The sequence below is a fragment of the Durio zibethinus genome, chromosome 24, assembly GCF_047325235.1.
Source record: "Durio zibethinus cultivar Kanyao isolate XHJ-2024 chromosome 24, ASM4732523v1, whole genome shotgun sequence".
NCBI classification, from domain to species: Eukaryota; Viridiplantae; Streptophyta; class Magnoliopsida; order Malvales; family Malvaceae; genus Durio; species Durio zibethinus.
Window position 1 is genome coordinate 13333009 of NC_143185.1, and position 144179 is coordinate 13477187.

At 29.3% G+C, this 144179-nt stretch overlaps 3 pseudogenes across 1 annotated transcript; 1 reads left to right on the forward strand and 2 right to left on the reverse strand.

Annotated features, from left to right (window-relative positions):
• Positions 1–8394: 8394 nt before the first annotated feature.
• On the reverse strand, positions 8395–36578 carry LOC111316375 (uncharacterized protein At5g08430-like; annotated as a pseudogene).
• A 29589-nt stretch (positions 36579–66167) lies between these two features.
• Positions 66168–78265, forward strand: LOC111316872 (T-complex protein 1 subunit gamma-like; annotated as a pseudogene). Its single transcript, XR_016333064.1, has 13 exons — positions 66168–66329; positions 66430–66491; positions 66666–66738; positions 66915–66982; positions 67095–67161; positions 74302–74370; positions 74459–74530; positions 74654–74727; positions 75485–76147; positions 76249–76374; positions 76548–76637; positions 76723–76797; positions 78060–78265. The product of XR_016333064.1 is annotated as a T-complex protein 1 subunit gamma-like (transcript).
• Positions 78266–80143: 1878 nt separating this feature from the next.
• LOC149511940 (uncharacterized) lies at positions 80144–81946 on the reverse strand (annotated as a pseudogene).
• Positions 81947–144179: the final 62233 nt, after the last annotated feature.

Consider the following 144179-nt stretch of genomic DNA (forward strand, 5'->3'; position numbering starts at 1 on the left):
TTTGGAATTACTTTCCCTTTCGAAATCTAAAAATCCAAGAACCAGATGTCCTATAAGTGTTTTTTTAAAGTATAAATTAATTATTTAAATATTTACAATAAATAAAATTCTTAAAAAATAATTATTCAAAAAAATAATTTGTTAAAAAAAGTGAAATTAACATATTGTTTTAAATCTATATACAATATACAAAATTATAATATAATATGTTATACATGAACTATAATTTAATGCTTATTTTATTTTATTTAATCATTAATATTGTACTTATCCCCAATCTCATTTTTCTTTTTTCATTAATGTTCTATGATCTAACTTTTATTTTTAACAATATTTTTAGATCAATTTTCATGCTATTCATACTTTTATAGTTTCCTTTTATTTATTTCTCTTTAACATTTTGATACTTCATTCTTGGTGATTTTCGTTAAAACCTTTTGTTCTCTATAAATTTGTATCACTTTTTTCTTTTATTTTTAGTTTCTCTCTCTTTTGCTTTCAATCATTTTTTCCACTTCCACTTCCCCTTCTCTTTTTTTTTCTTTATTTTCTTCTTTTTTCCAAATAAGGCTTTAGTGTGAAATGAATGATTTTTCTAAACAATCATAATTTTTTTAAAGCATGGAATTGTATCATTTTATACATTTCTAACTTCCAACCTTCCATGACACTAATTATATCCCCGTTTACAAGCAACATCCCTACTCAAAGGTAGAAATAATTTCACACTAATGGCTGATCAATTGCTATATAAGAATTATTATCCTGTTAAGAATCTCTAACAAGCACTTGCAATTGCAGCTGGTCAACCTTTAATGAGTGAGGTGGTTACAACTAGGTAATGATCCAAAAGAAGTAAGAAATATTTGACAAACAAAAAATTCGCTTCTCCTAGTAGACATAACAATAGAGATATCGAAAACTTTAGAATAAAATGTATAATAAGAGGTTAAACACAAAGAAAAGTGCTAATGGAGCTTATCAAACTCTTTTATTTCATGTTTTAGTTGGATTGCAATTCATGGAGTCAACTTAAATCTCTATAATACTACTATAAATTGAAAGGATTATTGTTTATTTGGTATGGCACAATTTCATCCTTATAACTTAAGGGCATACTTACAGCTTCAGCAAATTTGATTCTCGTCCATGTATATTAAACAATTGATCGTCATGTCCAATATTTAAATAATTAAATTGAAAACATTAACAAAGTATGTCAATCAACAATATAGCTCTATCTTTATTCTGACCTATCTTTCAAACCTTAAAATCATTTGGGAAGTAGTCAGCATCCATCCAGGCTTTTAGTGATTTGAGAGAGAAAAGGCTTTGTATATCTCTCTAGGGGTTTGCATAATGCCATATCAAGCTACACGTATCATCATGCATTTAAATTTCATCAAAATCCTCATGTCCTTCATCATCACTCAAATTAATCATTTGTGTATTTAATATTTTTATAAAGCTTTGTTTGTCCACGAAGCCATTTTCTTTTAGTACATTCACAAGCTGTGCACTCCCATCATTACTATTGCTTGGTCACATTAGCTATTTGTGAAAATCAAGCCAAGGAACTACAATAAATGAAATAAAGGACTTAAAAGGATTATTGAGCAAAAAAGCAAAAGATTGCACACTTTCACGTGATGGGATTTTCTATCATTGTAAAGTGAAATTCCATACAAGACATTCAAAGGACAAAAAATGCAATCAAGAGAAGTATAGGGTGATTTTCACCTTTTTAGCTTTGCACACCTTTATGTATATTTGACACCATAGCATAATGAACACACTAATATAAGAAAAAGGGTGGAGACTGGAAACAAGAGAAAACATATTTTTCCCTTATTAGTTGACAACTCTAAATTGATTATAAGGACCAACATATCTATAATGTAAAATCATATTGAGCATGTTTTCCTAACCCTTCATTTAGGTAATAAAAATAATAAAGTGAAAAAATATTGACAAAAAAAAAATTTATAAAATGTTGCTTTTCTATTCCTTTCTTGCCTACTATCTATGATTTTGGTTAACAAAAGAAAAAAAAAATTACACATACCAGTATTATCTTTTAAAATTTTCGAGAAAGATTAGACTGCTGGGAAAACAAAATAAAACAAAGTAAATGGCTATTAAAGTTACATTTTGAAACATAGCTATTAGAATAGTTATTAATTTCTACAACAGTTATATAAATACCATGCAAAATATGAGAAACCATATAATCAAGGAAAATAAGCATTTAGCATTTGATTTTGTGAATTAGTGAATAAAGATTGCCTAAAACACCTAGGATTAAATTTCACTAGCCATCCCTGTACCTTTTTTTTGGTACTCAAAATGTTTACATATTGTTACTTATAAATGATGATAAAAACTTTTGCAAAAGAATATCAATAGCATAGGTTTTGTCGGTTGCCCTTAATAAACAAAGTGCACAACATTTTTTTTTTTGCTAAAGATTGTATTGTCAACCATATGGGTTTAGCTTTGGTGATTTTGCTTGCGAAAAAAAGGGAGCTATTTTAGTTAGAAACAACCGTCCTTACACCTACATGTCATTGCGGTATATGAAAATTTTGTTTGCAAAAATTATTAATATTAAAAAGTTGAAACATTAAATGAAATTAGATATATATGTAATAAGTCAACTTAAGAGTTATGGGATATAAGACTTATATTGTTATTAGATAAATGTAATAAATTAATATTATATTGAAAATTAAGTCAAATTTACAATTTTTCAAAACATGATTTTTAGTATTTATATTAATGTAAACAATTGTAATTGAAGGTTAACTGCTTGAGTTATTACCTAACTAATATAGTTATTTAGTGTAACTTCAACTAGAATTTATTAAGTATCATCACATAAAGTACTCAATTAAGGGAAAAAACTCTAATAAGTATAGAAGTGTTAGTTTAATTGAATATAAAAATATATCATAACTATTAATAATCCTTAATAATTTCATTTATGAAAGAATAATAAAACTAAAGTGGTAGATTATATATTTTACCAAAAATTATGCAAACAAAATAAGGTAAAAGGTTAAAGAAAAATAATAGGTACATTAAAAAAAAAAAAGATAAAAGTAAGAGTTAAGAAGCAAGACTAAAATGAATTATAGAGGGAAAAAAGTTTTGGATAAAAGGGAAAAAACTTTAATAACTCTAGAACTTTAATTTCAATTGAATTTAGAAATATATCATTACGATTAATAATCTTTACTCAATAATTTCATTTATCAAAAAATATAAAAAACTAGAGTGTTAGATTATAATTTTTACCAAAAAATTACTAATTAAAAGGTACAAGTGCAAACAAAAATAAAAGGTAAATTCAAAAGAAGAAAAAAAAAGACAATAAAAAGAAGTAAATTTTGAAGGAAATACCAAAATGAATTAAAGAAAAGGGTGTCATTATTGTCTTAACGTGATATAAAAACCTTTTTTTAGTTATATTGTATATAATGTACATATATTAAACTTCAAGTCATAGTAATCACCTAATAGATAAATAAAATGAGCACTTTGTTATGACATGTACACGGGTGAATTCTTAAAACAAATCCTAGAAGAATTTATTGTTCCAAAAAAGAAAAAATAAGCTAATATTTTGATTTCCTAGAATTTGACCAGATGGAATTGAAATGTTTGCTTCTACCTATGGAATATTTTTATAGGTAGAGTTAGGTATTCATTATATTCACCAAAGTAGTAGGATTACATTCACAAAGCTGAATGAATTTCCAGCCACTTAGCAAGAATAATTAGAGGTTTCATTATATGTATGAGGATGCCAACCTATAATTTGTATTAATTTTCAATTTCAAATCTTATAATATTGTCAAAATAACTACATGTATTCTTTACCAGGAAGTAACTCTTCTTACTCAGAACAAAAGACTAAAAAAATAATATTATTATTCTTGAAAAGACACCACATATTAATTTTAGCTACCATATTAGATAAGACAAACTAATTTCAAGGGATTGCAAAATAGGGGAGTGCGATTATATTTGAGGTCACTTTGAAAGTTAAGCTGAGCCAAAAAATTATTAAGTCTTAAAGGAAATACAAGTCCAACTGAGCCATCTATCAACAAGTAAAATTAGGACTTGTAATAACTTTCTTATAGAAGCATGCTAGGCTACTAACAAACTAACAATATTACCAACTGAAGCAACAAGCATTTTCAAGGAGTCAAGGGTTTTAAAATTCCAAGGACAAAAGGAAGTGAATGTGGTGTTTATGATGTTACAAAGATTGTTGCATTGAAAAATATCTTTTTATTAGGAATTAATATGATTTCTATTGTATAAAATGTACAACAAAACAACATGATTTTTAGTAAAATAATTGATTGCATAACCATGTTATCACACACTGCATACATTCTATGAAAAACTAGAAGAATTGTCTTAATTGCCAAAAAAGTGTGTGAGTACGTAATATATGCACACAAACAAACACAAGGCATGCAATATGTATAAAGTTTTTTCTTAAGGCTAAAATATCAAGTGATCAAGTAAATGCACTCCATAGGTGACAACACAATTCATTTTCCACTCAAATGTAATCTTTGCATATTAAATAAACTTCATTCTCTCTTTCTATATACATAAGACAAAGCATATGACAGAAAAGGAAATAGTCATATATTAATTGCTAGTCTTTTAACATGTGGATAGTCTCAAAAAGTTAAAATATAGCAAGTGGGATGTCATTACTTCACATTTCAAAATTTAAAACCCAAAATTGATATGAAACTTATAAATACATTGCAAATATTTCTTTTCATTTTATGCCAAAATAGTAAAAAACACTACATATCCATATTTAAGTCTTTAGCTAATATGTCTTTCAATCATCATTACAAATAGATGTTGCAAAGTTTGACTTCCAATATAGCGTTATAGGTTTCATAGGTTTTTGCCTATCATTCTTTTTCTATTTTTTTCCTTTAATTTTTTTTGCGTTAAAGTTTATTATTGATGAAACAAGAAACCTGAAAGTGTGAAGAAAAGTTTATAGTATTGTATTTTAGATTCAAACTTTATGAAATTTATCTAGTATTTTTTTTTGCTTTTTCATATCATTTCAAGATAAGAAATGTTTCTACTAACTATTTTAAACAATGTTCTTGCATAGAATATTTATAAAAGTGTGATTATATTGAGATTGAGATTATTGTTATGATTTAATCTTGTAAGTGTAATGTTCTTTAAGACAATTCCCATGGCATTCAAAATTTTTTACTTTAGCTTAGAAGTTGTAAAGATAATGTTGTTAATAGCTATTGGTAATGAAACTATTTATTAAAGAGTTTTATGTTCACCAAAATATTTATCAAAAGTTTCAAATTTAACTTAGAGCTTATTACTATTGAATCATTGATTTGTTCTTATTACTTTCATTTTTTTTCTTATAGTTAAGCTTTTAAAATTTAAAACATTTTTTCCTTTTAGTTAAACATTTAAAATTTAAAACTTGATTGACTAAAGACTAATGACGATTAACAAGAAGCATGGTTGTGGTCCTTGTTTCCTACGTTAAAGATGTGGTAATGAGATTTTTTTTGTCACAAACATGGTAATAAGCTCATACTGTCACTCTTACTTTAGCAAAATATGCTCTATCTATAGAATGTTTTAATGCATCAGATTCACTTTACAAGTAAAATCTCAACCAAAATGTTTCTTTTAAAGTCTGCGTTCAATCATGCATTTTATGTAATTTTTATATTATCCTATAAAAATGAAGTTTTTTTAACTACTTTAAATTAAGAACCAATTAATTATTTAAGTTAAAAGATTCATCTTTTTATTCTTTAGAAAGAATAAAATTCATCTACAAATTGGCTATAATCAATTCCTTGTTAAATCTAATTATAAGGAATTCTTGACTATTTTCGATGAAACAAATAATTAAAAGTCAAATTTTTTATACAATATGTATGTGAAACATTTTTTTGGATCTTAAAAAAAACAAAAATTTTAACCATTTTCTATTTGTTCACTAATAAAAGATAAAAGAAAAACGAAAATCTTAATTTTAATGGTACTACATAAGTAGATCTCTAACAAAAGAAAATTTCATTTTTTCATCTCATTCCAGGTGCACATTTTAAAATCTATTTTTGACTTTCCTTTTATTCCTATATAATATTCTATACACTAGTGATTGATATTTTGAACTCCACAAATGGGACCAAAATGTTACAATAAATCCATTTAATTATTATATTAAGTTATTACATTCTTTACATATAGTTCAATGGGACATATGATAACACTTAAGCCCTACTTATCAAGTTTAAAAAGATCCATTCTTCGTGGATAGGATAATAATCCTTTGTTCATTTTTAATGTAAATCACATAATTGGTTTAAATATATATAATATAATTGATCTGATTCGATGAATCAAATTTGAAACATTTATACCACATGTATGAGTAAATAGTAGATAGTATCTTAAGATAGACAGATTAAATATGTAAGCAAACAAAATTTAACCTAACGATTGTTACTCTTCTTTAAGAAATAAAAAGGCTAAGGTTTGTTAGGTTTGCTTTTTCTTCCCCTTCATTTTTCAAATAATGCACATATTATTAAAGATATTGAAAAATGTCACGTTGGTCTCTATGTATCATTTTATTTTTTTTAATAAATAAAATTTTATGGTTTGATCAATGTCATTCCAAACTTTTTTATCTTGGTTTTTTATATAATTATGAGTTATGAATATAAAAGGGATTGAATGTAGAATTATGTTTTGATACATCAAACATAAAGATTATTTCATGCATAATAAACATTTTTCCCTAAATCTTATATTCTACCATTAAGGCTGATATGTTTCTACTTGTAATAAGTGTTATCTATTAAGAGAAAGTTTTCCAAAATTTTTCAGTAGTTTTTTTTTTTAAAAAAAAAACATAACTTTGGTAGTTGTATATTTATATTAACTTTTTGTTATACTTGAATTTGTACATTATAATTGATGTATGATTTCTTTTAATACATAGAATCTAAAGACAAAATATCAAATGTCACTTATGTGAACTTTTAGAGCTAAAAAATAAACTTTTTTATATATTGATAACATATTAACTTATATCAACAAGATTGAATGAGATTCTATCATTGTTTATTATTCAAATTAAAAATAAGAGTTAGTTTTTTACTAAATAAATTTTTAATGAAAATTCCCTATCATTAAGATGTTATATAAAACATGACTTAACATTACATTTGGATTGAAGGGAGTGGGAAAAAGGAAAGGAAAGATGGGAAATGAATTCTTTCTTTTGTTAGGATAACCAATAAAATAAAACAAGAGAAATGGAAAGGCACTTAACCTCATTTGTTTCTTCAAAAGCTTTAATTTTCAATTCCTCAAATTGGAGGAAAAAAAGGGGAAAGGAAAGATAAAAATAGATTTTAAATGTTAAATGTTTATAAAACTCAATTATTTCAGCAAACTCTATGACAACTCACATAAAAACTCTTTTTAAGTCTTCTAGTTCTTTTATCTTCAACTTATTAGCTAGTCCAATGACACAATAATTAAAAACCACCATAGAAAAGAATTAACAATCATAAACAATTGAAAGCCAAATCACATGGGTTTTACATGGTTCACATGAGAAAAAAAAGGTTTTACACATAAAAAAAGAAAAACCTATCAAAATTTTTAGGGTCTTATATATAAGGAATTATAGCAAAGGGTAAGAGAAAATGAAAATGGTTTGCTGGGTTGATGTCATGAGAAAAGAAAAAAGGGTGACACAAGGATATCCTACATAAGGTTTGATAAGCTCCAATAGACATGGTTACTAAAAAAAAAAATTTATTACCAACTTTTGAATGTTAAATTATGACATACAATTTTGCGTAAAAGTGAATCAACCCCAAAATTATAAAGTCTAAGCTTCATACCTTAAGAGAACATTGATGTATACAATACGAATACAAAAGCACAAGTTTAATGGAAGACTAGTCTAAAGAAATAAAAAAAAACCATTATGATTTGTTTTACTAAAAAACCATATAAAGGCATAAAGTAAACACCACATGGATTTCTTCACATTAAAATACAAAATCATTAATTTACAAAGGCAAAAGTAAAGGAGATATGCGAGCTTTACAACTTTGTAATGTCTCCTAAACAACAACCATTATAAACATAGTAGAGCTACATATGAGACGAAAAAATTCTCAACAATTAATTATTTTAAACAAACTTAACACGATATGTTAGGTTTGCTAGCTAATTCAACAAATTCATTCAATAATAAAATGTTGAAAGAACAGGTTTAAGAGTAATAAAATTATTAATATTTAACCATTGCATTTTATTATTTAGTCATAATACCTAAAATGCAACTGGTGAGCATCATAATATATGTCTAGGCATTTAATCAATAGATATTTTAATAGGATATTCACTACACCATCCCTTTTCATTGGCACAATCAATGAGTTTTGGTAACAAGGTAAGTTCCATTGCAAGCCACTAAAAGAAAAAGTAAAGAATCATAAACACATCGTATTGTCAACATATATAATTTAGGTCTATAATTCACAAGTACATAGAAAACATAAGCTAAATAGCATTTCTTTGATACAATAACTATTTAAATAGTAAATTTACAACTTGAAATAATTTGGATTTTTTTGTCATCTCTAATTCAACTAAAAGCTTGAAATGGAAAGGCATTAAGGTGTTATTTGAAAAAACATTAAAGATTTTCAAACTATCAAAAATTAAAATTTCCATTAAAAATTATTTTAACGTGTTTGATAACTTATTTTAAAAGCTCAATAGAAGGCTTTTCATGAAAAAAGTGTTGAAAATGTTAGAGTAGTTAAAACCTACTTCTAATGGATTCAAAATTTTATTTAAGGAAATTATTATCACTTAATTACATTAATCTTATATTCTTTCTTTTTTTTTAACATTTTAATTTAATTGCGAATAAAATCATAGGTCCCTCTTTTAGAAAAAAATTCAATAAAAAATCTATTAAATACTTAACTTTTAGTAGCATGCCAAAATAATTTTTGTAATATAAATTAAATATAAAAATTTCTCAAAACTAAATATTCAACACTTCATTTTTCAATTTATCAAACAACACTTAAAAAACAAGTAATCAATGGTAATAGAAACTTGGCCATCAATTGACACTAGAAAACACCAATAACAAGAGAATAAAAGATTTAATTATTCTCTCATAGCTAAGTATGGTATGAATGAGAATACATACATCCTTGGTTATATTTGTATGTCAAATTCGAGCATTCATTTCAAATTCCACCTATTAACAATTTAAAATAATTTTGATATTTGGAAAAGTTAATAGTTAAAAAAAAAAAAGGAAAGATGAGTGGAATAAAAACTGAAAACAAAATAAAGTAAAATCAATGGGTAAAATAGGGATTGAAGGGTAGAGAAAAATACATAAGAAATGGATATCAAATATTAAGTGTAACCAAATATAAGCCAATAAAAATTTACAATATTAGCTTTACTAGTTTTGTTGGCTTGTAAAAATCAAACATAAGAGAGTATATATACAATAAAATTAATAAAAATATCATATAGAAAGATATTGAAATATATAGCTTACTTAATGGTTAGTATAATGTCGTCAAACCATAAGAATTTAGCTTTATGAGACATCACCAGTGCTTTATTAATGTTTTTCTATTAAGCTACCAAGGATTAGGCACACCATAATTCTCTTCTTGGGTTTACATATCTGAGTAAGAACCAAAATAGGCCCATCTGAATATCCTTTGGCTCAATAAATGGGTCATTTGCTTGTTTTAATCTTGAAAAAATGTCTAACGACTAACCAAGGCCAAAACTCACACTACTTAATGGTTAACAACAATAAGCAAGCTAGTTTTGGTTTTAAACATTTGCTAGCAGTAAACATAACATGCATCCAACAGATATATTGATGGGCAAATTGGTAGAATGAAGTATGAACCATAGTTTTCACTATAATTTCATATTTGAAACTAGTTCATTTTGCATTCATAAAATCGTATGTGACTATGTTTTTCAATCACGATTGCACCCAAATCAATTAACAATCAAAATTAAACTTAAAACCCTTAATTATTGTTCACAGGTATAGCTCAAACTAACAGGATATTATTAGTATAACTTGCTAAATTCCTAGTTTGCTCTTCGAACCTTAACTCTATAGCAAACTTCCTAGTTGTCTAATACTAACAATATGATTAGTTCAAAAATAAAAAGGCTTTTACCATGCAAAATCTTTTTATTTAATCTTTTATTTATAAGTAATTAATTGCTTAAAACCTTTGATAACCTCAATTTCCAAAAATAATTCTAATTTTAGGAACCTAAATGAAGAGAAAGATTCTTTTATTCCACAAAATACCAACTTTCATAAACATTTAAGAATTCAATAGATGCAACATAACCTACAGATTAATTGTTGAGCTTAGCTTACCTCCCATTTATAAAAGAACCCATTTAACTAGACTAAACTTGAGAACAACTATCATAACGTATTGGTCCAAAGACTCAATCATAAGACATAAAAAGTTTTTAAAAATCATGAAAAAATTAGGAGTCACCACCAATCTTTTTTTAGGGTGTGATTGACCACCTAAAAATTTATCTTTATAATAAGACAATAAAACGAGTTTAAAGCTTTATTAAAAAGATAATTTTGGTCTATGAAAATAGAATAAGTTCAGGAGTCGATTATGTGTAGGAAATGATTAACACCCCTACAATGCTCACAAAATTGATACTAATTAATTATGCGTTATTTGTAATTTGGATAAAAATGGTTTTTTATATGAAATTTAATTATAATTTCCTTTTGTTTATTTGAAAAAAGATCTTTTATTGAGGAATATTAAGAAAATCTTAAAATTAAAGAAATACCTTTAAAGTCTCCAACATAAAGACAAAATTTGAAGATAGTATTTCTATTTAAGATTCATCATAACATTCTTTTTAAAAAATAAAATTACATTCCTTGTAAATAATAATTATTGATGACTCTTTGACATCTAAGCAGAGTACCAATTAATTATATTTCATAGAATTCTATTTTAATTTTATTTGTTTAAAACCAAAAATTTTAAGAAAAACTTTTTATGTGATAAAACAAAAATATAATAATATGATTAATATTAAACTAGCATAACTAAAACAAATATATATGTATGCATTATAAATGAAATCATATGCAAAATGATGATCAAGTGTGAATTTAAAAATTGAGATTTCAAATATAATGACCCAGACTACCCAACATCTAGGCGGAACTTGGGTGTGAATTTTTAATATTTAAAATCCTATTTTATTATCTTTTATTAATATTGTTTTTATACTTGTTAATTTAACAAAATTTATTTTGAGTAACGAAAATGCATGAAAATTCTTAATGAAATAAAATTTCCTAAATATCTTAACATCTAAGTGGTATTTGAGAATAAATTATTTCATAAAAGGTTTTCATGTAAATTCGTAAAAAATTTAAAATTTCAAAAAAAGCTTTTCATGTGGTAAAAAAAAGGAATGTACCAATGTAATTAATATTAAATAACCATAATTAAAACAAACATATGTATATGCATTATAAATTAGTATATTAATTTAAAATGAAATGTGTGTAAATGATGATCAAATGCAAATTTATGAATCATAATTTTAAATATAAAAGACCACCTAAACTCTCTAACATCTAGATAGAGTCTGGGTATGAACTTTTATGTTTAAAATCTCGTCTTATTATACTTTTATTAATATGGTACTTTCATAACCAAAATTTTAGCAAAAACAAATATATATTTATATATATATTTTTAAGCCATGGAAAGGCATGAAAATCCTTAATGAAATAAAATTTTCTAAATACCCTAATGTTTAGACAGTATTCAAGAACAAATTACTTCATAAAAGGTTTTCATGTAATATTTTATAAATTTAAGACGAGTTTTATGCTTTAGGTAAGCTCGGATTTGAATTTTAAGATTTTACGAACCTATCTAAAAATCTCCAACATCTAGGCAGACTTTCAAAGCAAGCTTATTTTTATAACTTTCAAAAATTAATTAAATTTTTTTATATATCATTAATTATATTCTTTAGCATAAAACTATTATTACTATTAGTAAAAAAAAGTCCTTGAAAAGCAAATAGCAATCAAGATACATAAAATGTATTCAAAGAACATAGACAAATTAATTTAAAAGCTAATGTATGCACAAAGAGACCAGATATTCAAAATCTTGGCATAGTCTAGAAATAAATATGATTATCATGCCAAAATAATTATGCAAAAGGATGTTTAAATATTCTAACCCCCTAATCAAAATTTATTATGTTTTTTTCTTATCTACCTTAGCCTTACTACATTTGTTATTACATTATTTAGAACATCTAGTAACCATCATGCTAAATATTGACCCTTACAACCATCATAACAAAAGAAACCATAAGAGAGCTAAACATCAAGATAATGGTAGGATTGTGAGGTATGTGTAATATTTTCCCTCATCTAAAACTAATTCATGCATTGATGAAGTAGAAAAAAAATGTATAACTAAGCAAAACAAACATGAATATAGGACAACCTAATTCATGTGAAGCATGCATTACCTATGGCCTATTATCAACCTTCATTTCTTATGTTTTCCTACATCCATAATTTATTATTCATGCACTGATCCAGTAAGCAAAGTCATACAAAAAAAGTCAAGCAAAATAAAAATAAAGAAGGAAAATTCACGTGATGCTTGCTCTATATATGAACCATTTTAACTTTTCATTCTCCATATAGTCAAATGCAAGAATGGACCAAAGGTAGGACCCCACGTAAAGAAAGAGATGATAAGACAAAAAAAGCTTGAAGCTTTGATGTGTATAAGACCCCAATACGTGAAATTAGAGGCTGAAAGTAAAAGAAAACTAAAATTTTAGACCTTTCTTCCTCCTCTAATAGCTTATCTCTTTAACTTGGAAATTATTTTCTTTTAAAGCATTTTCCCAGTTAAATGAGGGGTTGTATCTATACAAAAAAATAATCCAAACCCTGATTGCCTATGGAAAGTTAGGCAGCACAGTTTGGTTACTCCAAGTTGATTTTCCTATCTTCATTTATCTTAGCTTAAGCTAGCTATAGGCTAGATATAAAGGATGAAAAATAAGGGTGGAAGGATTTGTGGCATGGACCGAACAGCTATTGCCAGAAAGTGAAACAGCAGCTATTTGGCAACACCAAAATAAACAATGATGTTCCAACCAGTTTGAAAAAAAATGAAATAGAAACATAAAACAAATAAGGCTTGAAATTTTATCAACAAACACACCAAGCACAAAGCATGAAAGGAATAAATAAGAACACTTGCAGAAAATATCATAGCAGGTGCAAAAATAGTGTAAAACACATGATATAATTGGTAAATCTCAGCCTTGGTATATGCTGTCTCACCTCTTGAATTTTCAACTTTCTTTTTTTTTTGTGCTCTTTCTTTTTTTCTTTCAAATGCTTCCTTATTCTTTCTTTCTTTTTTCGGTAGCTTTTCCTCCCTCTCTTTTATTCGGCAACAACTTTCTCAAAAAGCAAGATCTCCATATTGCTCAATAAAAGCCCTTGGATGAAATTTCATTCGATGGTCGTAGTTCATCTTTTTCTTAATTTCAAGGAGCCACCTTTGGCCCTTGGATTAAAAGTCAGCAAAAGATCTATGGCTCAAATTAAACTCCACAAAGATTGAATTTTTGTGCTCCCAAACCCATGAAAAAGACCATTTTGCCCCTTAGTGCAAAGTTTTGGTATTTATGGCCATTTTCTTAGAAATCAATGATCCCATGCTCATTTTGAGATTTTAAAGCACTAAAAATCATGAAATATTATAAAACCAAGATCTAAAAAGTTTTGTGAAATTTTGAGCTTGGAAAGGTCAAATTATGAAAATACCCCAATAAGGGTATTTTGGTAATTTTTCCTTCTCAGAGGACTGCTATGATTTCAGATGCACTAAAAATCATGAAATATTATAAAATTTAGATATGAAAGGTTTTGTGAAATTTCAAGCTCGAAAAAGACCAAATTATGAAAATATCCTTATAAGGATATTTTGATAGTTTCACACTTTCTAGGGTACTGTCATGATTTCAAACTCACAAAAAATCATGAAATATTATAAAATTAAAATCTGAAAAGTTTTACAAAAATCCAAGCTCAAAAAGGCTAAATTATGAAAATACCCCTAAGGTGTTACCTTTTTTGGGTAATACTGTGATTTTAAATGCACTAAAAATCATAGAATATTATAAAATTAAGATTTGAAAGGTTTTACAAAAATCCAAGCTTGGGAATGTCAAATTACAAAATACCTCCATAAAGGTATTTTGGTAATTTTGCCTTTCTCAAGGCACAATGAAAAGTTTAGTGTTTCGAAAAAATCTCAAATTCAATTTTAAACCAGATTGATTTAAATTGGGTTTTGAATTTTTAGAATTGACTTGGGCTTTATCCATTTTGACCAATTTTGTGTAATTTTGACTTCATTTGATCGAATTTGACCTGAGTTGACTTTGAATTTTTGAATAGATAAATTTGTGAGCTTTCTATGGGTCTTAAACTGTTTTCCTAAATGGCCTTAGCCCTTGTTTGTGAATAAGTCCAAGATCAATCATGTTGAAAAATATCCAGGACAAAATTCACTATCTACAGCTGCCTTTTTTTTGCATGTTTTTGAGGATCAGAAGAAATACAAAGACATAAAAGGTAATTTTGTTTGGATGATGCTTCTGAATGAGCAAACCTTTGCTTTCTTTTTTTTTTCTTTCTCTTTTTATTTTTTTTGTTTTATTTTTTTTGTATTTTTGGTCATGTTTTGACAACATCACAAGTTGGGAAATGAGGGATGACTAGAACAACACTGTAAGTCAAAAAATAACTGATGATTGGGACAACGTTACAAGTCAAAAAGTAACTGATGACCGGAATAACACTGTAAGTCAAAAAGTAAGGAATGACTAGAACAACACTACAAGTTAAAAAATAACTGATGATTGGGACAATGCCACAAGTCAAAAAGTAACTAATGACTGAGACAACACCGCAAGTCAAAAAGTAAGGAACGATTGGAATAACACTGTAAGTTGAAAAATAACCGATGACCAGGACAACACCATAAGTCAAAAAGTAACTGATGACTGAGATAACACCCTGAGTCAAAAAGTAAGGGATGATCGGGACAACATCGTAAGTCAAAAAATAACTAAAAACCAAAATAATATTGCAAGTCGAAAAGTAACTGATGACTGAGATAACTTCGTGAGTCAAAAAGTAAGAAATGATCGGGACAACACCGTAAGTCAAAAAATAATTGATGATTGGGACAACATCGTAGGTCAAAAAGTAACTGATGATTAGGACAATACCATAAGTTGAAAAGTAAAGAATGATTGAGCCAACATTGCAAGTGAAAAAATAACTGATAATCGAGATAACACCGTAAGTCAAAAAGTAAAAAATGATCGGGATAACACCATAAGTCAAAAAATAAAGATGATCGGGACAACATCGCTAGTCGAAAAGTAACTGATAATTAGGACAACATCGTAAGTCGGTAAACTCAATTTTAAGGATCACGCTAAATGTGACATTTCATTTTTAGGTTCTTTTTTATTTTTTAAAATGAAAAACATGGTGATACTTCTTGATGTCTTATAGAGAAACTTTCTTTACAACTTATCATAAGAGGTATGTGATGTATGTAGTAATCGTGATGAAAGAAATATTGATGCATGGCATGAAAAATATAGATGCATGATGTGATTGTGATAAAAAAAATAGATGCAATTATATCATGTTCTTTCATTCATGTTAATTCAACTTTTAAAGTTGGTTTGGTTCTTTCAAACTTGAAACTTACTTCTGAATTTCTTGTTTGTCATTTAGTTATTTGTTTTTCTTCTTATTTCGAGAATCTCTAATTTTTTTTTTATTTTGGAATTAGTCAATTTACATTTCACATTTCACACTTTTTTCCCTTTTTAGTGACACATTGGTCTATCATGAACATTATCAATCATTATTTCAATTTCAAGTGATGGATGCAATATTTCATGTTTAAGGCTGAATATAGGATTTAATTGACCACATGGATATATTTTGATTTTAAAAAGAGAAAGATGAGCTTTCGAAGCACAAAGGAAAGGTTATTTAAAGGTATTTTGATAACTAAATATCATTTCTTTAAATAATGAACATCTACATAGCCTTGACCTATTTAGCCCAAATCTTTTCTCTAAAAATTTGTTATATTTACGATTTTGCCATGTTTGATATCATATAACTAGTCTTTGACCCATATCTACAACTAATGGAACCTTTTCCCCAAAAGTCATCTCTCTTAATTCTAGCACCGATTTATCCCGTTGTGGCATTCCATCATTCTTTGAAGGGTTTTCTCTTAACTCAACTTTCATTTAAGCCACTTTTTTTAGGTTTTTAGCTTAAACGATCCCTCTTCTAGTTTAGATCACCTTTTTTAGGTTTTTAGTTGGAATCATTTTTTTTTCTTTTTTTTAAGCAAAAATTTCTTAACAATGTCAGAATTCATGAGATACGATAATTCATTGCAATCCATTTTTGCAAGGATTAGAGCTCCACTTGAGAATGCTTTCTTTACCACATATGAACCTTTCCAATTGGGTGTCTATTTTCCTTGATTGTCATGTTGAATTGGTAAAATCCTTTTTCGTACCAATTTACCTTCACAAAAGCACTGGGGTTGCATTTTTTTATCATATGCTTACATGATTCTTCTTTGGTACATCTACCTATGATTGAGTGTTGAGAATCTTTTTTCTTCAATGAGATTCACCTGTTCAAAATAGTTTCGAACCTAATCCTTTTCATCTAATTATAACTCTCTCAAAACCCTTAGGGAAAGAATCTCTATTTCAATTGGTAAAATAGCTTCTATCCCATATACCAATGAAAATGGGATAATCTCTGTAAAGGTTTGAATTGATGTTCTGTAGACAAGTAAGGCAAAGGGTAACTTTTTATGCCAGTCTTTATATATATTAGTCATCTTCCCTAATATCTTATTGATGTTCTTGTTTGTTGCTTTTACTGCACCATTCATTTTTTTATGGTATAAAACTGAATGATGATGCTTTATCTTAAACTGAGTGCATAATTTCTTTATCATTTTGTTATCAAGTTGCTAGCATTATCAAAGATGATCCTTTCGAGAGTCCATATAGGCATATTATCTTTTTTTTTATGAATCTGCACTCACTAATCACGTAATGCTAGCACATGAAGCTGCTTCCACCCATTTGGTGAAATAATCAATTATGACAAAGATAAAACGATGTCTATTTGAAGCTTTTAGGGTTATAGGTCTGATCATGTCCATTCCCCACATAGAAAAAGGCTATGGTAGTGCTAGAACATACACGAAACTAAAAAAGAATGAATCTTATTTGTATAAATTTGACATTTATGATATTTTCGAGCATAACTGATACAATCACTTTCTAATGTAGTCCAATAATAACCCATTCTCATAATCTATCTGGCTATTATGTACACTTTGGCATGTATCCCATAAATTCTTTCATGCACTTCTTCAAGTATTTTTCATGCTTCAATAGCGTTTGCACATCATAGCAAAACTTGATCTCGACTTTTCTTATATAAGATTTCTCCATCAAGCATAAATCATACTACTAATCTTTAAATAGTCTTCTTGTCATTCTTTGAGGCTCGATTGGGATATCTTTGGCATTTGATGTATTACATAATGTCATAATACCATGGTCGTTGATCCACCTCTTTTTCTACACTCAAACAGTGGGCTAATGAATTTTTCATTTACACCTTGATATGTTAGATTCTCCACTGTCATTTAACTTCAACATTGCTGCCAAAATAGCTAAGGCATCAGCGATATGATTTTCTTCTTGAAGAACATACTGAAATAGAATCTTTTTAAATTATTTTGCCAAATTAGTTATATGTTTTTAGTATAGCACCAACTTTAGGTCTTTAGTCTCATATTCGCCCTTCAATTGGTAAATTATTAAGGTTAAATCCCTATGCACTTCTAGCACCTCAATCTTCTTTCCAATGGCCATTTGTAGGCCTATGACGTATGTTTCGTACTCAACAACATTATTTGTACAATTGAAATCTAACATTGTAGTGCAAAGATAGAATTTCCTTTTAGCAATATTAGCACTACCCTAATGCCATGCCCTATTATATTGGATGCCCAATCGAAAAACATCTTTCATGATTTTGTTATAGGTTTTTCATCTTCATCCTGTAAGAGAGCTATTAAATCTTCATCCAAGAATTCAAATTTTATGGGTTTATAATCTTCAGTAGTTTAATCGATAAGAAAGTCAGCTATCACACTTTTTTTATGGATTTTTGTGTCACATACACAATATCATATTTTGAAAGCATGACTTGCCATCTTGCTACCTTACCTGATAGGGATGGTTTCTAAAAAATGTACTTGAGTGGGTCTAGCTTTGATATTAACCACATCGTATGATAGAGCATGTACTGTTTGAGCTTTCGAGTAGTCCAAGCTAGGACACAACATATTTTTTCTATTTGGTAGTACTTGGCCTCGTACTTCATGAACTTTTTAGTTAAATAGTAAATAGCATGCTCTTTCTTACCAGTTTTATCTCTTTGACTTATGATGCATCCTATTGATTTTTCTTGCATTGTTAGTTAAAGATTAATGGTTTTCTTGCAACTGGTGGCATCAACACTAGTGGGTTTGTCAAATACTCCTTAATCTTTTTAAAGGCATTTTGGCATTCTTTATCCTATTTACCCATATTATTTTTATGATGCATCTTAAATATTAGGTCCCATTTTAAAGTAAGTTGGGATATAAAACGAGAAATGTAATTTAGTTGCCCCAAAAAAGCTTTCATTTCTTTTTGAGTACATGGTGCTAATAATTCTTGAATGACTCAAACCTTATTAGGGTCTACTTCTATACCCTTTTTACTAACTATAAACCCAAGCAATTTTTTCAACTTAACACCAAAAGTTCATTTGGCCAGGTTCAGTTTGAGCTGGAATTTTTACAACTTTTCAAAGAGTTTTCCAAAATTAGTTACATGATCTTCCTTTTCTTGAGATTTGGCTACCTTGTCATCAATATACACCTTTATCTCCTTATGCATCATATCATAAAAAAGGGTGAACATTGCCTTTTGAGATGTGCCAGTGTTTTTTAGCCTAAAAGGCATGACTTTATAGCAAAATATTCCTCACATTATCACAAACATGATTTTTTCCATATTTTTTTTAGCCATTTTGATCTGGTTGTAGCTAGAAAATCCATCCATAAATGAAAAGGCAGAGTGCCTAGCAGTGTTATCCATAAGGGTATCAATATAAGGCAAATAAAAATTATCCTTTGGACTAGGTTTATTCAAGTTCTTGTAGTCCACACACATTCTAACTTTTTTATTTTTTTAGGAACTAAGATTATATTGGCTACCCATTCAAGATACTTGGCTATTTTAAAAAAGCCTGCATCAAATTACTTTTTCACTTCTTGTTCTATCTTCAGCTATGTTTCTAGCTTCATGTGTGTTAACTTTTATTGTATAAGTCAACACTCTAGCTTTAAAGGTAATCTCTACTCAACAATATCCAAACTAAACCCAGGCATATCCTGATAGAATCATGCAAATACATCCACATATTCTTGCAACAAGTCCACCAGCTTCTATTTCTCAACTGGTAATAATGAAGTACCAATCTTGACTTCTTTTTTGTTTTCACCATTCCCTAAATTTAATAAGTCAGTGGATTCTTGATAAGGTTTTATAAATTTTTTTCTTGTTCCATCCACCTTAATAGATCTTAAAGTAAATCATAGTCTTTTGAATCAATATCATCATTAATTCAGTAATGTGACTCAAATTTTTTAAATGAAATCTGGCATCATATTCTTAATCATCCATAATGTTCATTATTTAAAAACTTAAAAATGGGTATAATTTCAAAGAGATATAGATTGATTTTAGCGAAAGTAAGAAAAATATGAATAACAACAAAAAAGTAGGGAAAAAAATGATAAAGATGGCATATATGAAATGCATTGCATTTGTACTTTTTATTAGAATAATAAAAATAAGCCCATACATTTGACCTCCACATGCTATTAGGAAGAAGCAATTGAAATTTTTAGGTTAGAAAGGTTCAAGGATAATAGAAATAGTACATCATTCTTAGGTCTTTTAACCTAAAAAGGAAAGAAACGTCTCTTCATCTTGCATAATTTTATCATCTACTCTAATTTGGACTTAAGAAAAGGCTTCCTCCAATCCCATTATTGGTTCTTTTTTTTTTTATCTTTGATGATCCAGGATAGACATGCTCTCCTGAAAAGAATGTTTCATACAAATAGGGGAACACTATTTTTTCATCAATTGAATCTTACCCTTTGAGGCTTGTCATTCTCTTTTTTTTCTTTTCTAGTATCATCTTATTTCTATTAGCAACAGTAAACTTATAGTCTAACCCTCATCCTTCTTTGTTTTCACCAGTGCTTGGTGGCCTCTTAATCCCTTATAAAGACTTTCTTAAGCCTTGGCTAGCTTGCTAACCTTTGCCAATAGTCTATTTGATCACCATGTTCATAGTCTTTGACAATCAAAAAATTGGTATCCTTGACCTTTCTCTAACATAAGTAGTATTTGCTACTTTAAAAGCTCTAAGTGAGCATTCAATCGCCTCTTTTGTAACCTTAATAAAAGGAGTACTCAAGGTTTTTGTCACCAATATATCCTCCTCACCATCTTTACAAACCTGTTTCTTTTCCACAATGAATTTTACCTTTTAGTGCAAAGATAAAGGTATAGTCCTGACCATATGAATCTAAGCCTTCTGTGTAAGTAACTATACGTCGAAGTTATATCCATCACTTAAAATGGGACATTAAAGGTGCACAAACCAATTTGTAACTGACTCTTATATCATTGATCACCTCTTTTCATGCTCCATTGAAAGCTCTTACAACCATGTGACTGTTTCTCTTGTGAGATGGGTCTACTAGAAGTTTGGATAATATCATTAGAGGCATGACATTAATAGATGATCCATTGTTAATCAATACTTTAGCCATGGTATGGATTTTGCACTTGATAGTAATATGCAGGGCCTTAACACTACCTCGTCCTTCTAGAGGTATTTCATCATCATTAAAAGTGATGAAGTTGGGGGCTATAATATTTCTAACCATATGATCTACTTTCTCTACATAAATATTATGTTTCATATAAGCCTGGTTAAACACTTTTAGTAAAACATTCCGATGTGGCTCTGAATTCAGTAGTAAGGACAATAAAGAAATATGAGTAGGTAACTTGTTCAATAGGTCCACCATACTATACTCGATGTGCTTAATGATCTTAAAAAATTCACAGGCTTCTTTCATTGACACTAGCTTGTTAATTCAAGTTTCTGGGTTTACCACGAGTAAAGAACCTTGACTTTCTCTTGTGACTTTTTTTTTGAATTGACCTTTCCTTTTTTTAGCCCTTTCTAACATATCAAGAGTATAACACTAACCACTCTATGTCATTTCTCTTACACCTAATATATTTACAATATTCCCTATATCTAGCTTATCTATGATTGCATCAAGTTTTTGAGTCACAGCATTATAGTTATACATCCACGAGACTGCTTTATCAGTCTAGTAAAGAAAGAGACTGAGAACATAGATAGTTATTAGCGTTCTAGAAATAGAGGTAGCTTTCTCAGTTGCGGGTTTGAATTTTTCATCATAGTACATCGTGAGAGGTTTAGAGATAAGAGGCTTGTCGAGATACTCATCATCCATCATTTTTGTATTGATCTCATCATATTCATCATAAAATTCTATGATAGTCGTATCTATCAAGCTTTGCAAAATTCGTTTAAAGGCTTCATATCTTTGAATTGAATGTCCAACCATTTCTCTATGGTACTCATAAACCTGATTGTGATCTTTATAGCTTCCATTGTCATCCAAAGATATTGGTTGGATCGTGTTTGTCTCAATCAAACAATCATACACCCACTTAAAAGGGGTTTTCACTTCATTCACACATCTTTTGATCCTTACAACTTTTTCATCACTCATAGCACTAATTTTCCCCTCAGTATGGTTTGGTAAAGGATTTGTATTGACATTTGGTTTGGATTTATCAAAAGTTTAAAACCTTTGGTTAATTAGATCTTATACCTTACACTTGAGGGCTATGCAATTTTTAAGAGCATGTCCCTAATGGTAATCACACTTAGCATTGGGATCATATTAACCCGAATAAAGTGGCTTCAATGGTGCCATATAAGTAGGAGCAATAAGGTATCTTCTCAACAATTAGGGATACAGATAAATGTAAAACATAAAAATTGAATCAAACTGGGGCTTTTCTCAATTGGTGTTGTTTTGTTGGCTTCTTGGTTATTGGTTTGAGGAGTTGGTTGAGTAATCGGTCGAGTGGGAGGTAGAAGGGCATGATTGAGTGGTTAAGGGTTAAAACTTAGCCTATAAGATGGCTATTAGGGTGCTTAGTAATAATAGAGGTGTTGGGAAATTTGGTTGGTGGTGGGGTAAAAAGAAGGGTAAAATAGGTTTGGGTTATATGGAATAAAATGATGGTGTAGGGAATTTCATTTGAGACTGCATGTGTCTCATGCTCTTTCTTTTCACATTTGCTATCTTTTTCTCAGGCATTTCAATTTTGCCACTCTTGATGGTATTCTTTATCATTTCGCCTGAAATCACCATATCAAAAAAAATTTTTGTTGCATTTTTTACCAACTTGTCATAGTAAGGTGCTTTTAATATGTTGACAAATAGTACCGTGATTTCCTTTTTAGTTAGTGGTTGTTGGACCTAAGCTACCACATCCCTTTATCGATGCGTATATTTTTAAAACATTTTCATTGCCTTTTCTCCATATTCTGTAGCATCAAACCTGTTAGGGGTTGTATCAAGAACATGTTTAGACTGGACAATGAAGGTTTTGGCCAAGTCCTTTCATGAATGGATTCAACTTCGATTTAGCTGCACATACCATTTTATCGTTGATCTAGTTAGACTATCTTAAAAATAATAGATCAAGAGCTTGTCATTTTGAGTGTGGCCTATCATTTTTTTAATAGAACACAACAAGGTAAGTAGAAAGACATTTTGTTCCATCATATTTTTCAAAGTTTTAAATTTAGTTGGAATAACTAAATTAGGCACCAAACTGAGCTCATTAGCATTGATAATCCTATAAACATCATTACCCTCTACTACTTTAACCTTTCTTTGAGCTAATCATACTTGTTTCATATTTTTGAATTCATAACCAGTTTTGACATTTCTCGTAACTTTTTTTGTTCAATTGGATCATCAAGATTTGGTACCAGAGTGAGGTTAACAGGAATTGATCTTGTGTTAGCATTCACATGGATCTGTGGTTGGCTAGCGAAGGGATAAGGGTGAGATTAGGCATTTGGTGGCTATACATATATGCCCCAAGGAGCTTGAACATAGGATGGGGTGAACCCTGAAGGATAGAATGGTTCTCTTATACCAACCTCTTCTCATGGTCTCGAGGTGCCGGTAATTCCTTTACCTTTTATTGAATTGGATAACAGTTGCCTTTATTCAATCATTTGCAGTTCAATATTTTGTTGTATCTCCATTACCCTTTCTCTTATCTCTTTTTATGCTTTTTCAACTCTTTCAATCCTAGCAACATTTTCGCCATTCATGATTTGAGTTTAAGAACGAGTGTTTTGTTTGTGTAAGACTAATTGACTTGTGCTCTTCAGCTTTGCTATCCTTAAACCTTTAATTTTTATTAACGATGAATTACGGCACATGATATTGCATTATTATTGTTAATTTGGCTTAAATTAAAATGCATATATGAAATGAATGTAATACAAATTAGGGCATTATTTTGGATTAATTTGAGCAAAAGAAACTTTCATTAACCGTAAAAGTCTTTGTACATCACCCAGTCATCTTTACATTAAAACCATAAAAATATTTGACTTAAGTGTATTGCTCCCTAGCCTCACATAAAAAGTTTAATAGTCTCTAACTATAGCCCTGGGTTGGTATGATCTCTTGTTCAAGTGCTTTTACTTTTTCTATCATCTTGCCAGCCTTTTAGACAGCTTTGTAGATTTGAAAAGTCAGATGCTCTATGTACTGTTGCCTTCCTAAACTCTTTACTCTCCACATTTCTCGAGCATCCACTTCCATGTTACAAGTGCCAGCCTAATAATCCTTCATTCTTTGCCATTTAATCAAAATTTTGTCTATATGATTTCGATTATTGACTACCTAAAGTTCTAAGCTCATTAGCTCTTGCTCCAAAATCTTTTTCTCATTTTGTAGATAAGAGTTCTTGTTCTGTTCCTTCTTTAACTTTGCCTTTAGTTTCTTGTTCTCTCTTTGACACTTGGCTACCCTTTCAGAGACTCCCGAAAACTTTTCTTTCATGTGTGCTACTTTTTGGTGAGTGTAATGATCATTTCCATGTTTTTTCGAGCTTTATTCTTCCAATACTCCAATATCTCTTTCGATCTTTCTATATCCTTCTTGGGTCCCCTTAAAGGTTTATTGTCCAATCTCAATCTTTTATTTTCTTGATGAAGGTTTTGCAAATCTTTTTTAATACATTTCACTCATTGGTCAGCTTTTGTACTATATCATCTCTTATCATCAAATCATATCTCAATTGATTAACTTAATCTATCATTGCCATCTTCTCTTTCTTTAACTCCTTTCTTTCAATCTCAAACACTCATTGGGTGATATCCAAAGTTGACAATATCGGTTCTGAAATAGGAGTGGGCAACTTACCTAAAACATCGACTGATAAAGGCCTAACTTCATTTACCTTTTTCATTCTCCAAGCAAGGTACCCTTCTATAATATTATCTGCGTATCTAGTTGGGTTCATTTGGTTCATTGCTTTCATGCTTTAATGACTTCACAGACCTTTTTCATATAACCAGATGCCCCATAATCAAATTCAAGCGATTTGAGTCCATGAGTCATAAAAATGAACTAATGCAAGTCATATTGCCTTTAAACCATTAAAGGTGCATAACTCGTTGCCTCCTATATTCCCAATTAGGGTACCCATGACTCATCTTCATAACTATACAAAATGCTCATAGGAAGCATTGATGGTGCCCTTTATGTTACATCCTCACTAGTAAGTTCTAAAAAGAATGACATCCATTGACTTTTCGTCCAATCCCTCCGCCATTCTTTGATGGGAACGAAATGATGGGAAAATAGTTGGCATGCTATCTTCCCTTTTCCCTAAAAGTGACTTCTAAGCCATATAAAAAGTAGCTTAGTGCATCCTATGAATTGCCTCTCACCCTTTCTTTGACAAAAATTGAGCAACCTGATGGTCTCTGTGAAAATGATCGGTAAAGGGTTTATACCTTTATCTAATTGCTCGAAAAAGTCGATCACTGAGACTTCTATATGTCCCAATACCTTAGGGAATATTATCAGCCTATACATAATTAAAGCAAATATATTCAACGCCTGATCAATATTACCATGCTTTTTTATATGCTCAATTAGAAAAGTTGATGGAATGGCTCAACTCCATTCTTTTATTTCTTGTCTTTATGTATTTCTTTGACCTTTATTTGCATAATCTTGACTAACTTCTTCCTATACCCGATAGTTTTTTATTCTTTCTAATAGATCTTATTTTGATTAGTAGACTCTATCCAGAGTAGAGAGGAACATTCTTCAATTGTAAAAGTCAAGTCTTGTTGGTTAAATGCGAAACATCGATAGGACAGATCCTAAAACTATATTGTAGCCTTAACTAGTGCCTCATCAATCATTACTAGTACGAGCAATGCAATATCCCCATTTTTTAAAAAAAGACTCTTTCTTTTCTATTCCCCATTATTGCCTTATAGATTCCAAATCGACTACATTTTGACTCTAATCCATATGTACCAACTGTGGAAGTGTAGATACATAACTGACTCCTAAGCAATCTTTTTTTTTCTTAGGTACTTCGAATTGACTTTTGACTTCTAAATAATTTATGCTAAGAGCTGTTGCTGGCTTTATGAGTGCCTTTTCTGCTTTTAATTGATCCAAAACAAATGCTCTTTTAGGAAATATGATGCCTATATGATATATGTAGTAAAATTAAGAGCAACAAAGGGAAAAAAACAGTCAATAATGATAATAATAAAAAAATAAATAACTAAATAAATAGATAAACAAATAACCAAGCATAGCACATAATAGAGCAGATTAATGTCCTAGCTTTAGGTGATTTTCTTGATAAGGAAGGCATGGCTCTATCCTAAGCAAGCTTCGTATGGCTCAAAATATGCTGGGTTAGGATTTACATGTCTAAAGGTTCCTGACTATTTCCTTACATCATTGTCCATCATGGACTAGTAAGGCTCTTCGATCCTCACCTATTATAGGCTACTAACAAAAATGGATTGATCTGAGTAGTAGTATTTCGCTAGCAAATGTGAAGGTTATCACCTTATGAGAGCATAACTACTTTACTTCCTCCTAAAAGGAATAGAGTCCAAGTTTAGAGCTCATGCATGTAAGTGTATATGCAAAGGTGTACAAATGACATATTAATCAAAATATCACAAAAAAATCATATCATAAATAAATCATAAGCACAAAATCAAAACAAAATAATAACTAACATATAATTTATTTTCTTAAAATAAAGTAATAACTAACATGCAATTTACTTTGTCAAAATAAAGTACTAACTAACATGCAATTTATTTTATCAATTAACTTATGTATTTTTTTTTGAAAAATTAATATAAAGGGAATTAAATTAAATACTAAATAAAATCAATTAAATCCAATAATTATTAATAGCGCATAATTAAAATTTTGGCATAACTCTAAAAAAAATCTTAGTAGAATTGCCAAGCTGTCATAAGGTATCAGTCCAGAGACTCGATCGTTAGACGTAAAAATATTTTAAAAATCGTGAAAAACACGAGGAGTCGCCGCCAATCTTTTCTTAGGGTGTGATTGGCCACCCAAAAATTTCTCTTTTTAATAAGACAATAAAATGGGTTTAAAGCTTTATTAAAAAGACAATTTTGGTCTACGAAAACATAATGGGTTCATGAGTGGATTACGTGTGAGGAAGGATTAGCACCCGCACAACACTCACAAAATTGGTACCAATTAATTATGCGCTATTTGTAATTTTGGATAAAAATGATTTTCTATATGAAATTTAATTATAATTCCCTTTTTTATTTTAAAAAAATCTTTTATTGAAGAATATTAAGAAAATCTTCAAATTAAAGAAATACCTTTAAAGTCCCAACATAAAGGCAAAATTTAAAAATAGTCTTTCTATTTAAGATTCATCATAACATTTCTTTTAAAAAATAAAATAACATTCTTTGTAAATTATAATTATTGATAACTCTCCAACATCTAAGAAGAGTACCAATCAATTATATTTCATAAAATGCTATTTGAATTTTATTTGTTTAAAACCAAAAATTTGAAGAAAAACTTTTTATATGGTAAAACAAAAATATAATAACATAATTAATATTAAACCAGTGTAACTAAAACAAATATATATGTATGTATTATAAATGAAAACTTATGCAAAATGATGATTAAGCATGAATTTAAAAACTAGGATTTCAAATATAATGAAACCACTCGGATTCCCTAACATCTAGGCAAAGCTTGGGTGCAAATTTTTTATATTTAAAATCCCATCTTATTATCTTTTATTAATATTGTTTCTATACTTGTTAATTTAACAAAATTTATTTTGAGTAATGGAAATGCATGAAAATTCTTAATGAAATAAAATTTCCTAAATACCCCAACATTTATGTGGCACTTAGGAATAGATTATTTTATAAAAGGTTTTCATGTAAATTCTTAAAAAATTTAAAATTTTAAGAAAGCTTTTTATGTGGTAAAAAAAGGGAATGTAATAATATAATTAATATTAAATAACCATAACTAAAACAAACATATGTATATGCATTATAAATTAGTATGTTAATCTAAAATGGAATGTGTGCAAATGATGATCAAATGCAAATTTAAGAATTAAAATTTCAAATATAAAAGACCACCTAAACTCTCCAACATCTAGATAGGGTTTGGGTACGATCTTTTATATTTAAAATCTCGTCTTATTATATTTTTATTAATATGGTACTTTCATAACCAAAATTTTAGCCAAAACAAATATATATATATATATATATTTTTTAAGCCATGAAAAGGTATGAAAATCCTTAATGAAATAAAATTTCCTAAATACTTCAATGTTTAGGTAGTATTCAAGAACAAATTACTTCATAAAAGGTTTTCATGTAAAACATCATAAATTTAAGACAAGTTTTATGTTTTAGGTAAGCTCAGGTTTGAATATCAAGATTTCATGAACCTTTCTAAAAATCTCCAACATTTAGGCAAACTTTCAAAGCAAGCTTGTTTTTATAATTTTCAAAAATTAATTAAATTTTTTTATATATCATTAATTATATTCTTTAGCATAAAACTGTTATTACTATTAGTAAAAAAAAGTCCTTAAAATGGAAATAGCAATCAAGATACATAAAATGTATTCAATAAAAGCTAATGTATGCACAAAGAGACCAGATATTCAAAATCTTGGCATAATCTAGAAATAAATATGATTATGTCAAAATAATTATGCAAAAGGATGCTTAAATATTCTAACCCCCTACTCATAATTTATTATGTTTTTTTTTCTTATCTACCTTAGCCTTACTACATTTGTTATTACATTATTTAGAACATCTAGTAACCATCATGCTAAAGATTGACCCACCTTTACAACCATCATACCAAAAGGAACCATAAAAGAACTAAGCATCAAGATAGTGGTTGGATCATGAGGTATGTGTAATATTTTCCCTCATCCAAAACTGATTCATGCACTAACGAAGTAGATAAAAACATGTATAACCAAGCAAAACAAACATGAATGTGGGACAATATAGTTCACGTGAAGCATGCACTACCTATGGCCTATTTTCAACCTTCATTCCTTATGTTTTCCTACATCCAGAATTTATTGTTCATGCACTGATCGAGTAAGCAAAGTCATACAAAGAAAGTCAAGCAAAACAAAAATAAAGAGGGAACATTCACGTGAAGCTTACTCTATATATAGACCATTTCAGCTTTCCATTCTTCATAGAGTCAAATACAAGAATGGACCAAAGGCAAGACCCCACGTAAAGAAAGAGATCAGAAGAGAAAAAAAGCTTGAAGCTTTGATGTGCATAAGACCCCAATATGTGAAACTAAGGGCTAAAGTGAAAGGAAACTAAAACTTTTAGACCTTTCTTCCTCTTCTAATAGCTTATCTTTTTAACTTGGAAATCAATTTCTTTTGAAGCATTCTTCCCAGTCAAATGAGGGGTAGTTTCTATATAAAAAAACTAATCCAAATTGTGACTGCTTATGGAAAGTTGGTAGCATGGTTTGGCTACTCCAAGCTGATTTCCCTATCTTCATTTGTTTTAGCTTAAGCTAGCTATAGGCTAGATATAAAGGATGGAAAAGAAGAGTGGAAGGATTTGTGGCATGGACTGAATAGCTGCTGCCAGAAAGAGAAACAACAGTTATTTGGCAACACTAGAATAGACAATGATGTTCCAACCAGTTTGAAAAAAAATGAAACAGAAACATAGAACAAATAAGGCTTGAAATTTTATCAACAAACACACCAAGCACAAAACATGAAAGGAATAAATAAGAACACTTGTAGAAAATACCATAGTAGGTGAAAAATAGTATAAAACACATGATATAATCGGCAAAACTCAGCCTTGGTATGGGTTATCTCATCTCTTAAATTTTGAACTTTCTTTTTTTTTTTATGCTTTCTTTTCTCTTTTTTTTTCTCAGATGCTTCCTCATTCTTTCCTTCTCTTTCTAGCAGCTTCCTCTCCCTCTCTTTTATTCGATAGTAGCTTCCCTCAAAAAGCAAGATCTCAATCTTGCTCAATAAGGGCTCTTGGATAAAATCTCATCTAAAGGCCGTAGTTCTTCTTCTTCTTAATTCCAAGGAGCCACCTTTGGCCCTTGGATTAAAAGTCAGCAAAAGATCTAGTGGCTTAGATTAAACTCTACAAAGATTGAATTTTTATGCTCCCAAGCCCATGAAAAAAACCATTTTGCCCTTTAGTGCAAAGTTTTGGTATTTATGGCCATTTTTTTAGAAATCAATGCTCTCATGCTCATTTTGGGATCTTAAAGCATCAAAAATCATGAAATATTATAAAACCAAGATTTGGAAATTTTTGCAAAATTTTGAGCTCGAGAAGGTCAAATTACGAAAATACCCCTACGATGGTATTTTGGTAATTTTGTTTTTCCTGGGGACTGCTATGATTTTAGATACACTAAAAATCATGAAATATTATAAAATTAACATCTAAAAAGTTTTGTAAAATTTCGAGCTTAGAAAGATTAAATTATGAAAATACCCTTATAACGGTATTTTCATAATTTCACACTTTTTAGGGTACTGCCATGATTTCAAACTCACAAAAAATCATAAAATATTATAAAATTGAAATCTTGAAAGTTTCATGAAAATTCAAGCTTGAGAAAGCCAAATTATGAAAATACCCTTAAAATTGTGTTTTGATAATTTTACCCATTTCGAGGTAGTGTTGTGATTTTAAATGTACCAAAATTATGAAATGTTATAAAATTAAGATCTGAAAGGTTTCATAAAAATTCAAGCTTGGGAATTAAAAATTAAAAAATATCACTATAAGAGTATTTTGATAATTTTATCTTTCTCGGGGCACAATAAAAATTTTAGTGTTTCAAAAAATATTCCAAATTCAATTTTAAACCACACTGATTTTAATTAGGTTTTGAATTTTTAGAATTGACTCAAGATTTATCCTTTTTGATCAATTTTGTGCAATTTTGACTTCATTTGACCGAATTTGACCTGAGTTGAATTTGATTTTCTGAATCGGTAAATTTGTGAGCTTTCTATGGGTTTTAAACGGTTCTCTTAAATGGCCTTGGTCCTTGTTCGCAAGTGAGCCCAAGATCAATTATGTTAAAAAATATCCTGGATAAAATTCGTTATCTACAACAACCACAAAGATCTTCTTCATAGACTAACAAAAAGTTCATTGAATTATTTCAGTTTTATGGAACCCAAATTTATTACACAACATTCTCAGACAAGTATGACAATGACCTTAATTTTTTAGGCACTACATAAAAATCAATCACAAAATCTTACATTATATCTTTTTTTATTTTGGTAAAGATGATAATGGTAAATGATCTGAACCATAAAAATTTTATGTTAAAATAATGTTACATCCCTAACAATTCTTAAACAAGACTCTAGAGTAAACACCATATTTTATAAAAGACATTTAAGTTTTTAAGTTATGTTTAACTCTTCATCTTATATAGTTTCTAGTTTACCTCCACCCATTTATCAAAGGTGAGTTAAAAAATATAAACGATATAGATGGTTTAAGTTGCCTAATATAGCTCTGAATAACACAGGTTGTTAAATAAACAAAGAATAATTTCCATCTTCAACTAGAATGTAATATTATGGATTATAGAAATAGTTTGAGCTTACAATAGTAGCTCTCTTTAGCATACTTTTTCACTTATAAAAAGACCCGTGTAACACAACTAAACTTAAAAATTTTTGTATATGCTGAGAAAATGTTCGTTGCATAATTTCAGTTTTATGGAACCCAAACTTATTGCACAACATTCCAAGACAAGCAAGATAAAACACCTTGAATTTTTAGGCACTACATAGAAAATCAATCACAAAATCTTACATTATATCATTTTTTCCCTAAAAATGATAGCAGTAAATGATTTACTTGTACCTTAAGAAGGCAGCTTAGCATAAATGTCTAGTATCTATTTAAATAATACTACATCTCTAACAATTTCACAATAAAACTCCAGAATTAGCCCTACACTTTATAAAACATAGGTTTAAGTTTTTAAGTTCTACCTAACGCTGTATCATATGTATTTCTAATTTACCTTCATCCATTTAAAATTAAAAGATGGATAAGATAAATTATTCAAACTGCCTAACATAACCCTAAAAAATACAGGTTGTTACATAAACAAAGAATAATACCTTTTTGCAACAAGAATGTAACATTATGGATTATGCCAATAGTATAAAACCTTACAACAGTTAGTCTTTTTAGCGAGCCATTTTTTATTCTTTGATGTAAATCCTTACATTATTTTTACAAAACATCAATAAAAATACTAAGATATCCATATACATCTAGATATATATTCCAATGCAAATAGTAATTTGCTACCAAAATAAATTAAGATCTTTCCCCCATCATATCCAGCTGTTATACTAATCATAAGCTTTATAACTTCAACTATGCCTTCTTTGGAACATCTAAGGCACATATGCTCTAAATATAAAACATATGATCCTTAAAAGACCTCAGATAAAAATGAAAAGTCAATAATTAGCTAATTTAAGATCTAACACCTTACACCATCATAAAGAGAATGTTTTGTTTTGTTTAGTCTAAACAACATTAAAAAGGTATTAAATAACAAGTTGCTTATGTTACTAGAATTAGCAATCATTTAAGAAGCTAGCTTATATTTGTCTCCAATTTAATGTCGCATAGGCAAAGTGAAATCTATATAAATGAATCATTTCTCTACTATTTTGCATTTCATCTTATCAAAATTTAGTGATTTCTTTATCAAGCAACTATCAACAATATTTTAAATTCTGTTTTAGTTTTAAAGTATAAAGGATTAGCAATAATTCATCAAAATTATTCAAATTTATAGATTAAATGCATCAAAAATTTGAAAGATGGTAGTAATTTCAGCTTGGTAGTAATTTTAGCTCAACATTGAAATTTGTCAAAATTGAGTACTATTAGAATGAAATAGCAAAAATGTTGCATATACTGATTACCTGAGAAATTATCATTAGAAAGCATAGAAATGCTAACATTTTTCACAAAATTTGAAACCTGGAGAAGAATGTCTATGTTATCATTGTTCCCAAAGGCCTTCTTTAACCTTAGACAATAAGAATACTAACACCATAAATTAACTATTTAAAATAGATAAGAACATATTGCATAACTAACATAAAATATAGTCACATGATAAAACAAACAACATAAGTTTTGCATATATTAACGGTAAAAGAATAAACATTAGAAACGTCGATTTGATAATTGCATTAACTATGTGCCAATTGTTTGCCTTAAAGCATTGTAGACAACAATTTTATAAAAGGTATAAGTCAACAAAGTTACTAAATAATAGTTCAAATTTCTTATATTATATTCCATGATACAATGATTAAATTTCTTTACATAACTTTTTTCCCCAAACCCAGTCACCAATTGATCATAAGAAAAAAACAATGACTAAAATTTTTGTTAGCATACTTAAAAAAATATTTGAATTAGATAAAAATTCTTATATCACTTGCTTAATAGTTATAAACAATACATTTTTATAAGTAAAAATTAATAGCATTTCCTCTTTCACTTAAAGTCCATTAGATCTATATGGTACATATATAAACCAATTCAAATTCCAACCTGTGAACAATACTAATCACTTTACTTCCAATAGGACCTAATCATAACATTAAAAATAAAAGTAGAAAGTTTTAAACACTTTAACTCTTAAAAAAGATTGACTTTAAGTATATCTAAAATAGTTTTACGGATGAATTCCATATCTAATTATTTGTGCTATTAAGAAAAGTGTATCATCTTAATATCAAATATGCAATTATCATAAGTAAATACTATTATCATTGAAGATGTCTTAGATGTTAAGGAAAAAAAGTATGGAAACCAGTATGAGCATAGCCATCATTGAGTTTGTTAGTAAAAATATGGAGAATGTTAAAAATATGCTTGCGGTCATCCAAAAAAATTGCATAGTTAAGTTATTAAAGCTTTTTTTCTAGAGTCAAGTTGTTCTTAGCCCTAGTAGATTGACATAAAAGCATCCAAGAAACTTGCTAAAGATAAGAAGTCACTAGTCTACTAAGATTTATAACACTTCTAGTTTTACAGTTTGTAACTTTTTTGCTTCAACTTCAAGTCAAGGACAACAATAATTTTCTTAAAATTTATTTATAATTATTTTATGTGTTGAAAATTAACTAGAAATTATTTGTAATCAAAGACTAGACTTTTCAATTACTATACTAAACTGAAAAAGTAATTTAAAATAATGCATAAAGCTATTTCTTTACAAAAACATCAAGCTCATTAAACTAGAAATCCCTTAATCTACTTTTAATGTCATTTGTTTTCTATTTATAGTTAATATGTTGTTGCTCTACTCTTGTTTTTGTTGCTTAGATTGCCATAGAAATACACAATAGGACAAGAATAAAAGTAGCACTTTACACTCAAAATAAATGCAACTTCAAGTAAATAATTGCTAATTGCATAACTTAACAACAAATTACCTTTAACTAGCACAAGCTAATGAGAGTTTTTTGAAAGAAGTTATTAGGGTCTGCTTTGATCCTCATAAAGCTACGTACCATTTTAGCTTCAAATCTTTTAAAAAATCCTAAACTAAACTCTTTTTCAGGTAAACCAAGTTAACGTTATTTGAAATTATAGCAGCGAAGCAATTTTTTAGTGTTTCAAAAACTTTTTTCTTCTGGTAAAATTTTCTTTCCAAACTCAAACCTTTTTGTTTTTCACAAAGATTTTTCTCTTCTAAGCTAAAAAAAAATGTCATCATCCCATCTTGGTTGTCAGCATAATGTGTCTCAAGCAAATCATAGACTTTGATTTGACTTATTATTTTTTTTCAATTATAAAATAAAGTCTCTTGTCACAAAGAATTCTCTTCTTTTTCATTGGGTAAAGAAGGTCATTCTCATTAACATCTTTACTTATAATGTTAGTAACATCATGTTGAGAGATTGGTTTGATTGTATTTTTACCAATAGATTTAAAAAATTCAATGAGTGGTTTTGATTCTCAACCAACAAACTCCAATTTCTTTGATTTGGCTTTTTTTTTTTTCAAACTAACAAAATTAAGTGGCTTCCTATAATATTTTTAAAATCAAAACACTCATGTTGCATTTTCATCCATATTTGATGCTAACTTCCTTAATTTGAGATTCTTCAATTGGACATGTACAAAAAATAAAAACTTTAAAATGGAGTGTGTTAATATCCAATGAATAGAAAAACATGCTTAATTATCCTAAACATCTATCATGCCTTGCAGCTGGTGCAGAAAATAACCATGTTTAGTAATAATCATGAATAAAGTGGCAAAGTCTCTATTCATGTTGGAGTTGTCATGTTTTTGGTTATTCAATCCCCTAATAAACAGCTTGCTTATGCTAAAAGTTAACAAGCCTTATGCTGATACAATTCTAATTGCAACATTATTCCTAACATATGCAAAATAGTGATTTAAGTTATTAGATATGAAAATCATTTAACTAGTAACAGTTGTTGGACAATTAGAAGACAAGTCCACCAAATGATTACGTAAAATAGGTATAGATAGTAATATTGAAACTTATGTACGATCAACTGGTCATACAAGAGACTATATGTAAATATTCTATAAAAAAAATGTTAAAGTAGAAATGACTATAGACAAGTAAAAGAAAGTATGATTATGTACAAAACTAAAATATGCATAAACATGTAGTTGATAAATAAGAAAAAGAATGATTTGATTCAAGCATATACAATAGAAGAGTGATTTTTTTAGTAAACAAAAAGCTATAAATTCCACTAACAATGTTGTGATTTTACAACAAAATAATAGCAATAGTGATACTATCTTTTTTTAATTACAATACAGATTATAAAATACAAAGTAAAGCCCTCACTATTTCTCTATAATATTATTATTACAATAATAACAATATTGTTCTCTTAGTTGTTTCATTTTCAAAATGGCAAATTAAATCCATTTTATTTCAAAATTAATACCAAAATTTGATATTTTATGTTTCTTTTGAAACAAAAAGAAAGAAATGGGGAATTACAAGGGTCCTCACCCTTCTTTTAATTATTTATTTTCTCTTTGAATTAATAATGAAAGGAACATAATAGAATATAAGTAAATCATGCAAAAATAATGAAATAGTAAAGAAAAAATTAACATTTTGTCAAAATGAAGCTTTGGGAGTTTTACTTGCAAAACTAGAATTTTACTGCAACTGAGTTTCATACCTAACCTAACCTCTACTTTTCATTTCAATTTACACTCCACAATGAGGCGAAAGGCGACTACCTAACTACCACATCAACATTTAGTAATGCCTACTTGTATTCTGGTTCTTCATATTTGTGCTTTCGAATCGATGATGTTGTTTTTAGCTTTTTTTTTCATAAATAGAATATTATATTCCCAATTGGAAAGAAAATCTATAATTATTAAACCTTACCATCTTTAGATTTATTTGTCCTTAATTAACCCTAAATAAGGTAAACAATATGGAATTATCAAAGCCTTACCAAACATGATTTTACCCTTTATCATTTCTATTTAATAGTTCAAAAAAGGAAGAAAATCTTTATTTTTGTCATAAAAAGAAAATATAGATTTATTAATTAATTTGCATTATTGTTTGAAAAATATGGCTGTTAAATGAGACATATGCTTCACTTTTTTTGAGTTTATCAATTATAAATATAGTTTTAAAATGACATAATTATTAGATAAATTTAAAAATAAGAATCTATTAATCTATAAATAAATTAATTAATTTATCAATGAAATATTAAAATATATCAAAATAAATGAATAACATATGAAAGCTTACTAGATGATTGTTGTTACTTTAGGTGAAAAATAGTATTGAGATAAATAGTATTTTTCTTCGACTAACAATAATATTGAGACAATAGTATTGGAACAAGATCTAATAAGTTAAAATGTTTAAGGATATATAATCTTTGATTAAAAAAAGACATAATCTAAAGTATATGGATTTTTTACCAAAAAAGTAATTTTGACTTTAATATTCACTAAAAATTTGCTCCTGCGAATCTAAGGTCAATGTTTTTATAATTTTTTATAATTATTTAATATAAAAAAATAAAAAATTAATGCACTTACAAAATATTATAAATATATTGAAATTTATAATACTTAAATTTAATATTTAATTTATTATAATTAAAGTTTTATTGTTTGATTTTTGCATTATGTTGTGAATGTTATAATTTTTTTTTTAAATTATAAGTTTTAATAAAATAGTATAAATCTTTTAATTTATTGAAAATTATAATTTTTAATAATAAAAAATCAAAGCAATTATATTCATTTTATAAAAAAAAAATTATAATAAAAAATACAACTACATAATGTATGTTAGAGAAGAAAAAGATTTTTTTTATTTTTTTATTTTAAATCTTAATGGTTAATAGGATTAATTCACATTGTTAAAATGATTTTTAAAATCTTTTTAACACAATACTTTTGAGAAGGACTCAAAATTATATATCGCTTAAGAATTTTGAGAGAAAATTGACAATCACAATTTTTTAAAAATGATTTTTATAGGATTTTTAAATTATAATTCTCATTATTTAGTTTATTCAACTTCAATAAAAATAAAATATAATGTCAAAATAAATTAAAAATAGGGTGTGCTCCTTCACCATTAAAATAAAAAAGTAAAAGACATATATTGAGCATAAAACCAAGTCAAGTGGACATATAAAGATCTAGATTGAGACCTAACGTAGATTTGACCACCTTATTTTATCATTTATTTTTTTATTTTGTCATTTATTTTTCTTCTTCTTTGCATCATTAGCATGAAGTAGTTTCAAAAGGCACCATAAATTCAACTAAAAATCCTATATCATATTCTTTCATCTCTCTTTTTTCTTAAATGCATCACTCATCCCATTTCTCTGTTTCATCTCTTCCTATTTCCTTTTCTCTATAAAAGTATCAGATGCTTCTCTATTCCATTTTTTCTTTCTTTTCTTTGTCCTTTTTCTTTTCCACCCAACACTATCATAGTTGCCATTATCCTTTACTTCTCTTATTTTTCTACTTTATAAATAATGTACAAAAAAATTCATTGCTAATGGTGTTTTCCTTTTTTTTTTTTGTAGTTGTGTTGGTTTGTAGTTATTGAAAAACTCAATTTTTTTAATAATTTTTCTTAATTTTTTTAAAATATCATAAAGCTAGATAAAGTTTAGAAAAAAAAAATATGAAGTCGCTATTTATTTTTAGTGTCGATTTTGTTGGTTTTTTTAACTTTAGTTATTTCTAGATTTTAAAAGTTTACATTTTGAAAAAGAAAAGTTAAGATCTATTAGATTTTTCTTTATTTTGTAAGAGACAATTTTTAAATTTTTAGATCAAAGAGATTTTTTCAAATCTATTGTTCATTATTATTTAAAATAAATTCAAGTGAAAATGATTTTTTTTCTTATGTTTTTCACTTTCTAGTAAAGTATAAAATCGTATATATATATATATTAATATAGTTGTTCATAGATCTTTTGCATATATTTTGTTTTTTGCAATTTTATTTTATATTCCTTTTTGTATTTTTTTCCTAATTTTTTTTCTAAACTAAAAAAAATATATTCGAGATATTAACTAAAAAGTTAATCTAATTGTTGTTCAGCATGTGACTCAAAATTGAAGCTTTAGATGAACAATGGCAATTTGTAGATTACTTTCATATATATTATAATGTTGTTCATGCAATGTTGAGGAAATTACTCTCTACCAAAGGAAAAAAAATTAAATAGAATCATACCACACTAATCATATATCATATAAAATAGTTAATAAGATTAAATATTAAACTATAGTTGCTTAAAGATGTTAATTCAAAAGGAAACAAAAGCAGTTAAAACAGTTGTTATAATCCATTGTAGAAGAACAAAAACACAATGGCTACAAAGTAATATCAAAGTTTAAACAAAATATTAAAATGTGCATGTTAAGTTTTACGCATCTTTCTATTAATTAGAACATAGAATAAACGTTGTTCAACCATTTGAAAAAGCAATGATCGCCAAGGATCAACCAATTGTTTGCCACAAGTTTTCTTCAACCACCTAAAAAGGACTTATTTTTCTCTAAATACCTAAATTGAAGAGGCTAGCTTGTGCGTATTTATGGAACCATTAAGACAACATTGACATCATGTTGTGGAGGGTACTCTTTATAAAAGGAATAAGAATATGCTACATTTTAAAAATAGTTGAAAAAACAATGATTCATAATAATTCAAACATAAGTCATTAAAAAATTTAAATTATTTAAATGTAGCACAAATTATAGAAAAGCAAGTTATATAAGTTGTATTACCAACACACAAGATGTTTCAACTTTTGTCCTTGCCATGGTAACTTTAAATGCTACATCATCAAAATCATGATTCTAAGTAATAGTTTCATCTTCTTTATTACTGTGAATTTTGTCATGCTGGTCTTATTCCGTGGAAGTATCATCAAGATAAATAACATTGGTGGGCTTCTTTTCGCACTAAGTGACTAGTCACACTTTTTTTTTTTTTTGATATTTGAAGAACTTGCTTAAGTTGCTTTTTTTTTTTCAACTACAAAGATAAAGAAATGAAATCTTAAGAAAAAAATCATAAGATAATCATATTATTTCTACATGAAAGATATTTGAAATCAAGTTATGACCTAATCCTGCTTGAAGCATGTCTCCAATGATAACACCACCAGTTCCAACATATAAAAAGGCATAAAAAGATGCACAATTATTGTAGTTCAAGGTAAGTGCATCACCATATCACAGGTAATGTGCATCAACAAATGCTTTCCAACCATTTTTCAAATATAATTGACCATTAATCTTAAGTAAATCCAATTTGAATCGAGTAGGAAGTAAGCTTTTAAGATTTATGGTCATTGCAGTTTTAGCATAATGTAGATATATGTTCATGTAATCGAATGGAGGTTTTCTGTAACTACAGTGTTAATTTGAAACAGTCTGTTAACATAAATTTGAATAGAGATATGTATGCATTGCTAATCAGAATTAACATGGGTTTTTGGATTTTTTATGACAAAAAAAAATCAGCACATTCTTTGAATTTTAAGAAGTTTTTATCTTAATCCAAAAAAAAAGGGGTTATGTTTTTAAATTTTGATTTTTTTGTCTTTTCTGAAAAAAAAAAAAAGAAAAGAAATTAATTTTAAACATTAATAACAATAAGATTATTTTTACCAAAATTAAAGAATAACATGCAATCACTTGGTACCATCTTCGATGAGCGTTGTAGAGATGTTAATCTTTCCTATGCATAATCAATTCATGGATCCAACTTTGATTTTGCATATCGTAAAATATTCTTTTCATAAGATTTTAAATGTTTTATTAAAAAAGATAAAAAAATTTTGGGTAGTCAATCACACCCTAAAAAAGATTGGTGACGACTTCTTATTTTGATTTTTTATCAAAATTGTTTTTTTAGCCCTCATTTTCCAATTCCCCATTTGTTCAGCTTTGGATCTCCCACCCCTAGGTCTTGAGATGTTATGAAAGCTTGAAAATTCCACTGGGAATATATTTTTAAGAGTCAAGCCAAATATTGATTGCATGTTATTTTAAATTTTGGTTTAATGATCCTAGTTAGTGTTTAATCTTAATTCTTTGATTTTAATTTGCTTGTTTTCTTAAAAAATGAAAAATTCAAAAAATTCAAAAAAATGCAAAAGATTGATTTTAATTTTTCTTGTTTCTAAAAAGCAAAAAAAAATTTTAAAAAAGTTTGTGTGTTTTTCATTTCATCTTTATTTTAATCTTGTCATTTATTATAAATTGTGTTATTTATTTTGCTTTTAATGATTGTGGGGCATTTAGGATAGAGGTTTTAGGAAAAGTGTGGAAGGTTTGTTTGTTCCTTTGTACTCACTCACATTGCATTACATGTACAAGCTTTATACCTAGGCTCTAACCCTTTTTAGAAAGAAGTAAAATAGCTACACCTTTATGAGGTGTAAACCTCCACAATGGCTAGTAAAACATTTTTTCACTCAAATTAAACCCTTTTTGCTTGTAACCTATAATCAATGAGGATCATGATGCCTCATTAATTTATTAGGACAATGATATGAGGAATAATTTGAGAACTTTTAGATGCATCAATTATTAGCCTGACATATAGGGAGCCATAGGGAGCCAGCCCTATATAGAGCCATGTTGTACCATTTTCATAGAAATTACTCGAAATAAGTTACATGAAGAAACACTATCTATATTTAGAGGTAATAACAATGGAACAAGACTAAAATTTTGAAAAAAAAAACTTAAAAAAAAAAACATTCTTTTAAAAAAATTTTCTTTTTTAAAAAAATCTTTTGGCATATTATTTGATTCGCTTGATGTTTGTTTAAAATGTACATCTTCAAAAAATGTTTTTCAATAATTTTTTTTACTATACAACAAAACCAAACCAAAAAATAAAAAACAAAAACAAAAAGACAAAAAAAAAACAAATTTTAAAAAAACAAAGGAAAAAGGGAAAGTTTTTCTTAAACTTTTTGTTGTTTAATAAAAAAAAGGAAAAAAACCTTTAAATGCTAGTCATTTTGTGTGGAATAAGAAAAAAATATGTGTTCTTGAGTTTTTCCACTTCTAAAAAGAAAAAAAAAAAGAAGAGAGAGTCAATATTGTTTCATTCCTTACATTTTATTTGATTCTGTTTGCATATATTCTCATGTTTTTGGAGTTGAAAATAATAAGATAGTACATGCATTTCATTTCATCCACTTCCTAATAGATAGTACATGTATTCCATTACATGCACATCTTAATGGTAGCATCAACCTCATTAGGTTTGCAAAACACAAGTATTGCATTTCATGTAAACATGTCTCATGCATATAATATGTCAGTGCATTTCATATAAGTATGTTACATTAATCATAGGTATACATCTTATCATTCATATAGTACGTCATTGCATTTCATGCATTTGGATTTACAAATAGTAAGGTTTTATAAAACATGCATTGGATTTCATATGAACATATCCTACCACCCTTGTAATAAGACATTACATTTCTTGCATGCATATTTTTGTGTAGTGTAATTTTATTCATTTGGGGCTTTATACATATGAAAATTCATTGTCTTAGGCATCTTTGCATTTCATGACATTCTTTTACATCATCATCATATTCATGTACTTAAAAACATGTTCTATGTACCATGTAAGTTAGAAATTACTTATGGCATTCATTCATAAGAATAACACCATAGACTTTTGGACAAAACCCTTGAAATAAAATATCTTAGAAGTGGGTATCAAAAGGGCAAAATTGGGAGATCAATGGGAAGTAAAGGGAATACCTTTAAATGACCTAACCTAAATATAAAAGGTGATTTAAGGCATTTTGTTTTTGACAAAATAAAACTTGACATGCATAACATGCATCATTTGTTTTAACATTATTTTTATGTTAGCTAAAGACAGGGAATGGTGGTTGTAAATACATTATCATCAAACTTTTGAAGCAAAAGATATTTTCAAAAATCTTGCCTAAATATTGGAGGATTTTTAAGAAATACCTTTTAAGGCAAACAATAAAATTCACATCATGTGCTTTTAACTTTGGATAATTAATAAAAAGTTTAAGGATAGTGCATCCTAAGAATCATGGAGAATAAGCATGCTAACCAGATTGGAAAGGTAGAAAGGGTACAAGAATAAACAAGAGAAATAGTCACGGGGATGCAACAAAAGATAGACAAATAGTTGGTAAAACTAAAACAAATGTTGATAAGGTTGTCTAAAAGAAAATAGGTCATTGAGACACATGATGCAAGGGAAGAAATATTAGTAGAAGAGCTATTGTACACAAGAGTTATATACCTTTATCCTTATATTACTCAGGCATCCATAGTAACTCATCAACCTTATGCTGGTATTTTTATTATGCTATCTTTGATTCAGATAAATGTCAATCCCAGGTTTATTCCTTGTGACACCATTATTGTGCCTAATTTGAATAATCCTAAAGAATGAGAGAAATTAAAAAGAATGTCAAATTCATTAAAAGATATAGAGATGAAAAACAAATATGATTTGTTATAAATAAGGTTAAAAGTAATAGAGGGGTAAGATGTGTAAGTGAGTGTAGATGCTAGTGAATGGAGTTTAGTCCCTGATTTTGTTATTCCACCAAAGTTCAAGGTTTTGAATTTCAAAAAGTATGATAGAACAAAGTGCCCATCGGTGCACATTACCATGTATTACCAGAAGATGATGAGTAATACTCATGATGATAAGTTACTGACCCATTACTTTCACGGTAGTCTCACGGGGTCTACAACAAGGTGTATACCCAGTTGGACTAAAATAAAATCCATTCCTAAAAAGATTTGGCCAATGCTTTTATAGCACAATATAAACATATATCAAACATGACACCGAATAGGTTAATCCTACAGAATATGGAGTAGAGGATACTAAGACTTTAAAAAAGTATACCTACAGATAGAGATCTCATGGCCTAAATACAACCACTATTGATTGAAAAAGAAATAATTATTCTATTTGTCAATACTCTTCGATCCTCATATTTTGATAAGCTCATTGGGCATGTCACCAAAAACTTTGTTGATGCGGTGCTTATTAGAGAAATAATAGAAAATGCTACAAAAAATGATAAGCTTGGGGGAAAAGAGACTTCTAATACAAAATGTTAAAAATATAGCTTAGGTTAAAGGTCACGAGGGGTAACAATTTGGAGACTTCACTTCGTTCTATCATTATTCCATGTATCAAGCCCATGTAGCATCAACTTATCATCTTTATCAACCAATACCAATAATAGTTTTTTAGCTTATAACTATTCCCTAAACACTTTAATGCATTGCAACACCCATCTTTGAACCAGTTACAAGGCTTGGCAAAAGGATAAATGATCTAAAAAGATCAAGAAAGAAGTAAGTGAAAAATTGAATTAAACTAATTCCCATGATTTATATTGAACTGTTACCCCAATTGATCTAAAAAAACCTCTTGAAACTTATGAAATTGGAATCTTTAAAGCTTCTTTACCCAATATGGTATAACACCCATGCATGGTGTGATTACCATAACAGTGATCAACCATGCATAATAGAGGATTGCCTTAAACTAAAATACAAAGTTAGAGATCTAATCAAAGCTAAATGATTAGTCTTTAGAGACAATGAAAGAACCAGATGAAAAATCTATGGAATTGTTAGTAAGTAGAAGCTAGAAATATAATGAAAGGTCTTTTAAGACCCAACATTTAAGGCTATTTGAAAATTTAAAGTTGTATTTGACTTTTAGGTTAAAATGAGGACATGTTGTTTAGGGGTAATTTATAGTCTCAGTTTGAAGATGTGAAATCTAGTTTGGTTTGGATATTTTAAATGGATAAAACTTTTACATGCCATACTACTTTATAGATTTTTAACTAAAATTTTCCTATTCACTTAAGCATAAATTTTTAATTTCTAGAATTTTTCGATAAAAAAATAAAAAAGTTTCAATTAAAAATAAAGCCCCATATAATTAATTTCCAAAATCATGAAAAAAGAAGTGCTTTGAAAGAAAAAAGAAAAAATGAAAGAAAAGAAAAGGAAAGGAAAGAAAAAAAAAAGTTTTTTTTTGTAATAAAGATGGAAGAAGTTTCAAAAAGGTTGACGATCATTATTAGAAACAAACTGATACCTACACACCTTTTTCCAAATACTCTCATCTCTCAAATCACTCAAATGATTCCATTCATCAAGCATATCCCTTTCAGAGGTGAGAGCTTGAATTAGTAAACCTTGTCTTCACCTATTAATATTATAACATAAAAATGTGATATTCTTTTCTTAGGCAATGAACAATGAGGTAGCCAATTTTGAAAAAAAGATTGGGATTCCTAGAAGATCAGGCAAACATAGCATTTTTTTTTTAAGAATTTGGATGTGGTAATTTGATAAATGTCGAGGTTATGTTGTGCCTTTAAAAATCCCTTAAAATTAAAGCTACCTAAATTTTTTAGGATGATCCCAAGCACACCAGCCTTTCAGTCATCTACCCTAAAATGGTCCTTATCTAGTGTTTTGAGGCATATTGGCTAAAAAGCAAAATTTCATTACCTTTAAGACAACTTGAGTTGTGATCAACCCACCATTTGTTATGGAATGCCATGGATTCCTTGACACCCTAAACAAGTTTATTCCTTGTAAGCCTCTTTTTTACACCAACCTTCATTAGAGATGGTTTGCAAATAAGACATTTTTCTCAAATGGTGGTGAAGGGCATGCAAAAAAGAAAAAAGAAAAAAGGGAAAAAAAGAAATGAAAATGAAAAGAAAAAAAATGAGAGAAAAAATGAAATGAAATGAAAAGAAATAAAAGAAAAAAAATTTTAATTGTGACATCATACACTTAAAACATTTAAATGAATTTAAAAAATAAAAAAATCTTAATAAATTCATAAAGAAACCAATAAGAAAAGACCAAAGAGTTCAAATAGAGTAAAAAATTATAAAATCCTTAAGAAAAACTTTCCCTAAACCTTTTTTTTTTTAAAAATGTTACTTATTGAATTTGAGTAACCTATGCTTAAGATGATAAATGTCCATCTTTCATCATCCCTTTGTCAATGTAAGAAATGTATCCCTTACTATCCCTTTGTGCTTGATAAAATTCTTTTCAAATAAATCTTGATCAAGGATCACCCTTCACACTAAAGAGCAAAAAAGGATGCATTTAATAGGTCAAGTATGGTATTGTCCAAAAACGAACCATATTTGTTAGGGGGGCTAAATGTCTAATAAAAAGTTTTGAAGTTTTAAATCAACTCAAAGAAAGAAAACAAAAAAAAATGTGAAAGAAAGAGAAAATAGGGAAAAAATGAAGAAAATGAAAGAAAAAAATAAAAAAAGGAAAAAAAGAAATGAAATGAAATGAATGATTAAGTGGAGATTATAGGAAAATAAAAAAAGATATGCCCCAGAGTAAATCCTTAAATAAAAAAAATGATTCTTAGTTTAATCATCCTTAAACACTTATTTTAGGCCTATTTATCCTATTTTTTTTAGAATTATGAGCCTTAGCCTATGTTACGTCCTAACAAAAGTCTATATTAGCTCAAGCACGGGTACTTAAAATTAAAGAGCTTTTCTTTCAAAAATGACAATAAAACCCATAAACCTTTTTGTCTCCCTTTATTACCTAACTAGCCATTTGGACTATTAATTCATTTTGGATAAGTTTGAATTCTTAAGTACTTGGTGTAACAATCGAAAGAAAAAAAAAAAGAAAGAGGTGAATATGACTATAGGGTGAAAACTCTACAAAAAGATAGTCTAGAGTAAATCTTGAAGCCCTAAAGGCCAATTTTGATATTGACCAAAAGTAACTCAGGCCCTTTAAATGATACAAAGATATAAAGTCCCAAAAGTTTGAGATGCATAAAAAAGAATTGATTCTGAAATTTTAAACTTTTTATCTTCATCCTTAAATGACCTTTAAAAACTTTGAGTTTGTCCCTTGACATCTATCTTAATGTCGTATTTGAATGCTAACGAAAGTGTTAGATATGTCTGATTTTCAAGAGATTCGGGCTTTTTTTTTTAATTTCATTTATAAGTTGACATGGAAAAGTATAATATCTCTTTTATTTCCTTCAAATGGTGAAGCCTTTTTAAATGAACTAAAACCTTCACATGTTGAACCATCTAATCTATTGAAGAGAAAATTGTCACTTCTTTCATTTCTAATAGGGAATGCCAAATTCCAAAAAAATCTTAAAATCACATTTGTTCAAATATCTCATTCTCTTTGATTAAGGAATTTAACTATGTGAGGCAAATCTTGCTAAGCATTTTGAGAAAATTTAGAATAATTAATCACACATTTTTACAAAATAAGCAAAATAAATAAAGAATCTTTAAAAAAAAAAGCATTTTTGTATTTGTATCCATGATCGGACACATACATTAAAAAGTTTTTGCATTTGCATGGGCATTGACATTTTGAAATGAGATTTTGTAATGGCATGAAGCATTTGCATAATTGAAAAAATAATTAAACTTGAAAAAGTTAGCATTTATATTTTTAGGGCATCTATACCATGTATGAGTATTGGCATTTGCATTCATATAAAGCATTTGCATGATGAAAAAAAATTTGCTAGTGAGAAAATTTGTCATGCATCTTTTCTAGGTACATTTATGTCATAAAAAGAAATTCACGTTTGAATCATTGTAGGGTCATCTGCATGGAAAGAACATTGGCATTTACATCATGAAAAGTCACTTGTATTTTCATTTAACACTTGCAACATGAAAAAGTTTCATAATGGATTCTTACACTTGCATAAATACATTTGCATTCATATCATTTGTTGAGATTTGACACATTTGTATCATGGTTACATTTGTCAATTTGTAAATATTAAAGAAAGAGAAAAAAAATAGAAACACTTCAAGTTATCGAAAAGAAATGAAGGAAGTTTTAAGCAAAAGGTTAAATAAAAAAGGAAATATGTCAATGTTTTCTAATGATCATACCATTTTTTTTTCAATTCCCTCAATGGTGATATTCAAGTTTTCTATATTTTTCATTCTTCAATGGTGATATCTGAGTTTTTTGCATGCTTTATGATGATATGTGGACTTTTATAAAAACTCCTTGGTGGTGATAACTAAGCTTTTTCAAATATGGGTAGTGATATCTAACTATTCAAAACTCCAAATTTAATTCACTTTGTGCTGATATTCAAGCATTTAAGTGTGAATTTAAAAAAAAAAATTATTGGTAGTGAAATCTAACTTTTTAAAAAAAACTCTTTTAGTGGTGAAATCTGACATTTTCTCAAAACTCTTTCGGTGGTGAAATCTAACTTTTTCTTAAAATTCCATAGATGGTGAAATCTGACCTTTCTTAAAACTTTCTCAGTGGTGATATCTAAGCTATTACGAAATCTCTCGGTAGTGATGTTCGAGGTTTTTCTGTGGTGATATCTAAAATCATTTATTTTCACTCGATAGTGATATTTAAGTCCCTTTCAGTGGTGATATCTAAAGTCATATATATTTTTTTATGGTGATATCCAAAGTCATTTGGATTATTGTCGATGTTGATATTTGAAGCCATTTATTTTCACTTGGTGATGATATCTGAGTCCCCTTCGGTGGTGATATCCGAAGTCATTTTTTTTTCACTTGATAGTGATATCTGAAATTATTTATTTTTATTTGATGGTGATATCTAAGTTCCCTTCAATAGTGATACCTAAAGTCTTTTATTTTCTTTCTATGGTGATATCTGAAGTCATTTGAGTTCTCTTCGGTGGTGGTATTTGAAGTTGTTTGTTTTCACTCGATAGTGATATTTGAAGTCATTTGTTTTCACTCAATGGTAATATCCAAGTCCCTTTCGGTGATGATATTGAAGTCATTTGTTTTCTTTGGTGCTGATTTTAAAAGTCATTTGTTTTCACTTGATAGTATTATCCAAGTCCTTTTTTGTGATGATATATGAAATTGTTTGTTTTTACTCGATGGTGATATTTGAGCCTCTACCAGTGGTGATATCTAAGTCCTTTTTTTTATTGATATATGAGTCCCTTTCGGTAGTGATACCTAAAGTCATTTGTTTTCTTCAGTGGTAATATCCAAAGTCATTTGAATTCTCTTCGATGTGATATCTAAAGTTGTTTGTTTTCACTTGGTGGTGATATCCGTAGTCATTTGAATTCTCTTTGATGGTGATATTCGAAGTTGTTGGTCTTTACTCAGTGGTGATATCCAAGTCCCTTTCGATGGTGATATCTAAAGTCGTTTGTTTTCTTCAATGGTGATATCCAAAGTCATTTGAATTCTCTTTAATGGTGATATCCAAAGTCGTATGTTTTCTTCAATGGCAATATCCGAAGTGATTTGAATTCTCTTTGGTATTGATATTCGAGTCCCCTTCGGTGGTGTATCTAAAATCGTTTATTTTCTATTTAGTAATAATAACTGAAGTCATGATGATGGTATCCAAGTTTTCATTTAGATTTATTTTTTTAAAAAAAAGATCTTTGAAAGCTAAAAAAATGATAAAAAAGGGGAGAAAAGATAGAAAAAGAAAACAACAAACAAAAAAACCTAACAAAAGGACAAAAAACAAACAAGAAAAAAAAAACCTCATCAAACATGGAAACAAACGTGCATGAGAAAACAGAGCATTTTCATCTCATGGTGCCGTACAAAATTGGTGTCATTAGTTTTTGCATTATTTTTTATTTTAAAAAATATACAAAGAGGAGTAGCTGTTGATAGCTAATTTTGTCTAAGAAAATCTCAGCCACTTGTAAAAAGCTTATAATTAAACCCCACTTAAATCCAACATTTTTTTAAAATTTTGATAAGTTTTTAAAATCAAAATTAAAGCCAACTTGACCTAAATGTCTAAAGGTTAAATTTGGTCAAACTTGGTCAAATTTGGTCAAATTAGACAAAATAGATAAAGGTCGGGTTAATTCTTAAAATTCACAATCAAATTGGAACCAATGTGGATTAAGATTGAACTTTTTTATTTTAAAGCACTAAAAAACCTTGATTGCAATTCAAGAAGAGTAAATTTACAAAAATACCCTTTAAAGGTATTTTTGTAATTTAGCCTTCTTAAAGTCGGATTTTCGTAAAACTTTTCAAATCATAATTGAATTTTTTTTAGGATTGTTGATGCATTAAAAACCTATATCACACTTTGAAAGGTGTGAAATTACAAAAATACCCTTAAAAGTATTTTCGTAATTTAACCTTCCTAAGGTTGACATTTCACAAAATACTGTAGATCATGGTTTAATATTATTTAATGATTTTTAGAATTTTGAAAATCTTGATTATACCTCAAGATGTGTGAAATTACTAAAATATCCCTTAAGGGTAATTTTGTAATTTGACCTTCTTAAGGTCGATTTCTCATGAAACTTTTCAGATTATGTTTTTATAATATTTGATGATTTTTTATGCATTCAAAACTACTGCAGTACCCTGAGAGGTATGAAATTACCAAACACCTTTGAGGGGTAATTCATAATTTGACACTTCATGAAGTTGGAATTTCACAAAAATTTTCAAATCTTTATTTCAAATTATTTCATTTTTTTTTTGCTTTAAAATCCTAAAAATGAACAAAAGATCATTGATTTCCAAGAAAATGGCTTAAAAAATTAAATTTTTATAATAAGGGCAAAATGATCTTTTCACTTGATTTTAATGGTTGTAAAAATCGAACCTTTGGTAGTCTACATCTTGGACCATTAGATCATATAGAGGAGCTTGATTTAACGAAGAAAGTTAGTTCCTTGAAACCAAAAACAAAGGTGAAATGTGGACATTTGGATGTGTTTTGATCTAATGGCTAAGATTTAATTACATGAGATATTTTTCCATCTTCTTTAAGGAGCTAGGGATGTTTTCTACAATTTAGAGAGGGTTAGAAATGTAAGAAATAAAGGAGAGAAAAATATGGAGACCCATACCCAACCTGTGAGGTATTGTTCGCTTTGACTTGAAGGTCTCACGATTTTGTTTCACAAAATATGCTTCACAAGTTTGATATTAAGTCTCTACATATATATCATTCCTTATCCACACATTCTTCCAATGTGGGATTGGAGGCATACAATCTCACCACCTTGAAAGCTTGATGTCCCTGTCAAGTCGAGTCTAACAACAGAACCAAGATCACACTAGACCATCATGTAACACTTATTGACTTTCACGACTGTCGACTGATGACTTCTCTGATACCATTTATGGAGACTCGCACTCAACCTGAAAGATATTGTTCACTTTGACCTGAAAGTCTCATGGTTTTATCTCATAAAAGATGCCTCACAAGTTTGGGATTAAGTCTCTACATATATATCATTTCTTATCCACACATTCTTCCAATGTAGGATTGGGGGCATTACAAAAAAAATTTAAAGAAAAAACATAAAAGAGAGAAAAATCTTTGTGAAGAAAGCTTGAAGGTATAATTCCTATATTTTTCATCTTACATTTCTTACATCTTCATCATATTTTTCTATAACATTTTCATATCGTTTCCTTCCATTTTTTTTTTGTTTTTCCTGAAATTTTGTAATTCATTTTCTTACTCAAAACTTGAATCAAACTTCATCCAATTAATCAATATTTAGATTGAAACCAGAAAACAAGCAAAAACAATCAACACGATCCATCATTAACCAAATTGGAGGTTTGGCCAAATATTCCTTTACCATGGCTAAACCTTCTCTTGGCACATGTTAATGTTTTACTTGCTTTTAAATGTTGTTTATGATGGTTAAATGACTAGTTTACTTGTGTTTTATGCAAATTTTGTTTGGTTGGTTAGTTAACTATGGTGTTTGCCTTATGCTTATATTTTCATGGTTTTTTTTTTATATTGGTTCATTACACGTTTGATAAATATTCTTACATGATTAGAATATTGTTAGAAAATAGTTTTATGGATGTTTCATGGTTGCTTTGTTTGAATAAAGTAAGGATGATTGATGGAGGGGCCATAAAAGGTTTGGTGATAGTAGTTCCATGGCATGGCTGAAACTTGCTCCTATTTTTATGGCCAAATGGTTGCTTTAATTCAAGTGTTTAAAAGTGTTTTTTTACTATGATTTTCATATATGTAAGGTTTTGGATCAAATTTCTAATGGAAAAATGTTGATTTAACGAGTGGTTTTGGTGATTTTTTATGTTGTTTGGTTGTTTTATTTGAAGAACAAAAAAACCGTGGCAAAACATTCAAACAAATTTTAAAAGTTTTTTTTTTGTTTGATCCATTTTTCTCTTGATTTTTTATGAACAACTTGCTTGTAATTTAGTTTTGTAAATGTATAGGTTTGTAATTAGTTTGTTTCTTTGTCATGTTTTTGTCGTGCATTCATTTATGGCATTTTTGTAATTTGATTTTATCACACACATAATTTCATGAAACCCTAAATTTAAAACATTAAACCCTAAGCCCTAGACCTTAGACCATAAACCCTAAATCCTAAACTCTAAAACCTCAAACCTATTTTTTAGACCCTAGACTCTAAATCCTAAACCCTAAACTTAAATCCTAAATCACCTCTCATACTCTAAACCACTTTCTAAACCTTAAACCACCTTCCAAAACTAAACCAACCTTTAAACCAATCATACATTTGCATTTTTTACTTTACTATATGCATTCACAAATTGTCATGCATGAAGTTTTACCTAATTTGATTTTTTTTTGTTTTTTTAAAAAAAGGAATTAATTTTAAACATAAATAAAAATAGGATCATTTTTACTAAAATTAAAAGATAACATGCAATCAATTGGTATTGTCTTAAACGGACGCTGTGGGGGTGCTATCCTTCTCCATGCGTAATTAACTCCCGAACCTAACTCTAATTTCGCAGATCACAAATTACTTTTTTCATAAAACTTTTAAAGCCGTTTTAAATGTTTCATTAAAATGACAAAATTTTTTGTGGTCAATCACATCTTAAAATAGATTTATGGCAATTTTTCATTTTGATTTTTTATCAAAAATATTTTTTAGCTCCCATTTTCAATTCCCTATTCATTTGGCTTTAAGGTCACCCACCTAACACTAGTTTCCAACCAATAGTTCCCCATTTCACCCCAACATCAACCATACAGCCATTTTATCAACCAATAACCCAACTTTAGAATAAAAAAACTCTTGCACTATCAACACCAAAAGAAAAACCTCTATTGACCCAATACCTATATCCTACACAGACCTTTACACATAGCTTTTGAAAGGCTGCCTTATGCCCATATCCCCAATAAGCATCTCAAACCATCATATCCTAAATGGTATAATCTCAATGCTTGATGTGAATACCATTATAGCGCATTTGGTGATTCTTTAAAAAATTTTATAGCTTTAAAATACAAGGTACAAGCATTGTTAAGGTTGGACGACTGAATTTTGACTTTGAACAAAGCCAAATATTGGATGAAACCCATTACCCAATCATGCTGGGGGTATAACTAATGTAATAAAGAAGGGCAAGGGAATTAAAAGGTGCATAAAAGTAGTGAAAACTCCTATGGAAGTGGTGTATGATTGTTTGGTCAAAATTGGTGTGGTTTCATCAATAGTTTTTTAGACTAGTGACAACCATCTAGGACAAATCTAATTTGTAAATATCATGGAATGGTAATGGGTCATCTAATCCAAGAATTTGAGAAGCATAAATAGATGGTTCAAAGGATAATGGATATTGGAGTAATTGAGTTTTACAATGAAAAAGAAAAAAACAAAGTAAACATGACAACAAATCAAGGATCAAATGGATTATTCTTCCCTAAGGCTTTAACTATTTTTTATGATGAGCCAAAATCGATGGCAAACAAATTAACTCCTCACTTCACAACAATTGTGATTGTATATGTGCCCAATGAATTTTCATATAAATGTGATAGAGCAATACCGTAAAAGTACAATTGTGATGTGAAAGTCTAAGGATTGAACAGTTTAAAAATCAATGATGCAACCAATATATCTGGGGTTGAATGAATGACCCAGAGTGGTTGATGTTATGCCTTTGAGATATTAGAGCAAGCAAGAAAAAAAAATAAAAGAAGTAAAGGGGAATAAGAATGAAGAAAGAGTTTTTGTTGCAATGAACCCAGTAGTATAATACAAAAGACCAGTAACAAAAAAAAAGGCGTATGAATTCCTAAAGATTATCAGGTATAGTGAATACAGTATAGTGTATCAGTTCAATAAAATGCTAGTAAAAATCTTGCTTTTATCGTTATTACTAAACTCTAAACCTCACAGGAATGCATTACTAAAGGTGCTGAATTAGGCTTATGTAAACCATAACATTTTCACTGAGAAGGTAGAACATTTGGTGAAAAGTATAGTGGCCCTAAATTTCATTATGTTCAATGATAATGAAATTCTATTGGGAGGGCAAGGAAGCATGAAGGCCTTGTATATCACAGTGAAGTGTAAAAGTCATGCCATAACAAATATGCTAATTGATAATGGATTATCCATTACTGTTATGCCAATGGCTATTTTGGCAAAGTTATTGATCGATCCTTTCTACATAAAAAATAGCCACATGATGGTCAGAGCCTTTAATGGGTTGAGAAGAAAAATGATTAGGGATATAAAGATTTTACTAAAGATGAGTCATTGTATCTTCAATGTTGAATTTTAAGTCATAGATATTTCAACATCCTACAGTTGTCTACTGGAAAGACTATGGATCCATAACACTGGGGCTATATCATTATCTTTGCATCAGAAGGTAAAGTTTGTGATTAATGGAAAGTAAATGTAAGTTGATGGAGAGAAAGACCTGTTAGTTGCCAAAACCCTAATAACCCTTTATGTGAAAGCTATAGAAAAAGCACTTGAATGCTCTTTTCATGCTCTTTTCATGCCTTTGAAGTTGTTAACACTTGTATCTGAGAGAAGGATCAACCATGCCTATCCTTCACCTATTTAAGACTACTAAAACAATGGCTAAGCAAATGTTAGGAAAATGATGGTAACTTAGTTTAGGTCTTGAGCCTGGCACTGTAAGGGATGAAAAAAGCACCAAAGTTTATAAAGAATAAGAAAGATTCAATTTAGCATACCAACCAACAATTATTGATAAAAAAAAAAGTTATACAAGAAAATAGAGAGAAAAGAATGGCCCACTTCAAGGGTCATTAATCATATGGGAATAAAATGGTGTTTCCATTCCATTATGATACTTTTCATTTTAAATGATATGTTTACCTCAAAGTATCAGAGGTAAGAGTGCCAACAGATGAGATAGAGGTGGCATTCTTAAAGATAAATTTAAAGATCAAAGAAACAAATGAAGTAATGATAATGGAAGAAAAGATCTTTTTTGTTTCCTTTCAATAGTGGAATCTAGAAATCAATTTGTTTACTTTTGTTATCCTTAAACCAAAATCTAAGTGCCTCTGCCTAAGGGCATGTGAATAGTTTGTATAGGCTTATTTTTCAGCATCATCAATAAAATGTCAAATGCAATGCATTTTTTATCACATAATATTATCCCTTCCCTTCTTTTCTTTTCGACATTCTTTTATTCATGCCAATATAACTTTTGTTCTTGGCCAAATATCTAGCTATATTTATATAATCTTAATAATTTTTAGGTTTTTAATATTGATCATCATGAATGGTTATGATAATTGCTCCGGGTTCGATTTTGAGAATTTTGTCCAAATTAATGAGCGTGATGATGAAAATTTAGAATACTATATTTTGCCTCCAAATTTGATAAGATTGGCAAAACAATAGGGGAAAACAATAAAGCCCCATCAAAAGTTCATCATATGATCAATTTGGGAAATAATAAGAATAAAAAAAAAGTCAATGTGGGTACCTCTTTTACATAAAAAGAATGGCTTAGATTAGAAGATTTATTCTAAGAGTATATGGATATATTTGCATGGTCATACCATGATATCCAAGGCTCGACATAAATATTGTAAAGCATAAGTTGCTATTGGTCTCGATTTTTAAACCAGTACAACAGAAGTTAAAGAGTATGAAATTAGAGATATTATTGAAAATCAAAGAGAATGTCAAGAAATAGTTTGACATTGGCTTTCTAGTAGTGGCCAAATATCCTGAGCGGGTTGCCAATATAGTCTTAGTGCTAAAAAAGGATGGAAATGTGAGAATGTTTATGAATTGTAGGGATTTGAATAAGGCTAGCCCTAAAGATAATTTTTCATTGTCATATATTAACATCTTAGTTGACAACATCGTAAAACATTCGATATTATCCTTCATGGATGGGTTTTCGATTATAATTAGATTAAGATGGCATAAAAAAAACCATATTCGTGACAATATAGGGGACATGTTGTTATAAGGTCATGCCATTTAGATTAAAGAATGCTAGTGCTGCCTATTTGAGAGCATGGTTACCTTGTTCAATGATATGATGTACAAAAAGATTGAGATGTATGTTGATGATATGATTGCAAAGTCTCTAAAAGGTAAAAATCATGTAGAAAACCTTTAAAAGCTTTTTGAAAAGCTACACAAGTATCAACTTAAGTTGAATCTGGCAAAGTGCATGTTTAGGGTGAAATCAAGAAAATTGCTAGGATTCATAGTCAGTAAAAGAGGAATTGAGGTAGATATTGACAAGATTCAAGCAATGATGAAGTTGGCTTCCTCACAGATATAATAAAAGGTAAGAAATTTCTTAAGAAGGTTGAATTATATTGCCCAATTCATATCTCAGCTTATAATAAAATGTGACCCGATTTTTAAGTTGTTGAAAAAACATGACATGGGAAAATGAAATGAAAAATGCTAGTATGCCATTGATAGAATCAAAGAATATATAATGAATTCATCGGTATTGGTGCCCTTTGCGATAAAAAATCTTTGATTTTATACTTAACTGTGAATGATGCTTTCATGAGATGTGTGTTGGGATAGAGAGATAAAACTAGTAAAAAAAATAGACTATCTATTATTTGAGTAAAAAATTCACTGATAATAAAGTCAAGTATTCATAACTTGAGAAGATGTGTTGTACTTTTATCTGGACCATTCATTAACTTAGATAGTATATGCTCTGTCACACATCTTGGCTGGTATTTAAACTGGATCCTCTCAAGTGAATATTAAAAAAACCATTTTTGTCAAGAAAAATAGTAAGGTGGCAAGTCATGCTCTTTGAATATGATATTAAATAGTGGCTCAAAAAGCTATTAAAGAAGTGCAATAGCTAATTTCCTTGCTAATTTAGCTATTAATGATTGCAAATTGATGAAATTTAAATTTTCGGATGAAAATCTGATGGCTATTCTATCAATAACAAAGGAAGAATCTAGGTTGACTACATAAGAAATATTCTTTCATAAGAAGTTGAATGCTTTAGGGTACAACATAAGAGCCATATTGATATCCCTAGATGGAGAATATTTCCCCAACACTACGAGATTATTTTTTTACTACACTAATAACATAAAGAATATGAGGTTTGCATCTTGGGTTTATAGATGACTTTAGATAAAAAGATCAAATTTTTGAAAGTCTTTAAGGATTCAAGATTGGTGAATTATCAATTGAAAAGTGATTAAAAATAGAAACCAAAAGTTAGTGTTATATCAAAGGTATATTGCTTGGTTAATAGAAGAGTTTGATAACATCCAGTTTCAACATGTGCCTCGAGAAAAAAAATCAAATAGCTAATTCTCAAGCCACATTGTCAACAATGTTCAAATTGAATGTAAATGTCAAAATTCAACCTATCAAGATACATATTGTTGAATTTTTGGCATATTGTGCAAGTGTAGAAAAAAAAGTTGATGGCTAGCCCTGATATCATGATATTATGCAATACTTAAAACATCATAATTATCCTAAGCATGCATCAGATAATGATAAAAGAATTCTAAAAAGGTTGGTAATAGGATTTGTTCTTGATGAGACAATTTTGTATAAGAAAAACTGGGACTAGATATTGTTGAGATACGTAAATGCTACAAAAGTAAAAAAAAAAAAAAACTCGAAGATGTGCATGACAGAATATGTAGGATGTATACGAATGGCCACATGATGGTGAAACAAGAAATGAGGGTAGGATATTATTGGTTGACATTGGAGAGTGATTGTATTAACCATGCAAAGATGTCATAAGTGCCAGATTTGCATAGATAAGATCCATGCTCCTCTAGCACCATTACATGTCCTAACTCTTTCATGGCATTTTTTTTATATGGAAAATGGATGTGATTGGAACCATTACCCCAAAAGCTTTAAATGGGCATTGATTCATTTTTGTGGCAATTGATTATTTTATAAAGTAGGTAGAAATAGCATCCTATGACAACATAACCCGATTAATTATATGCAGATTCATAAAGAAATAAATAATTTATTAGTATAGGTTACTCAAGAGAATCATTACTAGCAATGCCAACAATTTGAATAATAAGATGATGAAAAAAGTGTGCACTTAATTCAAGATAAGCCACCATAACTTAACGATTTACCATCTTAAGATGAATGGTGTAGTGGAGGTCACTAACACAAATATTAAGAAAATATTAGAAAAGATGATTAAAACTTATAAAGATTAGAATGAGACATACTTTGCTTGCATATAGAACATCAGTCTGCACTTCTATAAAGATAACTTTTTTTCTCTAGCATATGGAATGGAAGTGGTTTTGTTGATTGAAGTGAAAATTTCTTCTCTAAGGGTTTTAATCAAAGTACAATTAGAAAAAGCAAAATGGGTCCATAATCGCTTTGAACAATTAAATTTGATTGAAGAAAAGAGACTTGCAACACTCAATCATGGCTAGATGTATCATAAAAGAATGATAAAGGCATATGATAAGAATATATAGCTCAAATGCTTTCATAAAAGAGAGTTAATTTTGAAAAGAATATTATCTAATTAGTATGATAGTAGAGGAAAATGGACACCTAATTAGGAAGGTCCATATGAAATCAAAAAAGCATTCTCTAGTGAAGCACTAATTCTGACAAAAATGGATGGAGACAAACTACCAAAACTTGTAAACTCGAATGCTGTTAAGAAATATTTTGTTTAAAAAATAAAAAAAAAGAAGAAAAAAAAGGATCTAGGTTGTAAATCCAAAAAAAAAAGGCAATTTGGGTCATAATGAGAAATAATTGAGTTGAAAACTGAAAAAATCAATTTAGGTATAAAAAGGAAATTAAAGAAATGATTAGGCCATAAACTTGAAGACAATGATATGGAAGTAGTAACATTAAAAAGTGGAAAATATCTTCATTATCAGATCAAGGGGTATAAGTATAGTTCGATGAATCAACATTAATCAAAACTATTAATGAGGTAGGATTTTCAAAAAAGGAATCAAGTGTAAACAATCAAGATCCATCCTAGTGTTCAATATTGGAAAATTTGAAAATTAATCCTTGATACCATTCTCATTTGCTCACTTTTCTCTTATTCTAAATGGTACATTCATTGTTCCTTTTTCCAAACAACTTGTGAACCAGTTAACTAAAATTGCAATGAATATCCTTTGCTTTCCTGGTTCAAATATTTTTTATCCAATCCATTGATTAAAAACGATGTTGCATTTGACATAATATTATTGGTAATGATTGATAATTCTTATTACTAAACTTAAAGCATGCTCAAAAAAGGCTTTAGGATAATGAAGATAAATAAACAGGGTCACAAAAAATAATTTAAAATTTCAAAAAAAGAATGAAATGATGAAATGAATGAAAAAAATGGAAAATAAAAAAAAATGAATGAATGAATGAATGAAATGGATGATAAACTAAATAGTGAAAAATGAAAATAATGAAGGATGAAATGATGAATGATGAGTGAAAGAAGGAGTGAATGAACTGAAAAATGAAGAAAACCAAGAAATGGAAAAATAATGATGATAAATGGTGGATGATGACGCTTTTGGGCAAAGTTTAACAGTTAGCTATTAAAAAGATTAAGGCAAAATGATTAGTAAAAAGAAAAAAAAAAAGAATGTTTGAGTTAAGGAAAAGACTTTGATCAGATGAATATGATTTGATTGTTGATGACTTATTTAGAATTGTAAATTTGAAAATAACTATAGCCATGAAATCTTTGTCTTCTTAAATACAAGCACGTGATATTGACAAAATTGTTTGAATGACAAACACTGTATGCCTTGCATCCATTACATACATTGCATGAATTTGATTCTAGAAAAGTGAACACATTCCAAGAAAAACCCAAAGAGAAGACACAATCCTTAAAAAATAAAAAATCCTTTTTAAAGTCTCAAACTCAACCTATGTTTTTTTCCTATATGAGATTTTTAAAGTTTCCTGCCCATGTTTATAAGAGCCTATTTCAACATGAGATTTTTAAGTTCCTTACCTATATTTATAGGAGCCTTTTCCAAATGAAATTTTTAAAGTTCCCTACTTATGTTTATAAGAGCTTTTTCAATGCAAGATTTTAAAGATTTCTATCTATATTTATAGGAGTCTTTTTCAATGTGAGATATTTAAAGTTCTTTACCTATATTTATATGAGTCTTTTTAAGAATTAAGATTTTTAAAGTTCCCTAGCTATGTTTATAAGAGCCTTTTTCAATATGAGATTTTTAATGTTCTCTGCCTATATTTATAAGAGTTTTTTTCAACATAAGATTTTTTAGAGTTCCTTGTCTATGTTTATAGGAACCTTTTTTAGTGTGAGATTTTTAAAGTTCGTTACTTATGTTTATATGAGCTTTTTCTAAATGAGATTTTAAAGTTCTCTACCTATGTTTATAAGAGTTTCTTTTCAAAATTGAAATTTAAAAAATTCCCTACCTATGTTTATATGAGCCCTTTCGAAATGATCTTTTTAAAATAAACAAAACAAAAAACAAATGAACAGCACACAAGCAAAGCCCCTTAGTCTAAGATAATTGATATTTTTGGTCTTTGCATTATTTTTTATTCTTAAAAATATGCAACAAGAGGCAACTGTAAACGTTTAATTTTGTCTGGGTATAATTTGGCCAATTGTGAAGCTCTTCGAATTCAATTCGATTCAAATCCAATATTTCTTTACTTTTGACAATTTTTAAAATCAAAATAGGGATCAATTTGACTAAAATGCCCCTTGGTCAAACTTGGTCAAACCTAATCATACAATGTCAAACTTAATCAAAATCAATTAAATTGGATTGAACTTGGGTCAATTTTTCAAAATTTGGAATCAAATGGGACTAATAACACTTGAAATTAAGATTTATTATTTTAATGCACTAAAAACTTGATTGCACTTTGAGAATGATAAAAGTATCAAAATGCCCTTAAGGAATATTTTCATAATTTGACCTTCTCGAAGTTAGATTTTCGTGAAAACTTTTAAATTAAGATTAAACATTATTTAATGGTTTTTGGTGCATTCCCTAATCGCACCTTGAGAGATATGAAATTACTAAAATGCCTTTAAAGGTATTTTTGTAAATTGACCTTCCTAAGGTCAGTATTTCGTGAAAAGCTCCAGATCATGATTTGATATTATTAGATGATTTTTGAAATATTGAAAATCTTGATCGTACCTTAAAAGGTAAAAATTACTAAAATACTCATAAGGATATTTTCATAATTTGATCTTCTCGAGATTCGTTTTTTTGTGAAATGTCATAGATCATGTTTTAAAATTATTTTATGATTTTTGATGCATTAAAAACCTTGTTGCACCTTAAAGGTGTAAAATTATCAAAATACTCGTTTAAGGTAATTTTGTAATTTGACTTTTTTGAGGTCGAATTTTTACAAAAACTTTCATATCATAATTTCATATTATTTGAGGATTTTTAGTGCTTTTAAAATCATAAAAATGAAAAAGATCATATTTTTCCAAGAAAATTGCTTAGAAATAGAAAACTTTTCCATGAAAGGTAAATTGGTCTTTTCATTTGATTTTAGTAGTATAAAAAATGCAACCTCTGATTGTGAACATCCTTGACCATGATATGATCTTAGAGGGCTAGACCCAATAGTAAAAGTTGGCTCTTTGCAAAGAAAACAAAGGAGAAAAAATGATCATTAGATGAAATTTTAATTAAAAGGCTTACATACATGAAGAGAGAGATATTTTTTTCTCATGAAAAGGGTTGGGAATTAATGGTTGGAGGAAGAGGCAACTAGGATAAGGAAAAAAAAGTGAAAAAAAATTTTGGTGAGCTTAGAGGAGGTATAATTCTTCTATCCTTTTTTTCCTTTGCATTTTCATAAGCATTTCATAACATTCATCTTATTTTTCACAGCATTTAACCTTTAATTTTTTTTTTTAGAAATTCATAGTTATTTTTCTCTTTGAATCCAAGCTTGGGTCAAAATTTCATCCAACTAGATAATAGTTTAGATTGGAACTAGAAAGATTAAGCAACAAAAAAAAAAATGACAATCCACCATTGTTAGCTTTGGGAGGTTCAGTCAAGTTCCCATTTTTCATGGCCAAACTTCTTATTGGCCATTTTGGTTGTTTTCTTGCTTCTAATAATGTTGATGAATGATTTGAATGTTTTTTCATATGTTTAGAGCATAAATGTTAGCTAGTTTAGTGGTTTTTATGTGTTGTTTGGCTATACATGTTGGTTCCATGGTTTCTCTACTATTTAGTTCATTACATGTTTAATAAAATTTTGTTCATGATTTGGATGCCTTCATATAATGATTATTTTGATGTTTAATATATGATTGAGCTAAGTAAAATGAAATGCATGATTGGGATAAGCTATAGGAGTGTTCGACCAAGCTTCTCATGCTTTGGTTGAACCTTTATTATTTACATCATAGCCAAATTGTGCTTGATTCTTCTTTAAATGTTTGTTTTCTTGCATGGTTCTTCAAATTTTCAATGTGTTTGATTAAATTTTCCATGATTAAATTCTAGATTAGTAAACTTTTTGGTGATTTTAGTTTGCTTGTATGACTTTCAAAACAAAAGAAAAAAATGGTGGAACATGTTTTTAAATTTTTAAAACTTTTGGTTTTTAATCCATTTTTACCTTATTGTTACATGCATGTTAAATTTGCAATATATTTGTAAATATGCCTTAGTTTTTTAACATGTTTATTTTCATACATGATCCATGCATTAAAGTTTGCATTTTTATTAATGGCATTTTGGTAATTTTTGTCACATTACACCCATGCATCAATATTTATATTTTTACTAATGGCATTCTCATTCTTTATTTTTGTCACGTGCACTTTTCATAAAATCCTAAACCATTAAACCAAATCCTAAACCCTAACCCTAAACTTTAAAACCAAACCCTAAACTCCAAATCCTAATCCTACACTTAAACATAAATGCTAAACCCTAAATTCAAAATCCTAAACCAAACCTTAAACCCCAAACTTAAACCCTAACCTTAAATCTAAACTCAAAAACTTAAACCTTAAACTCCAAACATTAAACCAAATTCTAAACCCTAACCTAAACCCTAAACCTTAAACCAAATCTTAAATCCTAACTTAAACCCCAAACTAGTCCTAAACCCAAAACCAAACTCTAAAACCTAAACCTTAAACTCAAACCCAAACCCTAAATCTAACCTTAAACCAAACCCTAAACTTATCCAAAACCCTAAAAACCTGAACTAATTTCCCAAACCCTAAAACCAAACTTTGACCCATTCGTACATTTACATCTCATTTTACTCTATTGTTACATGCATTCTTAAATTACCATGCATTAATATCTTATCATTCATGTTTAACCATTTTGCATTTATCATTGTTATTATGTTCATGTATAGTTTTTCAAAATAAGTTTTCAAAGAAAAATATTTTTGAATAAAATGACATCTCAATTAAAAATAGCCTTCAAGATCTGGCCTAAATATAAATGGCACTTAATGGTTATCATTTATGTGAGATATCATCTCAGTTTTATGAGAAAATTTAAAAATCTTTAAGTTAATGATATTTTTGAAATCTTAGCTAAATATAAGAGAGTGAGAAAAATATCTTTATACTTAAGATGTTTTGATCCAAAAAAATAAAAATGTTTTGCTTTAAAAAAATAAAAATTGATTTGCTTTCAAAGGAAAAAAATTCAATTTTTAAAATAAAATGCATGAAAGAAACTGAATTAATATCTAAACACTAAAATGTAATCATTTTTACTAAAACCTAAGGACAACATGCAATCAATTAGTATCGTCTTCGACGAGGGTTGTGAGGGTGCTAATCCTTCTCCACACGTAATTGGCTATTGAACTCAACTCTTATTTTCACAAACCATAAATTGTTCTTTTATAAAACTTTAAACCCGTTTTAAATGTTTTATTAAAAGGATAAAATTTTTAAGTGACCAGTCACACCTTAAAAAAGATTGGTGGTGACTTTTTTTCTTTTATTTTATCAAAAATGTTTTTTGGCTCTTCGCTTATTTTTTTTCCATTCCTCAATTTGGTAGTCGGGTGCCTTGGCTCACATGTCGTCACACCAATCACTATGTTTAGTAATTAAAAAAGCTTTCTTTCATCAATAAGTATAAAAATAAAGAGTTATTAATGTGCTAATTAGATATGTTGATAAAGAGTTATTAATGAGCTAATTAGATGAAGCCCTCTCATAGAACATAATGGCTTTACAAAGGAATTATAAATAGTTATAATTATGAGATCATTATGCTTCAAAGCCAAGTACCTAAATTATTCCTAGTTAATGTATTGATAAGACAAAAACATTAATAATGCTTAAAGATTGGTAAATGTTAAGCCTTTTTTACTTATGAAATAACTGATCCATATATTAAAGTATGGGAATATTTAAGGATAACAAGTTGGTGCTTGTTAGGATAAAAAGTAAAATAAAGGTAATTTTGTAGTAGTCAAAATAAAGGTAAAAGGTAAAAATATTGAATATTTAAAAAGGAATAAATAAATTAATTTAAGTTGAATAATTTTTTAAATATAAAAATATGTCAAATCATTTTCAAGAGTGAAACTTTTCAAAGAAATAGACTTATTAAAAAGAATAATTGTTCCACTAATATTATTTGGTGTAATGAAATGTATTAATACAAAAAAAAAAAATTATATCCAAGAAGAATGCAAAAATATGAAACCTAACAGCAACAAAACCACTTTGCAAATTTTTTACAACTACACAAAGTTACAAATCTATATGTAACAACACAAAAGAAAAAATAAAAAAGAAAAAGGAAAAACGATCTAGTTAGTTGCGTTCTTAAGAAAAATTATGGAGCATAGGTATGCAAAAACAAAACTTTGTCCTAATGCATCGTAGAATTCCACAACACCGTTCTTATATATATGGGAGATTGGAAATAATTATGGAGAATAATTCTAAAATTTTTAATGGTTAATTGCTTAAAGATTATATTATTATTAAGAATCAAATCAAATTAAGGTAATAGCAATATCGAATTAGAGTAATTTATGCTTAGAAGTGGTCAATAAGTCGTAGCAAAACTTTATCTTAATATTATTTTTTAAATGAATGAGAGTTAATCACATTTATTTTATTTCTTTTTCCAAAAGTACTACTAATAAAATTTGAGCATGATTTAAGTTAGAGAATTAATAATAAAATAGATTTTGACTTTAAAATTAAAGTAAATGAAATTGAAATTTTAATTGAAATCAAATCAAATTTATTGATTAGAAAATACCTGCACTTGTCCAAAACATTCAACACGTCAAAACATAAATGTTTTAACTTTTATATATTTATATAAGATATAAGATTTATGCTTTATAATTAAAATAATAAAATATAATATGTATTCAATATGCTTAAGAGAAATCATCTGTATTTGAAAGAAATGAAAAGAAAGATTTTAAAGTTCGTGTAATAATGATAGTAAAATTAATTTGATTTGATATATCAAAATAAATTTTAATTGATTTAATCATCTATTAATCATTTTAAAATCAATTTATTAAACATATATACATATATAGCTAAAAAAGTGGAGTCAATAAGTTATATTTTTAAAAAATTGAAAAAAAAAAATATTTTTAATAAAAAAATATATGAGTTGAATATTTATAATTGAAATAGAGTAATAAAACTATTTTATTTATAATAATGGCAATCGAAATTTTAATACTTTTCATATGAATTTTATGAGAATGATTTGAGGTAAATAATATAAAATAAATATAGTTAATTTAGTTTTTTAAGTTATTTTTTAAATTAAAAACATATCAAATAAAATAAAACATATTCATTAAAGAATACATGATATTTTTTAAGAAAATGCATTTATCAATAACATAAACCATTTACATTGGATATATTTTTATAAAAAATTTTGATTTTTATATGTTTATATAAGATAATAGTACAAGCGAAAAAAATTCTCCAAAAAATAAATATATGAAACACAAATAAATAAAAGTTGCATTGTGAGATTTACCACATAAAAACAAAAATCGTAAACGTTAAGCAAAGAGAAAATGCAGTTGGGCCTGTCGACCGAAAAAGGAGCCCAGACCAAGAACAGCTCCATACAAAAGAAAAACGAGAAAAAGGGGAGGCAGAGGGTAGTAGGGTTTTACAGTAGAAATTAGAAAGTGGAAAGAAAGCAGAGAAGTTTTGCGGTTTGGTTTGTTTCAACAGTTATAAATTTTAACGGAAAACAAAATCATTAAATCATGCACGCCCCTGTTCTCGTTCTAAGTAAGTTTCTTTTCTTTTAATGCATTTAAATTTCAAATAGTTTTTTTTTTTATTTTTTTGTAGATTCAAATTGTACCTAAAAAATCATTGAAATATTCAGAGGATTCATTGAAACGGGAGTCTGGGACCAAGGTTAACCATGCTAATATCGAAGCCTCCAAGGTGATTTCCTTCATTCCCTTTTTTTTTTTCTTCATCTTCTTTCTGCTTACTTCGTTTTAATCTGAAATCATGTCGCCGATTAAGCTGTTTATTTATTTATTTTTTTGTTAAAATGTAAACCCAATTTTTGTTTCTGAGTTCTGTCAATGTTCATTGACCAAAATAACTTTTTAGGCTGTTGCTGATATCGTTCGAACAACGTTGGGTCCTCGATCCATGTTGAAAATGCTCCTTGATGCTGCTGGAGGTAACCCTTTTTAGCCCTTTAATTTGCATTTTTCAGTGTTATGTTTGCTACGCCTATATCCTAGTTCCTTTTTCCATTTCCATTGTTTTTGGATTCCGCAAACATTTTTTTTACCCTTTAAAGGTACTCTTCTTGATCAAGCAAAAAGTTCATTGTATTGCTTTCGTTTCTACCAGGTATTTTTGTTATTAATGATGGAAATGCCTTTCTACATGAGTAAGAACTTGCACATCCAGCTGCGAAGGCATGATATTCCCCCACGCTTCTCTGTTTCTTTTGCTTCAAAATGTGATTGCGTTTTTCCCCTTATTTGTCTTATTTTCGTTCTTTCTTATCGTCTTGGTAGGCCATTGCAGTCAATGATTGAATTGAGCCATATGCAAGATGAAGAAGTTGGAGATGGAACATCTGTCAATGTTCTTGGTATGCCTTTACACAGCAAGATGTCATTTATGTGCTATGTTGGATATTCTTTGCATGCACTAGTTTATATTTCAATGCTATTGTTATCTGGTGCAACTCGAACTAGTAGTTGACGTTCAACACTGCAGTATCAAGTGGAATTGCTTCTGGAGAAGAAAATGATACAAAGGAAAAATAAGAAGATAGTAGAAAAGAGAAGAAGGGAAGAAAGAGACAAAAGAGAGGGAAAAGTTTTAGGAATCTGTTGTGTGTATTTGTCATTTCTCCCTCTTGTCAATACATCATTTTAATAAATTTGTAACTGTTTCAGCACAGCTGTCATTTCCAGTGCAAAAACAATTAACAGAAACTGTCATTTTTTAACACTAAATGACCCAATTGGTTTTATTTACTGTAGCTTATAACGTATACCCTCTCCCCTTAAAAGAATCCTTGTCCTCAAGGATTGAAAGACGAAAACCTGTTTTGCGGATCATATAAACATTCTCAAGTTGCATCTTCAGGAAAGCAATTACTCCACTGTACTAACCCTTCTGTCACTGCCTTCCCTTTCCTCTTCTCTAATCTCCTGTCTAAAACAGCCACTGGTTCCTTTGCTATTACACCTTCATCATCAATCAATGGAAGATTGGATTGTGTTGGCACCTTCCCAACATGTTTCTTTAGTTGGGATACATGAAAAACAGGATGTATTTTAGCTTCAGCAGGCAATTCCAGTTTGTAAGGTACCACCCATATCCTCTCCAATACCTTATAAGGACCAAAATATTTAGTGGCTAGTTTAGAGCATAATCTGTTAGCAATAGATTTTTGTCTGTAAGGTTGCATCTTCACATAAACAAAATCATTAACCTCCAATTGCCTATCAATCCTGTGTTTATCAGCCTGTTGCTTCATCTTGTTTCTTGCTTTCTCCAAATGAAACCTTAATAGTTTAATGGTGGCCTCCCTACCCTGAAGACTTCTATCCACTGTTTCAACTCTAGAGTCTCTAGGTAAATATGGTCTATGGACTGGTGCAAGCTGTCCATAAACCACTGCATATGGTGTGGGTAGAATGGAGAAGTGATAACTGATGTTATACCATCATTCGGCCAATGGAATCCATCAAGACCACTTCTTAGGTTGTTCTCCTGCAATACACCTTAGGTACGTCTCTAAGCATTGATTAACCACCATGGATTGGCCATCCTTCTGAGGGCGGTAAGTTGTGGACATCTTCAGCTCTGTTCCAAGTAGTTTAAACAGCTCCTTCCAGAATATGCTTGTGAAGACCTTATCTCTGTCTAATACAATTGTCTCAGGTACACCATGTAGCTTATACATGTTATCTAAATAAGCTTGAGCTACTGTGACAGCAGTAAAAGGATGAGTTAGAGTAATGAAGTGAGCATACTTGCTCAATCTATCCACAACCACCATGATCACTAATGATTTTGGAAGACCTTGTATGAAATCCATAGACACATTAGACCAAATTTTATCTGGTATTGGTAAGGGCTGTAGAAGTCCAGGATAGGCAATATTCTTATGCTTGTATTGTTGACAGGTGGCACATTCTCTAATAAACTGCCTTACTAATTTTTTTTATTCCCCTCCAATATAGTGCACTGGTGATACTTCTCATTGTAACCTCCACCCCAGAGTGGCCTTCTTCCACTGAACTGTGGAAATACTTCAATAGCTCTTGTCTTAACTTAGCATTTGCTCCTACCACAAGTTTTCCTTTCCTCTTTAGTTGACCAGCTTGCCAAGTATATTTTGAAGGTTGATCTGGGTTGTTCTTAATTTTATGCAACAAATGTACTAAAGTTGCGTCTTGCAGCCAAGAATGCTTAATCTTGGACGTAAGATCATTGTTTATCATGGAGATAGCATGCAGCATAACTGAAGGATTTTTGGAAAGAGCATCAGCAGCCGAATTAATAGCCCCTTGTCTGTAGACCAGTTCATAATCAAACCCCATCATCATTCTTACCCATAGCTGTTGAGTTGGATTGTTAGTCATTTGATCAAGTAAAAACTTAAGACTTTGGTGATCTGTTTTGATTTGGAAATGTCTTCCAATCAAATATGAACTCCACTTCTTGACAGCTGATAATATACCTAGCATTTCCCTTTCATAGACAGATAGTGTTGATGCTTGGGAGATAAAGTCTTGTTGAAATAGGCAATTGGTCTGCCTTTTTGGCTCAATATGGCACCAATGCCACAATTTGAAGCATCTGACTCAACTACAAAGATAAAAGCAAAATCTGGTAGAGCTAAGACAGGGGCTGTGGTGATAGCTTGTTTGAGCTTTTCAAAGGCTGGAGTTGCTGTGTCACTCTAGTTGAATGCATTCTTCTTTAATAAGTCAGTAAAGGCTTAGCAATAGTACCATATCCCCTAATGAATTGCCTATAATAACTAGTTAAACCTAAAAATCCCCTCAACTCCTTGATATTCTTAGGCACAGCCCATTCCTTTACACACTCAACTTTCTTGCTGTCCATCTCAACTCCTTTTCTGATAAGGTGACCAAAATACTCAATCTTTGAAGCTCCAAAATTGCACTTAGAGAACTTGACAGACAACTGATTGGAGACTAGTACTTCAAATACTTGCTGCAAATGTAATAAATAATCACTCCAGTTGGATGAATAGACCAAGATATCATAAAAAAACACCAAAATAAACTTCCTAAGGAAGGGTTTGAAAAAGCTATTCATCAAACTTTGGAATGTGGAAGGTGCATTCGTTAAACCAAAAGGCATTACGAAGAACTCATAATGCCCTTAGTGAGTGCAAAATGTAGTTTTGTGGGTATCAGCAGGATTCATTCTTATTTGGTGATAACCAGACCTTAAATCCAATTTGGAAAACCAACAAGCATGAGCTAACTCGTCCATTAACACTTTTGCCAAAGGTATAGGGAACTTATCCTTCAAGGTAATTTTGTTCAACTATTTGTAATCAAAACAAAGGTGCCAAGAACTATCCTTTTTCTTTACTATAAACACTAGAGAGGCAAAAGAACTATTACTCTCAAGTAATTCTTGCCTTTTTCATCTCAGCCACCATATTCTCTATTTTATTCTTTTGAACCATAGGGTACCTATAAGGTCGAATCTTTATGGTCTGTGTCTTATATTGTAAAAGAATTTAATGATCTTGTGGCCTTTGGGGAGGTAAGACTATAGGATTTTCAAAAACTTGTGAGTATTTGCTTAAAAGTATTCTTAAATCCTGAGGCAATTCAGTCTTGGTACTGATCTGACTAGCTTCAGTATGAACTTCAAAAGTGCCTATCCCAGCAAGTAGCATCAGTCCACCACTTTGTCCGGTCAGTCTCAGCTTGGTTGCTTGTTTGCTTGAAACCAACTGTACTTGGCCTACCTTAATTCCTTGAAGAGTATACCAAGTATTATCCATTGCAAATTGCATTGTAAGCAAAGCAAAGTCCCACAATATTGGGCCCAATGTTTGAAGCCATTGTATTCCTAGCACGACATCATAACCCATCATAGGTAACACCAAAAAAACAGTCTGTTGCACCAAACCTGGGTTTCCCAAACTAGCCCCTTACACACATTTCTAGCTACTAGCCTACTTCCATTAGCTATAGTGACACTCTATCCACCAACAGTGGAAGTTTTACGCGCCAACTTTTTGACTAATGAGTAACTCAAGAAGTTGTTGGTGCTAGCAAAATCCACTAGCATAGCTATTAATTGATTCTTGATCCTACCCTGCAATCTCATAGTCTGATGTCTTTCAACTCCAATCAAAGCATGCAAAGAAATGACATGCATATTCTGTTCACCATTCTCATTTACCCTAGCATCATCTAGTGTTTCTTCATAGTCACAAAACTCTTCTACTTCATTAAACTTACCATCTCCCTCATTGGTTAACATATGATACAATTGGGACCCAGCACATCTGTGACCTGCAACAAATTTAACACCGCACCACATACAGAGCCTTTTTTTCTTCCTTTCATCTTTTTCCTCCTTATTTGGTATCTTGGTACTATTATTTTTTACCAAAATAGGTTTTGGTTTAGTGTTTGCAGGCTTGTATGAATTGAGAGGTACTATATTCTTTGTGTATTGGTTTTGAGTAAGAGGATTTAAGAGTTAGTAAAAGTGGGGGCAAGTTGGATCTAGAAGGGGTAGGACTTGTGTTTTGGTGAGGTGGGGTTGTAGGTAGGTTCTTATAAGGTATGAATGGTTTTTTAGGAATATTGTAAATGAGGGATTACATCTATTTTGCTAAACTTTAGGCTTGGGTTAATTATTTTGGGTAAAACATGCGAATTGGCTTTGAAGTTTTTGGTTTTAAGTTACCCAAAAAAAATGCTAAGAGGGCGTTTGGCTAGGAGGAATCCATACATTTCCCCTCAGAATCTTATTGTTGGGTGTTTGATTCCAATGTTTGGTTCAAGGTAATCTGATTTCGAGGGAAAGTGATAGATTCCCATTAGTACCAAAAGTCTCGGAACCAGAAACCCACCTCTTCCTGTGGTATTCTAGGATTCTGCGGTGGAAAGTTGCGTTATTTCCAAATTTGATCTGAATAAAAAATTATAAAATAGTCGTTACCATTTTGAAAAGCATGCTTGGAAGTGATTGCAAATCAGTTGTAGATTTTTGTTGCTAAAAATTTTTTTTTATATTGCAATTAATGGCATTTGGCACAAAAAACGCTTTAAATAATCTTGTTAATTTTTTTTTAGATTATTTAAGGTGTTTTTTGTTCAAAAACGCCTTAAATAATCCTGTTAATTTTTTTTTGGGATTATTTAAGGTGTTTTTGGTTAAAAACGCCTTAAATAATCTCTTAAAAAAATCTTATAAGTAATCCCTCCTAAAAACAAAAAAAGGCTAGAGGGAAGGGTCGAACCAACAGCCTTATAGTTAATAGCCATATGTTTTAACCAATTGAGCTGCTGCAATTTTTCTAAATTTTATATCTTAAATCTTATAAGCAATGAAATGAATTATTTAAGGCATTTTTGGTCTTGAATGGAATTATTTAAGGTGTTTTTGACAAAAAATGCCTTAAATAATCCCTTTCATAAAACATTAAAGCGCTAGAGGAAGGGGTCGAACTTACGACCTTATGGGTAATAGCCATATACTTTAACCGATTGAGCTACTTCGGTTTTTTTATACTTTATCTCTTAAATCTTATAAGTAATGAAAGGAATTATTTAAGACGTTTTTAGTAAAAAATGTCTTAAATAATATGGTCCAAAAAACTGAAGGGTATTATTAAACACTTTAAATAATGCTCTTTAAAAAATTCTAAGGGATTATTTAAGGCATTTCTGGACCAAAAACGCTTTAAATAATCCATTGATACATTTTAAAGGGGATTTTTAAATGGGATTATTTAAGATGTTTTTGGACCAAAAACGCCTCAAATAATCCCTTTATATTTTTTAAAGGGCATTATTTAAGGCCTTTTTTTTTTCAAAAAAGCCTAAATAGTCTATTGATACATTTTAAAAGGGCCTTTAAAAAAATAAGAGTTTATTTAAGGTGTTTCCAAACCAAAAACGCCTTAAATAATCCTCAATATTTTTTTATTGATGATATTTTATAAATAAAAACAGCAATCAAGTAAAATATTTATCTTCTTTTGCTATGAAGGCATCATTTGTTGTTTGGATATTTATTATTAATAAAAGCTAATAAAAAGTTGCCATCATATTTGTTAGTGAGCCATCATATATGTCAAGAAGATTATGATAATTATTCAAGAATTAATATATGTGGATTTCCCTTAACCAAATGAATGAATCTGAATATGAGATGCCCTGAAAATGGAAGAAAACTCTAGGTATCGCACTTTCTCGGATATCACACTTTCTCACGAAATCCAAGATTCTGTGTACCAAAAGCCCCCTAAGGGCATTTTCATCTGAAATCTGCAACTTGTTCAACAAACTTCCAAATCCTTCATAGTAAGCTTCTACCATATAAGTTTGTTTTAAACTACAATCTCAAGCATAGGATCAAAATATTCATTCGTAGCAAATTGAGATCTCATCTCAATGATGTATTGAGCCCAATTTACCTCTTGGTGACTCCTATGGTTCCTCATAAAACGTTGATGCCACTGTAGAGCTCGACCTTCCAGATGCATCATCAGTGTGCTCCCCTTATCTTCCTCCCTTGTTTGATCAACTTCAAAAAATTGCTTCATTTTCAGCATCCATCCTCGAAAGTCATCACCATCAAATCTTGGACACTCTATCTTAGGATATTTGGTCTGGATTCTATGCATGGAAGTTGCCTCAACAGGTTAGACCCCCATGTTCTCCTTTGAGCCTCCATTGATGGATTTCTGCTTGATATCAGAAGAAACGATGGTTGTTGGTTCACCCATCTCCACTCCTTTAGGTGAACCATTCCTCTGATTCATGATTTTCTCAAACATGCTGCGCATTTCATCTCCCAGGTTACCGATCTTAGAGTGAAGCTCTTTAGTCGAGATATCCAACTTGGTCTTCACTTTTTCAAGCTCTTTTTGTAACTGACCCATCTCCCTTTGTAACCTGGTGGTTGTACTGTCTGCCATTGTCAAGACTGTGAGCTTTGATACCAATGGTGCAACTCGAACTAGTAGCTGACGTTTCAACACTGCATTATCAGCTGGAATCGCTTCTGGAGAAGAAAATGCTAGAAGGAAAAATAAGAAGATAGTAGAAAAGAGAAGAAGGGAAGAAAGAGACAAAAGAGAGAGAAAAGTTTTAGGAATCTGTTGTGTTTATTTTTCATTTCTCCCTCCTGTCAATACATCGTTTTAATAAATTTGTAACCGTTTCAGCACAGCTGTCATTTCCAGTACAAAAACTGTTAACTGAAACTGTCATTTTTTAACACTAAATGACCCAATTGGTTTTATTTACTGTAGCTCATAACATTATCTATAACATGTTTCTGAGTATGGATATATTTTAAGAAACTAAATGAATTTTTAATGAGATTAGCTTCACAGTTGGAATCTGACCTTTAAAATGTGGTTGCAATATCATTGAGATTGCTCTGTGTTCATGCAGTTATCCCTTTTTTTTGCCTTTGTCATGATATAATTGACATGTTAAGATACATTGCTTTTAGTATTATATTTGGTGTTTATTGGAAGTAGCTGGTGAGATGCTTCATGTTGCAGAAGCCTTTATTGACAAAACTTACCATCCTACAGTAATTTGTCGAGGTAATGTAACTTGGAAGTACTGCTAGATTCTTAACCTCCGCTTTTGAATCATAACTTAACATTTGATGAAGAGCCCTTTCATTTGCAGCATACAGTAAGGCTTTGGAGGACGCTATTGCTGTGCTTGACAAGATTGCAATGCCCATTGATGTAAAAGACCGTATGTTTTTCTGGACACTTTTTCTTAACAATGTTTTAATCTTTTATCCCTTTGTATTGTTGCCATTTGAATCTTTAATATATTTGGCATGCTCATATTGTAACATGTGGATTTGAATGGCAGGTTCAACAATGTTGAGACTTGTGAAGAGCTGTATAGGGACAAAGTTCACTAGCCAATTTGGAGATCCGATTGCTGTGAGTTGTCTTCTTTGTTATAGGGCTGTTTTTATACTCATTTTGATTATAGAATCTTATGTCATAGACCATCGAATTGACATATGAAACATCTTTTACCAGTTTGCTTATATTCGAATGTGAATAGAGAAATGGTTCCTTTCCAAATATTAACATTAAGTTTGTTAGCATGAAATATAAAACAATTGAAACATATATGTTTGTTACGGAAGGAATCATGGAACATTTGAAACCAGAAATATATTAACCATAGTTACATGGATTCCATTTGGTTTACCCTTCTACTTAGGCTTCCCTTGTTTTTACTTGTCTTTTCTTTCATTTTCCCCCTTTTTATTTAGTTTTGATTTGTATGTCTGTTATCAGATTTAACATAAATTTGATACTATGGATCTAGTGATTGAAACTGTTTGATTATGAGGCTAATCTACCAGAGCGCCATATTCTTGAAACGATATACCTACGAAGACAAGGTGCACAGGCTAGCTTGTGTGATGGTTTTTTGACATATCACATCTGTATAAATCACATCTGCATAAGTGAAAATTGATATTCTTCAGGTCACTGTGTTTCTTTATCTTTTCTTCAGTTTTGCTGGACGTAGCTCAGAAATTCTCTTTAGTAGTGATTTGTATTCTGTACATGGCACTTTCATTTCTTTCATAATCATTTGGTTTTATTAAAATAGAAGTGTTAAAAATAATTTTTTTTTTTTTATGTTTTTATTTGTATAGCTACTTAATTGTTTAACTTCCAGGATTTGGCAATTGATGCAACTACAACAGTTGGAGTTGACCTTGGCCAAGGTCTGCGAGAAGTTGATATTAAAAAGTACATTAAAATAGAGAAAGTGCCTGGTAGCCAGTTGGAAGAGTCTAAGGTCCTCAAGGGAGTGATGATCAATAAAGATGTAGTTACACCTGGAAAAGTGAAAAGAAAGATCGTCAACCCACATATTATTCTTCTTGATTGTCCACTTGAGCATAAGAAAGGGGAGAACCAAACAAATGCTGAGTTGCATAAGGAAGAAGATTGGGAAATTCTGTTGAGAATGGAAGAAGAATAAATACATTGAGAACCTTTGCATGCAGATTCTGAAATTCAAACCAGACTTGGTGATTACAGAAAAAGGACTTAGTGATTTGGCATGCCATTATCTGAGTAAGGCTGGTGTCAGTGCAATTAGGAGGGTGAGAAAGACAACAACAGAATTGCAAAGGCTTCCGGAGCTGTTGTTGTGAATCATCCTGATGAATTGCAGGAATCTGATGTTGGTACTGGAGCTGGGCTATTTGAGGTTAAAAAAATTGGGGATGAGTTCTTTGCATTTATTATTGATTGCAAAGATCCAAAAGCTTGTACGGTTCTCCTAAGGGGTGCTAGCAAGGATCTCCTGAATGTGGTGGAAAGAAACTTGCAGGTAAGTGATTTAATGTGCTACTTCCGTCTGTTAATGGAATTAAGTTCTGAAGCTCATTTCCTTTTTCTTCTTGAAGTTCTGAAGTTAGTTTCAATTAACAGGATGCCATGTCTATTGCAAGAAACATAATCAAGAATCCAAAACTTGTTCCTGGTGGTGGTGCTACAGAGTTAACCATTTCTGCCACTTTGAAGCAGAAGAGTTCATCTGTTGAAGGCACAGAAAAGGTGTTTGATGCATTAATGCATAACTTTGATGAGTCTAGAGTTATATGATTATGAATGCTAACCTTTCTTGATATTGAATATACACTTACCAACCTTTTTAGAGATATACTTTTGGTAATTTCCTGAAGTTTTTTTAGTTGTTAGTGACTTTATATTCACTTGTTTTGTAACAGTCACCATTTGCTTTTGAAGCCATACCACATACTTTGACGCAGAATTGTGGGGTTAACATAATTCAGACCATGACTGCTCTGCAAGGAAAGGTATGAATATTTCTAGAGTGCAGTTATACACTTTTGAAGATACCCTTACACCTTCAGTTTCTATTTTCTCAAATTGTGCTTGTAGCATGCAAATGGTGAAAATGCATGGGTTGGCATAGATGGGAACACTGGTGCCATTGCTGACTTGAATGAGCGAAAGGTATCATGACATTTGTACTTTTTCTTTAAGTAGAGTACACTGTTGGTACTCAAACTACCAGAATTTCACTTTTCTACCTGAGCTTTTCATAGTTGCAATTTTTATCGTAAACTCTGATTATGTTTAATAATTATGTCCTATCTTTCAAGATGTTAATAAGGTGGATGAGATTGTCCACTTCTGAGCCATGTAAGACATCTACAACCCATTTGAGGACAAAAGTGATTTTTTTATAAACAAGGAAAGAAAATCACTCATTTTGGTCTATCATTCTAAATTTTGATCTATTTGTTCAAAAAATTCCACGTCTGCAAAACCCTCCATCTCTCTTTTTACGAAGACCTTGAGGCAAGTTGCCGGAACAGGATTTGTAAGGAATTTAAGGCTGAAAGATGAGTTGGGAGAGTGTGATGGTGTCGGAATGTGAGCTGTAAGTTAGTGTATGAAGATGGGATTGTAAAGGGATAAAGGAGATGAGAGAAAAGGTGATTCTACTTCTAAGTTTGAGAAAGCAAATGCATGTTGCTGCACTCTGAGTTGGGTTTCAAGAGAGTTTTATAACTGCAACTGCTATGGCTATGGTTTTGTATGTAAAGGAAAGTTGGATGCCTGTGAGTCAAAAGAATTTTGACAAGTGGTTTTACTTTTTTTAATATATAAAAAGAGAGAGAGAATGAAAAATAATGAAAGAAAAAAACTTTATTGTTTTAGATTTTAATGACATCTGTATGTCATCCGATTTGCCATGAATCTACAATTCCACCGTCATTAACATCTCTTGGATTGCAAGGCATAAATATTACTACACTTTTAATTAAGGTATTAGATGAAAATTGCAATGATTAACATTTAGGTGTGAAAGTTCGAGGATCATAAATGTAATTCATTCTCTTTTTAATTAGTTAGAGAAAAAAGGATAGAGAATCTGATTTTTGCAATTTTCTGGATATAAATTCATTCTAATGCCCCCTGAAGCATTTGGGTGAGAGATGATGGAAACATCTACTTAATTTGGATATCTGATGCATCATCATGTTCCTTTGTGTTTACTTACGTGGGTGCATAGTTCAGTAATAAAAAATGTAAATGCTTCTCCAAGTATTTGTGATTTTGGCTTAATGGTTAATTAAAGTGTTCTGGTGTCTAGTAAGTAGTAACTTGAAGTTGATTGATCATTTGTGAATGAATTATTAAAAATGTGTTAGATTTGGGATGCATAAGTTGATCGATCATTTGTGAATGAATTATTAAAAATGTGTTAGATTTGGGATGCATACAATGTCAAGGCTCAAAATTTTAAGACAGCCATAGAAGCCGCTTGAATGCTTCTATGGATTTATGACATTGTAAGTGGGATTAAGAAGAAGCAGGCTTCTGGAGCTGGCCAAGCTTCATTGAAACCTAAGGTTGAGACACAGCAGATGCTGATGGTGAGCAAATTCTACTTGATTGAAGATAGTGGACCAGGTAAACTGACTCTGCAGTGAAATTATTTGATAGAAATGGTGGTTTGTTTTGTTTGGCTGTTAGGGAATTTTGTTGAGCGTTGTGTTTTCTGTTGTTTTGAAACTGTAGATTTTTGTTGGAGTTGAGTTTAAACTGTGTTATCAGGTTAAGTGTTTGATCAACTGCTTTTTTTATGTAGCAAAGTTTTATATATACATTGTTGCCTTGTTTTTTTTGGATAAGTAATTTTTATTCATTATCCAAGAAGCAGTAGAATTGCTACCAACCAACAATTACATACTGTCGAACCTTGGTTTTTTGGATAAGTAATTTTTATTCATTATCCAAGAAGAAGTAGAACTGCTACCAACCAACAATTACATACTGTCGAACTTTTTACACCACAAATGAGTCCCTACTCAACTCCTATCTCTCACATAGTTCTTGGTTAACATGATCATAAGCTATATTTTTTAGGCCAATCAATCGTAATCTAACTGCATCTTTGATATTTTTCAATATTTGCTCCCCTGTGAGCTCCACTGACTTGTGTATGCGTGCATTCCTTTCTGCCCAAATCCAGTATATGTACACCCCCACGCCAGTCGTAGTATGACTGAGACCAAAGCTTTCCCTCGTAGCCTACTAACTGCCCACTGAAGCTCATTCTCCCATCCCTCAGCTTCCCTCTGTAAATTACACAGGTGTAGTACCTGTTGCCATACCCTCTTAGAGTATCTACAATTGAAAAAAATGTGGTCCCTGCTCTCCTCTTGCTTGCAGAGTACACAGTCCCCATCAGTGTGAATTCCCCAAGAAACCAGTCGGTCTTTCGTTGGGAGCCTATCAAGAATAGCCATCCAGGTAATAATAGCATACTTTGGTATGTGAAATTTACACCAGACAAGCCTATGCCAATTTACTTTCATTTGCCTTTCTCTTATTTCTTCCCACACACTTGCAGTCGAGTAGCTAGAACCTTTATTATTCCAAACTATTCCAGTATCTGCTTGTGTCAGAAATTTGCTTGCAAGACTTCTTATCTGAAGTAGCTTCCTCATACACCAGCTATGACTTTGAGTTTGTGGAATTTCCTAAATGCTTCTTCCCTTTAACACATATATGTGTATCCACGCAATCCATAACGAGCCTGCTTGTGTAAAGATAAACCATAGAAGCCTAATCATGCAGGCTTTTCCGCGCACCAACATCTATTAATCCCAACCTTCCTTCTGACGTTGGTTTACATTTTGCTTGCCATCTTACTCGGGCTTCCTTTGCTGTGCTTGATTGGCCTTTCCAGAAAAATGCTGAACAGAGCTGGTTGACCCTCTTGATTACTTTTTTTGGAAGAACAAAATGCTTGCACCAGTAGTTATGAATACTAAAAAGGACAGATTGGATCAACTGTAATCTACTTGCGTAGGACAAATGTCTTGTTGCCAAGCTATGATTTCTTGCTGTGATCCTCTCAATTAGTGGCATACAATCTGTCATAGTAAGCCTTCGCGCCACCAGTGGAACCCCAAGATATCTAACAGGAAGTTTTCCCATCTTGTGCACTTTCAGGATTTCTTCAAGCTCAGTTCCTGGAATCCCTGTATAATATAGCTCATTCTTTGCACTATTTAACTGCAGTCCAGAATAAGTATAAAACTGCTTTAGTATGACTTGAATTCCCTTAACAGAATCCAACTTCTCTTTTGTGTGGATAAGGAGATCATCAGCGAAACATAAGTGTGTCAAGTTCACCTTCTTGCATTTGGGATGGTAAGAAAAAATGCCATAAGATGCAGCACTATCCAGTAAGGTGTCCAAAACATTCATAGCAATAACAAATACGTATGGTGACATAGGATCCCTCTGCCTTACTCCTTTTGTCCCCTTAAAATATCCCACCAAGCCTCCATTGACTGATAAAGAGAACATTGGTGAAGTGAGACAGCCTTTTATCCAACCAACGAACCTTCTTGGAAATCCCATTGCCTCTAGAACTGAGATTAAAAATTCCCAACTTAAAGAGTCAAATGCTTCCTTTAAATCAATTTTAATAGCTGACCTTGGGGACATGGTAGCTCTACTATAACCTCTCACCAATTCCTATGCCATAAGTACATTGTCTATTATGTTTCGCCCCTTTATAAAGGCGCTTTTACTGTTACTGATTAGGGTTGGCATGAATTGTTGCATTCTGGTAGCTAGTATCCTTGTTGTACTCTTGTAAATAACAGTACAGCAAGATATTGGTCTATAATCAGAGATGCTAGCTGGAGATGGGCTTTTTGGTACCAAAGTTATTATTGTAGAGTTGAAAGCAAGGTAGCATATCATCAGTTTGAAAGAAATATGATATAGCTGCAATGACGTCCTCCCCTACTATACTCCCTGCAAACTTAAAGAAATGGGCATTGAAACCATCAAGGCCCGGTGCTTTATTACTATGTTGAGTAAAGATAGCTTCCTTAATTTCTTCCCTTATAACATTTTGTGATATTGCTGTCCTTTGCTCGCCCGTTAAGGATACCTGGAGTAAGTCAGTCAACAATTCTTTCTTGCAGCCTTCAACATTAGCATCAGTTGTGCCCATCAACTGCTTAAAAAATCCCACAGCCTCATCTGATATCTGTGAGAAGAAATCCAACCTGTTTCCGTTACTGTCATGCGGTACCCATTTATTGCTTCTCCTCTGCCTTGCTGCCACTATTTTGTGAAAGAAACTTGTATTTTGGTCTCCTTCTTGCATCCATCTAATTCTTTACTTCTGTCTCCATAAGCTTTCCTCCGCTTTCAACAGTTCAAAGAGTTCCAATGACAGTTTCCTCTCATTCTCTGCACCAGCCTTAGGTGATCGCATTAATGTTGCAAGTTGTGCTGCCGCTAACTCTTCTCTTTTCATTCTTACCTTCTTTGTAAGATCTCCCTATTGAGTGAAGTTGAAATTCCTTAACATTGGCTTCAACCTCTTTAATTTCTTATGCACTACAACCATAGGTTTACCACTCACTGGTACAGTCCAGGATTCCTCCACTAGCTTTAAGAACTCAGGGTGCTTTAACCAAAAATTAAAGAACTTAAATGGTTTTGGTGCTGATTTTCTCAATGTAGTCAACTTTATAAGAGCTGGGCAATGGTTAGATACTTCAAGGAGAAGGAATTCAACTTCTGAATTTGGTACTTGCGTGAGCCATAAATCATTGATTAGCACTCTATCCAATTTCCTTGACAGTGTATGATTGCTCCAAGTAAAAAGAGGCCCTGTATAAGGATGATCTAGAACATTCAATTTCTGCAAGCATTCTTGAAAAGCTTTTGTACTGGAGCTAGATATTTGGGAACCATTATAGTCTGAACTCTCCGAAGAGTGAGCCACAACATTAAAATCTCCATCCAACATCCATGGAGAGCTTTCTACAATACTTTTGAGAGAAATCAAGTGCATCCATAGTCTTTTCTTTTCACCCTCAGTATTAGACCCATATATTGCTGTGAAGTATAGCTTATGAGTGCCATGCAAAATGCTACATGTAATGCTTTGGTCAATTGTATCAACTAAATCAATTGTTAACTCATCCTTCCATATCATCCATATTCTTCCATTGTAAGCGGTAACATAGTGATGATGAATGGACCAGCCAGCAAAGTTATTGTTCAGAACTTTCTGCATGTTTTGTTGCTTCACTTTCGTTTCTAACCAACAAGCCATATCTACTTTTTCTCTTCTGATCCTACATACAACCTCTCTTTGTTTCAGAGGATCATTTAGTCCTCTGACATTCCAGCTAAGCACATTCATAATGAAAAGGGAAAGGATGAATGACCTCCTAGAGCAGAGTGTTCCACCCTTACCTGTTTATTTTTCCTTTTATCAATGGGACCCTTTTTCTTATTCTTCAACTGTTTCATCAAATCTGCAACTCCTGCTGCTGCCGCCCTTACTTTCCTGGGTGATTTAGGAATAATTCCTTCCTCTCTCGTCTTGCTAGCCTCAGGCACAGCCAGTTCTAGATTCACATCAACACTCCTGTCCTCAATTGCTGCTTCTAGTATAGCAAATTTGTTTGTGGACCCTAACTTTGCTAACTGCATTGATTCAACTCGCAGCTTGCCTCTCTCAGGAGTACTCTCTGGCCCTGACTTTGCTACTTGCATCGGTTCAACTTGCAGCTTGACACTCTTAGAATTAGCCTCTGGCACAGCCTCCTTCACTTCCTTAACCCGTTGCTCCTTAGATTCCTTTGGCTGCCACACCCTAGCTTCTGCTACCACAGGCCTATTCATACATGATTTGTCTGAATGCCCAAAAACTTTGCAGTGCTGGCATTTTGGAGGCTGCCATGGGACTTCCACTGAGATAGAGGCGAGTGTGCCATCTTGGAGTACCACATACACAGATTTTTGCATAAGCAAGCCTTTCAAAGTTTGCTGTAATTTTATCCATGTATAGTGGAATGCTTAATGCACTGGTTATATAGCTTAGCCCTTTCTTAGTATACAGCTCCAATGGAACATTTTTAAGATGTATCCAAACAGGTATCTTGTTCGTCTTAAACTCCCAATTCCTCAACCCCGGTTGCCTTGTTGGTTGAAGTTTGAGAATTAGAAAAGGGGGGTTTTATTTTTATTATATAAATGCCCATTTAATTGAATAAACTTGATAATTGTATAAATTTAATGTTATTAACATTGTTTTGGAATTAATATGGAATAAAAGTCAAAATAAAAGGTTGCAGCATCAAGTTGTCGAGTTATTATTTATTTTATAAATGACATGCATTTGTAATAGTTTGTTTCGATTGATTATCTATCCATGTACCATTTCAGGTTGATTCGTACTAATATATTAGGTAGATGTATCATTTCACGTTGATTCTTATTGTATAATATTAGATGTATGCACATCTAGTGGGTGAAATAATAAATAATTTATTATTTTAAAAAATATTAAAAAATAAAAAATTATTTTTTAAATATAACAATAAAAGGATGACTCAATGTACACAATTATTTAGAAGTGAGAAAAAATAAGCAAAGTAAATTTAAAACATTTAAATCCACTTCCTGCTTCTATGTAAAATAAGAAACTCAAGTGCCAATAGGCTCAAAGGCCACATTATTTTATTTTGTTTTCATGTGGTTTTTTAGTAATATCTCAAACTTAATTAATATTACTTTATTTGTGATACAAAACTTGGTTAAAGATTTTGTAAAATGTAAATGTATATGTATAACTCAGAAGCTTTTACTAATATAAGATTTTAAAATTAATAAATATTTGATTTAACCACTGGTGCATGATATATTGATCTCTTACTCTAAAGGGCAAGGTTTAAATTTTCGTTTCTCTATTAATGTTTTAATAATGTGATCTAATCGGTTGGATATTTGATTTTTGGTTCAATTGGCCCATCCAATCGTGTCATTAAATCACACTTAAAATCTATATAACATTGAATATGTATTAAATTGGATGAAAATATAATATAAAAGTACGTTTAACTCATTAATTGGGATTAAAAAGGCAGGTTCAAATCCTGTCTCGAACAAATTATTTTTAATTCATTAAACAGTAAATAAATTCTACAAAATTGGTTTAAATATGGTTTGGTATGGTTCAAATTTGATATAAATGGAAATTGATCGATTCTTAATTAGTCTAATGAGCGTCCAATTTGATAATTCATTCAGATATTACATTATAAGAAAGAAGGGCATTAATGATGCAAATTTTTATTATTAATGCTCTTGATTCCGTTAGTAATAGTCATTATGGATGAAAATTTCATAGAAAATATTTCATTAATATTTGAAGTCAATTGAAATTATTTTTTTAGTAATGAAATTTTTCAGCGATAATAAATAGAATTCGTAATGAAAATTTTCATTAATAGTTTTTAAATTTTTGTCACTAAAACTTTTTTTATTAAAATATTTTTAAAATTAACTCTAAAATTTAACTGGTACAAAAATTTTTGTCATTAATTGTAATTTTATTTCAAAATTTTCAAAAATTTTTTATAAAATTTCATCAATAAAATCTATTCGCAATGAAAATTTTTGTTGCTAAAAGTATTAATTTAAAAATTTTTATAATTTACCATAGAAAATTTCGTCAATAAAACTTTATGTTATTTTTGAAGATTTATTATTTATTTTGCATCTTTTTTTAATCTTTTTAAGTTTTTAAAATTTCTTTTGAACTAATTAAATGAAATTTAAAATATACCAAGATAAAGAAAAAAATTAAATAAATAAATTCTACATTTGATTGATAAAAAAATATGTAATAAAATTTTACAAAATTATTCGTAATTTTAATTATATATGTAATTACAAAAAAATGCTGCATGTATAAATATCCTTGAGATATCCAACTAGACATCTTAATTGTTTGAACTTCGATTCTTGCAAGAACCTTCAATTTCTTTATTGAAGTTGATAGATTCAATTGGTTTTCTACTTTTGAGTGCCAAAATCTACACCTACGAATTAATTTACCAAATTAAAGATGAAACATGTTATACAAAATACTAAATAATTCTAAATATTCCCTTACTACAAATTTTAGTAGGTTGAATTGATAATTTGATACTACTATTATTTTTAAATAGTGAGATTATTATCCACCCAAAGGATGTTAAGGATGGTTCACATGTTTGTGGAAATCCCACATCACTTGAAAATAGGTCGGATATATGACATATACATGAAAGATTTAAAATTTTAATAATTTAAATTTTTTGTGTCAAGTAATATCCAATATGTATATATAGATATTTTTTATGTGCTCACATGAGTTTCTGAGTGTAGCTTATCTCTCCAACAATCAATATTTAAGTTAAAAGTTTAACTTAGAGGCAACAAGTATAATGATACATATTGATAAATTTGTGATTGTGTCTTGAGGGGTTGAGATAATTTTGACATGTAACTGTGTGCAAAGCTTAAGAGACAAAAAAACAATTTGGATGTATGATTGTGTGCAAGCTTAAGGGGTATTGAGACAATCTAGACATGTAATTGTGTGTATGATTGTGTGCAATATTAAAAGGCATTGAGACAATCTGAATGCATAGGAGATCTGAGATTATTAGGCCTAAAAATAATGTCTTAATAAGATTTACTCACAGGGAGCTTTGATTGATATTCACAAATGAACTTTCCTTTTGATTGATACTCACAAGTAAACGAGAGATATTGATAAGGATGGTTAAACATCTCAATGGTAATCCCACATCATTTAAAATTAGAATGAAAATATGACATATATACATGTAAGACCTAAAAACTCAATATCTTTGGTGTATGAGCTTTTAGACTCATGTATGAGCTTCTTTGGTGTGTTACCATAGGTTGCAAGTGTGATTGGAGAACACTGAGAGATTGAAAGAAAATTCATAATAATCTTCTAGATAAGATAATAATGGTTCGGATTGAGTTCGACTCGATTTATTTTATATTATATAATATTATGAATTTAAAAAAATTCAATTCAAATTTTATTGATTCAGTTTGATTTATCGATTTTTTAAATTTAAATTTTTTATTTTTTATATATTATTTTAATATATATTTAAATAGATTTTGATATAAAATTATTATTTTTATTTTATAAAAATTTAATAATATAAAAACTAATAAAAATATATAGTTCAATTTAATTTGATTTTTTTTCGGTTTGTGCCTCTTTATTTGAAATATGATCCGAATCTAATATATATATTTATTATTTAAATTTAATCCAAACCAAATAAGAAAAAAAAAAACCAATCAAAATTGAGTCGAATATAGTGATTTCGTATCTATTTTCAATTTTTTTTTTGTCTCAACCCTACGCCTAGGTCCACAACGCAATTCAAAATAATCTCCTACAACCAAGAATGCAACCTATCCAACATTTGGAAACTTGGGCAAAAAGCAAAAACCTTTTACAAGATCTCCTCAAGAAGAAAACTTGTTTCCTCTAAAGCTGTCCAATCTGAATTTCATGTTTACCTTTCCTTATATTATAAACCATATAAGTGCAGGCTACTGTAGAAATGACAAAGCTTTTAATCTGTTTATTTCTTTTTTTTTACTTTAAATTACCGCTTTCTTAATTTCTTCAATTCAGCAATTTGATCTATTATACACCTTTTAGTTAATTCTTCAAAATCCTTTCCCTTTTACTTTTAGATCCCAATGTAAATTTTTGCTCATTGCTTCAAAAGGGAAAACAAATTACTAAATGTAGCCATAAGAAAAAAAAATTAATCAATTTTTATTTTTTTTATCAATTGAAAGACATGTATAAAATTGATTAAATGAAAATATATATAAATATATATATATATATAAATATATATATATATATATATATATATATATACATATGTAGACGAGAACTTTCCATACAAGTCAGAGGCAGCAACCATGAACTGATTCATCGCCCAATTGGAAGATAAGAGAACTTTATAAGAGAATCTTCTGCCTCGTGAGCTTACCACCAACCATCAAAACCCGTGAATCAACACAACCAAAAATACGTAATCCCTCTTTCTAACAAAAACTAAAATCGCTCAAGCTATCCTAAATTCATATAAACACGATTATTCAGCTACACTGATATACTAGAATGAAAATGTTTTTCATTAAAAAAACCTCCAACCTATGAAAATTTGAATCAGAAATCATATAGCTAAATCAAAACTAAAAAAAAAAAAAAACCTTGAACAGACGCAAGGGAGATTGGCAAGATGCTTTAGGGGAGGGGATCGAAGTTGGTGTTTTCGTATTTTGGGAGCTGAGTATGAGAGTTGAGAGACAGCACTATTTGGTGAGAGACTTGGATAAGAGTGTGAGAATGAGATGAGAAGGAAAGGTGTCGGGCAAAAGGGGAAGCAACGAATGTTGTCTGGGTCATGGAGGGGTAGAAGTGGCGACAATAGGGAAAGGTCACGTAGGGGTAGAATAGATGGGGGGTAAAGGGTTGCGTGGGTTGGTCGTGAGGGTTTTGGAGGTCGAACATCAAGCAAACGACGGGTTCTGATGGGTGAAGCCAAGGCCACAGCTGGAGGGTCGGGGTCTACCGGGGAAAGGGATAGGGAGAAAAGAGAGGAGAATGAAGGAGAGACAAAGAAAAAGAAGTTTTAAAGTGATTTAAGTATCAGCAACGAAATCTAGTCGCAAAAGGCTTTATGCTGACACTTGACGATGCAATTTTTCGTTACTAAGATTGTGTCACTAATGGTTAATTTTCTCTTAAAAAATTTAGATTCAAGCATTTGTGCCAAACATTAATGACGAAATTTCATTGTTAATTCCTTCATTGAAATTAAAGATGAAATTTTTTTTGTCGCTAATTGCTAACTTTCTCTTTTAATAAAAATTGAAAACAAATCTTTTTAAAGGAAAAAAACAATGATTTGGAATGGAAAATTTCCAACTCTGTCGAGATTGAAAAGAAATAGCAATGGAATTCCATCGGTAGTATTAGCACAATTCTAAAGGCGTGAACAATTAGCGATGTAATTAGTGACAACAATCTTTTCCATTGCTAATTTGGTTTTTTTTTTTGGTCTTTGTTGATGGAATTCCATCTCAAATTTCATTAATAAAGATAGAAATTCGATTTGTTGGAATCCGTCAATATTGATAACTTCTAATGATGAAAAATTTTCATCATTAAAAGTCTATTTCCTTGTAGTGATATTAGCCATCGTGTTCTTAAGTAGATAGTGATAGTGGGAGAAATGAATAGCATTTTTGTAGAGAATTAAAGACAAATGAAACTTAAGTGCAAAGTACTTGAAATAATAAGGAACTTAAGCAAAAAATAAAAATAATTAAGTAATTTAAGTCGAGAAAAGTAGACAATGCATTGCGATATACAATGGTTGGACTCTCATTGATTGCATCTATTACCTTGATAGTTCTTGTCAAGAATTAAAACTTCAATAAACCAATGGAATTAGCAATCGATCAATTATACAAGAGACAACAATTTAACATGGTTTGGCTCAACCTATCTATGTCCACAGATGAAAAAAAAAGATTTACTAATTATAGAGAATTACAAATATACAAATCTCAATCAACCATTAAACAATTAATACTCATAAACTTTCTCAATCTCCTTTAATATTCTTAATCTAAACAAACATATACCCATGTGTACTCATGCACCATATTTATGTGGATCCTTTCAGTCTTCTCTAGTCTACTCACAAACATTCAAACATACATACTCATAAGACGTAAATCTGCAATAGTCTTATGAGGTGTCTATCCCATAAAACTCTAAAAATCTCATTTTTTTTCCATACTTAACCTTGTAAAGACTTCACTTATTTATAAGCTTATAAATTTGCTTATCAATAATTTTTTTTCTCTTAAAATTTTTTTTTGTAAGTTTTCTTATTCATCAAGTAATATCTTATCAATTTCAAATAAATTTGTTATGGGATTTGAATTATTATTCCTAACAATTTTAGCCATTTGAAGATGTTTTCAAAAATATAATCATTATAGTGCATTTTTCTGACATCCATGTGAAAGCAATCGAACTCATGGGTTTGGCAGTAGAATGAATGCCAGCACAAATTTGAATTTCACACTTCACTTTCTTCAAGGGTAGTCGAATGGCTTACAGAGGGCAGTCAAATGCCCTGGACTATTTTGCACTTAGCGTGTGCATTTATTATGGGCAGTTGGATGCCTTATAGATTTGTCATTTCTATCTAAAATTTCTTCATAGGCAGTTGAATGCTCATCCTTGGCTAGTCAAATGCCAAGCAGTCTTTGGCTCAAGAACTCATTTCCATAAATAGAGCAGTAAAAAATGCCTTGACTTAGGCAGTTGAATGCCTCTTCTCAATTTTTCTTCCTTTATATTTTCATGAATTCTTGCCCTCTATTCACTCCACTACTTCTTCAAACTAATTCTTCTTGAATTAATCAATCTTTGAAATTGTTCTTCTTAATTTTTACTTTAATTTTCATTTCTCCAAAAATCAAACCTTAACTTCATATATTGAGTTAGCAATCTCAAAATTGATTTTCATTTGACATTCACTCGATATTATTGCTTCAAGATTTGTTCCTCCTTTCTTAATCCTTTTGCTTTCTCCAAAACAATATATCTTGATTTAAGTCGTCTTAATAATCATTCTTTTCATATTTAACTATGAACTTTACTTCAAGATTAATTCCATCCTCATTGCACTTCAAAATAATTCTTTAAACAACATTTTGCATAGTTCGTTTGCTTTTAAATTTCCTTAGGCAGTTGATGAAACAATAAATTACCACTTTGTATTTTCATTCTAAAACTCTCTTCATTTACTAAATTAGGTTTTTTCTTAATTTTTATTCAAGCTTAAACCCTTTTGAATTTGTCTTAAATAACTAATAATAAATGGTTAAGCTTGAAAAGATTTTGGTATCATAAAAAATTTAATATATATTAAAGACTTCAATCACGATCCAATTGATTCAAGTGATTAATTCGATTTGATTTTGATAACACTGTCGACAATTACAAAAAAAAATAAAATTTCTCAAATATCAAATAAATGATGGTTATAATAATAATAATAATAATAATAATAATAATAATAATAATAATAATAATAAGTTCAATAGTCTAATTTAATAAAAATATTTTAAAAATTAAATTATGAAAAATTAAAAATGATGATGAGAAAAAAATAAAAATTAATTATAAAAATCAAATCAATGAAAAACTTTTCAAGAAATAAAATAACAAAATATTGTATCGGTTCGTACAATTGAACTAAACATAGTGGCTAGTACAAACAAATACATATTGCTACAAACGATGAAACAAAATAGTTTCAGTCGTAATGGCTAATACAAGCTGGTATAAAAGACAACACAAAACAATAGTTTTAGGTGTATCATTTTTTTTAAACCGATACGAATACTCTATCAGTTTGTACGACTGGTACCGATATGATATCGAGAAATTTGATCCTGAGGATAGGTCCAGTAAATCACGAGTTTGAGCAGAGATATGAATAGATAAAGTACAAAGCAGATAGATTTTTTTTTATTTTCAGTTATTTATATTATATATATTTTTATGTTTACATTTAATAAATATTTTAAATTTATTTTTATTTTTATTTTTATAAATATTTAATAGATATGAATAATTTTTGTATTTATAACCTTTTTTAAAAAATAAAATAAAAATATTTTTTTTATTTTGTATATTTATGTAATTTTTTATAAATATATATTTTTAAATATAAATATAGTAATTCTAATTAATCAAAAATAATATTTATATTAATAAATAAAAAATTAATTTATTGAATATATAGGATACAAATATGGATGGATGCTATATTATTCATTCTTATATCTATACTCAATAAAAAATTTAAAATCATGCCATTTCCATCCCCATATAAAACATCAAACTTCCTTTGTATTTGAGTAAGATTGACATTTTTAAATTCAAGCATAAATTTTAAATATGTCAATAGGATTTTATTTAATAAGTTTAGTTCAATCTAATTCATCCAATGAACACTTCCATTAGACAATAAATAATATTGGTTTTTTCTATTAAAAGTAGGATTGGATAATGAATTTCAAGACAATGTATTATACATAGTATTATATAAGAATTTTTTATGAAATAGTAAATGATTTAAAAAAATTAAAGAAAGTATATTTTAATAATTAATTACATAAATATAAAAAATTAATATATGCATAATTGTTTAAAAATAAAAAAGCATTACAATAAATTTAAAAATATATTTAAATCCACTTTCTACATTTAAGTAGAACTAAAAGACAGAATACTCCTAATAATACATATATTTTAAGGAGAATTATATTTTGGTTCAATGCAACGAGAATAATGATTGATTGCTCATAAAGAAAAAATATTTATTAGAAAGGAAATGCTAACATTTAAAATTTGATTAAAGAAATGACATTTACAATTTTACCTTTAATAATACTTTTTTTTTAATTTCCAAATGGTGTGAGCTTTCTCTTCAAAGAAACTAGCAATTATAGAAACCTTAGAAGCCATAAAGCGAAAGAAATTGGCTTTGAAAAACAACTTACTTTCCAAGACATTGATCATTCCTTTCGGCCTATTAAAGCAAGTAATATAATGCAAGCTTAAAAATTATTTTAAGAAAACTTGAAGAAAATTTCAAAAATAATAGAAGAAGAAGATGAACAAAGGAAGAATTAGAACAATGAAGAATTAAGAATGGAAAAAGATAGAAACTTAAAGAGAAGTTTTATTTTTCATTTCCATAACTAAATGAATAAACAATACACCTTTATTCCCTTTTGTTCTTATTCCCCTTTAATAGCTATTTTAATCTAATCTTGAAGATGTCGTTGTCTATTTCTCTATCCTCTAATGCTAAAATCAATAGCTATTGAGAAAGGCCTTTATAGTAATAGGCCGGGCATGAAAAACCATGCAAAAGTCCAAAAAAAAAAAGAATATGAACTAATAAATAATCCCAAATTACAATTTAAAGAAATAGGCACGTATCAATGCCTCCTTCATGAAAATGGTCCTTGTCCTCAAAGATCAAATGTAGAAACTTGTTTTTCAATTCCAATAGAACCTTTCTTGTATTACCTTCTGATACCACCATGCTGTTAGCATGACCAGTAAACTTATCAACAATAATTATAGTAGTGAAAAGGAAGGATACTTGTAGCTTTTGAATTTTCATAATGAAAACTTCATGAGATGGAAGCCAATCATTTACAACAAAAGACCAATAAAAGATGGTAACAGGATCACTAAGCTCAGTCGCTATTATTATTGCCAAGTCAACAATCATTTTAACTTTTTGGTGGCAAGCATATACCAAACCACCAGCAATATAAGTTGTAATGATCATACCACAATGCTTAAAATCTTCATGTAAATGGTTGAGATAGAATTCAAGGTGAAGTTCTCCATCACTAGCAACAATGTGCTTTCCCAACACTTCAATGGTACCAACAATCATAAGATCAATTTAGCCAACACTTTAGCCTTTTAGCGAATTTATGAAAATAAAAAAAAGTTGTGATTGAAAAAAAAAAAACCTATAAAGAAGCATTGCCACAATAAGCAACTTAGTAAAAACATTAAAGGTCAACACATCAATTATTAGAATATTAGCATAGCTCATTAAAGTTCTAAAAAAGGTCAAGAGCACTAGGGTTGCTAATCTAATGGTGAAACCTTTTCAATATTAGTAGTGGTATTTTTTGTAGCATCTAAAGCATCAATTCTCTTTCTATTTTTGTGGCTCATACCATCCATCTCAGTAATACCTCTAGCTTTATCATTCAACACAAGGCCAAAAATAACATTAGTTGTAGCTTCAATCCTATAAGGATCAACAATATCTTGTACAAAGCTGTAAGCATTATTAGCATATACTTACTTACAAGACCATTAATTAGATTAACCTAAAGATCAATAGTAACATATAAGAATAATTGCTAGCTTTTCACCAACTTTTTGATCTCCAAGGCTAAAATTGGTAAAGAAAGAGAAAAGACCACTAACAACCTTAATTCCAACCTTCGTATGGATAGTGGAAATGATAGATTACTTCTTCAATGATAGTTCAATTTCCTTAATAGTCTTAATCTCAACAAAATTGATAATGATAGATGTAGCATTGGAGTCAACTCATAATTGATACCAAAAGAAAGAATAGAAGTAACAACAGGAGCAACGCAAGATAGTTTAGTATAGAATCCAAAAGAATCAGACACCACTCTAGCTATGACACCAATATTATCCCAAATAGTGTCAACACTCACATTTGCAGATTTGGTATAAATCCATTTACAAATTCTACCAAAAAAACCATGGATAAACTTTGAGGCCTATAACCACTTATCACTAAAATTACCATTAGTTGGAGATTCTATATTCCTAGATTCTTTTGTCGAATAAGGATAGTAATAAAACAAACATCAATTACTCAAATCTATAAGGCCTTATTTTTTATAAGTGTTACATAAAACACATGTTGAATTTTTCTTTACTGCCCTATACAAATATAACCAATAATCATAAGATTATAAGATTGAACATCATAATCATCATGCTTCAAGCCATCCATAATTACTTGAACATGTAAATGCTTAACAAGACCAAAAAATCCCATACTAATATAAGCATCAGTAATAACAAAAATCTTGCTCTTAAGTTTTATGGCATAATTACCATTCATTTAAAAAAAAAAAACAATTGAGTTTCTTCATATAAATTATTTTGAATAGACCCACCAATCATTTCACCAATTTTGTAATAATTTGCCTTCCCTCTAAACCAAATAACCCTATTTGTATCCTTCATCTCCATTACTAATAGCCTGAACCTGTAAGGATCATAAACCACCCCAGCTTATTATTAATCATAGTCACCATCAAATAAGCCATTTTAGTCATCCTAAACTTATCAACATGTACAGTAACCATTTTTCCAAATATTGCAATAAGCTTAGGTTCATTACATACTTCATATACTAACCCAACCCTATTAATTGGTTTTAAAACATTATCATCCACTATCATTATACCTACATTTTCTTATCCATGATGTTGAAATGTATGGGAAAACAAAGTGAAAGCATGTGAAGCTTCAAGTTAGACAATGCTACTTTCAACAACATAGTCAACATAAGAATTATGATTATCCTCATTATTGAAAGTGACAAAAAAATCTTTTAGGTTACTATTGTCTAATGGTGTTGTCTTTGTTAAATTCACATAAATATGTAAAAGGGCCATTAACAGGGGTTGTGTAGTTTGAGGTTGGGCACTAATTTGAGTGACATGGGCAATGTTCTATACAAAAGGTTCTTTTGGCATATCATAAAATCAAGATTCTAAATGTTTAGCTATTTTTAAAGCATGTGTCAAGGATTTTGGATGAAAAAATCTTACTAATTTAGATAAATCAAGCTTCAAATTGATGATAAAGAGATTGACAATTTCTACATCATCCACTTTCAAAAATTTTAAAAAATTTTTAAATTCTTTAAAATACTCCTCCACTATTCCGATCTACTTTAAGTTCATTAGTCTAGACATAAGGTTAAAGGTCATTTGTAACAACTTCTTAAGATCCACTCTTAGCTTAGCTTGAAACTTTTCAAACCATTAGTCTACCATTAAATCCAATTTCTGTAACTCAGCCTTCATTTGGGTCATACCTTGTTACCCTTAGTTAACCTTCTTTTATAAATAAGTTGTAACTTTTTCCATCATGGTTGCTTAAGATACTAGGAAAGAGGCTCTGATACCATTGATGCAAGCTTAAAAAATAGTTTAAGAAAACTTAAAAAAAATTCCAAAAATAATAGAAAAGAAAGATAAACAAAGGAATAATTAAAAAAGAAAATGATAGAAACTTAGAAAGAAAAGTTTTGTTTTTCCTTTCCATAACTAAATGAATAAACAATACACCCTTACTCCTTTTTGTGCTCATTCCCCTTTGATAGCTATTTTACTATAATCTTGAAGATGCCAGCGTCTATTTCTCTATCCTCTAATGCTAAAATCAACAACTATTGAAAAAGGCCTTCATTGTAATTAGCCTGACATGAAAAACCATGCAAAAATCCAAAAATAAAGAAACTGAACTAATAAATAATCCAAAATTACAGTTTAAAGAAATAGGCACATATCATAATAAAGCACCATGGCCAAGATATTCTCAAGAAATCTCAAAGGAAAATTTTTTTCTTTTTTCTTTTTCTATTTTCCTTGCTTCCATATCTAGTGGCAAGATTGACAAGCATAAGAATTTAGGCTCTGAAAACCTTATCCTTTACCTTAGTTTCTCTCACATTTTGAAATTTTAATTCCAAAATTACATTTTTTTTTTTGAATTGTTTAAGGGTTTCATATAATCTAATATTGGTAATTGTTTGGGTTGTTAGGGTCAAATGAAGTTGTTTAGGACAATTGTGTATCCGAAAAATAGATATTTAAGTTTGTTGGTGGAAAAAAGATTATGTGTGAAGATTATTTTGGCAGCATGGTTTGTTATTTTCTTATACCCTTTTATTGGTTTTTTTTATTAGTTTCTATTATTGGGGATTATTGGTAAATCAATTTTTGTCGCAAGTAATTAATTTGGATGAAATATCTGGCTAATATTTTTTTTTATTTCTTGATACATTACCAGGTTATGTTATTTCTTGGTGTCCCATGTGTTTTATGTTATAATGATTTTGGAGATTGCTAGATGAATTTGAAAAAAAAAAAAGTCGCTACTAATATTTTTTGATTAGGTGCGATAGGCTACCTATTAAAATTTATCTTTTTAATAACATTTTAAAGTTAATTAAAACTTATTAAAAAGATACTTTTTTTTAGGTCAGCGAAAATAGTTTGGGTTCGAAAGTTGATTACACGTAAGAAAGGATTAGCAGCTCCATAGCGTCCATTTAAAACGGTACCAATTAATCGTGTGTTATCCTTTACTTTTGACTAAAATGATCTTAATTTTGGTATTTAAAAATTAATTTTCTTATTTTTTAATTGAAAAAAACATATTTTTATTTTTATTCTTTTGTTTTGCTTGAAATAAATAAACAAGAACCTTGTTCATTGAAAAATTTTTGGAAATATCCCAATCCTTTGGCAATATTAAAATAAATTTTCTCACTTAAAGATCTTTTAAGAATCACTACTCGAAGTTCTAAAAAATTCTATCATCGGTAGTTCATACTTATATATTTGTATTTAATAAGCACATTGTAAAACATGATATCTATAATTAAAAATCAAATAATATTTTTTAAATTTTATTTTATTACTAAAACAAGAAATTGTTATAAAAAATTATTGTAAATGTTCCAATACATTGGCTGTACTTTAGATAGATTTTTTTAGTTAGAGATTCTTAAAGAATCACTACTCCGATTTTTTTAGAATCTCATCCTCGGGGATTTATCATCATCTTTTTTTTAATTATTATTTTACCCTAAAAGTTATACCATGATTCAATCATAAATACATTTGTTTCTTAAAAATATATGTTTCTATAGTTTTTTTTTATTTTTTTATTTTTTTAAAAAATTTATTCAAATTAAAAAATGAAAATCTTATATTGAAAAAAATTTTTAAATATTCCAATACTTTGGTAATATTTTAAAAAAAAAATTTCACCTAAAGAATTCTTGAGAATCACTATTCGAACTTTTCAAAGTCTCATCATGGGAGATTTTTATTTTTTTATTTCATTATATTGATATGGTGAAATAAATATAATTATACAAGGTAAAATTATAATCGTAACCCTACAATATTTAAAAAAAAATTTAAAAGATATTTTTACTTACCCTAAATAAAACATATGATAAATGAACCAATAAAACAAAATAAATTGGAAGAATTGAAATATACCTATAAGATTTGGTTAAACCTAATTTAAACATCAAAACAAGACCATTGGGTTGAAGCTGGGATGGGTCTGAAGCATGGATCAGAGATGACCAGTTCTAGATCACGGGTCGTGGGTTCAGATCAGATCAGAATGGGTTGGCTAGACCCATTCGATTTTTTTTTAGGTGACTATTAAAGACTAGTTTTTTTTTTTTTCATTTCATTTCAAACCTTTCTTCTAAAAAAAACTCTCATCTTTAAAGAAAACTCAAAAGCCTATCGTTCACCCTCAATGCCTCTGATGTTGCTTCAGCAGTGTGAATGGCTTCTTTTTCTTATATATAAATGAAATTTATTTTTTTCCTTAAAGAAAATGAAACTGATCTTTTTTTTTTTTTGCAGGATAATTTTAGCATTGGTGGTTCCTCCCCTTAAGAAAGACTGATATTTTTTTATTTTTTTATTTTGGTTGTGGTTGGGTATGATTTTTACGTTTTTGTTGGGATTTTTGGCCACGGATTTTTCTAGTGGGTTTTTTTTTTAGTACTGTGTTAAACAAAAGAAGGCCGTAGGTTTTGGTTAAGGGTGGATGAGTTTTTTTATAGGGTTTGGGACTGTGAAAGTGGTGGAGTATGTGGTTTAGAGAATAAAGCTTGGAGTAGGGATGTTTTGGTGACAGTGGGTTTTGCAATAGGGTAAGGATGCACGCATGGGTGTAGGCCAGGGCTCTAGTGGTGGTATAGAGGGCTAGTGATAAAGGTACAAGCTAGGGCTCTAAGATAGAAAAACTTGGTGCTAGTGCCAGTGTTGGTGCAAGCAAAGGTGTGGGTGGTTATACTATGGATGGAGTTGTGCAGGGCTAAGAAAAGTGATCATGGTTCTTCAGTTATAGAAACTTTTAGGTATTTTTTTTTTTATGAAGGCCATGGTGGTAGAAGGTGTGGCGGGTAGGGTGAGGATTGGTGAATGGCTAGGAACCTTTAATGCTTGGTGGTTTTAGGATAGAGAAAATGAGGGCCGATGCTTATAGGGTATTATGTAGAGCATGAGAGGGCTGTCGCTCGATTGTAGGTGTACTTAAGTGTAAGCTAGTGTATGATTATGAGGGTTTCTAGTACTAGTGCATGGATTTTGGCTGGGGACTAGTGGGTGTGTGAGGCTTGGTGTTGTGTGGTAGGAAGTATGGTATATGGGCTTGGTGATAGGCAAATAGAACTTGGTTGAGGTTAGGAATAGAGCTTTTGAGCTACTTTGAGGCTCCAAATGGGTGCTGACCTCCCTTGGTTTTTGATCTGGCTATTTGTAAGCAATCCAAAATTTTCAAAATAGCAAAATAGTGGAGCTCAGACTAGGCAAATTTGGCTTGTTATGGCAGTAGGCTGCCCTTGGTACAGTGGCTGTCAACCACTCCCATTTGTTTTTTTTTTCTTTGTTGTTATTTAATTTCAAATACTAAGAAAGAAATAAAAATGAAATTGGGATTTAAAAATTAATCTGGGCCTAAAATTAAAGCTTAAAGCCTGAAAAATTGATTTAGGCCCCTATTAGGCCATCAAGCTCGAGTGATTGAATTTTGACTCGAGATTGAGCTGAATTGGACTTTAATTCGAACTTTAAATTAGACTAGATTTTAATTTATATAAATGATTCAAAAACAATTAATCCAAGGTAAGTTCAAAACAAATTAATTCAATTACTATGCTCAAATTAGTCCAAATTAAATTATTTAAATCAAATGAAAAAAATGAACAAAAGTCGAATCGATCTGGATTAAATTAGGTTGAACTTGAAATTATGCAAATCGATTAAAAAATAATTAATTTGGGACAAATCTAAATAAGCTTAATTTAATTAAATCCAATTAAGTTAGCCTAAATTGAAAAGTTAAAATTAAATTTAAAAATTAAAGAAATTCAAGTTGGATAGGACAAAATTGGGTGTCTACGACTACTTTTCTTTACACATTACTGAGAATTAAGAATAAGGCAAAGCCATAAACAACAATTTTGTCCGGAGTAATGATTCAAAATTCATCAAATGTTTTTTTTTTTTGTTTTGTTTTTGATTTTTTGATTTTGGTTTGTTTTTTCATTTTTTGTTTTTTCTATTTTTTTTCTTGTTTTTTTTTTTGTCTTGATTGATTTTTTTAATAAATTTGACAATTTGAAAACAAATTTAAAAACTCTTTCAAACAAGAACTCAACAACTTTTGAAAATATAATAAGAGATCATGCCTAGAGATCTTACAAATCTTGAAACTAAAATAGATTTAGCTTGAAAAATTTACAAATCCTATACAAAAGATTTAGAGATTATGCTTAGAAGTTTTATAAATCTCAACATCTTTGAATGCTTCTCCCAATTAGAGTTATTGAAACTTTGAAAATTTAAAATGTTTTGCTCAGCGGTCTTACAAATCTCGATATCTTTAAATGCTCATTTCAATAAAAGGCATTGAAACTTTGAAAGTTTAAAATGTTTTGCCCGAAAGTTTTGGAGATTATGTCTGGAGGTCTTAAAGATCTGGGTGCCAACTTAATTGGGCTTAGTTTTTATCTGAGTACCAGCTAGACTAGACATAAATTGATCTAAGTGGCAACTAAATTGGGCTTAGGTGCTAGCTAATCTGGGCTTAAGTGCTAGTAAATCTAGGCTCGGGTGTCAATTAATTTGGGCTTAAAGTGCCAACTAATCTTGGCTTAAAGTGCTAGCTAATCTAGACTTAGGTGCCAGTTAAACTAGGTTTAGTTATTATTTGAGTGCTACTAAATTGGATTTAAATCTTATCTTATATCGTATCTCGTCCTCTATTTTTTACAAATCCTTCAACCCTTTAAACCTTTTTGATATTTTGGTTTCTTGTCAAACTATTTTCACCATTTCTAGTTTCTCTTTCCTTTTTCATAATAGGCTTTATTCTGTCTTCTTGCCTATTTTTTGCTATTTTTCCTTTTTTTCTTTTTTTCTTTTTCTTTTTTTTTTTAAATTTTTTTCTTTTTTTTATTTTCAAACGTTTTCCTTCCATTTTTTCTTAGTAGACTCTTGTTTTCTTATATTTCAAACTAAGAGATTATATTTCTTTTTGATTTTTTTCTTTAACAGATCTTTCACTTTTTTTTTTCTTCTTAAACTCTTTTCTCAAAAACTTTCTATTTTTTCTTCTTTCTTTTCTTTCTTTCTTTTTTTTCCTTCTCTTTTTTATTTACTACTTAAAATATTTCTATTTCTTTTTTTTTCTTTTTTCTAATATTTACAAAGTTAACAAATACAATCATGATACAAATGTCTATTTTCATCAAATAATGTGAATACAAATGTTTACACGAATGCAAGAATGTGAATGCTTGATACAAATACAAGTGATTTTTTTCATAATACAGATGCCAATGTTTCTTTCATGTAAATGTCCTTATAAATACTTTTTTTATGAGGCAAATGCAAATGTCTTTCTTATTATGCAAATGTGAGTGCCTTGGTTATGATGCAAATGATATAAATGCAAATATCTTTTTTATTTTTACAGCATGCAGATCAAATGTCCTTCTTATGATGCATATGTAAGTATGAATACAAGTGACGTAAATACGAATGTCTTTTTTATTTTTTTTTTCTTTTGAAAGATCTTTGTTCAAATTTTTAATTTTACTTTTCACTAAAATGATCTCAGTATTCTATACTAAATGCTTAAATAATCTCTGAACTTTTCAAAAGTGATCATAAAATTGCCTTACATAAAGTATCTTCGTAATCAATGAGAAAAGTTTAAAACCCATGACTTTCAAATCTCTTGAAAATTGATTATTACTATTTGAAATGTTTATGGATGGGGTAATCGACAATTCAATTCTTTTCATTGATGAGCATATCTCAAGGAAGGCTTGATAAAGATTGCAAGGATTTCTCTTAGGCTCAGGAAAGAGATACTTTTTTTAAAACACTTCTTTTATTGACAACATAATACTTTAATGTGTGTCAAAACTAGCCATTATTTTTTGAAAAAATTTGGAAAGGGAATAAGGCTAGTTTTTTTATTTTAACTCTTTGGTGAAATGCAAAGTTAATGGGTTTTACATCACAACTTTATATTCTAGATAGAACCCCAAAACTCTAAAATTCTTTTGGGGCCTCAAAAGTGTCTCTAGCTCTAAACTACCCTTTTTAGGTTTTCACCTTAGAGTTATATTTTCTAACAATGAGGAACTTAGTAAAATTTTGCCAAATACTAATAGGTATATAAAAATTTTCAAAGACATAGCTCTTCAATTCAAGTGTCTACATTTCATCAAAATAGACTTTTCAAGGTATGTAATGTAGGCCAAGATTTAGGATTTTGAAAGAATGGATAAATAGGCTCAAAATATGTTATTCAGGATAATTAGGCTAAGGATTTTACAAAGCATTCTTTGGATGAAAAGCAAAATATCTTTCTTTCTTTGCTCTTTCTTTTTTGGAAACATTTGACTTCATCTTTAGTATTTTACTTTCTTGAATTCTATCTTTTTTTTACTTAGGATTTTAGCTAATGCTTTATTCACTTTTTGCCCCAAACTCTCATATTCGAGGTGCATATCTTTCTTTCTTTGCTCTTTCTTTTTTGGAAACATCTGACTTTAACTTTAGTATTCTACTTTCTTGAATTCTTAGGATTCCAACTTAAGCTTCATTCATTTTTTACCCCGGACTCTAATCTTTGAGGTGCATATATTTTTTTCTTTGCTTTTTTTTAAAACCATTTGACTTCATATTTAGCAAACTACTTTATTAAATTCTTGGGATTCTAACTAAAGCTTTATTCACTTTTTCCTTAGACTCTCATCTCCAAGGTGCATGTTAGATGCTTTCAATATCAAACACTTTCCTTGAAGTTGGTCTTTTAAAGATATCCTTATTTTACCTCTCAGTGTAGAAAACAATCCTTGGCTGTGATTCATTTTGGAATAAGAAATTTAATAGGCTCAAATGGGTAGCAAGTAGATAATATTTTTTTATATGTGAAGGATAAAGAAATATGGTCATTCATCATGTTAAACATGATCACTTAGTTAGAAGAGCAAATTATTTGAAAAGAGAGATAAAAAGCTTATTTTTGTTTTTATTTTTTTATTTATCTTTGTGTTATAAACATAAATGTTTTTTGTGTAACTGATGCCCCATCTTGTTTTTCACTTAAGGTTCTCATGACGATGAAAATCAAGTTATATGATATGTCCCAAATTTGATCGCATGGTTCATAAAAAAGCTTATTTTGGTTCCAAACTTATCAGACATTTTTGGTAAAATAAGGGAAAAAGATATTAAGGCATGAAATAAATTGTCTTAGGTGAAAAGGAATTTGTTTCTTTTAGTCAATGTGCTTTAAGACATGAAACAGGGGCTACTTGAGAAAAAAGGTTTAGGTATTTTTCATGTCTATGGCCATTGAAAAAATTTGAATGGTTCAATCATATTGGCAAAATTTGACACATTGAATTATCAATTAAAATTTTGAAAAAATATCTTGCTTGGTTTTTGAAATTCAAAATGAAATTTCAAAATTGACCTCTTTTGTTCATTGCCCAAGAAAAAATTATTGTCTAAATATATCAAATGATGACAAGGTTCATAAGTTGAAGTTCATGCCCCTTAAAGGATTAGGACTAGTGAGTGGAGTTATTCAAATGGATTGAAACATAGGACCAGTCAAAAAAAGATGTAAAGGTATTGGACAAGTTTATTTTTTTAATAGTAATCACCAATTACTTTGAGATTTTCGCTATTTTAAAAATGTATATTTCCATTTGGAAATGCCTATTTTTTCAAAAAAGTTTTTGATGATCTTGAAAACTACTTATATAGGACTTTATTCTCAAATAATTTCAAATCAATTTTTGAATTTACATCACACGCAAGTTAGAAAATATAAAAACAATATTTACAAATCAAATTTAATCAATCAATATATTATTATTTACAAAATCCAAAAATTAAAAGCCCTTATTTTTTTAGAAACAACAACCTACTTTCAAGGATTGATACAAAGCTAGAAAGGCCAAATATTATCTATGATCATCAACCATGTTTTTCATGTCCATAATGTTATCTTTCATCTTAGGCTTATTCACTTTGAGATGCTCAATCCTCTCCTATTTTGAACCTTTTGACGCTTTTTCCAAATTCAAATGAAAAGAAGAGTAATTTGAAAAAAAACTGGGCTCCATCAAACTTTCCTCCCTCATGATTTTTTTCTTTCAAGAACTTTAGGACCCTTTTTTTTTCACCTATAGAGAGCACTTTTTATTCATTGAATTATAGGATGCTATGAGAATACATGAATGGCATGATGTTTCCATGATGAATTTGTGAATGTATGTATAATAAAGATGAGGCATACCTCGCTAAAATGCAATGCATGCATAATTAAAGTTTGATGAGAATCATATTTTTTCATGTATGTTCACCAAGTAATGAAGTGTATCTATTATGCATATAGTGCATTTTATATAAATGTGTTTGGTCACTCATATACTTGGTCATTACATACATTCAAAAAATGATATGATTCCCATTGTACTCGCATTATAGATACACTTCATTTCATGCATGGGATACAAAGCATGTACAATGCAAATCCAATGAAATAGACACTAACATCTGGGTATGAGATGGAGTGCATGTACCATGTTATTATTTTCAAATGCGAAACATGATGGAAATAACCACAAAATAATTAAATGAACGACAAAGGATACAACTCAATATCACAACTCTCTTTTTTGTAAATTCCTACTAATACAAATCTTGAACAAACACTGAGCCAATTATATGCCCTAAAGAAAATTTATTGGATGTTTCTTTTTATTTTAGGTTCCATTGCCGAGACAATTTTGCAAGGCCTACTAGACAACTTGATTAGTTTTAAAACTTCTCTTTTTATTTAAAAAAAAATTAGGAACATAAAAACAAAATGAATACATAAAAACTTGATTCTAAATTCAAAAGAAAATTGAGGTTGGAGTAAAAGGGGTAAAATCTTTCTTTTCTTCATGTTTTATTTTTTATTTGTATAATAAAGAAATTAAGAAAACCTCTTTCTATTTACTTCTTTTTTTAAAAAAAAAATTTTGTTTTTATATCTTTTTTTTTTTCATTTTTGTAAAAAGCAATAATAATTCAAGAAAATATTTTCCATGAAAAAAATAAGCACATAAGATTACAGACACTTAAGAAATTTTTTTTCCTTTTTTTTTTTTTTCATGTTTTTACTTTTTAGTTAGTTAATAAAAAGGCTTTTATTTTTTGGAAATTTCATTTGTGTTTGTTTGTTGGCTAAAAAAAATCTTCTTTTTTTTAAGAAAATATATTTTGAAAATGTAAATTTTGGACAAGTACTAGATGAATCAAACCATATGTCAAAAAGAAATTTTATTAAAAGAATGTTCCTCTTTTATTTCTCTTTTTTCCTTTTTTTTTAATTTTAGTTTTATTTGCACTATTCTGCACCTAAATAAATATTATATTAGGATGTTCCTCTCGTGCCCTAATCCAGGTAATTTCTACAAAATAATGGCATGGTTATACCTAGGGTTGGCCCTTATGGTTTTACTACATGCTTGGTTCAGATTTAACTGTGTATAAAAAACTCCCAAATTGTTCTTCACTAGCATCCACACAAAACTAGTAAAGCACCCAATCCTTACCCATTATAGACTTCAAATAAAAAGGGTTCAATTTAAGGAGGAGTATTTCACGTACCATTGTAGAGGCTATCACCTCACAAGAGTATAAGTACTCTACTCCCTTCTAAAAGGGATAAAGCTCGAGTATAAGCTCATTCATGATATGAATGTGCTATCTTGTGTGTGAGAGAAAACAACATCGTAATCTCTATCTTTCATGCCCTACAATCTATTGAGAATAACGTATACATAAAATAACTAATGAACAAATGACATAATTAAAATGAAATGGATGTAAATTTTTATTATTATTGTTATTTAAAAACAAAATCAAAATCAAGAAAATTAATGTTAAATATCAATTAAGACCATTAAATCAAAATTAAGGATAACACCTACTTAATTTTTTGCTTGACTCTTTAAAAAAATGATGTCTCCAGTGGAGTCGTCAAACTATCATAACGATTTTAGAGATAGCTAGAGGAATTTGAAAACAAAATTTTTTTTTCTATATTATTCAATTTCAATTACTTAATAAAGAAATAAAAATGAAATTGAGATTTAAAAATTAATCTGGACCTAAAATTGGAGCTTGAGGCTTGAATAATTGATTTGGGCCCTTATTTGGTCATCAAGCTCAAGAGATTGAATTTTGACTCAAGATTGAGCTGAATTGGACTTTAGGATTCAAACTTTAAATTGTACTACATTTTAATTCATATAAATGATTCAAAAACAATTAATCCGAGGTAAGTTCAAAACACATTAATTCAATTACCATGCTCAAATTAGTCCAAATTAAATTATTTGAATCAAATGTAAAAATCGAACAAAAGCCAAATTGATCAAGATTAAATTAGGTTGAACTTCAAATTATGCAAATCGATTAAAAAATTGATAATTCAGGATAAGCCTAAATTAGCCTAATTTAATTAAATTCAATTAAGTTAGCCCAATTCAAATGTTAAAATCAAATTTAAAAATCAAACAAAATTTAAGTTAAGCTAGACAAAATTGAGTGCTTACATTTTAAATATTAAACATCTAGTTGCATCTCCATGTGTACTTGTTGCATGGGTTTCATAGTATATTTAGGATTGCTTATCTATTGATGAATTATAGTTGAGAGTGTTTTAGTACCCTTTTTTCTCCTTCCCTCCCTCTTTTTTGGTGGTAATATAATGATTGAAATTCATCTAATGTGCCTTTTTAGAGAATTGCAAATTGGTTCTCATAATATACTTTTACAATTTCTTGTAACAAGATTAAAGCTTTGCAACTTATGCCTCTAAGTATGGCAGGAAGTCAGACCATGAGTTTGCCTTGTAGACTGAGTTCATATAGTGATTTTATAGTTAACATTATGCTTATGCTTCTTATGATATCTATTGAATGGTTTAATAATACTTCTCTGAGACTTACCTTTTACTTGCTAGAATGATCACCTATCTTAACATATGGTTGAAGGCTTTATATTTTATATTCTTAGACTAAAAGTATCGAAATAATATAACAAATGACTCACTAGGACAGTTTATAATTGGCGGGCTCTCATTGTAGTCAATAGATGTTGGTGACATCTAATTTTAATGAATAGTTGGTAGGTTTAAATTAAATTTATCCTAATTTACAAGGTGTCTCATGCATAAGAATTTTCTTAAATTTCATGTCATTATTTATTTGTTAATTTTTGTAAATAATAAAGTTATGAGGATCTAATGATTTGCACCGTAATAGGAAGATATCTCTTATTTTCATGGGCTTTCTCTTAATTATACTTGAAAGATTCTAAAGTACTCTATATTTTTACAAGCAAAATAAATGTAGTGATTCTAGTAGGCATAAAGCAACAAAAATTAACTAGAGTTAGCAAGGGAATACTTAAAAGAGCCATTGGAATTGTAGGAAATATATACCCATAATGGGAAAAAAACTTCCTATATTAATAATAAAAGAAACTACCATAGAGTTAATGTTTAGTTTTTTAATTAAAACTATAAATACAAACTTTTAACTCATTTCCCCACTTGTTTAAAATATGGCAATTGACCAAAGCAAAAGAATGAAGAAAAAGAAAAAAATGGTGTTCAAGCATTTTTTATGTATGGGATGAAAAATGAAATTGTCTTTTCCTCTTTCAATATTTAGCTTGGATTTTGATCGTGCTGAGAAGGATGGATATGTTCATCCAAACAAAGAATAAGATAAGTCTTATTCTTGCGTGGGACTATGTGATAAGTCACATAAAGAACAAAATAGGAAAATAAAGAGATTGGTAAAGCAAATGAATAAAACATTTCTTGTTAACTCTTTAAGGATTCTCATGCTTCAGTATTTAAGGACGTACACTATGGATAGTGGATAATTTCAAAATATATGATCTTATCCCCCAACTTGTGAATCAAGTCAACATTGCTTCTACAATATTAAAAAAAAAAATGCTTCCATTGTGCTTCCGCAAATCAAGTAAGTCTTTCACATTATTTTTTATCCATGATCTTGTTGTTCATTATATTATAATTTAACCTTTATTGGTATCAAAGCCAGGTTGGCTTGATTCTTTGTTGTTTCAATATTTGTCTTGAAACACCAAAATTATAGGCATGTTCTTGAGTTCTTACTGGAATATGTCTAAAAATCTATGCAAGCATAAACGTGTGTAATTTTATTACAGAAAGTTATTGTGAATGTTTTGAAGCATTCAAATGCAAGTTGGCATTGTCCTTTGCATTATTTTGGATCGATTTTTTAATTTTCAAAACTCAAGTATTAGAATGCTCGACAAGGCATTAAGCAAAATTTCAATTTTTAACCTATTTTTTAAATAGGCATTCAAATACCTTCTTAGAGAATGCAAATGCCATATGTGATTTTTCAATAGATTGAAAAATAAATAAATTTTTTTAAAAAATGAATGTTTTTGAAATATATATTTTTTTATAGTTCTTGGTTAACTTTAAGAGGATGAAAAGTACAAAAATTATTAAAATTAGTTTTAATCATTATGAGACTTGTGTGTGCTTATAAAATTTCTTGTATATATGTTAAAGAAAATCATAACATTAATTGTAAAAACTCATATTGTTATAAGGACTTAGGCAAAATTGCTTCAAGCCATAAGGTTACTAATTGAATTAGCGCAACAATGAATGGATCCAAATGATGATTATATTGTGTATCATATCATCAAGGGTTAACGACAAGATTAAAGAGTTGATCTTGTAAGGCAATATGCATGTAAAGAGGATCTAAACATATGCATGATGTTAAATAGATGCACTTTTTACACTTAGACAAAAGAATCTTTTCAAAGATGTTTAAATGTCTAATGAAAAGAAATATCCTAATGTTACAACTTTGAAAAGAATTTTTTGATACTATGAAAAACGGCCAAAGAGGAATGCGACATTCGTTATCGACCCAAGTCTCCATAATGGCACATACAAAATCCTTGAATCTTCATAGATGGCTAATAAGAATACAGAACTATCATAGGTTATGAATTCCATTTGAATCACTAAACAATTTATATGTATCAATTGGAAACATAGTTTAATAAACATTATGTATGTTTAATGATGGAATTTGTTCATATGTTCAATGTATACATGTTACATAAGGCTTGTCTATGTGAATTTCAATTAATGTATGTCGTTAATTGAAGGTAACCTTATAGTTAGTGGGAGTTATAAGATAATTGATTTGTTCTATCTTAGAATGGTTCATTTTGCACAATGAAATAAATTAGTGATAGTTAAACACATTAAAAATAGAATTTGATTACAAACGTAATGACCTTTTGGTTTCATTTTTATGTGAATAATTGTCATTGTAGAAAAATAGATGTGTGTAATGTTTGGCATTAATTAGTGCATATGTCTCTCAATATTGAATTATCCTTTGAATATAGCTTTTGTATTTAAGTATATGGTTTCTAAATGGGGATAATTTATAAAATCTAGAATATGAAAAATCCAATATATATTAGAAGAACAAAAGATTCTTGAAATTCTAAACATTTTCCTAGTGTAACCCAGTATAGAAATACGTCCTAACATAGAAAGGACAAAGAGCTTGTGAAGCCTGGATAGAGAAAACTCCACTACTCACATTATGTTGCTAAACGATATGGAGAATGATATCATGCATGAGTTCAGGTAGCATGGTATTGCTAAAAGAGATATGGAGTGCCTTGATAATAAAGTTAGTTTAAAAAGGAGGCTGATCACACTCAAACAAATAAAACATATGGCTCAACCTATAATTTGGTCATTGCCATATAATTGAGAGAACATAAAGGTGTACATAACCCATAATGAGAGTATAAGGACTTTCAATAATGGTTCTTATCATCTTTAATTAGAGAAAGATCATAAAAGAAGCATTTGAGTGTAGTGCTAATATGTATATGCATGCATAAGGAGAAAGCTCTTAAAAGATCGAAAAATAGTGAAAGTGGCAAAGAGAATGGTCCCAAAGCTAAGTCTATGAAGAACAAAGGTAAAGTCAAATGCGTTAATTGTGGTAAAGAGAGTCACTTTGTTTGTGAATGTAACAAGATGAAGAAAACTCAATGACCACAAACCATGTAGCACAAGACATGAGCAAAATGTATTTATGTAGGAAATAATCAAATGATTCAAGTAAAGGGAGTTAACACCAATAAGTTAAGTGTGTAAGGTGAAAAAAAACTCTTATCCTACATAATATCTTGTTTGCTCTTGATATTTAACAAAATTTAGTTTCTGTGATTGTTCTTCTTTGTCCAGATTCTGTTATGAATTTTAATAACACTAATATGAATTTATTTTTGAAAACAAATCATTATGGATCTAGATGTTTTTTAAATGGTTTTGTAATGACAATATTAATACGAATGTTTGGCATGCTAGACTTAGCCACATAGGCCAACAAAGAATGGATAGATTAGTAAAAGAAGGATTACAATACCCTATACGATAAGTTAATCAACCATTATGTGTAAACTATCTAGCAAGGAAACTAACAAGAAAACCATTTGATAAGGCAATTAGAGTTGAAGTTCTATTACAATTGATATATTTTGATATTTGTGTCTCAATATATGTAAGGACACGTAGTGGAGGCTAAATATTTCATCATATTTATTGATGATAACATAAGTTTCATTTTTTTTTAATTTTTCATAAGTCTAAAGCTTTAAAATGCTATAGAAAATATGTGTACTATGTGAAAAATCAATTAGATAAAAGCATTAATGTATTAAGAACTAATCATGGATTTGAGTACTTGTTTGATTAGTTCAAAAACTTATGTGATGAAAATGGTATTGATAGGTAGATAATCATTTCAATGACTTTACAACAAAACAGTGTTATAGAGAAAAAAAATTAAACTCTTTAGGAAATGGTCAGGTCAATATTAGCCCAAGTGAATTTGTAAATCATCTTGGGATGAAGTATTGTTACAATTGTCTACATATTCAATTGAGTATCCTCTAAGTCAATTACAATCACTCCTTATGAAATGTGGATTGCCAAAAAAAAAAAAAAATCAATATCGATAACTTGAGAACTTGAGGTTGTACTGCCTATGTTCTTAAGTTCGCTCATTAACATGGCAAGTAAGGTCTATAATGCAAATATATATATATTTGTAAGATAATCTAAACATTCCAAAGAGATATATGTTCATAAGTGAACAATCGAGTGGGAATATAACTAAAATTTGAATTTTAGAATGACATTTTTTTGAAAAATGAGTTTCCAAATAAAGGCAAAATGAGTTAGGAAATATCTCTTTATGAGATCAAGGATGCAAATGATTTGATAAGTTGTAAATCAATTAAATGCATATTCTTGATCAATAACCATCAATATCTTATCGAAGTGGAAGCATGACTAAAGTTGATAAATTTGGTGAATTTGTTTCACAGGAATCACAAGTCAGGTAAAAAAATGGATGAAAGCAATGGAAGAAGAAAAATGGGGTCTAAGATCAACAATGTATAGCAATTGATTGATCTATCCAAAAGATGTAATTCTAGTCATTGTAGCCTATTTAGATTTGAAGTTACATCTAATGGATGTGACAGGTGGCTTTCTAAACAGAGAACTAGAAAAGAAAATTTATATGCAATGACGTATAGATTTTATGAATAAAGGTCAATAGCACAAAAGTGTATAGATGATTAAGATCATTTTATGGTTTTAAAGAATCTCTGAGGCAGTGGTACATTAATATTCATTAAGTGATAATTTCGTATGATTTAATCATGATTGATGAAGATCGCTACCTATATGTCAAAAGAGTAATATACGAGTTTGTTCTCTTTCACAAAAGTAATACATTAATAAAATTCTTGAATGATATAATATGCAAGACTGCAAGTCAATTGATACTCCTATGACAAAAGGTGAAGGCATGAGCCACATAATATGTTCTAAGACTCCACAAGGTAAAGGAACAAATGACAAAAGTTCTTTACTTTAGTGTTATTGCAAGCTTTATCCATGCTATGATATGCACAAGGCCAAATATTTGCTATGCCACAAGCGTTGTAAGTAAATATCAATCCAATCTAGGTTAATCATATTGAAAAGCCATGAAAAAGATATTAAGCATAGTTGTTAATTTTGTTTGGTACGGTCAATACGCTCCAATTATACCAAAATACAGTACACTTAAGAATGATTTTTTGTATCGAATTTGGTACCAAGTAATACCGATTGTTTTCATTAGTTTCAGCCTATTTCGGTGATTTTAACGGAATAGCATGTTTTAGTTGATATGAAAATGTAAAATATATTTTGTAATTTTTAATTTGTCGTTTGTTATTTAATTATTTTTAACCTAATAAAAATAAAATCAATTGACAAAATAACCCTTAAAAGTTGAGTTTTTTTATTTTTATTTTTATTTTTTTATATTTTATTTTTTCAAACCAAAATTTATAATTTATAATTTTATTTTTTTAAACCTAAGTTTATAGGCATTTCAATTTTTTTCAAGAAAGCAATTATACTCATTTTATAAAGTTTAAAAATTATAAAGCCTTAGTTAATTTTTGTCATCTCTTTGCTTTTATCTTAATATTTATATGAAAAAAATAATTATTTAAATATCATATGATCAGATTAAGTATTTAAAAATATTATAAAAATTTTATGATATTATTTCTTATGTTTTTAAACTTGTTTATTTATTTTTGAATATATTGCATATTTATTTTGTAGATTATTAATAATATTATAATCTACAGGTTCATACATGTTTATAAATATATTTGTACTAAACCAAAAAATCTGAAATAATATGCCAAAACTACTAGTACCAATATATACCATATTTTTTTAAATAATCGAAACGTTATTCAATATGATATTAACAATATTTATATTAAGGTATCATAAAGGCACTATGGATTATTTATTTTGCTATCAAGAAAGTGGTTTTCATTTAATTAGCTAAATGGATGCCAAATGGAGAAGAAATTTAAATGAATGAAAAATCTACCTTTGGCTATGTTTTCTTATTGAATAATGCGCTATATCATGGATCAGTAAGAAAAAGACTTAAATAGCACTATCTACAACAAAAGCTAAATTCGTAGTATTTTCAGTGGCAATGTAAAAAGTTGTTTGGCTTATAAGATTTTTTTAATCATTTGGGAATTGATAAAAATCTAACTCAATGTTAGTGAATTGTGATAGTAAAGATGCAATCACATTCACAAATGGATCTCAAAGACTAAACATAATGATACCAAGTATAATTTTGTGAGAGACTTGGTTGCACAAAAGAAAATCAACAAGTACATTCATGCATGAGATAATTAGATATCCATTAACCAAGCCCATGCCTAGAGATATGTTTCATAGCCATGTGAAATCTCTAGAGTTACGTAGATAATGATGTACCGATTAAGATGTTCTATGTGAAAAATCTATAATTTTTTCCATTTGAGTTGACTTATATTGAATGCAATTAATGCCATTAAAGTTTAGTACTTTGTTTCGTGAAGCATGCATACAAGTATATGTATATGTACATTTACGATATGATTTGAAAGATAGTCGGATAACTGATTAGCCTTCTCATTCAGGTAATCACCTCAATAATTTGGCACCATAGAAAAGAGATTAGTTTTTAGCTATGGATCAAGAGCTAAAAAGGAATCACCTTGTAAGAGATTAAGATTAGGTTACTTGATATTAAGATTTGTGACCAAAAGTGAATAATCCCATAGTTCGCTTTGTCTATCTTAAATACTAGGTGAAAGTCCTGTTGATTGTGTGAAATTAAGTAGAGTTGTAGACTCATACTAAAAGTATCTGAACTATTACCTATACGGTATTGATATATAATGATAAAGACATATGTTGCATAGGAAAAAAAAAAGTAATACCATAGCATGTGTTTCATACCATATGTGCAGTCTTTGACCAACAAAGGTAACAAAAGAATAGATCTCTACTTCTTGTTGTGTAAGACCCTTGAGATCAGAGGATCTTATATTTAGTATCTTTAAGGACTTTCAACTATTTCTCTAAGTTCAGTTCAATGTTAGCTATCTTGGAATGTTGCTAATGATTATGAATGATTCAATTTAATGAAGCATATCTAGATAGTTATTGAATTGAAATAAAGAGATTTTAGAAGAAGGAAAGATCATTCTGGTGTCACATTTGGTTGAATTCATAAGCTAGCCAATTATGTTTGAGAAATTGAACATAATTATAAATACACAAGTATATCATGCAATATGATAAAAGAAAGATCACGATGAACTTGAAATGTGACTGAATAGATCTAAGATGATATATACTTACTCTACTTGTACTTGAGAGTTACTATACATACCTAATAGTTGTATAAGTGACTAGATGAGCTGCTATATGCACCTAACAGTTGTATAGCAATTAAGTTCTCAAAGCATGTTGGTCACATAGCTTATTTCCTTTTATGAACCCAATGCAAAGAGTAGAGAAAATGTTCTCTTGATCCTAAGAATTTACTTCCCATTTTGTGCGGTAAGAGATGTAAGAAACATCTACCCATAACAGAAACATAACTTCCTATATTAATAACAAAGGAAATTGCCATAGAGTTAATGTTTGTTGATTTTTTAATTAAAACCATAAACACAAACTTTTAACTCATTTATCCACTTCCTTTAAATGTGGCAATCAGCCATAGGAAAAGAATGAAGAAAAAGAAAAAAATGGTGTTCAACCATTTTCTATATGTAGGATGAAAAATGAAATTGTCTCTTCTTTTCTTAATATTTAGCTTGGAATTAGACCATACTAAGAAAGATGAATATGTTCATCCAAACCCAAAATGAGATAAATCTCATTCATATGTGGGACTATATGATGAGTCACATAGAGAATAAAAGAGGAAAATAGAGAGATTGGCAGAGCAAAAGAATAAAACATTAAGGAATCTCATGCTTCGGTATTTAAGGATTTACATTGTGGATGGTAGACAATTTTTGAATGTGTGATCTTGTTTTCAATTAGTGAATCTGTCACACCCTAAGATCAAGACACAACACAGCCATATTATCTTGAAGTAAAACTCCAAAGTAATACAAAGCCTTCTTTCTTAATCATTGAACAACTCTAAAATAAAAAAAAAGTTCTTAATAAGTAAAATATCTAGATAACAAGTCTCCAAAGGTTCGATGTCGAGTATGACAACTAAAAGAAACAATACTTCATAAATCCTATTCTCTAAGTAGTTCTCTGGTGCTCAGATTCTTCTAGCTCTTCATAAAACTAATCATACTTAACAATCTTATCATCTATAAAAGAAAAGAAAATGGAGAATGAGCAAACCATAGCTCAGTAAGTATAGGCTTACACACCTTACCAGATCAAACATCATTTTCATACATATCATATAGAGTATTCAAAATAGTCATCAAATCATAATGTCAAAATATTTCAAGATCATTGTTCTGTCAAACATTTCACAAATTCATAAATCAATGTCAAAACATATCAACTCATCAATTCTAAATCACAAATCACGATCAAATACATATTTCATACAAATCATGGATCAATGTTTAAAATCATCATAAATCATCAGCATCATAAATCATCATTATCATTCGTATATCATTAGCTATGGTCACTACTATAAACCATGACATTAGTCGTATCGACAATTTCATTTTCATGATCATTGCTAACTATTATAACCCATTAGCTAGGGCTTTAAACTAATTACTATTACCCATTAGCCAGAGTCGTAGAACTAGTTCTGGTGTTGATGATCCTACATCCCATGGATGTAAAAACGTAGCTATTATAAAATCGTTTCTTAAACATAAATCATTTTCTCATTTCATTTATAATCATGATCCATCATTTATATAGAAAAACATAAAATAATCATATGCTTGATCCTATTTTCATACATAAAAAATAATGAAATAAAATATTCATTCATTTAGAAACATACATATATACTTAGATTTGAAAACAAGCAGAGTGTGTGAGATTCTACTTACTTCCTTCTAATTTCATCACCTAGTTTTTCTTCCCATATAATTAATGGCTTATTCAAGATAATTTTAACAAAACAGTAATTAATCAACCTATTTGAGACCACTTATACCAAAACAATTAAGTTAAACAAGAATTAACTCAAGTAACTAATTTTGGTAGCCTGCGCTTCTTTCACTAAAATGACTATATCTCAAGATATCCAACTCAAAATTAATGTGTTAGACTAGATTCGATAAGCTTCCTAACCATATATGGCCCATCTCGTGATTCTTTGTGGATTAATTCTAAAAATTTTTTGCATTCCATGCCATATGCTGTTGCCAGATAGCATGTGTACCTTTTAATAAAAATTACACATTTATTCATAGGAAACTCCAAATTCAATTTCGCTTGTTCTGTTGAAAAGTACACTCAATGATATTTTCAAACACGTATGGCTCAATACATAATTCCTTGTATAAAAATTAAGACAATTTTCGTAATTCAACCCTGATGTTGCTACCTTACAGCTTACATATCCTTAAGCAAAAATTAGGCAACTTTTCATAGAAAACTCAAATTCGACTTCTGTTTATTTCATTAGAAAATAGATTCAACATGTTTTCCAACGATATATAATAATCATAAAAATAATTTATCCATTAATACAGATTTCTATTTAAATTCATTATTGCAAATTATAGCATCTCATCCAAAAAAAAAAGTTTTCCTTCAATCTTTAAAAACTCAAATCCCCACTTTCAACCTTTAAACTCCATTCAATAATCATCAATAAATCTTAAGAACATGAAATAAACAAAGCTCGGTAATTTATCCAAATAGATCATGAAGATTAATGAAAGATTTTATAATTTTTTTGGTTTTTCTCTCAAAACTTTAACTTCATATAATGACAATCAACATGATATTTATGCATCATTTTCCTTATAAAAAGTTTCATCCTCGAAACTTTATTTACATCTACAACTTTTACCTTCATTTATGCAATCACATCTCCTGCCGTATGATTGTCATTAAACTTTGACAAATGTAATCATTTTGCCTCAAAACTTATTTTTTCCAATAACCATTTGAAAAAGATATTTTTAATATGTTAAAACTTTTATCATCTTGGATTTCTAAATACTCATACCCAACCACATAGCTTCTACCAAGATATTCTCTTAACATAGATTCATCATGTACACTAGACATCAAAAGTGACATTATTCTTTATTTTGAACTTCTTTCACTTTACCATGAACTTCAAATGTCCTTACATAATGCAAACTTAACCTTTCTTACTTTATAATCCTTGTAACGAGTATAAATGATTAACCACTTGATGCTATAAATCATATCTCCAAATTCTGGTATAATTCTTTCATTTACTTTAAACAATTGCTTAATCAACCAAAATTTATCAACCATTTGCTCCATGAATTCAAGAAATTAAAGTTTTCTTTTTTGTCCTTATGCCAATAAGTCTAAGACTTAGATCTACTTCCATACAAAACCTCAAAATGATTAATTGAATATTGTCTTATGACTATTGCTGCATAAAAAACAAAATTTCTCTTCAAGTCATAAGATAAACACTACTTAAAAGAATGTCTATCAACAATAAAGCTCCAAAACTAGAAAGAACACAAAATATTCTTATCCAAAATCTTTTAGTCCTTATTTATTAAAGATTCATCACTTTCTCCACTAACAATAGCATAAAAATTTAGAACTTAAAAAAATTCAAGTTTTCACTGCGCACTCTGATATTTCTTTCCAATAAAAGTTCTAACAAATTAACTTTTATAAGATTATTTCATAACAAGAAAAACATATGTCCACAAATTTTCATGTAATTCACTTTATGCTGGGTATTCATAACCATATTCAACCTTAAAGTTGAATAACAGTATTACCAAATCATTTAGTCACCAAAAAGTTATCACATAGTACTTTAATTTTCTTTTCTTCTTCATTGACAATATGAAATTTTCTATCAATTAATCGTTATAAAACATATGAAATCAATGCAGTAGATCATATCCATAAATTTACACCATGTAAATTTAACATAAATCTGTAGTTATCAAAGTTGTCTTCAATTTCGAATATTATTCTTTCTAATTTGATAGACCAAATATCATGTAACAATTGATTCTTCATAATCCATACAAACATCGTAATGTCTCAAAATTTTTTTTTACCAAATATGTTGCTATCATCTCCAAGTCAAAGTCAAGACTTACACATCATAATCCATAAAAAATTCTCTTATAAAGTTTGAACCAATAAGAACTCCAAACACTTGAATTCACACCAAAAGTATAATTATGAACAATAGACAAATGCATCACATTATTTCAAAAGTTTGTCAAACTTCTTTAAAATCAAATACATGTTCAGCATCACCAAGTACACAAATTCATCACTTGTAAGATTTCAACCAATCTGTTGCCCTTGTAAGATTTCAAACAATCATTCTTAGCCAAAACATATATATTTTTCTTTAAATCAATTACTCCTTCAAAACCAACTTCCTTACTAAATCATCTAGATAACTACAATTTTAATCTTTATCCACAAATTTAATTATTTGCTAAGTACACAGCTTTATACCACAATAGGTAATATTCTCCATAAATATAAAATTCAAAAGAATCCAATAGTATACTTAAATTAGAAACTATAACCACAAATTAATCACTTTAGCCATTAAAAAAAATTAGTACACCCCAAATAGGAATTTAATGATCAAACTTCAAATTAACTATACAAACGTCTAACTCGCATGATCAAATCTTAAATATTTTTTCAATAAAAAATGTAGAATCAAATCAAGTGAATATCCTTCTTTATGTATACAAAACTATTTACCACAATTATCATATTTAGGACAAAATCCATTGAGGCAAATTCTCAAACATTATAACTCATAAATAATTACTTCAAAATTTTAAAATATTTTTTTATTCAAACTCCAATATTCTATACTTTTAATTCCAACAATGTACACTCATATTCCAATCTTAATCCAAGATCAAGGATTCACTTAACACTTATCAAATAATTTCAAAACCTCATTAAGTCAAAGGTCTTTTCTCAAACCCATAGGATCTCCAATGATCAAATTTTTCTCTTGAATAATCATTTAACTCATAAAATATGTCTCATTATAAATCATATAAAAAATCTCTTCAACTTATAAAATCGTATTATATCAAAGTAATTACACTTTTTCTTAACTACAAGATCCAAAAGCAATATGTAAATATCAACCAAAACAACTACACCAAGAATTCATTGAATCATTGATTCCTCAAAATTCATTGAAACTTTAATTACTCCAAAATTCATTGAATCATTTACTTATACTCACCACTATAGTCTATAAATCAAAGTTATATTCTTGAAAAATCATCACCTCATCAAGAGGTCATCATCTAAATTCTTAAAAATCTTCACATAGTATGTAGATCATAATCATGCTTATAAAACATCTCTTTCAATCCAAGGATCATAAGCTCCATTCTTTGAAAATCACTGCTAATCTAATTATCATAATTTAACTTCTTAAAAGTCTTCAAAGATCATAATCATAGTTTTTAAAAAATCTTTAAAATCATAATATAAGCTCTTTAACATCTCACAATGTTTAAATATCATAACTTAAACTCTTAAAAAATCTCCAAGAAACATAACTTAGGCTTTTAAAGAAAAGCACATCATAATCTAACTCTTAAAAATTCTCCAAAGAGCGCAACTTAAACTTTGATACCACTTTATGTCATGCCCTGAGACCAAGACGCAACATGACCATATTACCTTGAAGTAAAACCCCAAAGTAATACGAAACCTTCTTTTTTAATCATTGAACAAATTTCAAATAAAATAAGATTCTCAATAAGTAAAATATCTAGATAACAAGTCTCCAAAGGTTCAATGTCGAGTGTTACAACTAAAAGAAATAATACTTCATAAATCATATCTCTAAACAGTTCTCCAATGCTTAGATTCTTCTAGCTCTTCATAAGACTAATCATACTTAACATTCATATCATCGGTAAAAGAAAAAAAAATTGGGAATGAGTAAACCATAACTCAATAAGTATAAGCTCACACACCTTATCGATCAAACATCGTTTTTATACATATCATATAGAGTATTCAAAATAGTCATCAAATCATAAGGTCAAAACATTTCAAGATCATCATTTCGTTAAACATTTCACAAATTCATAAATCAATGTCAAAACATGTCAATTCATCAATTATAAATCATAAATCATGATCAAATACATATTTCATACAAATCATGGATCAATGTTTAAAATCATCATAAATCATCATCATCATTTGTTTATCATTTGCTACGGTCACTGCTATAACCCGTGACATTGGCCATATCTATAATTTTATCCTCATGATCATTGCTAACTATTATAACTCACTAGCCAGAACCTTATGCTAACTACTATTACTTGTTAGTCAGGGTCATATGATCATGTCTTTGCTAACTACTATTATCTTTTAACCAGGGTCGTAGAACTAGTTCTGGTATCAATGATCCTCCTTCCCAAGGATGTAAAAACGTAACTATCATAAATTCATTCTTTAAATATAAATCATTTTCTCATTTCATTCATAAACACGATCCATCATTTATATAGAAAAAAACAAAATAATCATATGTTTGATCCTATTTTCACACATCAAAAATAATAAAATAAAATATTCATTCATTTAGAAACATACATATATATATATATATTTAAAAATAAATAAAGTGTGTGACATTTTACTTAGCTCATTCTGATTCTTTCACCTAGTTTTTCTCCCCAAATAATTAATAGCCTATTCAAGATAATGTCAACATAACAGTAATTAATCAATCTATTTGAGACCACTTATACCAAAACAATTAAGTTAAACAAGAATTAACTCAAGTAACTAATTCTGGCAGCCTGTTTTTCTTTCACTAAAATGATCATATCTTAAGATATCCAACTCAGAATTAAAATCTTTTTAATGCCTTAGAAACTAGACTCGATAATTTTGGCCCATCTTATTATTCCTTATGGATTAATTATAACAATTTTTTGCATTCCACGCCATATGCTATTGTCAGATAGCATGTATACCTTCTAATAAAAATTACACATTTATTCATAGAAAACTTCAAATTCAATTCCGCTTATTCTGTTGGAAAATAAACTCAATGACCTTTTCAAACATGTATGGCTCAATACATAATTCCTTGTATAAAAATTAAGATAATTTTCATAATTCAACCCTGATGCTGCTGCCTTACAGCCTACATATCCTTAAGCAAAAAGTAGACAACTCTTTATAGAAAACTCGGATTCGACTTTCATTTACTTCATTAGAAAATATATTCAACATGTTTTCCAACGGTATATAATAATCATAGCAATAATTTATCCATTAATACAAAATTCTATTTTAATTCATTATTGTAAATCATAGCATCTCATCCAAAAATAGAATTTGTCCTTCAATATTTAAAAACTCAAATCCTCACTTTCAGCCTTTAAACTCCATTCATTAATCATAAATAAATCTTAAGAACATGAAATGAAAAAGCTCAATAATTTACCCAAATAGATCATGAAGATTAATGAAAGATTTCATAATTTTTTTGGTTTTTCTCTCAAAACTTTAACTCCATATAATGGCAATCAACATGATATTTTTTCTTAAATAAAAAGAGGGCATATACGCATCTTTAGGGGATTAATTTGATTGTAAAATCTGATTTTGAATTACTAACTTGATTTTTCATATTCTCTAACTTTAAAAAAAATGAGAAAGAAGAACTCCTATTTCTTTTTTGTTTCTCAGTAGCTAGGTTTTCTTTCATTTAATACCTCAACCCTTTTTTTTTTACTAATTAATCTCTTAATAAACTAATGGGCTTTGGAATTAGTTTAGCTCAATTATTATTTAGGCTTTGGTATCACAGAATCAATTTGGCATTGCTTTCGTAATATTTCCAAAAAAAAAAAATGCCTCCACTATGCTTTCTCATATCAAGTAAATCTTTTGCGTTATTTTTTATATATGATCTTGTTGTTCATTATATTATAATTTTATCCTTCAAGAATATTAATTGTTCACTTTTATAGCTGAGGTATGCTATTTGTATCTTTTCATCCTTCAAGAATATTAATCGTTCACTTTTATAGCTGAGGTATGCTATTTGTATATTTTCTTTCATATGCTTGTCTTATTTTAGGTACATCTTTTCTTTGAAACTCTAGATTCAACTTCTATTTGTAACTTTATTGTACAAAGTGTAGATCTTTTGACTTTGTCGACAATGTGATACATTGGCAATTTGGAATCTTTGAGACTTTAAATAGTTGGCAAAATATAGTAAGAAACATTTTTTAACTCCAAATGTTATGCCATCCTGATTGATATAGGTTTTCAGTTGCACATTGCACTAAGATACAATAGTTTTTTGAATTATGTTTATACCTTATCATTTTTTATTGTTGGATACTTGTAACTTATTGCTTTGAATTTGACACTTGAGATTATAAGGAATTATATGTGTCATATATTAGATGGAAATGAAAAAAGATGCTTGATGGAGTTTTAAAATGCAATAAAAAGGAATCAATGTAATTGAGCAAATGCATGTCCAAACTTTTAAAGAAAACTATTTCACTCATAAGTGCAAGTCTGAGTCTGAGAGCATACTGGGTTTTTTTGGACAGATTGTCCATCATGTGATATTTTTTTTGAGTAACAAAAGTTCATATAATATCAATGTTAAGCTATAGCTGATGTTTGCATCACATTCACTTGGATGTCTAACATATAAAATTTCCATGGTTATAATATTTACAATAAATTTTGATTTGCTTATTGACTTGGTAATTACTTTTTTCTCTTTTTACAAGATGAGCACTACAACTTAAGCTTTAGATCTCTATCCAAATCCCACTCCACCCTTATCACTCAAACTAAGCTCAAGTTGGATTTTTGGAACACTATAGAGGTTTAGGTTTTTAGTGGTGTTTTTTCTAACGTTTAGCGGCATTTATAAATGCCACTAAAAGATTTGTGGCGTTTGTGAAAAACACCAGTCAAAGTGCCAGCTATACACACATCGCAGAAAATAACGGCATTTGAATGTAAAAAATGTCGTTATATTAGTGGCGTTTGTATCTAAAAAATGCTGCTATTTTAGCGGCATTTGTATCTTTGAGATGCCACTAATTTAGTGACATTTTTTATCAAAAAAATGCTATTACTTTGGTGGCATTTGTATAAAAAAATGCTATTAATATAAAGCATTTTCTAGTAAGAGCACCGCTACTTTTAGTGGCATTTTATGGTATAAACACCACCAAATTATTCATTTAACGACATACTTGAATGCAAATGCCGTAAAATTAAGAAATGTATTTTTTTAAAATAAAAAATTTTTGTTAATATCTATTATTTTCATAAATGATTTTAAATTCAGAAACTGAAATTAATATAAACTTAATTCACGTTCAAATATGTATCTAATTAACACAAAGTTTAATAATTAGTATAATAACAATCAATTTTTTTAATACATTAACAAAATAAAAATTAAAATGTATGAAATAAATGGCTACATAGATTTTGAAGGCTACCAATTGATGAAGGAATTTTTTTACCTTGGTCACTAGCGTGCTCAAGAACCTATTAAATAATAGCATACAATTTTTAACATTTCATTGTAAGCTTTTTTTATATTAAAAAGATAAATATTTACTAAATATATTACCTGAGTCGGTGGACCACCGAGATAAGTTCCTGGAAATTGTTGTTGCATAAAATTCATAACATGATCGAATCGATCATGTGACTACTAAAATTTTACACGTTCTTGCTCCATTCAAGTATGTTCTTCCTCAATTTAATAATTTCCTTTGAAAATTACTTTTTAGATTATTAAAGGCGTATTTTAGTAAAAAACACCTTCAATAATCTCCAACTAAAATTTTAAGGGGATTATTGAAGGTATTTTTTTTCCATAAAAATGCCTTTAATAATAATTTTATATTTATTCCCCTATTTTGAACATCAAAATCACAAACTGTTAGTACAAAAAATGATTAAAAGCTGTATTAATCAACCAAACTAAACCCATAAACCAATTTCTATCAAACTTTTGGTTTCTTTATCCTTATCATCACCATCGACCTTTAACAAATCAACGGCGCACATCTCTCTGTTTAATGGTATATCTTTATTTATTTTTGTTTATTGTATTATTTATATTATTTGATAGAGCTATTTTTTTTTCGATTCCTTACTATTTACATATGCATTTTTTTATTAATTTCATCGTAAGCATAGTCATCCAAGCACCTTTCATTGCATGTATGCTATTTCTGTGTAGTTTGCTTTAAATATTTTGGTTTGCTGAACCTTGTTGTGTTATATTATTTTGCTAAATGGTATTGTATGATATTGGTATCTTGAATTGTATGTTGAATCGTATGCTGAATGGTTTGTTGAATGGTGTTTCTGTACATAATATGGTATTGGTTGTATTTAATTACGTACAGTGTTAATTTAAATGGTCATTTTGTGTAATTTGTATAATTATGATCAAAATTATAGGTATTATGGACTCCAAACAATATCATTCTCTTTCTATTAAACATGCACAAGACACATCTATAGGCCAAAAAGGAAAGGGAAAGGGCCTAAATAAATAAATTAAAGTGAGTGACACAAAATTTCACATTGACTTCAATCAAAGTAGGCAGCCTGTGTCAAAGGAGCTGCCAAGTTGGCTACTCATATTAGAGTCATCGTCCATAGTAGCATTTCAATTACATACACCAATTGGCGACAAGTTCCTGATAATTTAAATGATGATATATGGCTGTCGATTGTGGGATGTTTATTCAACTATTTCATAAAATTTGTTAAATGCTCATTTAATTAAAATTCAATGTGTTCATACTAATTATGTTAAATTATTTAGGAACGATTCAATGTCCTAATTGATTGTAAAAAGATTATATTGCAATCTGCTAGAAAGCATTTAGAGTTTTAGAAGCAGATTGACAACCTAATATATTTTGTCGCTGGCTGATCAAGGTGATGTATTAGCTATTCCACCTACGTCATATGCAAATGTAATAAGTGTTGAAGATTGGCTTTCAGAAGATTTTTTAGTACGCAAACCCATTATCAAAAAAATTGTTTATAAGTTTTTATGCAATATATCCTTTGATTTTCATATGTGATTGATGTAATTTCTTTCTTTTCTAGAAAATCAAAGAAAACCAACGGAACATTCGGGCCAAACAATAATATCACCATCAGACAATAAGAAAGGGATATGCAAATGTGAAGTATGAGCTTGTATGTATTCACACACTTATTTTATACTCATTAATGAATATTTATGAACATTCATTTCATACATTCTGATTCTTATATTACGATAATTTAATAGAAATCAGCGAGCTCTAGCATCGAAGTTTTCAAATGGGATATTTGGAAATAAGGACATCTATGGAAGGATAGACCCTCTGTAAATGAGCAACTGAAGAAATGACAAAAAAAATTGTATGTATAACTATTTTTTTAATATCATGTATGATTGGCATTATGGTTGTATGCATTACTATATACTAGCTTGTATAGATTTATTGTTACAGTCCATCTTATTATTATCTTTCAGGATGATTATGCTGTCAAAGTCAAATCTAGTGAACTAGCAACCCAATATGGCGAAGATTCATTGTCTTTAGCTTTAGGCGCTAAAGAAAGGCCTGGCCAGGTTCATAGGGTTAGTAAATTTATCTTGCCATCAAAGTTTTTTAGTAATTAACCCAAAACACCACAAATGAGAAATGCACAATATGAAGCAACCATTGAGCAAAATAGCAACAAATTATGACTAGGAGCAACGCCTCAATAAGCAACAACAAAATCTCACTGCTTTGGAGGCCATATTGACAGTAATGGTGCATAGCATGCCAGTAGGCTAGTTTGATAGCATCGTCTACGTATGACAAGCTTTCGTTACAAGTTAGACAATGAACCCATCCTCCGCTACCACCCATGAAGTATGATTTTGTTTATAAATTTACTATTAATTTGTTTATTATATTTATTGATTTGGTTTTAATACTTATATTTCATTAAATATTGTATTAAAATGTTAGGACCCAGAGTATGACCCTTGCTCAGGCTACCATGGATGAATTATCTAATTATACTCTAGAGCATTTATTCGGAGGAAACTTCATAGCCATTGAGTCTACGGAAGGGTTATTTGATAAACCATCATTTTCTTTCATTAATGTGGATGAGGTTAAAGAATTTTGTGAACTGGATGAATTATCAACTATTAATATTGTTGCTTATATAAGGTTAGCTTATAAATACAAATATGCACATTCAATATGTATTAATCTATATTACGGTATAATACTAACTAGTATTGTTGATTTTTATTGTGCAGCTTCCTATATAGAGAGCTCAATGGGAGACAGTTGACCAACAAATTTAGATTCATTGATCCCGACTTCATTAGTGAGCAGAGTAGCATAGTCGTTTATTATGCTAATCATGTGATTGAATGCATGAAAAGATTAACTGATTATTATTTGCTCTCATATAATGCGCAGTAAGTTATATTCTAACCTTAATTATTCCAACTTTAACCAAATATGATCTAATGCATAATATGAGTATATTATTGTTATTATTTTGCAGTCATCATTGGGTGCTTATTGTGATTGACACCAAATCCTTAATGCTATAGTTACTTAATTCAGTTAATCCAATGGCGATGCCTAACCCTGATATTCGAACTTTTATAAAGAGGTATTATACTTTATTATATTATATATCTTTTGATTCTTCATAAGTAATTTTATTTATGTATTAAGTAATTTTTTCTTTTCAATTTAGGATAATATTTACATTCAATAAGAAGACAAAGAAACTGAAATGGGTGTCATTATTGGTAAACGTGAAATTTATTCTTTTATGCTAAGTTTGTGTGGATAAATGTTTCCTAAATTCACTCAATTTAATTTTTAGGTACCTTGTCAACTCGGTAATACTGAATGTGGATATTATGTCCTTTGTTTTATGCTAGAGATAGTTTCGTATGATTTTATGACCACACCATTCAAGGTTTATGAGGAACAAATTGTTATAAATTGTTATGATTTTATGACCACACCATTCAAGTTTTCATAAACTCGTTATATCTTCAAAAAAATAAAAAGCTAAATTATGTTATCCTTTATTAACATTTACTTCTAATTTTTTTTCTAGTGGGAGAGTAAAAAAAACTTCATGGTAAAGGAACTGGATGAAGTCTGTAAAGAATGGTGTGAGTATGTATTATCATTTATCAATGTTGATAAACCTTAAGGTTAGACATTGTTGGTTGAATGTAAATATATGAGGAACAAATTGTTATAATGTTTTTAACATGCCATGTTGAATGAAAAATTTAAGTTTGTAGATTGGGGTATTGTTTTAATATTATTGGTATACTTAATATGAATACACTATGTCAACTTGATATATTATTGAGTACGATTATTTTAGAAAAGTATATTAATATGGCAATGTTATCAGTTTTAAATTCGAATATGTGGTCAATTTATTAAAATAAAATAATGTTCATTATGTAAATTTCAAAATGTAATTCGTAGTATCACATATATAAACCAAATGTTTTCTGGGCATAATTATACAACTGACTTCAAATGTTTTCCAAGCATAAACTTACAACTGACTTGACATATACAATATCAAAAATATTTTTTAATGAGATTAATGAAGGCGTTTTTAGCAAGAAAATACCTTGAATCGTCCCTAACAAAATATTATTGAAGCTGTTTTTTTACCAAAATCACCTTCATTAATCCCACTTAAAAATTTATTATGTGGAATATTAGAGGCGTTTTGGGCAAAAAATGCCTTCAAGAATCCATTCTAATTTTTTTGTGTGGATTATTGAAGGCATTTAAAAAAAAAAACTGCCTTTAATAATACCAACTAAAAATTAATTAAAATGGACTATTGAAGGCGTTTTCGATCAAAAACGCCTTCAATAATCCATTCCATATTTTTTGTATAGATTATTAAGGGTGTTTTTCTGTCGAAAACGCTTTGAATAATTCCTAACAAAATGTTATTGAAGGTGTTTTTTAAAAAAATCGCCTTCAATAATTTGAACATTCAAATTTATCGTGTGGAATATTAAAGACTTTTTTAGCAAAAAACGCCTTCAAGAATCCATTTCAACTTTTGTGTATGGATTATTGAAGGCGTTTTTGACAAAAATTACCTTAATAATCCAAACTAAAAATTTATTAATTGGATTACTGAATGCGAGTTTGGCCAAAAATGCCTTCAAGAATCGGTTCAATATTTTTCCTATATATTATTAAGGGCCTTTTTATGCCAAAAACGCTTTTAATATTCTTTTCAAAATTTTTTTAAAGCAATTGGTAAAGGCATTTTTGCCCAGAAAACACCTAGAATAATCAATTACAAATAATCTCTGCAAAAATCCAAAAAAGGCTAAAATGATGGAATGAACCTACCACCTTATGGTTAACATCCGTATGATTCTAAAATTTTGATATGATATTTATTAAAGGCGTTTTTAACCAAAAATGCTTTCAATAAGCACGTGAAATTTTTTGGTGGAATTATTAAAGGCATTTCTTCTAGAAAACGCTTTCAATAATCGCGTACATTTTTTTGTGAGGGGATTATTGAAGGCATTGTTTGCCAAAACGCCTTCAATTCCCTATCAATTTTTTTAATGGGATTATTCAAGCTATTTTCTACCAAAAATGCCTTTAGTATTCACTCAAATTTTTAAGATAAGATTATTCAAGGTGTTTTAGTCAATAAATGCCGCTAATATCAAGTATTGGGTGGCGTTTATAAGTAATAACATCGCTATTTATATATTTAGTAGCATTTTGATAATAAACATCTTAAGTTTTATAAAAACACAGAAGCTAACAGCGTTAAGTGAAATGCCGTTACAAAACTACCACTAATCTTCCATTTTCTTATAGTGGAGTTACCTATTAATTTGGCAACATCAAAAAGATGTTATTATCACCTAAGCACGTAATTTTATACTATCCTTATTGTTGTACCCATTAACATATTTGCAGATTCTTGAACACCCATATCTGCCCTGCTTCTTCTATTGTGTTGGGTTTTCCAAGGTCCAATATTTCTATATCTTTACTTAGCTCTACAAATAGCATGGAGGAAGAAAACTATTGCTTCTAGGATGGACGCATTTTTTCAATTTATTTCTGTAATTAGTTATAAGGTGATTCCTTACACATTTGTAATGACTAATCTAATCTATTAGTTCAGAAAAACTATTTACCATACATGATATTAATGTTTATTGGTATATGTTAGTGTAACTATATGTAGTACAATCTCAAAAGCACCTATATAATGTACGTGAATGATATGTATGTAATATTTATAGGAAACTTATATAGTATTAATAAGATATGTACATCTAAGTATAACTATATGTACGTCTCATTATAACTATACGTATATCACAAAATAGGACATGAATATGTGATAAAGATTTGAATCTTTGACTTTAATGAGTTTAAAATAGGATTTTTATAAATATATAAATAATAAAATAATACATTTTTCATTTTTCTCACAAAGAACCTTTGGTTATTAAAATACAAATAGGACTGTGAAAGATATGTTGAAAATCAGTAAAGGTCTTTTTTTTTTAAAATATAAAATTTTCTAAACTCGACCTTATTCTAAAGAACAAAAAGAAGGTAATAATTGACTTAAATGTCTATTAAAAGTATGTATTATTTCGTCTAAATTCTATCTTATAAATATGTATATAGTACTAGAATTATATGTACATTAGGCTTCTTTAATATGTACATTTTGTTAAACATCAAAATAAGACGTGCAAAAAATTAGAATATAAAAGCTCAATTGTATGAACAATTAACTAGAAACAAATGGTCAATTAGCTTGAAATATATGTAAATTAGTAAAAATTAATGGATATCTATTTCAAGATTTAAGAAATGTACGTATAATAAAAGAAGAATGTACATGTAGTTCTAATGTCATGTACATAAATGGATATCTATTTTAAGATTTAAGAAATGTACATATAATAAAAGAAGCATGAACATACAATAAAAGAAGAATGTACATATAGTTCTAATGTTAGGTACATATCTATTAGCTATTGTATACATTAACAACCTAGAATACTTTTATGGTAAAAAATGCTGAACTCAAAGTAGCTCTTCCATAGTCCATTGCATGCTGTTGGAATTTGCAGTTGTGCTTTGGAATCCACTTATCTCTAAATATATGCATGAGTTCTAAATTTTTAACCTTTTGAGCCACGTAATGTATATTGTTCATCAAAAAGAAGTGCTGCAAGGAAGCATCCATCCTTGTATAATTTGGATTTCTCATAGAGGTTCGCTTCTAAAATAGAAGTGAGTCATTGGAGGTGGTGTGCCATTGGAGAACAACTGCCAGAGAAATCTTTACTAATGATTTCCTCCTTAGTAGCTGGACTTGTGTCAAGGGAGAGTGGGGTAGCAGCTGCTCTATCGTGGTTCTTGAGGAGTGAATTTAGAGTATCCTTATAGTCTATAAGAAGCCGGATGTAGTTCATAACATATCTGGTCAGACGGTGAATTGCCCCTCCTGCAAAAGGCTTCTTGATGTGTTTGACACAAAGGAAGAAATGAAAAGACTGAAGTAACCTTAAATTTTGGAGCTTTGGATAGAAAGGAACGGAAAGCTATGCCAGACAAAGAATACAATCAGAGGAAAGAAATTTAGCTGTGTTTATGTTTTAGTTAAGGTCAGAATAATAAATTTAATTTTTTATTATTAATTTTAAATTTTAATTTTTTTAAGTAATTATTTTTCTCTATTATACCATAATGTAAAAAATTCTTATTACACCGCACCTTTTTCTAATTCCCCCTATCTTTTACTTTTCACGTTGTTTGAATAATATTCTCAATTAACTTCTTGTCACTTTGTGAATTAAGTTTTTATTTAGATAGACGATAAAATTAATTGTGATGAGATTAAAAATAGTAATAAAATTATTGTAATTATAATTGAAAAAAATTTAATAAAAAATTTATATTTACTTGATCTCATTAAAATTAGTATTTGAATTCAACTGATAATATGATGAATTTATTCACACCACACCAAAAATGCGATGAAATCCAAATAAAAATCAAATCAAATAAGGATTTTAATATATGCTCGATTTTAGTACATCCACTGCATGGATAAAAAATGTAACATGATAAAAAAAATTCTTGATGAGTTGTGTGGATAGATTTTTTATCTAAAATACATGTGAAACAAAAAAATTATAAATATTTTTATTTTTTTTTGCAATATTTTTTTATTTTATTTATATCTTTAAATAATTTTATTGACTGAATTGGTGTTACTTGACTCATGATTCTAATTCAATAATTTTAAAATTAGTATAGATTCTATTAATAAAGGGGCTAATTGGGTTGGTATCATTGAGTGAAGGATATCAACTCAGTTAAAAAATTGACACAAAATCCAAATAGATTATAATAAATATATAAAATAAAAATTATTAATTTTATTTAATATATGAATTTAAATGTTTTTAATTAATTTTGTTTTTTGTTTTATTCACATCTTCGATTGAAAAGTGAAAAAAGGATGAATGCATAGGAAAGGAGTCTAAACTGTTGAAGATTTGATTTGCGCATTGAAAATGGAAAATTTCTTGTCAAAAATAAAAATAGAGCTACTGGGAGCAGGATTTTCTCGAAATTGGACATTGGGCAATCGGATGTCAAACTCGGACAATCAGCTGGCTTGGTCCTGATAGGTTTCTAAAACAAAAAATCACTTGGGCAGTCGAACGCTGAATGCAGGCTACCAACTATTCTATCATTGATGAGCTTTTGTTTCAAAAAATGTCTTAGGCAGTTGGATCTCTAGCCAAAAATAAAAATAGAGTTATTGGGAGCGTGACTTTCTCGAATTTGGGCACTGGGTAGTCAGATGCCAAACTCGAGCAGTCAATTGCCTTGGTCTTGATCGATTTACGGAATAAAAAAATCACTCAGGCAACCGAACGGTGAATGCGGGCGGTCAACTACTTTGTCATTTAATGAACTTTTATTTCAGAAAATATCTAATATCAAATCATGGAGCCTTTATGCTTCTTATTAACAAAAGATCAATTCATAATTACAAGTATTAGTGACTTTATTGATAATAGATTTTCATGTGATTATGTAGTAAGAAAATAACATCTAAATGTGATCTCAATGTGTTAGTTTCATTTTTAATCCTTTTGCTAAAAAGCTCCCATGGCATCCAAATGTCCTTATATATCTCCTCTTTATCCTTAAGGCTACTTACTAGTATCATTTATGAGACATACCCAAATGATATTATAGTTGTACTTAAAACAGATATCAAGTTTTAAGATTTTATAATATGACATGTCAATATAAAATGTACACATGCAATAATAAACATATATATAAATAACAACTATAATGTATATATAAAACAATTGTATCCATTTAACTTGATGATATCTCATAGACTTATTCATCTAAAACCATATTTTATAGGTAATTAGCAATCACATATGATGCATTTAATAAAGTAAAAAAACCCAAAACAATAATAGTCATTTAACAAATGGCCAAATGTGATAATCACAATTATTCTTGGACTTCTATGATGTCACTTTAATAAACCACTTACAAATTATTAATATATTATGAACAAATTTTCATATTCATAAGTTCATAAAATATAAAATTCTCAATGTTTTAACATAAGATCATTTTCAATAAATTTGGAATTAATTGAATTACCAGACTTTTATATCTAAAACATGACTCAACCAATAGCCTATTAACTCTCACTAAACACATATGATATTTTAAAAACAATAACTTTAGGGCATTTATGAATTCTTATGATATTTTAGAAACAATAACTTTAGGGCATTTATGAATTCTTACTACTTTAAAACATATGTAAAAGAACTTCCGTTGATTTTCACTTCTTGGCATTAATAAAATAATAATGATAATAATAATAAAAATCAAAACCTTTGTATTATAATTTTTTAAAATAACTATCTCAAAAGTAAACCAACAAAATCTGAGAAAGACTATCAAGAAAGGAATTAAAGCAATAAAAAAAAAAAACAAATAGTTTACTTATTTGCAAAAAAATTCATTCCTCAAAACTTTCACACATGTGATAAGTGTAAAACAATATTCTCCCCCTCACGTATGAGTTCTTCAAAAAAATAATGAATTTTCTTTTAAATACATTATCAACAAATGACAACAATATGCCTTTTAAAATTGATAACTACTAAGTTTGATAATGGTAACTAAGATAATAAAACCAATATCTTAATTGACAGTTAAACAACCAAAATAAATATTTATTAAATAAAATTGTATTTCAAAAACTTTCAATTTTACTTAAGACAAATTAATATATCATAACAAGTCTAAAACTTTCTTGTGTAAAAGCTAACCCTCTTCGCGATCATAAAATACCATACAACAAATGTATATTCTCAGATGTGATAAATTAAAGTGACTAAAATTTATACATTTACTATGTTGTACAAAAAATCCAAGAACTTATCACTAATGTTAGGCATTAACTTAGGATGATAATTATCCAATTATATTGAAATTGAAAATAAAGGACAATCATGATCCAACTAGGTAAATTTTAATCAATCCAACATATTTACTAGTCTTATCAACAATAACTAAGATGCCTTATAATAATTTTAATCTTAGACATTCTTTTAAAGAAAATATTATAACTTTGTGTGATTACACTTCAATGAAAAAAAATACAAACAGTTTTGAAAATATATCCCTTTTGGGCAGATAAATTTCCTAAGTCTATATATCTTTTCACTTCACAAAAATAGTTTACAATTATCGCTATATTAAATACATATAATCACCTCTTTTGGGTAGGTAATCACATGTAATTGCTTAGAGGTAATTCATAATAACATAAAAAATTTCATAATCAGTATATTTTTATTAATTATTTTATGTCTATTTATATAGATGATCACTCCAAACAAGATACTAATTTAAATGTGCTAGCTCCAAGACTTGAAATAAAGCAAGAGGGGGTGAATTGGTTGATAATAAAATTTTTCAAAAATCAATACTTAATAAACACAGATTCTGTAAAACAATTTATCTAAGCAAATGAACATAATAAATGAAAGTAAACTAACAATCTTAAAAACAAAAGATAGAGATAGAGAATTAGACACCAAGATTTGTAGAGGTTTGGTCCTTTCTTTAGGCATCTATGTCCTCTATCTTAGCCACACTTGCTAAGGAGTTCAATCCATTATGTGTTGAAAGTTACAACCTAACTTCTTAAAGCTTTACACAATCAATACCACAAACTCATAAGGGTTATCCTCCCCCTTAAGCTCACAATCTCACAATACAAAATTGTTGAAGTGTTATGTAAACTTAAAGAATCTCTCTAAGGTTGGGTTTTTGCTAGCTTGAAGTACAAAGCAATATTGATAAGAGAATTTAGAGAAAAACTGATACAAGAAGGATTTTTTGCACTTTTCTCTCTTTTGAACTGGTTTGAATGCTTGAACAAGATAGTTGGTGGTGGCAATAAGTTCTCTAAGTAATTTATGCTCTTGATTTGTAGTGGAAGCCTTCATTTATATGTAGAAAAGAGTTGGTAGCCGTTGCCTTGCATTTCATGCTTCAAACCTATAAAATATCAGACAAAAAAATAACTGTTGGGGCTTTCTGGGCATCAGGGGATTGATCCCCTTATGTAAGGGATCAATTAGGTCAGTTATGAAAAAAGCCCATTTTATGCCTTAAAAAGCTTACCCGATCGATTAGGTAATATACTTGATTGATCTCAAGCTTGGGTGATCGATCCCCTTATATAGGGGATCGATCTTTTTTGTTAATTTTTAAACCTAGATAGCATTCTGTATAAAAAATAGATCAATCTTTTAAGGGAATGATCAATCCATGCTTAGGTGATCAATCCCTTATATGGGGGGATTGATCCCTTTTGAGGATATTTAACCTCATTTTGCATTCTTTATAAAAAATAAATCAATCCCTTTAAGAGAAAGATCGATCGAGTAAGTTCAAACCCTAGCCAATCGATCCCTACAGGGAGGGGATCAATTGGTTCTTGCTAAAATTTCACGAGTTCAGCTTTTATAAGAAAAATGGATCGATCCCTTTGGCCAGGGGATTGATCAAGTAAGGGAAGGGATCGATCCCTTCCCTTAGGGGATCAATCCCTTCTATCCAAAACATGCCTTAATCTATTTTGTTTCAAGAATTTGCTTTGTTTTAGTTCCTAAATGAATTTTGACAAGATAGAAGGCTAGAAAAATGTTCAATTTAAGATTAGAAGAGTTTGATTCAAGTTAGGCAAATTTTTATCTTGTCAATTCAAAACTTTTAGTCAATTCAATGCTAACAATCTTCCCATTTTTTCTATGACAAAACTAAGTGAAAATTTTGCTTAAAAATAATTTTTCATTTGAAAAACAAGCTGCCCCTGAATTTAAGCATAAAGAAATTTTAAGAGATTTTAAAACAACTAAAAACAAGAACAATGTCAATATCATCAAGTAGGAATTTTGCTTACCATCAAGATCATCAATAAGAAAGAAATTTTTCATACCATTGCCTCTCCCCCTTTTTGCCATAGCAAAAAGCATGAAGTCAATCAAAGGGAGATATCAATCAATTCAAGGCCATACCAACTCAATTTGACAACTTAAGTTCATACCAATCTCAATGTCAAGCAATATACCAATTTCACAAGCCAAATTTCAAAGTGATATAGCAAATATCATAAGGAAAATGAAATATAGATTTCATTAATAACATCAAACACCAAAGTTTGATAACAAACCATAATGCAAAGTTTTTTTAAGGAAAAATTTACAACATAAAAAAGATGTGGAAAAACATATGAGGAATGTCATTAGGAAAGATTATTGAAGAGGAGGAAGAGAATGAGGAGAATGAGAAGAATGAGGGAAGTGCTACCCCATTTGTTGTTGTGCAGACCAGATTTGTTTAATATCAACTCTAACTTGGCGAACTTGGAAAACTAGCTCATTTTAAGTCACTTTTATGTTTTTAATCGAGAATTCATATTTTCAACCACGAAATATAGACTGTTCATCTGAAGCATAAGCATTTCTAAAACTCTTTGGGTATAAAATGGTGGGGTAGAAGGTTTTTCTTGAGGTGTATCAAGAATATCTAAAATTTCATGCTCTTTTCCTTCTTCTTGCACAGTCTCAATATCAATTTTTCTAACCTATAATCCTGTTGTATTTTGAATATATCCTATACCACACAGAGTAAGAGCACCAAGAATGCTAAATGGATCATTGAATAGAATCTCTTTATCTTCTCTAGTATTAATGTTCAATTTCTTTAAAAGATTACTGATTGCAAACTCATAAACTAAGGTATAGTCTCTATTTTGCACTACCCTCATCATATCACTGAAAATAAAATGCATCAAATTGGGTTTTTTTTTATGTTTGATTTTATACATCCACTAGTAATCTTGCTTCCTAATGGTTGAGTATTGAGTGCTAAAAGGTGCCAATACATGAGTGACAATAAGGTGTAACAACTTATCCTAGAGGCTAGAGTAGGAGCAATTCTTAAATTATCATTTCTAAATATATCTTGACCTAGTTCTAACATGTCACACCTAATGTTGGTGACTCCCTGATCATCTAGCATAAATACTTCAGCTAATAATTACTTGCTAACAACAATTTATTTGCCCATCACATATATTTTGAATCTATTAGGATAATATCTATGTGCAAAACTTTTAATTTCAATACAGGAAGAATTGCTATAGAACACCTTAACTAGATTCTCAAACAAAATTCCATCCATGCATAAGTAGTTTATCCACCCAAATCTCTCAAATGCATGTAAATAAGGGAACTTAATAGATTGTAGGAATTTAAGAGAGATTACCCTTCCATGTTTGACTTCTCTATAAGAAAAGTGTGTCTCATATCTTTTCTTGGCATCAGGATTGGCAAAATTTTGATTGAATGAAGGCCTCATTGATGAACTAGAAGCCTCCCGTAGAGGATTCCTCTTTGTCTTTAAAGCCATGAAAATAATGGGATTGAAATAGATAAGCTTATGTGAAATTGATGAATAAATTGGTGATTGTAGATGATAGGTACTAGAATATATTTGAAAGAGACAAGAAGATTGAGTGAATGTGGTAGTTTCAAAAAAGAGATCAATTTTCTAGAGTGAGAAGAATGAGTGAAAATTTTTGTGTGATTTGATGATTTTTAAGGATGATTTTTACAAGAAACTAAGTAGAATGAAGCAATTTGTAAAAGATTTTGGTTAAGAAAGATCAATTTTGAGAGAAAATAGAGTAAGAATTTTTAGGATTTGAAGAAAAGGTGTTTGAAAAAGAAAAAGAAGGGATGAAGAGCTGGAATGATCGGCCAAAGAAGATAGGGGACCCGATTTTGATAGGCCAAAATGGTATGCATAGTGCCAATTTTATATGACCCGATCGATCAGTTATGAAAAGAGATCGATTGGGTCCAGGTTTGCCATGAATCGATCGATCAAATCATAAAGGGGATCGATTGGTTCCTCATATTTTCACACAATTTGGGTACTGGATGGAAAGCTAATCGATCCGATCTAAAAGGGATCGATCGGTTCCTCAACGTTTTCCCTTAATTCGACTACTTGAAGAATAAACAATCAATCCGATTCAAGGAGGATCGATTGGTTTTGGCTGTAACATTTTTTTAAAAACCATGCAACATGAACACTCAAATATGCATCAGACAATCATACACAAGATAAAAAAAAATCAAGATAAACATATATTTGATCAATCAAGGTAGCAACATTCATCATACCATCACGAAATTCATTTCAAGGAGAATTAATCATACCAAGTTCACTTTTAATTGCATAAACTCTATCATTATCAAGAGGTTTTGTGAAAATATCAGCTAATTGATGCAGGGTATCAATATATTCAAGCATAATATCACCTTTTTTAATATGATCTCTAATAAAATTATGCCTAATTTCAATATGCTTGGTTCTATAATGTTGAATTGAATTTTTGGTTAGACTGATGGCACTAGTATTTTCACATTTAATGGGAATATGATCCATGGTAATTCCAAAATCCTCCAATTGTTGCTTAATCCATAAAACTTAAGCACAATAACTATCGGCCGTGACATATTCGACTTCGGTTCTAGATTGGGCAATATTATTTTATTTCTTGGATAACCATGATATGAGCATATTTTTAAAAAATTGATAAGTTCTTTCTATCAATTTTGCAACCACCTAAATCCATGTCATAATAGGCATGTAAAGCAAAAAATGAACCTTTTGGATACCATAGTCCTAAATTAGGGGTGTCCTTAAGGTATTTAAAAAATTTTTTGACAGCAGATAAATGTGATTCTCTAGGTGATGATTGGAATCTAGCACACAAACATAAACCAAACATTATATTTGGTCTACTTGTAGTAAGATATAGCAATGACCCAATCATGGACCTATATAATTTAGAGTCAACATATTTACCTTTTTCATTTTTGTTAAGTTTTGTTAAAATACTCATAGGTGTTAAGCAAGGCTTTGATTCTTCCAATCCAAACCTTATAAGCAAATCCTTGATTTATTTGGCTTGATTGATGAAGGTACCATTTTTTGTTTGCTTTACTGGTAATTCAAAAAAGAATGTAAGTTCTCCCATCATGCTTATTTTGAATTCACTTGGCATAGTCTTAGCAAATTCTTAACAAAGAACTTTATTAGTAGCATCAAAAATGATATTATCAATATAAACTTGCACTATGAGAATGTCTTTTCCTTCTGTTTTAATAAAAAGTGTAGTATCAACCTTCTTCTATTAAAACCATTTTCAATTAAAAATTTTGACAATATTTCATACCAAGCTCTAAGAACTTGTTTTAAACCATATAAAGCTTTTGTCGATTTATAAACATGATTTGGAAATTTAGGATTTTCAAAACTTGAAGGTTGCTCTACATACACCTCTTCATTTATAAAACTATTTAGAAATGTACTCTTGACATCCATCTGAAAAAGCTTAAAAATTTTGAAACATGCAAAAGCAATCAACATTCTAATGGCTTTTAACCTTGCAATCATGGCATAGGTTTCATCATAATCAATTCATTCTTCTTGACTATACCCTTAAGCTACCAACCTAGCTTTGTTTCTAACAACATTGCCATGCTCATCCATTTTATTCCTAAAAGCCTATTTGGTGCCTATAGTAAGGTGATCACTAGGCCTAGGTATAAGATTCCACACTTGGCTTCTTTCAAATTGGTTCAATTCCTCATGCATGGCCAATATCCAATGATCATCTCCTAAGGCTTTATCTATATTTTTTGGTTCAATATGAGATAGAAAAGCAACATAATTGCACACATTATGAAAAGATCTAATTCTTATCCCTTAAGTTGGATCATCAACAATCTCACTATCTTTGACATATCTCCTTTCTTTATGGTGATTTGGTTCTTTCTCTATATGTTGTGGTTCCTCTAAAAACTTATCATTTTCCTTTTGTATGTTCTCCTCAATGCCATGTGATGCATCATTGATACATTCTTAAATAAACCTACATCATCATCATTAAGAGGCAGCTTTCTCATAGGTGGATTAGATTCATCAAAAATAACATGTATAAACTCTTCAACTACTAATGTTCTTTTATTAAAGACTTTATAGGCTTTTAAATTCAAAGAATATCCTAGGAAAATGCCTTCATCACCTTTTGCATCAATTTTTCCAAGATCATCTTTTTCATTGTTCAAAACAAAACATTTGCAACCAAAAGGATGAAAATAACCTATGTTAAGCCTTTTTCCTTTAAAAAGTTTATAGGGAGTTTTCTTCAAAATTAGCCTAATCATAGCTCTATTTATAATATAACAAAAGGTATTTACGGCTTTTGCCTAAAAATATTTAGGTAAATTATTTTCACAAAGTATGGTTCTAGCCATTTCTTCTAAAGTCCTATTTCTCCTTTCTACTACTCCATTTTGTTGAGAAGTTCTAGAGGCATAAAAGTTATGGCTAATACCATTTTCACTACAAAACACATTAAAGCCAAGATTTTCAAATTCTTTTCCATGATCACTCCTAATACTAGAAATTGAATAGCCTTTCTCATTTTGTATTTGCTTGCTAAAAGTGATGAATTTTTCCAAAGCTTTAGTCTTTGAATCCAAAAAGAAAACCCATGTGAATCTAGTAAAGTCATCAATAATAACAAACCCATATTGTTTTCCACCAAGACTCATTGTCCTAGTAAGACCAAAAAGATCAATATGAAGTAGTTGAAGAGGTCTAATAGTTGAAATACAATTCTTAGGTTTGAAAGAGATTTTTCTATGTTTTTCTTGAGCACATGCATCACAAACTTTGTCATTTTCATATTTCAATTTTAGCAAACCAATAACCAAATCATTTGGAGAAAGTTTTGAAATTACATGCATACTTGCATGTCTAAGTCTTCTATGCCAAATCCAACTTTCATTTTCTTTTTTAGCCATAAAACAAGCATTTTTAGAGGAAACATCATCTAATGCACTAAATAAATATTTTCTTGATGATGTCCAACAAAAACAAGTTTGTAAGTTTTGATATCAATTACTTGACAGCACATAGATTCAAACATAACTCTAAGTCCTTTGTCACATAATTGACTAATACTAAGTAAGTTATGCTTAAGTCATTTTACAAGTAAAACATTTTTAATAGTAGTAGAAGAATTGTTACCAATAGAGCCAATCCCTTCAATTTGGCCTTTAAAGTTGTCACCAAATGTAACATCTCATCCATTTTTAGCTTTTAAGTCTTTAAAAAGAGTCTTGTCTCTGATCATGTGTTTTGAGCATCCACTATCAAGGTACCATGGATTGTTCTTACTAGAATTTACTTTGTAGCAATGCTCATCCATCTATAAAAACACAATTAAACTTTTGTTTGGGTACCTAAACTTTCTTGGGTCCTTAAGTTTTAATACTAACAATTTTTGTGCTTTTGGGAATCCATTTCATTTAATAATCTCATCTTGAGATGTGCTAACTCCTTTTGGAATCCACACTCTCTTAATGAGCTTACCTCTATAAGTGACTTTCTTCAAAGAACAATATTGTATAGAATGACCCAATTTATGACAATATGCATATTTGCTAGATGAATCATTTGGCTTAAGAAAGAAATTCTTTAAATGAGTCTCCTTGTTGCCACTATTATAGCCTAATCCATCTTTATAAAAAAATGCCCTTTGTGTTTCAAGCATGTCATTGAGCTTTTGATGTCCTATGTAAAATTTAGAAAATGAGTTATGCAAATTTTCATTTTTCTTAGTCAAATCATTGACATTCAACTTTAAAAGCTCAATTTCTTTTTCTAAGTCATCATTTGCTTAGTCAAGAGTTCATTTTCTAGTTTCAACTTAGAAATCATTTTTCTATATTTCATGTTCATGTTCTCAAATTCTATGGCTAATTTAACATAAGCATCTTGCAATTCATCAAATGTGTATGAATTTAAATCATATGGATTAGAAGTTACCTTAGGCTCATTAAGAGCCATGAGATATAGATTGGCTACTTTCTTCTCATTTGATTCATCATCGAAAAAGTCACTACCGCTCCATGTTGTAACCATAGCTTTTTTCTTTAGCTTTGCCACATTCTGCTTCTTTCACAAAGGATAATCAAATTTAATATAACCTGATTTGTTGCATTCATAGCAAATAATCTGATCTTTTTTTCTTTTACTTAATTCTCCTTTAATCATTTCCCTTTATGGTCTTCTTCTACTTGAAGACTTGTTCATCTTCATGAACTTCTTGAATCTTTGTACAAACATGGCCATCTCTTCATCTTCATCATCTTTTTCTTGTCCAAGATTTTCTTCATGTTCTTGAAAGGTTGATTTAAGAGTAATGCCACCTTTCTTGATTGGTTCTTATCCCCTTTTGAGCTTCATCTCATAGGTAAGGAAAAAACCCATTAGTTCATCCAAAGAAAGTGTATGAGAATCTTTCGACTCTTCAATGGCTATCACTTTAGCTTCTTATCTCTTTGGTAGACTATTAAGAATTTTCTTCTCCATTTTCACATGTGAGTAAGTCTTTCCAAAAGCCTTTAAACTGTTAATGATGTCGGTGAAGCAGTTTGATATTTCACTAATGGTTTCATCTATTTTCATCTTGAATAACTCATAATCATGAGTGAGCATGCCAATTTTTATCTTTTTCACTTGATTTGTACCTTCATGAGTGATAGTTAACTTGTCTCAAATTTTTTTTTGTATTTTCACATAAAGAAACTCTATTGTACTTATTAGGCCCCAATGCACAAAAAAGTGTATGCATTGCTTTGGCATTAAGTTAAGCCATCTTCATATCATCGACATCCCATTCACTTTCTTACTTGATCACCTCCCTACCATCCACCTTATTCATTGGAATTTGAGGACCATTTACAGTGACCCTCCAAACTTTATAATCATTGGCTTGAATAAACAACCCCATCATAGTCTTCCAATAAGAGTAATTGTCACCAACAAAGAGAAGAGGTCTTATAATTGAATGACCTTCACTTTCAAGAGATATAGCAACTGTTTTATTTGCCATAAGACACACTTCTTGTTGCCTACTGTATTTGTTATAGCTTGAGGGTGGTTGCTCCACTTGATCACTATATTGAGCCACTTTCAAGATCACTTTTGGGTTGTTAAACCTACAAAAAAAGAGTATTAGCTCTTATACTAATTATTAGCTCAAAGACTTGAAAAAAACCAAAATGGGGGTGAACTGGTTGATAATAAAATTTTTCAAAAATCAATACCTAATAAACACAAATTTTACAAAACAATTGATCTAAGCAAATGAACACAATAAATAAGAGTAAACAACAATCTTAAAATAAGAGATAGAGAATTAGACACAATGATTTATAGAGGTTCGATCTTGTTTTTAGGCACCTACGTCCTCTCTTTTAGCCTCACTTTCTAAGGAGTTCAATTCACTATGTGTTGAAAGTTACAACCTGGCTTCTCAAAGCTTTACACAGTCAACACCACAAACTCTTAAGGGTTATCATCCCTCTTAAGCTCACAATCTCACAATACAAAATTTTTAAAATGCTATGCAAACTTAAAGAACCTCTCTAAAGTTAGGTGTTTGATAGCTTGAAGTACAAAGCAATATCATAAGAAAATTTAGAGAAAAACTTATATAAGAAGGATTTTCTACATTTTTCTCTCTTTTGAACTAGTTTGAATGCTTGAACAAGATGGTTGGTGGAGGCAATAAGTTCTCTTAGCAATTCATGCTCTTGATTTGTAATGAAAGCATGCATTTATATGTAGAAAGGAGTTGACAGCCGTTACCTTACATTTAGTGCTTCAAACTTTCAAAATATCATACAAAAAAATAGCCATTGGGGTTTTCTAGCCATTAAGGGATTGATCCCTTCATGTAAGGGATCGATTGGGTTAGTTATGAAGAAAGCCATTTTATGCCTTAAAAAGCTTACCCTATCGATCAAGTAATATACCTGATCGATCCCAAGCTTGGGTGATTGATCCCCTATGTGGGGAGATCAATCTTTTTTGTTGATTTTTAAACCTGGATAAAATTTTGTATAAAAAATAGATCCATCCTTTTAAGGGAGGAATCGATCCCTTTAAGGGAAGGATCGATCCCACAATTAGGTGATTGATCCCCTATATGGGGATATTGATCCCTTTTGTGGATTTTCAATCCCATTTTGCATTATATATAAAAAAAATAATCCTTTTAAGGAAGGGATCGATCAGGTAAGTTCAAACCCCAACCAATCGATCCCTACAGGGAAGGGATCGATTGGTTCTTGTTAAAATTTCACGAGTTCAACTTCTGGAAGAAAAATGGATTGATCTCTTCTTTAAAAGATCGATCCCTTCTATCCAAAACATGCCTTAATCCATTTTATTTTGAGAATTTGCTTTGTTTTATTTCCTAAATGAATTTTGACAAGATAGAAGGCTGAAAAAATGTTCAATTTAAGATTATGAGAGTTTGATTCAAGTTAGACAAATTTTTGTTTTGTCAATTCAAAACTTTTAATCAATTCAAGGCAAACAAAATGTACCTTTAAGGATCATTAAAAAATTAAAACTTATAATGCCCATTATCATTTTATTCACCTTAAAAATTTTCAAGACATGTTCCATAATCATGCTTTCAATCAATATAAATACTTAGCATGCCATACTACCAAGTAAATTGCTTTAACAATTAATAATACTTTATTATTGCATTTCAATATTTCAAGAATAACAATAAAAATTTTTAAAATTAAAAATTGACTAGCTAAAAAGAATATCTACCAATGCAAGTATTTTATATTTACATGAGATTCAACAAATTACATAATTTTCATACTATAAATATCTAATTTTGTTCAAAGCAATTGATTATGCTCAATTGCAATTTAAATTTAGACGTATCAATTTTGACCAATTTGAGTGGTTTGGTTTCAAATTAAAAATTTGAGCTCATTTTGATTTCGTTTTAAATATTTGGGATTACCTTATACGGATTAAAGCTCGATTGATTCAATTTTGAGTCAATTGGGCTTAAGGACGAATAGAAGTCAAGGTTAATTATTCAAGCCCAAAATCCATTTCTAAGGCCAAATTCAATTTTTAGTTTAAACTCATCATATAGGCCTAAATGCCTAAAAGCCAATAAAAGCCCACATTTATCTTTGTAAGCCCAAAGCCTAAATGCATTTTTAAAGTAAAAAAAAAAAAAAAAAAAAACAACAACAACAACAATGTCTATTGGTAATAGCAACCTTCCCACTTTCCCTCTTCCCAAAATTTAACATTTTCTTCCCCCAATTTGCCTTACCACTTCCAGCAATTCTCTTTTTTTGCCATTGTTTTTACCTATTTGGTTTATAGCCTAAATTGAGAAAGACACTACAATAAAAAAAAAAGATACTAATAGGTAACAAGATTTGTTACCACCACATATGCAACTACAACTTCAAATTGAAAATAAAGTTAAAAAAATCCTTGGAGGCAATAAAAGGAGAGCTAGTTTTCTGGGGGAAAAAAAGGATAAAAATTGAAACAAAAAAAAAAATCCTCCTTAAACCATCAAGCAAAAACTTTTAACACTCAACAAAAAAAAAAAATCATAGCATTTACCATCACCA